Genomic DNA, 140,329 nt, shown 5'->3' with positions numbered 1-140,329 from the left:
CATGTATGGGTCTCATCTGTGCATATTTATCTGACCTCTTGAAACTACAAGGGAAAGAAAATTACGATATTTTCCAAAAGCCTGGTTTCAAATCATTTGAGATCCCCCCACCTCAATAAACTATTTAGAAATTACTTTTCTTCAGTGAGAATACCACCAAGGCCTAATCAACTGGCCTTCTTGCAAATATGATACAATCTAATTTACATGGCTGAGAATGTGTTAAGCCCTTCCTGTGTTGCTACCATCAGGGAAGGAGGTAACGAGATCACAGTGCAACTTCGTCATGAGAAACAGTCCTCTGGGCAGGATGGTCACATCAAGTTGTGACACTAAAATTCCGTGGTCAGAAGTATTTACTGGATAGTTGACAAGAAATAAAAGCATAAGATGCATGGTTCTGAGAACTTAAACTGTTGTAGTTTGACTTTTCTGTAAATGTATTTAATTTAATAAGGACATGCCACAAAAGACAAATTCTAAAATTCATATGAGCAATAAAGTAAATAAAATGAACTGGAAGAAATAGAGCTGAGTCGGGATATGCATGGGCATACCAAATCAGAAGTGACAAGTTGAGCAATATAACAGCAAATAATCTGCAAACATACTTTAACAAATATGTATTTAGGATCTATCTATTCACAACCTAACATATTTATTCAGAACATTCAGCGAGGTATAATGTACTGGGTGGGGCATGTACAGTGTCAACTAGAACATTGTAACGGGATGAACACATGACAAAGATCCCATAAATCTTGAATGTATACTTTGATGGGACAGGAAGTAGAACAGGTCAGCATCTTGGCAACTAATATTGTTTGTCATAATTTCCTGAGCTAGGAGTGGAGAAATTTCTTGGCCCCATCTCAGTTGAAACTTTCCATAATTCTAAAAATAAGCAATTCTATTAAGATGTAATTTCTTTCACAAAGAAATGTTTTCGTTACATTAACTTAGCCCATGCTAGACAACTTCATTTTTGTTTGTTTAATATCAATCTAAATCATATAATGGAACAGAAGAAAAAATTTTCCCCTATGGTATTATCTTAGAATTTATAAATGTCATCTATACTAATAAAAGAGCAACATGCTAATTGACCGTACCTTCGCGGCACCCACCAGCCAATCAGGAGTGAGTATGCAAATTAACCCAACAAATATGGTGGATTAATTTGCACACATAGGCGCCGAGTGGCTGGGGGCAGGGCAGGATGCTTGTGTCGTCATTATGGCAACAACACAGGCGTTCCGCACCACCCCAGCCGCTCCAGGCTTCTGGGCAGCATGGGAAGGCAGAAAGGCGGCTCCGGGTGGAGCAAAAAGGCAGCTCCCATCAGAGCAAAGGTGGTGGCAGCCAGGGGAAGGAAGGCCCATTCTTGCATGAATCTTCGTGCATTGGGCCTCTAGTATAAATAATAAATCTTTTGAAAATTCCTCTGAAGTAAATGACATTCATGATGTAAAATTCAGATGACTTCAGATTTTTCTTAGCATCATGGTGGTTTTCTTTAATTACTTATTTTCTTGCATTATTTTCATTTATAATTTGGTTGTTTTGAAATTTGAAAAATGTATCCTTAACTAAAGATCTTGAGACATTTTAGTATATTTTCTATTAAATGTGTGAGGACTTTTTTCATTATTAAATCTTTGATAGTCAATATTTTTCCACAGAGTAATGACTTTTTCCATCACCTTTATTGAATGACCATTTTGTGCACTAGGCCTCTAGTTCAGTCATAAAAAGGAATGAAGTACTGATAGATGCTAATACTGAATGAACCTCAAAAACATTATGTTTTGGTGAAAGATACCAAAAGGTTAAATACAAGGTGGGGTAAAAGTAGGTTTACAGTTGTTCATATGGAAAATAAATACAATAATAAAGAAATAATAATACAAGAAAAAACTCTGTTTCACATACTCCCAACTGTGGACCTACTTTGCCCATGCTGTATAGTATGATTCCATTTCTATAAGATATTCTGAATAGGTAAGTCCACAGTTACAGAAAACACATTACTGGTTGCCAGGAAGGAAGGGAGAATGAAGAGTACTGCTTATTGGGGTTTTATTTGGGATAATAAAAATATTTGGAACTAGAAAAAAATGGCGATTTTAACAGGCCACTCTCAATACAAGACAGAAAATTTGGACAAAAATAACTTATGTTATAAATAATCTTAGTAATATTTTCAGTATGATGGATACTGACCAGTATTTTGACCAGTGTCCTATCTAATAAAAGGGTAATGTGAAAATTAGCCATCACTCCGTCACAAAGATGGAAGCACCCATAGTGGCCAGGGTGCTGGATGCTGGCAGCATCACCCCAGCAATGAGCCCCAGTGTCCCACATGCCCCAGCCCGTGGAGGGAGGGAGGGCGGGCCTTTGGCCAGAGGCCAGCTGGGGTGTAGGATGCTGGCATTGTTGCAGGCCGGGCTAAGGGACCCCCTCCCCTGTGCACGAATTTCATGCACCAGGCCTCTAGTATACTGATAATAGGAAATATACCTTCTTTTCAAATGCACCTGAAGCATCTACAAACATTATTCAATAGATATATTGATCTTTATTTATTTATATGCTATCTAATAAAAGAGTTATATGCAAATTGACTGTACCTCCACCACACCTGCAAGCCACGCCCACCAGCCAATCAGGAGGGAATATGCAAATAAACCCAACCAAGATGGCTGCAGCCACAGAGAGCAGGAGGGAGGCTTGGGTTTCCCTGGCAATGGAGGAAGCCAAGCTTTCTGCCTGCCCTTGCTGGACCAGGCCTCCACTCAATGCTACAAAGTTTCAATTATAGAAGATAAATAAATCCCAACAGAAATGGTGGCAGCCACAGAGCTGGAAAGAGCAGGAGGCTAGGGTTGCCCGTGGCAATGGAGGAAGCCAAGCTTCTGCAGCCCTGGCCTGCTTTGGCCTCCGCTTAAGGCTACAAAGTTTCAATTATAGAAGATACATAAATCCCAACAGAAATGGCTGCTGCCACGGAGCGAGCAGAAGGCTTGGCTCCACTCACGGCTACAAAGTTTCATTTGTAGAAGATAAATAAATCCCAGATCCCAGAGCCTCTTCTTGGGTCGCCGGGGGGTGTGGCCAGCCTGCAAACCACCACAGGCCCCTTGCCCAGGCCGCCCCACACCCCAACGGAACCCCCACCCTGATCCGGGACACCCTTCAGGACAAACCAGCTGGCCCCCACCCATGCACCAGGCCTCTATCCTATCTAATAAAAGAGTAATATGCAGATTGACCATCACTCCAACACACAAGATGGCTGCCCCCATGTGGTCAAAGATCCTGACCCCATGTGGACACAAGATGGCCACCACAAGATGACCAGCAGGGGAGGGCAGTTGGGAAGAACCAGGCCTGCAATGGAGGGCGGTTGGGGGTGATTAGGCCTGCAGGGGAAGGCAGTTAGGGGCAAGCAGGCTGGCAGGGGAGCAGTTAGGCATCAATCAGGCTGGCAGGGGAGCGGTTAGGGGGTGATCAGGCTGGCAGGCAGAAGCAGTTAGGGGCAATCAGGAAGGCAAGAAGGCGAGCAGTTGGGAGCCAGCAGTCCTGGATTGTAAGAGGGATGTTCGACTGCCTGTTTAGGCCCTATCTAAACGGGCAGTCGGACATCCCTCGAGGGGTCCCAGATTGGAGAGGGTGCAAGCTGGGCTGAGGGACACCCCCTCCCCCATGCATGAATTTCGTGCACCGGGCCTCTAGTATTTATATACAATTAATATTAATATGAAACTCAAGAAAAGTAAAAACATATGGATACTTTAACTGAATAAAGTACATATATATGCTGTATGTGGATGTATGTATGTGTGTGTTTTTGTGCATTCTAAAGCCAGTGTTCTACTTTGCAGAAAAATCCTTGAGAAATATTGCATTAAAGTCAGAAAATCACATTGATGCCAATTATCTTCCCTCCTCATTAATATTGTTCTGGCCATGTTAGCCAATGTAACTAGGCTAGAAAAAAATAAATAAAAATATTAAAATGGAATAAAAACTCTTTATTTCCACAAGACATGATAATGTATGAAAATAATATGAGAGAATTAATGATAAACCCAGCTCAAATAATAAGTAATTTAGCAAATTAGCAGGTTGTGAAATTAATATACTAAAATAGATAGCATTAGTTTACAGAAATAAAACCAATTAGAAGACAATGGATGAAAACTCTATTTACATAATAATAAATACAATAAAATATTTAGGAATAAATACAAAAAATAATTCCACCAATACACAAGGGATAATAAAAACTTAAAAAAAAGGTATTTTAAAATATATTTTTAAAAGGAATAAGCTCTGTGTTTTGCATACTCATAACTGGAAGCCCATTTTTGCCCCATCCTACTTATTGGTAACAGATAAATTTATTTCACGTGTGATGGTTTCACAACTTTATCTGTATGTCAAAACTTTCTCCATATGTTCATTCCAGGCTTAGGAAATGTGCAAATGCTATTTCCTTTGCTTACTAAGATTTTTCCACTTACTTCCCCCTCTAGTTAACTCCTACTCACTTTTACAAGCTCAGCTTATAGTTAAGACAGATACTTTTAATTCCATTGAAAATTTAAATAACAAATGATGCTATAAACCAAAGGAAATATAGCAGACTGTGATAAATTATGCACATTAGCAAAATTTTGATGTACTATTCTAGCCAAACAGTTGATAAAATACGTTGCAGAGAACTTAAAAGGAGGTGTTGGTGGAAGTGAATTACTTTCCTAAAAAAAATAAAAAAATCTGTATTTCTTAAGTCTTAAAATCCAAGAATTGAGAGAACCATATTGGTCATTACTGAAAATATAACAGGTATTTTAATGCTACTAAAGTTCAGATTGATAAAAGGCCCCGGATCTAGTGATGTTTTTAGATATAAGAGCTTCCTGTGTGGTTGCATCGTGAGAACACTTATTTTCAGACTCTGTTCTCACTTTTTTTTGTGTATAGGACAAAAAAGACATTTTACTATGTATTTATTGTCTTCTCTTTATATTCTGGGTTGGATTTTATACCAAGAATCATCAAGAATTCTTACTTTCAGACTTCTTTCCCAAGAATTATAATCTTCTTCCCAGGAAAATACATATTCTGCAAAGATCCTCACGTCTTCCTCTAAAAAGCAGGTACTTGATATTAATGTATTTTACTTACTATATATTATTCTAAAAATTATTAAATAAAATTTGATCAAAATAATTTTAATAGAACATGGAAAGTGATATTTATCAATAAGAAGGTACATATTCAGATAGATGAAAGAACTATAGATTGATTGTTAAAGAAATAGATGGTAGGTAGGCAGATGAGAACAGACTTGAATATATTTTCTTGATTATGATAACCATTGGAAATAAGATCATTAGAAATACTTGGAAGGAAATTCTTAATTCTATATGGAAAGATGTTTAAAGAAAATAAAGAAACCCCAAATTCTACTGGAAAGAAGTTCAGAAAACTTACTGTTAGATTTGTACATTCAGTAGCGTGTGGAATAGCCATAGACAATTTAGGAACTGAAACATATGCAAAGCTTCCTTTAAAAATTTTAAGATTCCTTTTGAGGTAGAATGTATTTGATGTATAAAATATTCAGTTTGGCATCAAAGTCAAGTTGTTGGAATTATAAAGTGCATAAATGAACCTAACAAATAATGGTATTAAACAAAATTATTAATACGTGAACTTCTGCAATCACAGTGTGTCCTAGTAAGGAAATAGCAGCATAAAATAAAAGAAAATGTGATGATGGGTTTAAAGAAAAGTATTATAAACCAGAGTTCATGAGAAGACATGATAAATTCTTACTGAAAGATCGGGAAAGTTTTCTTGACAGAGGTAGAATTTAAGTCATATTTTAAATAATTACCCGATGATACTAGAGGAATACAGACAAACAAATCTATACTAAAAAGAGAGAAGAGTTTAACGAGAAGTATGAAGGTCTATAAGGGAAATTGGGAGATTTTCTATTGCTGACTTTAAAAAATATTTTATTTATTATGTAATGATAAGAATTAATTCAACATATGTCATCAATTTGTAAGCTGGTAATTTGTAATTTAAGAAAAATATTTAAGTTGAATGTAATAAAAAATGCTATGCCCTAATTTTTTCTAAATCATTTTTGAACTTTAATGATCATCTGTTCTTAAAAATATTCTCTAAATTGAAAGAAACTCCAAATTATTTATTAAGTTTAACTGTAATCTAGATAACATCTTTATGAACCATGTATTTTAGTTATGGCATTTCTATGGCCAAGGAAGTCATAAGAAAGCTTTCATGTTATCTTCCATATGTTTATGTTTTTCAGAAATGGGAGAATCCGTGACTTACTCTGAGGTGCGAGTTGATTCTTCATCCCAGCCTCAGAGGAGGGCACCTGACTATTCTGAAACCAAAGGGATCATGTGTTCTGAACATCAAGGTCTGTAGCTTTCTCACTTTTATTTTATTGTTCTACTTGATACTTAAAAACAATGTCTGATATATGTCTGAAATTGAACATGACAAATGCAAAAATTTACACACCAATGAAACTATAACGTCCCCAACCTTTGACTATGGATTATGGCCAATATATGATATACTGTCCAACATGACCTTAGCTCTAGATTAAATAAATGCATTTCAAGTGAGCAAAAACATTTTGCACAAGGTTATTTAATTTACCATATCTAATCTTGTCAAGATAAACATTCACAATGGGGCATACTAAATATTTAAGAAATTAATCATTGATTCATACCTTCTATGAATTTGTGGTTGCTTAATTTTAACCACAGAGAAAGACAAAAACCATATGATTTCACTTACATGTAGAATCTAAAGAACAAAATAAATGAACAAACAAAATAGAAATAGACTCATAGATACAAAAAACGTACTGATGGTTGACAAAGGGGAGGGAGGCTGGGGGACTGGATGACAAAGGAAAAGGGATTGAGAAGTACAAATTGGTAGTTACAAAATAGTCACAGAGATGCAAAGTATGTCATAGGGAATATAGTCAATAATATTGTAATAACTATGTATGGTGTCAGGTACTTGAAATATCAGTGGGACCACTTTGTAAAGTATGTGATTGTCTAACAGCTATGCTGTACACCTGAAACTAACACAAAATAATAGTGGATGTCAATTGTAATTGAAAAATAAATAAAAATTACACCTGCCATTATCAAATACATAAAAATATATTTTAAAATATTGTTATTGATTTCACAGAGGAAGGGAAAAGCAGAGAGATAGAAACATCAATGATGAGAGAGAATCATTGATCGGCTGCCTTCTGAATGCTCCACACTGGGGATAGAGTCTGTAACCTGGGCATGTGCCCTGACTGGGAATTGAACCCATGACCTCCTGCTTCATAGGTTGATGCTCAACCACTGAGCCACCCCGGCTGAGCATAAAATATATTTTTCACTCAACATTTTACTTTATGTTTCTATTTTATCACTACAATTTTATTTTAGTTATATATTAACCATGTATGACATGCATTAGGGGCAATAGTATCAATTGAATGTTGTTTGTTTCCATATTTTAACTTATATAAATAGTACAATGATGCATACTTAATCTTTTTATGCAAATCATCCTTTTGGGTATGATATCTAATTCTTTAGATTTTCACTGGTGTAAATAAGTAAATGTCTGAACAATTTTATGCTTAGTGCAGATAAAATAATTAAAAATGGATTATTTAAATTTTAATCTCTATATACTGCTTTCATGTTTTATACGCCTTAAGTACCACATGTGAAAACTGGAGTAAGGCCCTAGCTGGTTTGATTCGTGGAGAGAGCTTTGCCCTCATTTGATTCTGGTCAAGGGGAGATGCCCAGGTTGCAGGCTCGATTCCCAGCAGGGGGTGTTCAGGAGGCAGCCAATCACTGATTCTCTCTCATCATTGGTGTTTCTAATTCTCTCTCCCTCTCCTTTCCTCTCTAAATCAATAAAAATACATTTAAAAAAAAACAACTAGGGTATGCTTTTTCTCAAGATGTATGAGATTGAAAACCTATCAAGGTCTCAGGTATAGTTGGTTGAGGATGACTATGGTCTGACATTCCTGCTTGCTACTTGTTCTGTGATGGAGTTGATGGCTGCAATTAATACGCAGTACGATTTTTTATTGTTGTTTTTACTTTTTTATTGAGATACTAGAGGCCCAGGGCATGAAATTCATGCACTTGGGGGTGGGGTCCCCCAGCCTGTGGCCTCTCACAGTGCAGGAGCCCCCTGATCGATCGCCCCAAAGAGGTAGGCCCCACCCACCCATCCGGGGCTTCTCAATAGTTTGTCCCGAAGAGGTAGGCTGGACCTGCCTCCGTGCAGTGCACACAGCGTCAAGCCCCCACCCACCCGTGTGTGCACGCAGCCTCCTGGTGATCTCTCGTTTTTGTGTGAGGGCATCATGGCATGAGGGCCTGATGACCACATAGGCTTTTATTAGTATAGATAATGGACATATAATTAGTTTCATGTGTACAACATAGTGATCTGATATATTGCAAAATGATCACCACAATAGCTCTAGTTACCATCCATCACTGTAGTTACAAAATTTTGGGGGTATGTGATGAGAACTTTTAAGATTTACTCCCTCAGCACCTTTCAAGTATGCACTAGAGTAAAAACTGAAGTCACTATGCTGTACATTACATCCTCATGACTTATAACTGGAGTTTGGACATGTTCATCCCCTTCATCCATTTTACCCACTTCCTTCTTCCCCCACTTTGCAAACTTAGGTTTTTTATTTTTATTTTTATGCAACACATAGAAGTGAGAGCACATGTATCTGTGTTTCTCTGCCTGACAGCATAATGCCCTTAAGGTCCATCCATGTTATCACAAATGGCAAGAATTTCTTCTTTGTTATGACTCAATAATATATATATCACACTTTCATTATCCATTCATCTGCTGATGAACACTTGTTTCCATATCTTAGCTATTGTAAATAAATGCTGTAGTGAAAATGGTAGTGCAGATATCTTTGTGACCTCGTGTTTTTGTTTTCTTAGGATAAATATGCAGAATTGGAATTGCTGGATCATGTAGAAGTTCTATTTGTAATCTTTTGAGGAACCTCCTTACTGTTTTCCATAGTAGTTGCACCAATTTATATTCCCACCAACAGTGCTCAAGGATTTCTTTTCTCTACATCCTCGTCAATATTTGTTACTTTTTATAGTAGCCATTCTAACCGATATAAGGTAATATCTCACTGTGGTTTTGATTTGCATTTCCATGATGACTGAGTACCTTTTCAGGTACCTCCTGGCCATCTGCATGTTTCCGTTGGGAAAATGTCTATTCAGATCCTCTGCCAGATTTTTTCAATGGTTTATGGGATATATTTTCTATTCCATTCTTATTTTTATTGAATTTGTTGGGGTGATATTGGTTCACGAAAGCATACAGGTTTCAAATGTACAGCTCAATAAAGCATCATTGGCACACTGCCTCCTGAGCCCATTGTCCTAGGCCAGTGGTCAGCAAACCACGGCTCGCGAGCCACATGCGGCTCCTTTGGCCTCTTGAGTGTTCTAATGCCACTTCTTCAAAACAGACTCACCCAGGCGGAAAACCAACTTCTGCGCATGGGCCACGAAGTTTCAATTGCACTGTACGTGCGTGCCCACACGTGGTATTTTGTGGAAGAGCCACACTCAAGGGGCCAAAGAGCTGCGGTTTGCCGACCACTGCCCTGGGCAAAGTCTCTTTCAGTCCTCATTTCCCCCACCCTTTGTCCACTTCCACCTGCCTCCACCCTCTTTCCCTTTGGCTGTCTGTGACTTTGTGTTATATATATGTATGTATGTATTTTGCTTAATCCCTTCACTTTCATCTACCAGTAGTCCTTCAACTCCCCTCCCCTGTGATAGCTGTCAGTCTGTTCCATATATCCATGTCTCTGTTTCTATTTTGTTTGTGTGTTTTTTTTATTGTTGTTAATTCTCACCCAATGTTATTTTTCCCCATTGATTTTTAGAGAGAGTGGAAGGGAAAGAGAGAAACATCGATGTGAGAGAGACACATCGATTGGTTGCCTCCCACATGTGCCCCAACCAGGGCCAGCGATCAAGCCTGCAATCTAGGTACATGCCCTTGACCAGAATCAAACCTTGGACCCTTCAGTCAGCAGGTCGATGCTCAATCCACTGAGCCAAACCCAGTAAGGCTCTGTTTCTATTTTATTCTTCAGTTTATTTTGTTAATTAGGTTCCACATATAAGTGAGATCATATGGTATCTGTCTTTTTCTGACTGGCTATGCTATTTCACTTAGCATAATACTCTCCAGGACCACCCATGTGTCATAAAAGGTAAGATTTCCTTTTTTTTATGGCCAAAGAATATTCCATTGTGTCAATGTACACCCACTCTGCTGATGGACACTTGGGCTGTTTCCAGATCTTGGCTACTGTAAATAACACTGCAATAAACATAGGGGTGCATATATTCTTTTGACCCAGTGTTTCATGTTTCTTGGGATATATTCCCAGAAGTGGAATTGCAGGTCATAAGCCAGTTCCATTTTTAATTTTTTGAGGAAATTCCACTGTTTTCTATAGTAGCTGCACCAATCTGCATTCCCATCAACAATGCATGAGGGTTCCCTTTTCTCCACATTCTCCCAGCACTAGCTGTTTGTTGATTTATTGATGATAGCCATTCTGACAGGTGGGAGGTAATATCTCACTGTGGTTTTAATTTATATCTCTTTGATGATAAGTGACATTGAGCATTTTTTCATATGTCTATTTTCTGCCCAATTTTAATCATATTTGTTTTGCTCTTGAGTTGAATGACTTCTTTATATATTTTATCTGATATATAATTTGCAAATATTTCCTCCCACAATAGTTATTTCCCTTTTCAATTTGTTGGTGGTTTCCTTTGCTGTGTAGAATGTTTTTACTTTGATAGAGTCACACTTTATTTATTTAGCCTTTGCTTTTAGTGTCAAATCCAAAACATCATCACCAAGGTGCTTACCACATATGATTTCCTCTGGAGTGTTTAGGTATCAGGTCTTATGTTCAAGACCAATCCATTTGAGTTATGTTTTGTATATGGTATAAGATAATGCTTCAATTTCATTCTTTCACATGTGGCTGTCCAGTTTTCCTAGCACCTTTTATTAAAAAGACTACTCCTCATTGTATATTTTTGGTTTCTTCATCATATATTAAATGACCATATACTAGTATAGATGGGTTTATTTTGGGGATCTCTATTCTGTTCCACTGATCTATGTATCTTTTTTTTTATGATAGTGCCATACTGTTTTGATTAATATAGCTTTGTATTATAGTTTGAAATCAGGAAGCATGATGCCTCCAACTTTTTGTCTTTTCTCAAGATTGCTTTGTCTAGCCCTGGATGTTGTGGCTCAATTGGTTGAGCTTTGTCCCATGCACTGACAGGTGGCCAATTTGATTCCCAGTCAGAGCACATACCCAGGTTGTGGTTTTGATCCCTGGTAGTGTGATTGATGTTTCTCTCTCACATCAATGTCTCTCTCTCTCTCTCTCTCTCTCTCTCTCTCTCTCTCTCTCTCTCTCTCTCTCCCTCCCTCTCTCTCTCTCTCCCTGCCTCTCTTTCTAAAATCAATGAAAACATTTTTTAAAAAGATTGCTTTGCCTATTTGGGGTCTTTTGTGGCTTCATACAAATTCTAGGATTGCTTGTTCTACTGTAAAATATTCCATTGTGATAGGGACTGCATTGTACCTATACAAATTATCTCAATGTCTGAATAGAGAAGAATAGTAAAAAATGATGATATATACATGAGAGTGAATATTATGCGGTCAACATAATATTACATTTATTAGAAACGTCATGGCCTGTTAAAACAGTAAAAATGGCTTTAACTAGGTAAAATAGACACAGTCAAGAAAAATGATGGTGGAGTGCTTCTGTGTGAAATACTTAGTGGTTGGATTTCTTTTCTTTTCCTTTTTTTTTTTTTCATCAGCAGAGGATTTTTTTTTCCATTTATTTTTAGAGAAAGTGGAAGGAAGAGAGAGAGACAGAGAGAAACTCCTATGTGAAAGAGACACATCGATTGGTTGCCTCCCATATGCTCTCAACCAGAGCCAGGATCCTGCAACCTAGGTATGTGCCCTTAACCGGGATTGAACCCAGGACCCTTCAGTCCACAGGCCGACACTCTATCCACAGAGCCAAACCCACTAGGGCAGTGATTGTCTTTTTATTTTTTTTTTTTATCTGTTCTCACATTTTCTAGTGGAATAAAAGTATTGCATATAACTTTTAAAATTTTTATTTTAAAAAGAGAATAGATATTTTCATTTTTGCATTTATATTAAAACTAGGGGCCTGGTGCACGAAATTGGTGCACTGGGTGGGGGGGCGTCCCTCAGCCCAGCCTGCCCCCTCTCACATACTGGGAGCCCTCAGGGGAAGTCCTACTGAGGAGACCAGGCTGATCAGGGGAAGGCACCAGCCCCATCACCCCGCTGCTGCAGCCACTGCCAGTCACCACAGCCACCAAGGTGTTTTCATCAACACGGACTCCAGTCCCTTCACCATGAAAAAATGACAACTTTCTTTAGGCATTTTCAAGATGTGTCTTTCATAGGATATGCCATTTCTTTATTTATTTTTTTATCCTCACCTGAGGATATGTTTCCATTGATTTTTAGAGAATGTGGAAGAGAAAGGGAAAGACAGAGAGAAACATCAAAGTGAGAGGAACACTTTGATTGGTTGCCTCCTGCATGAGCCCTGTCCTGGGCCCCAGCCAGGGTGGAGCCTGCCCTTGATCAGAATCGAACCGGACCCTGCGGTCGGCAAGCCTAGGCATTATCCACTGAGCCAAACTGGCTAGGGCAGGATATGACATTTCTTAGCCCTCCAGCAGTGGACCTTCCTTTTTTTCTCCAGGAGTGTGGTGGAAAAACCCTAGATCACCTTTTTGGATTCTTATATTCAAGTTTCTAAGAATATTACCAGTGGCAAACAGGGAGCTTAGCCAATGAGCTGTCAGAAAAGGTATTTCCTCTGTAGTTCATACCCATCGCCTCTGATCTCTGGCTCCACCCCTGCCAAGGCCTAAAGCCTCCGGGCCTGGGCAGGGGCCCCCCAGCTCCCTATGATCACCGGCTCCACCCCTGCCAAGGCCTAAAGCCTGGGAGCCTGGGCAGGGACCCCCCAGCTCCCTCCGATCGCCCAGCTCCGCCCCTGCCCAGGCCCCAAGCCTCTGGCCTGGGGCCTGGGCAGGGGACTCCCAGCTCCCTCTGATCGCCCAACTCTGCCCCTGCCCAGGAGCCCCCTGGCTCAGGCCCTTCCCAGATTGCTCAGGACCCACAGGGGCCTACCTCAGAGTGACCTGGGTGCTGAGAAAGTTCCCGGGACCCAGGCTGCTGGGCACCTATGTATGCAAATTAACCTCCATCTTTGTTGGGTTAATTTGCATACTCACTCTGATTGGCTCTGGGCTTGGCGGAGGTATGGTCAATTTACATATTTGTCTATTATTAGGTATGATTAATAGCAAGACCATTAACTCAAGAATAGTTTTACAACATGAATTGGCAGCCAGATAAGGCCTATAGACATGTCTTTGGAGTTTGACTATGAAACACTCAAAAACAAAACAGAAACAGATTCATAGACACAGAGAAGAGGCTGATGGTGGCCAGAGAGGAGGGTGTGAGGGAAATGGGTGAAAAAGGTGAAGGGATGGGTCGTTACAAAATAGTTTTGAGGATGTAAAGCACAGCATAGGAAATACAGTCAATAATATTGTATTAGCTATGTATGGTGCCAGGTAGGTACTGGAATTATTAGCGGCGGCACTTTGTAAAGTATATGATTATCTAACCACTATATTGCACACCTGAAATTAATACAAAATAATACTGAATGTAAACTATAACTGAAAAAAATTAAAGAACAGTGAATAAGCACATAGAAGCTAATGTTGAACCAATTTACTGATCTCTTTCTAATAGGCTATTCTGCCCCACGGCCTTCATGGAAGTTAATTTCAGCGGGTCTGGGAATCATCAGCTTGGTGCTCCTGGTGTCTGTTGGAATCTTAACTACAAAGAGTAAGTCTCTATGATAGAAAAAAAGTCAGCTTGCTCACTGCTCATGGAAAGGAATCTCTTTAAGGTCTTTTATTTTCTAAGGCACTATCCTCAGCACCATTTTGGTTTTTGTTGTTATTGTCTCTGTACTAGAGGTGATTTTAAGAACCACATCAAATTACTGTCTTTACCTTGAACTTCTATGACTGTCCTTTCATTCATATGATTCTGTCTACATGAAACAGGAACTCCTCTTTCTTTTGCTGCCCATTAACCTCTTTCTCTTACTTAAACTTACACCTGGACTTTTTCTGAGAAATCTCCCACAGGTTTTCCTTATCAGAATCAATTTCTCTGTGATCTTACCGATATTATGTTAATTTTCCCATCAGACTTGTATTATTATTATTAGATTTGTCTGTGTATTCTCTCCAATTATATTGTGCCTTTTAGATATCATTGCTAATGTACTTTTACTACTTGTGGTCACCTAACAAATAAAGTGCTTGTGCAATAGCACACGTATCTTCAGGCACATGCGACAAACCACACTGATATTTGTGATTTGGTCTTCAGAAACAGAGCTATGTTCAGGAAATCTCACTGCCAGTCAGGAAACAGACCAGAAGGAATTGATTTCAGGAAATTCAGAGATTCCCCCACTACCGACAAAAGTTCAAGGTAATTAGGAGCAAGGTCACCTTTCCTAAGAGATAGAAAATAAAAATATCTGTGTGTTTATTTATATGCATATATAATAATTAAGCAATTAAATATATGACACACATATCATGCAGTGTTAGATACCCAGAAACATATTTGTTAAAAATACACTTAAATTTGGAAGTTGTCAATAATACTTACATAGTAATAATCGTCCTTTTAAATTACAGTGGTGTAAGTCATGTCTTAGCATTATGCACATTAGTTAACAGAGCAGCAGTTTTAAATGGATGAATATAATTGATCATATAATTTATGTAATGATTCTCACTTATTTTTCACAACTTAAACACTCATATTTCTACATATAAATGTACTAACAGGAGGCATTTAGACTGACTGTAATTTTTCTGTAGGTTCGAAATGTCACCCTTGTGAGGACAAATGTCACCAACATGGGGAAAACTCCTACTCTTTTTCTACACAGCCAATGTCTTGGAGAAATTGTGAAATTCATTGTACTACTCAGTTATCAAGTTTCCTTAAAGTAAATACTGAAAAAGAAATGGTAAAAACAAGTATATGTTTCTTAAATTTTAGTAAGTTTCTCCAGGAGGTATTTCTTGGGCTTTAGGCTTCGCCTGTTCTGATATCCTTGCTTCAGCACAGGGAAATGCACATGATACACACCAGATTATGCTGTTCCTTTTTCTTGAAACTCTTCCTCCGGACCTAGTTTAAAGCCCCTAAGGTATATATTAGTGCAAGCTTTATTCCCATCTGAACTCTTGCCTATCTCCACAGCCTCCTTAGTTACCAATAACTTTTTTTAAAATATATTTTATTGATTTTTTACAGAGAGGAAGGGAGAAGGATAGAGAGTTAGAAACATCGATGAGAGAGAAACATCGATCAGCTGTCTCCTGCACACCTCCTACTGGGGATGTGCCCGCAACGAAGGTACATGCCCTTGACCGGAATGAAATCTGGGACCTTTCAGTCTGTAGGCCGACGCTCTATCCACTGAGCCAAACCGGTTATGGCTATTACCAATAACTTTTTATCACTTCCACTTCCTCACCCACTTTTTAAACATACTTCACTATGTACTTATTGAAGTTTAATTCTATCTTCTCACAATTTTACTGTCTTTTTCTCAACCCTTTGTAACTGCACCCTAATAAGTGCCTATTTACTTTTATGGTTTATCCTACAATATCTATAGTATTAAAAAAATGTATTTTGATCACCTGGTCCTAAAGGAGTTCCTGTTAAATCCTCTAGTTTTATCCAATACTTTCCTTTCTGTAGCAATGGCTTATTTAATTGGTTTGCATCTTTCTTTCTTAAATTCACAGGTAACAAGTCTATTTACTGCCTTTCAATTCTCAATATGCAGCACAATGTTCACAGTATTGTGAGGGCTCCATAATAGTTGTTTGATGAGTGAATAAATTATTGGTTGTTGGTGGGTTGCCAAAAAATCCCAAGGGCATTTTTTATTATAGCGTTATAATTCCAGATACAAAATAAAAATGTTCAATGAAGTAAATAAAAGTTTTAATTTATATATATATAGACAACCAACCAAAGGTATCAGATTTATTTATTTCCTGTTCTCATTCTTTCCAGGATTTTGTAAAAAGTTTTTCAATGAAGCAATATCATATTGGGGCAGAAAAGTTTTGGATCAGTTTATATTACAACAGCAGTGAACTGAAATGGGCTTGGCTAGATGGCTCAGCTTTTACTTTGGACAAGTAAGTATCTTCCTATTAGTTTATTTTTAAATATATTTTTACTAGAGGCCCGGTGCATGAAATTCATGCACTGGGGGGGGGGGGGTGTCCCTCAGCCCAGCCTGCACCCTCTCCAATCTGGAACCCTTTGGGTGATGTCCGACTGCTGGACATCCCTCTCACAATCTGGGACTGCTGGCTCCCAACTGCTCATCTGCCTGCCTGCCTGATTGCCCCTAACCGCTTCTGCCTGCCAGCCTAATCATCCCGTAACCACTCACCTGCTGGCCTGGTCATCCCTAATTGCCTTCCCTGCCAGCCTGGTTACCCCCAACTCCCCTCCCTTGCCAGCCTTATAGCCCCCAACTGCCCTCCCCTGCTGGCCTGTTCACCCCCCTCTGCCCTCATTTGCCAGACAACTTGTGACGGCCATATTTGGTGACATGGGTGTGGCCATCTTTGACCACATTGGGGTGGCCATCTTGTGTGAGGGTGTGATGGTCAACTTGCATATTACCTCTTTATTGTATAGGATTGTTTTCAGAGAGGAAGGGAGAGGGGAAGAGAGAGAAACATCAATGACGAGAGAGACTCCTTGATTGGCTGCCTCCTACTCACCCCACACTGGGGATTGAGCCAGCAATCCTGGTATGTGCCCTGACAGGGAATCGAACCTTGACCTCAACCACCAAGCCACACCAGCTGTGCTCTCCCAGCTATTTTGAAACACCCGCCCCAGAATAGCAATATTAATTAATTATCTGGTGCGCATATACTTAGATGTTAAATTCCACAATGTGAAGTTTTCTATTAAACCTGATACTGAGTACTCCAACTCACCTGGAACTCTTAAAATATTTGACCTTTAGAAATGAATAACAATGATGTTTAGTATGGTGGCTAATGATTTACACTCTAGTAGAAACCAGCTGATTTTCTAGGTATAGACTTAATTTTTATTTCTCTGAACCATAATAATTTACTACATAATGTACAAAGACACTTATGAGAGGACTGTGAAGGAAAAACTAGCTTAAAAATAATATTGAAATGTGATTTTCAGTTTCAATTTTTCATGAGTGAATGGAAGTATTTCTGAAACATTATAACATATTATATCAAAGAAGATTAAACACTGAAGCAAATATAAAAATTCACTTGTCAATTATGCTAGACAATTAAAGATTTGCAAAATATAAAACAAAAACATGACAATGTTGGCACTACTTTGGGAGGGAATATAATTATTTTTATATTAACACAAAATGTATATGTATTCAGTATTGTTACATATAAATGAGGCAATCTTTTTTACTATAACAGAATTAATTTTTAATATGACAAATTTGGATAGGTATATCTCAAATAACAAAATTTCTTGGAGCCTCTGGAATAATTTTTAATAGTTGAAAGGAGTTCTGACACAAAATTTGAAAACTGCTTTTATAGCACCAATTTTCTTATTAAAATGCTAATGTATAGGAGCTATTCCATTCATCCTACCATGTTATTAAGATAAATATAAAATATTCTCTTTTGTCAAGCACATGGACATAATAATCAGGACTAAAAACAATTTTAGCATCTCTCTTTCATTTACTTGTTTTTAAAATCCAGAGAGAGAGAGAGAGAGAGAGAGAGAGAGAGAGAGAGAGAGAGAGAACAACCTGGTATAGGCCCTGACCAGGAGTGGAACCTGCAAAGTTTTGGTGTAAGGGCCAACACTCTAACCAACTGAGCAACACTGACCTGGGTTCATTTACTTTGAATGAAACAAATGCTCTCTTACCAAAAGATAGAAGCTTTTTTCTTCATTAAACAAGCACTTGCTTGTTGTCACTTTTTTTATTAGATTCCAGATCTCTAAAAATTTTGAGTCAGTTATAGTCAGCTTTATCATTGCATTAATGGACCAGTGTTTTGGAGTTCCTTGCTCTGCCATTTTCCTTCCTTAGGAGTTGAATGGAACAAATATTATTTATTATTTACATATTAAAAAATCTGCCAAAGTAATGTATGTTCCTTTATATTTCAATTAATGCATAGTAACCTTTAAGAATAGAATTGATCTATGAAATAAATTTTAGTAAAAATAGAAATTCTTTTCTCTTCTAGGATCCAGTTAACAAAACCTGACATTGCTTCTAATCATTGCAAATATATGAAAAATGGTCAGTTATTTGATGGTAATTGCAAAGACCTTGGTCATTGTTTATGTAAGAAGACAACATATGGAGATTGAATCACTCATATGCAGGATATAAAACTGAAAGCAACAAATGAACAAACCTGAAAAACAAACAAAATCACATAGATGTAGACAACAGTATGGTGGTTACCAGAAGGAAGGGAGGTGGAGGGTAATAAAGGATAAAGGGCGTCAAATATGTGATGGAAGAAGATTTGACTTTGGGTGGTGGGCACATAATCCTATCTAATAAAAGAGTAATATGCAAATTAACCATCACTCCGCTACACCCACAAGTCATGCCCACAAGCCACGCCCACCAGCCAATCAGGAGCAAATATGCAAATAAACCCAACCAAGATGGCTACCGCCACAGAGAGCAGGAGGGAGGCATGGGTTTCCCTAGCAATGGAGGAAGCCAAGCTTTCTGCCTGCCCTTGCCAGCCTAGGCCTCCACTCAAGGCTACAAAGTTTCAATGATAGAAGATACATAAACCCAAACAGAAATTGTGGCAGCCAAGGAGCTGGAAAGAGCAGGAGGCTGGGGTTGCCCCCAGCAATGGAGAAAGCCAAGCTTCTGCAGCTCTGGGCGGCCCAGGCCTCGGCTTAAGGCTACAAAGTTTCAATTATAGAAGATACATAAATCCCAACAGAAATGGCTGTGGCCACGGAGCAAGCAGAAGGCTTGGCTCTGCTCCAGGCTACAAAGTTTCAATTGTAGAAGATAAATAAACCCCAGATACCAGGGCCTCCACTTGGGTCGCCAGGGCTCGTGGCCAGCCTGCAAACCACCACAGGCCCCTCACCCAGGCTGCCCCACGCCCCAAGGGAACCCCCACCCTGATCCAGGACACCCTTCAGGACAAACCAGCTGGCCCCCACCTGTGCACCAGGCCTCTATCCTATCTATCTAATAAAAGAGTATGCAGATTGACCATCACTCCAACACACAAGATGGCTGCCCCCATGTGGTCAAAGATCCTTCCCCTATTTGGACACAAGATGGCCACCACAAGATGACCAGCAGGAGAGGGCAGTTGGGAGAAACCAGCTCTCCAAGGGAGGGCAGTTGTGGGCGATTAGGCCTGCAGGGAAAGGCAGTTGGAGGGACCCAGGCCTGCAGGGGAGAGCAGTTGGGAGGGACCAGGCCTGCAGGGGAGGGCAGTTAGGGGTGACCAGGCCTGCGGGGGAGGGCAGTTAGGGGCAAACAGGCTGGTAGGGGAGCAGTTAGGCATCAATCAGGCTGGCAGGGGAGTGGTTAGGGGGTGATCAGGCTGGCAGGCAGAAGCAGTTAGGGGCAATCAGGAAGGCAGGCAGGCGAGCATTTGGGAGCCAGCAGTCCTGGATTGTGAGAGGGTTCGGGCCTAAATGGGCAGTCAGACATCCCTCAAGGGGTCCCAGATTGGAGAGGGTGCAGGCTGGGCTTAGGGACACCCCCCCATGCACGAATTTCGTGCACCGGGCCTCTAGTCCTATCTAATAAAGAGGGAATATGCTAATTGACCATCACTCCATCACAAGATGGCTGCACCCACAGCTGAAGCCCAGTTCCCATAAGGAGCCTTAATGAGCAATCAGCAGGAACCTGAGTCTACGCCCTCCCCCATCCAGCAGGGCTTGACAGGGGACCTCAGGCCTCCCCCCCCACTCCCTGGTGTCAGGCTGGGGGACCTCAGACCGCACCCCTTGCTCAGTGGGTCTTGACGGGGGACCTCAGGCTGTGCCCCCCACCCCAGCATCGGGCTAGGGGATCTGAGACTGCACCCCCCTGCCTGGTTGCACTTGACAGGGGACCTCAGGCCATGAATACCACCCAGGGGGCTTGACAGAGGACCTCAAGGTGCACCCCCAGTGCTGGATCGGGGGAACTTAGGCCGCACCCCCCATCCCAGCACCAGGCCGGGGAACCTCAGGTTGCGCCCCCCGCCCCAGCACCAGGCCAGGGGACCTGAGGCTGTGCCCCCCTGCCTGGCTGGGCTTGACAGGGGACCTCAGGCCACACCTCCCGCCTTGGCACCCAGCCAGGGGACCTGAGGCCACGCCCCCCCCACCCAGCAGGGCTTGATGGGGGACCTCAAGGTGCGCTTCCCATCCTGGTGCTGGGCTAGGGGACCTCAGGCTGCTCCCCCCACCAAGTGGGGCTTGACAGGGGGCTTCAGGCCTCGCCCCCCCCACCCTGGAACCAGGCCAGGGAACCTCAGGCTGCACCCCCTGCCCTAGCATCGGGCCAGGGGACCTGAGGCTGCGCCCCCTGCCTGGCAGGGCTTGACAGGGGACCTCAGGCCACACCCCCTGCCCAGCAGGGCTTGACGGGGGACCTGAGGCTGTGTGCCCCCCTCCCAGTGTCAGGCCGGAGGACCTGAGCCTGTGTCCCCCTGCCTGGTGGGGCTTGATGGGGGACCTCAGGCCATGCGCCCCACCCAGCAGGACTTGACAGGGGATCTCAGGCCATGTCCCCCACCTGGCGGGGCTTAACGGGGGACCTCAAGGCATGCTCCCCACCTTGGTCTGGGCTGAGGGACCTCAGGCCATGCCCCCCGTCCTGGTGCTGGGCCAGGGGACCTGAGGCTACATCCCCTGCCCAGCGGGGCTTGACAAGGGTGGGACTGGCCAGATCTGGATCTAGCCCAGTTGGGGCAGGGGCCAGCCGGGTGATTTTGAGGTGCATGTGGGTGGGCGAGGACTTGACTCTGGGTCCCAGGGTGCACCCCAGACTCTAATAGGAGGAAGGTTTTCATATACATTTTACTAATTTTCTTTAATCTCTGACACTTCTATTATAGAAAAAGGGCAAATAACAATATTAAATTATTTCCTCTAATTAATGCCCTTTTAATGTACACGAATTTCATACACTGGGCCACTAGTACAATATATCGATGATGAATCATAGAATTGTACACTTGAAACCTATATAATTGTATTACTCTATGTCACCCCAATAAATTTAATTAACAAAAAGAGAATGAAGAGGAAACATTGAAACTTTTCCAGGATCATTTTTAACTTTAAGAAATATTTCAAAAATAGCAAATTTAATAAACCCAAATATACCCTTCTTCCAGCTTTAAGTATATTTAATTTTCAAGTGTATTGTATTTGAAAGTTCTAAAAGCCTTATTAGTTTAATATTTGCGAATATTTAATAAAATCATGGATTAAAATTTAGTTCTACCATATTATCAGCAGTTTACTAAACTTAAAAATGAATTTGTTCATCACTCAATAATTTAAAAATTAAATGAAACATTGTTACAGAAGATACGTCATTTAATTGTTCATTTTTATTTGCTGCAAGTTTGTGGCATGTCAGATGAAAAAAATAGTTAATAAATATTGGAGGCATTTTCTTCTGGAAGTTTTCTTCATGAAGAAAGTCAGAGAATGGTGTTTTTTATTTTGAAATCCTTTATATTTTATAAATAACAAACTCTTCACACAATCTGCTGCATGCAGATGTATGTGTATGGAGTTAAACAGTTTTCTGTGTAACCTTTAAAATTTGAACCATAAACTGCACAGGTTCCATTTGCCATGTCAACCATTGTTAGTCTAGATTAGAGAGAAAAGCAAATTACATGTATGAGTACATTAATGCAGAAATATAAAAATAAAATACTATTTACTTAAATATAGGTACTGAAATAACATCATTATAGCAGATTTAAGGACCATGCCTGGCCTTTTTAATTTATAGATAAGCAAAATATAGACAACTCAGGTAATAAAAGTAAAAATTGCATTCTATTATAAATTAGGTGCTACTATTTTTATACATTGGAAATTAGTCAATGTAGAAAGTCTGGAATCTCTTTATATGTGTACCCATCCTATATAATAAAAGCCTAATATGCTAAGTGTCCGGTTGTCTGGTCGGCCGTTCAACCAATCAAAGCGTAATATGCTAATGATATGCTAAGGCCACTAAACTCCTCGCTATGATGTGCACTGACCACCAGGGGGAAGATGCTCTAACCAGTAGGTTAGCTTGCTGCTGGGGTCCAGCCAATTGGGACTGAACGAGATGGGCCAGACACACCCTGGAGCCCTCCCACAGTTCCTCCTCAGCTGGCCAACCTCCTGTGTCCCTCCCAGGCCCTGATCATGCACTGGTGGGGTCCCTCGGCCTGACCTACACCCTCTTGCAATCCAGGACCCCTCAGGGGATGTTGGAGAGCCCGTTTCAGCCCTATCCTACAGGACAGGCCAAGGGACCCCACTGGTGCACAAATTCGTGCACTGGGCCTCTAGTGTAAAATACAAGCTTTAAAATGTTTTTAAAGAAATATTTGGTTAGAAATAAATTCAGAATTCCATGTCATGTTTTGTGAAAAATATATAATATTCTTCAGATATATGCAATTTTACTTTTAAATTTTTTAATTTTTTTAATTTTAAAATTATAAATTTTTTATTATAAAATCATCCAGTATATACACACAGACATAAGGGTGTGTGTTTGTGTGTGTGTGTGTGTGTGTGTGTGTGTGTGTGTGTGTGTGTGTGTGGTTAGGCATAATTATACATGTATACCTATTTTACTCAAGGATTTGAGTATTTTGAAGTTATATAATTAATGTAAAAAATAGTGATTTGTTTTCTGCCAGGAACAGGTAGGAATGATAAGGCTGAGGAAAAATGATGATTCTACTTCCGTATGAAATTGACACCAATAAAGGACCATGGCCTGATACTATATATACATATTATAAAGGAAGAGATAATTATTTCTATCTACACAGAAACAACAAGCCACTATAAGAGAAAAAAATTAAGATATATTTGGTAACAGCTCTTAGTTGCATGTTAGAAGCTCATTCTTTCTAACCTAACTCTTCATGTGTTTCTTTAATTTCTGTGTTTGTTTTCCTATGCCATTGTCATCACATTGCTGCCAGAATATGGATTACATGGGCTTTACTTATTCGTTCATAACTATATTTCTAACTAAAGTGTGAAGCTTTTAAAGGAGCTATGGTCTATTCATCTCTGTAGTTATCTCTGCATAGTTTATGGAAATTGAGTAGCACTCAATCAGTATTTGTTACATTCATAAACAGAAGTTTAGTAAGCTAGTTGTTTCATTTACAAACTTATAGAGTGGATAAAGTGAGATAAGATGATACAAAATCTTATTAGTATTCCCAGAGAACAAACTCTTTTTTGTCAGAAGTGACATCTGATCTCTATAGATCAATTCTAAGTTATACAGGGACACATACAAAATTTCAGAAATAGGACCAGAGGCATGGATAAATGGAGCAGACTGACAGATCTCAGAGGGCAGGAAGGTTGGAACATTTGGGAAGAGATCAACCAAAGAATATATATACATACTAGAGGCCTGGTGCACAAAATTTATGCACAGGGGTGGTAGGGAGTCCCTCAGCCCGGCCTGCACCCTCTCACAATCTGTGACTGCTGGCTCCTAATGGCTGGACTGCCTGCCTGCCTGATTGCCCCTAACCACTCTGCCTGCATGCCTGTTCACCCCTAATCACTCTGCCTACCTGATCACCCTTCACTGCCTGCCTCTGCCTACCTGATGCTCCTAACTGCTCCCCTGCCTGCCTGATTGCCCATAACTGCCTCTGCTTCAGCCCCCACCATGTCAGCTTAGTTCAGAAGATGTCCGGAATGACATCCAGAAGTTCATTCGGCTGTCCAGTCTAATTAGCATATTATACTTTTATTAGTATAGATAGGCATAACCCATGGACACAGAAAATAATGTGATGAAGGCCTATGTGGGTTGGGGGCAGGGTGGAGGGAGGAAAAGGGAAAGAAAATGGGGGACATCTGTAATAGAGTCAACCTTAAATAATGATAGACCATAGTCTAATCCATAAAAACCAATATCAATAAGTGCAAGTAGATTCAAGTCACAAAGTATGTTTGTTGACCAAAATGGAATTAGAAATTGATAACAGAAATATCTCTGGGAAATTCTCAAATGTTATAAACTGACACCTGAAAATTTCATGCATCAAAGAACAGTGTAAAAGGGAATTTAGAAACTATTTTGGAATGAATGAAAATTAAAATAAATAGCTCATAAATGTGGGAATGCTGCCAAATCATCACAAATATTAATAGCATGAATGCTTTGATTAGAAAAGAGAAAAAGTTTTATATCCATATATTAGTTTTTGTGATAAGAAACTAGAGAAAGAAAAGTTAACTCTGAGTGAGAAGATAATAAAGATCAGAGAGGAAATCCTATATAATAAAGAGGTAATAAGCAAATTGACCATCATGCACTCGCACAAGATAGCCGCCCCCATGTGGTCACAAGATGGCCACCACAAGATGGCTGGCCGGGGAGGGCAGTTGTGGGCAATCAGGCCAGCAGGGGAGGGCAGTTAGGGGCAACCAGGCCAGAAGGGGAGGGCAGTCAGGGGTTACTGGGCCGGCAGGGGAGGGCAGTTAGGGGTGACCGGGCCAGCAGGGGAGGGCAGTTGGGAGCGACTAGGCTGGCAGGGGAGAGAAGTTGGGGGTGATCGGGCTGGCAGGGGAGCAGTTAGGCATCTATCAGGCTGCAGGAGAGAGGTTAGGGGGTGATCAGGCTGGCAGGCAGAAGTGGTTAGGGGCAATCAGGCAAGTGAGCTGTTTGGAGCCAGCAGTCCTGGGTTGTGAGAGGAATGTCCGACTGCCGGTTTAGGCCCGATCCCTGTGGGATCGGGCCTAAACCGGCAGTCGGACATCCCCCGAGGGGTCCCAGATTGGAGAGGATACAGGCTGGGCTGAGGGACACCCCCTCTCCCCCATGCACGAATTTTGTGAATTGGGCCTCTAGTCAATTAAATAAAAATATTGAAAGATGAATGTTAAATAAGCACAGGACAAATGCTCAATATCATTAGTCATTAAGAAAACGCAAATTCAAACCACAATGAGATACCACTCTACACATTAGAATGGATAAAATTTAAGAAATTGATTGTAACAAGTATTGACCAAGATGTTGAGCAACTCCTAAGTTTACACACTGCTAGTGGGATTGCAAAATTCACAAGCCTTTTGGATAATAGTCTGGCAGTCTCTTAAACAGTTAAATATATATTTATTACAAGATCCATCTGTTTCTCTCCTAGGTATTTATGTAAGAAAAAGGAGAGCCTATGTTCATACAAAGTCTTGCACACATATGTTCATAGCAAGTAACTTGCACAGTATTTAGCACATAGCAAACAATTTTACTCATTTTTATGGGTACTGGCTGCTTCCCAAAGTACTAAATCTAGGCCCCAAGAGTTTTGGACTGACTCTATTAGCATATGGGGATGTCCTGGCATTGTGTGAAGGAAAATGTGATAGTTCAGTGACCAAAGGAATAGCTTAGAGGCAAATCCACAACTAGAGACCTATAGGTACAGACTTACTGATCTGGAGAGAGAATGGAGCCATCTTCCCACTGCCAGGTTCCATTTGTTGAATTCTTTTTTAGTCCCATCCAATGATAGGACTTCACCAATTTAAAGAAATCCTGTTTGAAATCACAAATAAAGCCAGTTCTCAGAATGTTAGGAAATAGAAGGCTATAATCATTTAATCATTTTCCCCACAGTTGAGGAAAGTGCATTCTGTCCTCTTTCAGAATTCCAACTTCAACAACACATTTATTATATAGTACCTGCAATTTTTGTGCTTTCTTATTTTGAATACAGAAGAATTTGGGGTTGGTGTATCAGAGCCTAGTGTCTCTATTATATGTCAGGTTCATATTCCAGAGCATTGCCACATATGGTAGGACTCAATATAGGCGGATGAATTAAAACAATACTTCACCTGGTCCTCTTTGCTGTATATCTTCAGGAGACTGGAATTTTGAGACATGCAGGAAGCTTGGCTCTGAAACCAGTCCTTGCTCTCATTAAAAAAACGGTAGCAGTTGTTTCTATAACATAGCCAGTTTTTAGGACATGGGCCACAGTAACTTTCTAGAAAGGGAGAACATGTTATTAATTCTGCACATGTCTGAACATTATACCAGATTTTTTTTCGAGGCAGGGTAAATACCTTTTTTATTATAACTCTAAAATTCCAAATATTAGGCCACTGTGGTCATACCCAATGACATACCTCTACATATTTATAGATAGATATGCCAAAACTATGTTTTCCACTTTTTACAACCACTCCTTCATTGTAAAAATAAAATAAAATTTAAAAAGTTATAGTGAATTGTGGACAAGAATTCATTTTCTCTTACACTTTCTTTTTATTACAGTTATTGGGATGAGATTGGTTAATAAGATTATGTAGGTTTCAAGTGTAGATTTTGATTATACATGATCTGTCCTATAAACTTTCCTGTTAGCAGCATTGGATACATGCCTAATCCCCAGTATACACAGATACATGCAATTTGTGCTTCAAAATATGAGAAAACTTTCTCTTACCATTCAAGGAAATTGGCACTGCTTGGTTGAATAATGCTGTTAAAATAATCATAATTATTAGAAAGTTATGTGTTGTGACACAGTTCAAGCAAAAATAAAAATAATTGACAAGTTTCTAGACTAATAGCTAAAATATAAAGGCACATTAAATGTTGCTAGTTTATGTTTCTGTCCTGCTAAATATTAATCAAAGTAATGTATTACAATCGTTAGATCAACAATGCTATCTATGTCTCTGTTATCACTTACAATTTATGATGATGGCACTCCATATCATTACCATTACAATGAAACGTATTCCCAGAGCCACAGCAATGTACCGGGTAAGGAAAAATGCAGGTGCTGATAAGAAAAAAGAGAGAAAGCATAAAGGGTTCTGGTATTTTTATGTTTAATATAGACGTTAGAGTGTTTTCTATGTGGGAGTGATATTAGTGTTTGTTCCTCATATATTTTCTCAGGACAAGTAAAATAAGTACTTTGTAAATTATTAAAAATAAGACTATAAAATCTACTATTTTCTCCTGTTTCTCTTTAAAAGTTACCCAGAATAACTCATAGTTAAATTTCCATTTTTTAAAAATTTCTAAGACACCAACCCCAAATCCCTCTATATTAAAAAAGAAAGCACAAAATTTGCAGGTATTATATGTGTGCTGTTTAAGTTGAAATTCTGCCAGAAGACAGAATGCATTTTCCCCAACTGTGAGAAAAATGGACAGTTTCCCTAAACCCCCTTATAAAAACATATATTCAAGAAACTATACAAAATATTTTATGATTATTTTTACTTAAGAAAATATCCTAGTGATTATTCTAATCATGTCTTATGAAGTTATCAAGTTTTTATAAATAACTGCTTGCATTGTGTTTTATTGGTATACTAGAGGCCCAGTGCACAAAATTTGTGCACTGAGGGGGGGTGTCCCTCAGCCCAGCCTGTACCCTCTCCAATCTGGAACCCCTCGGGGGATGTCTGACTGCCGTTTTAGGCCTGATCCCACAGGACCTCCCTTTCACAATCCGGGACTGCTGGCTCCCAACGACTCGCCTGCCTGCCTGCCTGATTGCCCCTGACTGCTTCTGCCTGCCAGCCTGATCACCCCCTAACCTCTCCCCTGCCAGCCTGATCAATGACTAACTGCTCCCCTGCCGGCCCGATCACCACCAACTGCCCTTCCCTGCCGGCCTGGTCCCCACCCCCCCCACCCCGCAACACCCCTCCCCTACTGGCCTGGTCGCCTCCAATTGCCCTATGCTATAGGCCTGGTTGCCCCCAACTGCCCTCCCCTGCTGGCCTGATAACCCACAACTGCCATCTTGTAGTGGCCATCTTGTGATGACATGGGCGCAGCCATCTTATGATCACATAGGGGAGGCCATCTTGTGACCACATGGGGGTGGCCATCTTGTAACCACATGGGGGAGGCCATCTTGTGACCACATGGGGGTGGCCATCTTGTGCGAGGATGTGATGGTCAATTTGCATATTACCTCTTTATTATACAGGATGGACAAATATCTTATTATTGATAGACTTTGAATTTTTTTCCAATGCATATTTAAATTGTTAGTTTTCACTAAGAAATAATTATATACATAACATTTCATACATACCTGTGCATCTGTTTTAATACCTCTCTAGGAAAAATTCCGTAAGAATTATTACTGAGTCAAAGAGCATTTCCTTTTTAAATTTTTGTAAAGATTGAAAATTTCAGTCCAAAGAGGCTCTATCAAATTACGTAGTACCAAATATAGATTAAAAGCCTTTTGCTCAGTCTTTCTTTTGCATTAAGTATTATTCAGATTTTTAAATATATAAATCTGATCACCAATATTATTTAAAATTTTATAACTTCATTTTTCTTGTTATAAATAAAAGGACAACAAAAGATTAAACATCTTGTATTATAGTTGTCATGTGCTTATTTTATTTCTTTGAGACTTCTCATACTTGTATGAAGTAACTTTTTTCTCACATTTTAAGTTGAGAATATTAGTTTGTTTCTTGCCATATGTTTTGCAATAGTCATCTGAGATTTCCTTTTTGTTTTAACTTTATGATACTTAGGGGTGTTTAAATGGATAATAGTTGACTTGTTCAAACCATTATTCTTTTTTATTTCTTTATTGATTAGAGTATTACATATGTATTCTTATTCCCCCATTACCCCCCACTCCCCCCCCAATGCATGCCCTTACCCCCTGTTGTCTGTGTCCATTGATTAGGCTTATATTCATGCATATAAGTCCTTTGGTTGATCTCCCCCCCTTACCCCCACCGTCCCCTACCTTCCCTGAGGTTTGATGTTCTGGTCGATGTTGCTCTGACTCTGGATCTGTTTTTGTTCATCAGTTTGTGTTGTTCATTATATTCCATAAATGAGTGAGATAATGTGATATTTATCTTTCTCTGCCTGGCTTATTTCACTTAGCATAATGCTCTCTAGCTCCATCCATGTTGTTGCAAATGGTAAGAACTCCTTTTTTTACCACAGCATAGTATTCCATTGTGCAGATGTACCACAGGTTTTTAATCCACTCATCTGCTGATGGGCACTTAGACTGTTTCCAAATCTTAGTTATGGTGAATTGTGCATTATTCTTTTTTGATATTAATAAAACACTTTCATTATTTTAAGTCTATAAAATGAAGCTTCCATCGTAAGTTATATAGTTTCCGTTTTTAATTGGATCTATTTGGTGTGTGTATGTGTGTGTTTATGTGTGTATAATAAATGAGGTAGAAACTCAAATTTATACAAATTTTTCTTTTCCAAATGGTTACTGAATTTTTCTAACCCTATTTAGTGAATAAATCAATGTATTCTTGATTACATGAAATATTACCTTTAGCATATAATACATTCTTATCTGTTTACATTTTTTGCTCTATTCTCTAATCTGTCTTTCCAGTCAAACTACATATAAAATATCCCTTTTTAATAATATACTTGAGTACTTATAGTCCACAATATTATATTACATTTCTTTTTTTAAAATATATTATCAATCATTAAACTTCATTATGCCTTAAAAAGCTTAAAATGAGCTTTTCAAGAACCTACTATGTTAAAATATAGTACATTAGCCCGCCTGGTGGCTCAGTTGGTTGAATATTGCTCTATACATCAAAACGATTTTGTGTTGATCCCCAGTTGGGTTCCTATGGGAGGAAACTGATAGATGTTTCTCTAGCACATCAATGTTTTTCTCTTCTCTCTCTCTCTCTCTCTCTGAAACAAATTTTAAATATATATTTCAACGAAATCACATTAAATGTATAAATATAGATAACTTACATCTTTAAACTGTCTTTAATCCTTGAATAGTGTCTTTTTCCATTAAGTATGTCTTATTTTATGTTCATTAGTACAACTTTAAAGTAATAAATTTATTTTCAGTATTTTTCATTATAGTTTATTTCTGATTTTTGGTCATATAAATATCGCATTTTCCTTTCTATCACATTTTCCTGGCTTGTGCAGTTTAGTAGACAGTTAATTTTTACATATTATTTTTAAACAAGTCCACACATCAGATTTTCTTACTGCTTGTAATTTTTTGGCATGAAGTTTTTAAGGTTTCTTAAAATACTTAAAATCATATATTTTTTGCTAATAATATTAATTTTGTCTTTTATTCTATTTTCAGGTTATTTGTTTTTTTCTTTTTTTGGTTATGTATGTTGGCTAGCACCAACAAAGCAATCAATATTAATCAATAATAATAATAATAATCATTGCCTTTTTCTAACTATAATGAAAATGCTATTAACATTTATCAATAAGTATAATGATAGCTTTTGAACATATGTCTTAAAGTAGGGCTTATATTTTAGTGGTTTTAAAAGTTAAGTTCTTTTGAATTAAGAACTCATATTGAGCCCTGGCTGGTGTGGCTCAGTTGGTTGGGCGTCACCCTGTGCACCAAAAGGTTGCAGGTGTTTTCCTGGTCAGGGCACATGCCCGGGTTTCAGGCTGGATCTCCACTAGGGGGCGGGTAGGAGGCAACCTATCAATGTTTCCCTGTCACATCCATGTTTCTCTCTTCCCCACTCCCTTTCTCTCTCTCTAAAAACTAATTTTATAAAATAATTTATATTGATTTTTTTATCCAAAACCTTTTCAACATTATGCACATGATCTATAATCCTTGATTATTACATACAGCACATTTTCATTCCTATAATTAACTCTTGAAAGTGTTGCTGTTTGCTAATAATTTATTTTTTAGTATTTAATTCAGGGTGGGAAACTTTTTTTCTGCCAAGGGCCATTTGGATATTTATAACATCATTCACGGGCCATACAAAATTATCAACTTAAAACTTAGCCTGCTGTATTTGGTCAAACATTTAATTAAGTCACCCCTAATGCCCTGGCAGGGCCAGACCAAATGATTTCTCAGGCCTTATGTATCCTGTGGGCTGGATGTTCTCCACCCCTGATTTAATTTAAATTTATAAGTGAGATTAGTCTGTTGGTTTCCTTTTTTGTGTAAACGATTTCAGGCTTCATTTTCAATCACACTCTGCCTTGATAACGGGCAAAGAGCATATCTTCATCACACAGAAACCTTTGCTGCTGGGAAGGTAATGGGGGAATGAGGACAAATGTGTAATACCTTAATCAATAAAGAAATTAAAATGCAAAAAAATATAAAAACAAACCACTGAAGAATATTTTGTATTTCTTTTCTGTTTTCCATTTCTATTTACTCCTCCTTACAGCTAGATGTTCAGTGATCCTTAGAAATTACTGTCTCAATGGGCATTATTATGATAATCTGATCATTTTTGAGGCATGGAAAGATCCTAAACTCAATAGTTTCTGCTCATTTTATTATATATTCCAATGTTGTATTAGAATTAATCTCATTTCTGCTTTTCTCATAATGGTAAAATAAACTGAATGTCTACCACTGATAACCACGGAGTTCCCAATTTTCACCTCAAGACAGCAAATGGAACATATTACTTACTGTTTTCTCCACGTGTATTTGTGGTTAATGTGGATCTTTTCTTTTGCCATGGTGTAGAAGCAGCATTATTTACCAGTTTAAATTTATAATTATGGGATTCATGCATCTCTGGAGAAAAACAGTTTAGGCCAGTGTGAGTCATGGCTTTTCTGTCACTTGGGTTATAAATTTTTACACCTTAACTTGCCATTTCCTTTTAAAGTATAACATCAAGTTACTTTTGTTTTATGTTAATTCATTATTATGATTTTTACACTTTGTAGCATAAATAAGATTATAATTATTCAATAACAAAATATCTTTAGGAAGATCCTATATGCAATTAAAACTAGTTAGTTCTTAATGTGTAATAAAATCTAACACTCAAATAAAGACACAGTATAATGAAAAAGCCAGTGCCTTACTTAGGGAGTTACACATGATTACTTTACAAAGGCCATTTACTAAGTTAATGACTTCATAAATTGAACAAAAATGAAAGAAAGGAAAGAAGGAACAAAGGGTATCAATACAACCTGGCATGGTTGTTTTCAAAAGTGAAATAAAATAATGTGCACTTAGTATCAATAATGTCAACCACAATAAAGGCTAGTGTGTCTAATTTTACTCATAGTGAAGGATATACAAGGAATAAAATAGTACAGTCTAAAGTTTTAGGATAATGACAAAGAATCTTGCTTCTGAGCAGAAAAGGTAACGCTTGAAGTCGTCAAAATTACTAAGTATGTAAAAACCTTTTATAAATAAAAAGCTAATGTTAATTACCTTTTATATCTAAAATTAAACTAAAACATTGTACAGATAATATGTAAGATAATTATTAAACATATGAAGTAGGTAGGTATTATTTTATGAGTGAATAAGTTGAATCTTAGAGGTGGCCAATGATGTATTGCTTATTTAATATAATGTTACCAACTGTGAGTAATTTATTAATTTATAATATTTTTAGTTTTAGAAGCACATTTAAATACATGTCATTTTATTTCAATATCATAGAAATACATTAAGGAAATATCATATGTTTTAAATCTCTACTTCCCAGGAAAGTAAACTTAATTACAGAGAAGCTGGGAATTGTCCCAGATCTCAAAACTAGAGACTGCTAAAAGTTGGATTAAATCTCATTTCTTTTAACACCAAATTCTGATGCTGTCACTATTTCAGGCTGGGAAAAAAGTTTTCAAGCTTTTGAGACTTGATTTAAAATATATTAACATACTGTAAAATGAACATAAAACGAACATAAGTAAATAAGAATAGATTGCTTTTCTACACATTACATGCTTGTATTAAATTCTGGGTATATTGAAATTATACACAGGCCACACTACATATTTATGTGGACAGTACATACCCATGCTGTGTGGAGCCCACCGATCTCGGACCAGCCCCATCATCTAATTATGACTGTGTATCTACCACAGAGACAAATCCAAAGTCTTCATTTACAAATGTTCCTGAATAAAATGAAATCACACCTTTATTAAATTTCTTTCTGAAATAAGCCAGTCAGAGGAAGATAAATATCACACGATCTCACTCAGTTGTGGAATTAATGAACAACATAAACCGATGAACAAAAACAGATCCAGAGACAAAGAAGCATCAATTAGACCATCAAACCTCAGAGGGAAGGTAGGGGAGGGTGGGAGTAAGGGAGAGAGATCAACCAAAGGACTTGTATGCATGCCTATAAGCCTAACCAATGAACACAGACACCAGGGGGGTGAAGGGGGTGAAGGGAGTGGGGTGAGGAGGCAATGGGGAGATAAGGACACGTATGTAACACCTTAATCAATAAAGAAAAAAAATTGCTTTCTGTTTTCTTTCTGTGTGGTGATCATCTATTTTGATTGGAGAAGTGAGAATACAGAAAAATTTCTCCCAGGCATCTATAATAATAAAAACGTAAGAATTAGACCAGACAGCCAAACGACCTTCTGGATGTCTTTTCAGACGACCTTCTGGACAAAGCCAGGGTTGCAAGGGCTGAATCAAGCCACCATGGCTGTGAGGGCTGAGTCCCTTGCACAAATTTTGTGGATCGGGCCTCTAGTATATATAAAAAAAGGGAAGAATGAAAATGAGGATTCATATCAAGCAATGTAAAATTATTTTTAAATTTATTTTTGTTATAAAATAATAAACAATTATTTTTAAAGTGTAAAAATATGTGAGTTCATTTAAATTCACCCTCTTTAAGATACTTAATTAAAAATGTTCCCATCACTGATTTTGAATGACAGTTTTCTATTTACAATTTTATTTTATTTGGTGATAATTGCTTTCTTTGCAGGGTAAACTTGGGTAAGGTACATAAATGAATGTTTGTTGAATGTTTTTTTCTCAGTACATATTAATTCAACTTCTGTCCCTATCATCCTCCTCCTTATTTACAACAGGTTATTATCAGCATTATCAGTAACAAAATAATCTCACCTTTGTTTAAATAGTAACATTTCCAATGTCTAGAATGACTCTCAGAAAAAAAAAATTCTATTTAATAAATATGCATAGTGCTTAGATTTTAAAAATAAAACTGGTTTCATATTTAAACATGATAGTTGAAAGCAACAGATATAATTTATTTTATTTTGTAAGTAAAGTTGTCTATCATGTAAGATGAGTGCCTTGCATTAAGAGCACAAAACTCATAAAGATGAGAATTCAAATTGAAACTCATTTTTTTACTCCGAAATGTAAAGAGTCATTCTTGTGGTTTTGTTTAGAGAAAAGGCTCATCTTAACTTTTGATCCTTTAAAAAATGTATCCTACTTATCTATCATTGAATAAAGTGCGAAAGGGTACACTTTGGAAGTAATAGCATTCCTTGCCTTCAGTAATTCTATTTTAATACCTAAGAAACAATTAGAATTACTTTGTTGTGTAATTATTTTTGGAAATATTTTCTTGAGGTTCAAAACTCAAGAGTTTCTCATTTTTTTGAATAATAGTGTTAGAAACACACACACACACACACATGCACACACACACACCTGATCAGAGAAGGATGGTCCTGCTTCTTCTGAAAAATTGAAAGTGGTGCAATGTTCTGAGTTCCCAATTTAGAACTGAAACAAGAGGTGTTCAATCAACTTCAATGCCCTAAAAAAAATGTGATGTTATTCTAACCTCATTTTCCTGTTGAAACAAAAAAAAAAAAAAAAGCACAGATCTTTACTACACATAAGATTTTGCTAATTTGTAAAATAAATATTAGGTCCTAACAGCATTTTATGACCGAAATGTTGATTTCAGTGATAAAAAGTGTCCCAAGGTTTTGAGAAACAGTTGGTAAGATTACATAATCTCTTTCTGAATCAAAAGTAAAAAGTTATAAAAAATGATTGTAAATAACTGTGTGAAAGAAAATAGAGAAGAAAATTAAACTTTTTAATCATCCTGTGCACATAAGTTTGAGTGGAAAGATGTATGCTATATCATGTAATTTGGAATTATAGATATTTTTCATGTATATAAACATATATGTGCACAATCACAAAGATATATATATACTAGAGGAGCCCGGTGCACGGAATTCATGCACAGGGGGTTCAGCCTGGCCTGCATCCTCTCCAATCTGAGACCCATCGGGATTGGGCCCAAACCGGCAGTCAGACATCCCTCTCACAATCTGGGTCCACTGGCTCCTAATACTTGCCTGCCTGCCTGCCTGATTGCCCCTAACCACTTCTGCCTGCCAGCCTATCGCTCCCTAACCGCTCCCCTGTAGGCCTGATGACACCTAACTGCTTCCCTGCCAACCTGATCACCCCCAAATGCCCTCCCCTGCCAGCCAGATCGCCCACAACTGCCCTCCCCTGCTGGCCCAATTTCCCCCAACAGCCCTCCCCTGCTGTGACCAACTCCTCCACCGGGACCTGCCTCCTCCCTGCCAGGCGGCAGAGACACTGGGACCGGCCTCTTCCAGGCCGAATGGAGCCATGGGACCCCCAGGCCTCACCATGTGGAGTGGCCGCTGGGCCTCGCCTCTGCTGTGCACATGGTCATCTTGTGGCGGCCATCTTTATGGTGGCCATCTTGTGGTGGCCATCTTGTGACAACACTGCACGTGAGGGTGCGAGAACCACCTAGACTTTTATTAGTATAGATGTCTAAATATGTATCCATACATGATCTAACAATGAAAATATAAAATGTATACAAAATAAAAATTCTATGATAAATCATCATATGCTTAGCCACATGGTCAATTATGGCCATTATTGTTTCATTTTTTATATAGGTGGGTGTCTCAGATCAATCTCTGGTCCCGTTTATTATTTTTTCTTGTGACCATCACTTATTATATTACTCCTCATTATTATTAAAAACGATACCACCAAGTCTTATGCAGAATAAGAACATAATCAATTAATGTCTGAAAGTTCTGATTTTTAGCTACTCATAATTTGTGCTACCTTATAAAATGATAAGGAAACTGTCACAGATAAAGGAGCCTAAAGAGATATAATGACTAAATGTAATGGATGAGATAATGGACAGAAAAATAACATTAGGTAAAAACCAAAAAAATCTGAATAAAGTGCATTCTTTATTTAATAATAGTGCATCAATATCATCAGTTCACTGTGACCAATGTACTATACTAATATAACTTAATAAATAAGGGAAACTGAGTATATAGGTTATATGAGAACTTTCTGTACTATTTTTACAATTTTTTTGTAAATTTAAAGCTATTCTGAAATAAAAAGTTTATTTACAAAATAATTGGAGCTTCTTTTGAATGTTATAATAATAATACACATAGGTCACTTTGAAGAAGAAAACTGAGGGAAAAAACTAAAAAAGCAGTTACTCATATTAACTCTCATAAACATGTACTCATGAAAACAAAATTTAAATCAGTGAATCCACACTTTAATTAATCAATGAGATAATTTTAGGCAATCAACTTCAGCTAATAGGACAAATAGACCATATTTACTTTTACAATATGTGTGAGATAAAATTAAAACAGGCACAAGTTGATTCTGCAATGTTTGATAAAGCTAGAATAATTGTTATACAATCAGTAGGTTACATAAAAATTTTGCTTATGGATAACACAAAAGGCAAATAGTATCCGCAGGAGAGAAATAATGAATTTTCAAGAAAGAGATCATTGTAACTTACACAAACTCTTCCAATCAGTAGGAGGAAAATGAATAGTTGATATTTCTTTCACTAAAATTAGAATCACCTTGATACTCAGGATGAGAACATGTTCAGAAAAAAAAGGAAAGTCAATCTCATTTATGAAAATTATTGCAACATCCCAAAACAATGCCAAACCAAATCAGTATATATAAAACTAACATAGATGACCAAATTGAGTGTATTTCCTCATTGAAAGAAAAATTATTAAATGTAACTTTCTATAAAGAGTAGATTAAAAATGGAAAGAATTTGCATATATCAAGATGGAAAATACATTTATTATAATACAACACCTTTTCATGATAAAAACAATCTTTAGCATATGTGCTAGGATCTATATCAGAGATTTTCAACCTTTTTCCATCTCACGGCACATATAGACTAATTACTAAAATTGCATAACACACCTATATAAAAATTGCTAATCTGACAAAAATAGATGTAATTTTGATTCACTCACATTGGAAGGCTATTGTGTTGGCTGTTATTTTTTTGGCAATCTAAAGGAAAAGAGGTCAGTGCCCCTGAGTAAATAGATATTGCATGTTTAAAAAATCCTTGCAGCATGCCAATGGGGATGCTGAGACACACTGATTGAAAATTGCTGATTTATATAAACATCATTGTTTTTTGAGGGGAAGTGTTTTTTTACTATTTTATTTTAAATTCAATTTATTGAGGTGACATTGGTTAATAAAATTATATAAGTTTCAAGTGGACATTTCTATGATACATGATCTGTGTGTTGTATTGTGTGCCCACCACCCCAAGTCAAGTAATCTTCTATCACCATAAACTTGGCCCCCTTTATCCTTTATTAACCCCCATCCCTGTTGTCTATGTCTATGAGTTTCAGTTTTATATACTAGATACAAGTGAAATCATATGGCTATTAGCTTTTTCTGACTGATTATTTCACTTAGTATAATATTCTCAAAGTCCATCTATGTTGTCCCAAATGGCAGTACTTAATCTTGTCTTATGGCTGAGTAATATTCTATTATACATATTTATTTATCCAATCATCTATCAAAGGATATTTTCATTGTTTTCATGTATTGGCCACTATGAGCAATGTAGTAAATAGCAACATCATTCTTAACTTCAAGATATTAGCAGTCTGAGAAAATCCTGAAGCCAAAGTGATTTATTTATTTATTTTTAAATCTTTATTGTTGAAAGTTTTACATATATCACTTTTTCCCCCATTTACCTCTTCTAGCCCACCCCCAACCCTGCCACATGCAGGACATGTCTGCATTTTTCACAAGAAACAGGTTGTTCCTTCTCTGATCAAGGGTGTGTGTGTGTGTGTGTGTGTGTTTGTGTGTGTAATGGTATATATTGAGAAATGATGACCACAATAAGTCTAATTGACATCCAGTTTTATGGATTCGGGGAGAAACATTATATCTAATAAAAGAGCAATATGCAAATTGACTGTACATCCGCTACACACAAGCCACGCTCACCAACCAATCAGGAGTGAGTATGCAAATTAACCCAGCCAAAATGGCTGTGGCCATGGAGAGAGCAGGAAGGTGGCTTGGGTTTCCCTGGCAATGGAGGAAGCCAAGCTTTCCACCTGCCCTGGCCAGCTCAGGCCTCCACTCCAGGCTACAAAGTTTCAATTATAGAAGATAAATAAATCCCAGATACCAGGGCCTCTGCTTGGGTCTCTGGGGGACGTGGCCAGCCTGCAAACCACCACAGGCCCCTTGCCCAGGCCACCCCATGCCCCAAGGGAACCCCCACCCTGATCCAGGACACCCTTCAGGGCAAACCAGCCGGCCCCCACACCTGCACCAGGCCTCTATCCTATCTAATACTATCTAATAAAAGAATAATATGCAAATTGACCATCACTCCAACGCACAAGGTGGCTGCCCCCATGTGGTCAAAGATGACTGCCCCCATGTGGACACAAGATGGCCACACAAGATGGCCAGCAGGGGAGGGCAGTTGGGAGGGACCAGGCCTGCAAGAGAAGGCAGTTGGGGGTGATCAAGCCTCCAGGGGAGGCAGTTAGGGGTGACCAGGCCAGCAGAGGAGGGAAGTTTGGGGCGACCGGGCCTACAGGGAAGGGCAGTTGGGGGGGGGGGGGCAGGCCTGCAGGGGAGGGCAGTTAGGGCCAAACAGGCTGGCAGGGGAGCAGTTAGGCATCAATCAGGCTGTCAGGGGAATGGTTAGGGGGTGATCAGGCTGGCAGGCAGAAGTGGTTAGGGGCAATCAGGAAGGCAGGCAGGCAAGCAGTTGGGAGCCAGCAGTCCTGGATTGTGAGAGGGATATCCGAATGCCCCTTTAGTCCCTATCCTACCTAGGGGGTCCCATATTGGAGAGGCTGGGCTGAGGGACACCCCCCATGCACAAATTTAATGCACCGGGCCTCTAGTATTGAATTAAAAATGAACCTTACACGTATAAAGAAATACTATGTACAAAGAAATTCTAATTTCCTTCTCAGTGGTGAGCATATACTCACTCTGTCATGATGGACCTTCTATTAAAGATTTGCTGAACATTAGGGATGCTTCGGTTATACATGAAATTGCAAAAGTACATGACATAGATTTCAGAAAACATACTTTCTCATAAATGCAATAAAACCAACAAAAATGAGTGCAGGTAGAAACAATAATTTGACTATAAAAATACATGTATGGGTCTCATCTGTGCATATTTATCTGACCTATTGAAACTGCAAGGGAAAGAAAATTACGATATTTTCCAAAGGCCTGGTTTCAAATCATTTGACATCCCCCCCACTTCAATAAACTATTTAGAAATTACTTTTCTTAAGTGAGAATACCACCAAGGCTTAATCAACTGGCCTCCTTGGCAAATATGATACAATCTAACTTACATGGCTGAGAATGTGTTAAGCCCTTCCTGTGTTGCTACCATCAAGGGAGGAGGTAACAAGACCACAGTGCAACTTCGTCATGAGAAACAGTCCTCCGGGCAGGATGGTCAAGTCAAGTTGTGACACTAAAACTTCATGGTCAGAAGTGTTTACTGAACAGTTGACAAGCAATAAAAGCATAAGATGCATGGTTTTGAAAAATTAAACTGTTGTAATTTGACTTTTCTGTAAATGTATTTAATTTAATAAGGACATGCCAAAAAAGACAAATTCTAAAATTCATATGAGCAATAAAGTAAATAAAATGAACTGGAAGAAATAGAGCTGAGTCTGGATATGCATGGGCATACCGAATCAGAAGTGACAAGTTGAGCAATATAACAGCAAATAATCTGCAAACATACTTTAACAAATATGTATTTAGGATCTATCTATTCACAACCTAACATATTTATTCAGAACATTCAGCGAGGTATAATGTACCGGGTGGGGCATGTACAGTGTCAACTAGAACATTGTAACGGGATGAACACATGACAAAGATCCCATAAATCTTGAATGTATACTTTGATGGGACAGGAAGTAGAACAGGTCAGCATCTTGGCAACTAATATTATTTGTCATAATTTCCTGAGCTAGGAGTGGAGAAATTTCTTGGCCCCATCTCAGTTGAAACTTTCCATAATTCTAAAAATAAGCAATTCTATTAAGATGTAATTGCTTTCACAAAGAAATGTTTTCGTTACATTAACTTAGCCCATGCTAGACGACTTCATTTTTGTTTGTATAATATCAATCTATCCTACATAATAAAAGGCTAATATGCAAATCGACCAAACGGCGGAAAAACTGGTCGCTATGATGAGCAGTGACCACCAGGGGGCAGGTGCTCAATGCAGGAGCTGCTCCCTGGTGGTCAGTGCACTCCCACAAGAAGAGTGCCACTCAGCCAGGAGCCGCACTCATGGCTGGCGAGCGTAACAGCAGTGGCAGGGCAGCGCTAAGGATGTTGTGGGGACTGGGCCTAAGCTGGCAGTAGGACATCTCCCAAGGGCTCCCAGACTATGAGAGGGTGCAGGCTGGGCTGAGTGGGACACCCCCACCCAAGTGCACGAATTTCGCACATTGGGCCTCTAGTATCATATAATGCAGGGGTCCTCAAACTTTTTAAACAGGGGGCCAGTTCACTGTCCCTCAGACCGTTGGAGGGCCGGACTATAGTTTAAAAAAAAACCTATGAACAAATTCCTATGCGCACTGCGGGCCCGGGATGAGTCGGCTGCTAAGCAGGACAGGCAGCAGCACCCGGCGGGCCGGATAAATGTCCTCGGTGGGCCGCATGTGGCCCGCTGGCCGTAGTTTGAGGACCCCTGAATGGAACAGAAGAAAAATTTTCCCCTATGGTATTATCTTAGAATTTATAAATAAACAGTCATATAAATAATAAATCTTTTCAAAATTCCTCTGAAGTAAATGTCACTCATGACCTACAAATCAGATGACTTCAAATTTTTATTAGCAATATGGAGTGTTTTTTTAATTACTTATTTTCTTGCATTATTTTCATTTATTTATAATTTGTTGTGTTTTTTGGAATTTGATTGAAAAAATGTATCCTTAACTAAAGATCTTGAGGCATTTTGGTATGTTTTCTATTAAACTTGTGAGGACTTTTTTTCATACTTAGATCTTTGGTAGTCATTATTTTTCCACAGAGTAATGACTTTTTCCATCACCTTTATTGAATGACCATTCTTTTCTCAGGATCTATAATGCCATCTCTATTGCCACATATTTATTATTCAATATATCTGTAGGCATTGTTTTCTCATAAAAATTCTATTCAGTTCCTTGAATAAGTATATTATCACTTAGGGAAAATTATTTGTGTTGCCTTTTCTATTCTTCTGTGTCATTAAATTATAGGTTTAAGGACCCCATATTTTTACCACACATTTTTATACTTCTCAGAATACAACAGGTAATGAGTAATGCTTTGTTCACAGGGCTATTGTAAGTTGCACCTAAAGAATAAGATTAAAAAAATTATGAGTTCTTTTCCCTCATGGCTGAATAATAATCATTGCATACATTTAAATATACTACATCTTCTTTATCCATTCATTTGTTGATAGACCCTTATGCTGTCTATATATGTTAGCTATTGTAAATAATACTGTAATGAACATGGGAGTACAGGTACCCTATCTTCATTTTATTGGTATATAAATTCAAAATTGGGATTGCTGTATAAAGTGATAGCTCTATTTTTAAGTTTTTGAGGAATCTCCATAGCGGTTTCCGTAATGGCTGTACTAGTTTACATTCCCACCAACAGTGTGCAAGGGTTCCCCTTTTTCCCACATCCTCACTAGCATTTGTTATCTCTTGTATTGTTGTGATGTGATATCTTATTATGGTTTTGATTTGTATTTCCCTTATGATTAGTGATGTTGAGCCCTTTGTATGAACCTTTTTCCATTTGTATACCTTTGGTAAAATGTCTATTTGGGTCCTTTCCCCATTTTTAATAGGATTATTTGTTTTTATGCTGTTGGATTATATGAGTTCCTTATATGTTTTGGATATTAACTCCTTATCATGTATGTGATCTGCAAATATTTTATCTAATTTGGTAGGTTTCCCTTACATTTTGTAGATGACTACCTTTGATGAGCAGAACATTTATTTTTTTACATCTAATTTTTAAATAAAAATGTTTATTGAATTTATAGGGCTGGCATCCTATCTAATAAAAGAGTAATATGCAAATTGACCATCACTCCAACACACAAGATGGCTGCCCCCATGTGGACACAAATGGCTGCCACAAGATAGCCAGCAGGGAGAGCAGTTGGGAGGGACCAGGCCTGCAACAGAGGGCAGTTGGGGGCGATCAAGCCTGCAGGGGAGAAAAGTTAGGGGTGACCAGGCCTGCAGGGGAGAGCAGTTGGGGGGACCAGGCCTGCAGGGGAGGGCAATTAAGGGTGACCAAGCCTGCAGGGGAGGGCAGTTGGGAGTGACCAGGCCTGCAGGGGAAGGCAGTTAGGAGCAATCAGGCTGGCAGGGGAACAGTTAGGCATCAATCAGGCTGGCAGGCAGAAGCAGTTAGGGGCAATCAGGAAGGCAGGCTGGCGAGCACTTGGGAGCCAGTAGTCTTGGATTGTGAGAGGGATGTCCAACTGCCTGTTTAAGCCCAATCCCAGTAGGATTGGGCCTAAATGGGCAGTTGGACATCCCTTGAGGTGTCCCAGATTGAAGAGGGTGCAGGCTGGGCTGAGGGACACACACCCCCATGCACAAATTTCATGCACTGGGCCTCTAGTTGATTAATAAAAGTATATAGGTTTCAAGTGTACATATCTGTAATACATCATCTGTATATTTTATTAAAACAACATGGATGGATCTTGAGAATATCATGTTAAATGAAATAAATCAGACAGAAAAATTCAAGAACCATATGATTTCACCCATATGTGGAATATAAAACTGAAAGCAACAAATGAACAAATAAGACAAACAAAAAAACAAATGCTAATAGACACAGACAACAGAATGGTGGTTAGCAGAACGAAAGGAGGGTGGGGGATAGTGAAGAGTAGAGAGGGTCAAGTGTATGGTGATGAAAGGAGATTTGATTTCGGGTGGTGGGCACACAATGCAATATACAGATGATGTATCATAGAACAATACACTTGAAACCTATGTAATTTTACTAATAAATGTTACCTCACTAAATTTAATAAAATTGAAAAAAAATCAGGGAAGTCAATGGATACAAGATCAACATGTAAACCTCAATTGTATTTCTTTTTTAAAATATATTTTTATTGTTGGTAGTATTACAGTCATCTCCCATTCCCCCCTTATCTTCCTCCTCCTTGCCCCAACCCCACCTCAGGCTCTCAATACCCTACTGCTCATGTCCATGGGCTATGCATATCTATCTATATAAAACCCTAATATGCAAATCGACCGAACGGTGGAATGACTGGCAGAATGACTGGTTGCTATGATGTGCACTGACTGCCCGGGGGCAGATGCTTAACACCGGAGTGTCCCCAGCCCACAGGCCCCAACTAGCGGTGGCGGCGGGGAAGGGGGGGGAGGCGGGACCGGCAAGCAGGCGGCACCAGTCCAACCATGGTGGGTATGAGCAGGGGCCCCCTGATCATCCCGCTAGTTGCCCCACAGATCAGCCCTGATCATTGGCCAGGCCTAGGGACCCTACTCGTGCACAAATTTTGTGCACCAGGCCTCTAGTAAGTATATAAGTTCTTTGGTTTATCTCTTCTCGTCCCACCCCAACCCTACATTGAGGTATGTCAGTCTGTTCCATGCCTCCATGCTTCGGGTCTTATTTTGTTGGTCAATTCATTATGTTCATTAGATTCCACAAATAAGTGAGATCATGTTATATTTGTCTTTCTCAGATTGGCTTATTTCACTTAGCATAATATTTTTCAGGTCCATCCATGCTGCCCCAAAGCTCAAGTGTTTTTCTGTTTGAAGCAGCAAAAATTACTAAATGTTTTAAAAAATAAAAGTTATTTACAAAATTGTGACTGTAAAATACCCATATTTCTGTAAGACTTTAATATAGGAAAATTAAAAATATAGTAGAGATATTAAAGGAAACTTATTACATAGAAGGATGAAGCATGATATTAGTTGGAAGAGTCAATATTGTAAAATGACTAATCTTTATAGATTAAAGTTTAAATGCAGTCCCAAATATAATCCCAAGTGTTTTTTAAATGTTTTTATTAATGTGTAATTTACAAAGCATAAAATTCATCCATTCAGAGAGTATATATCAGTGATTTTTAGCATATTCCCAGAGTTCGCAACTGTCACCATGATCAAAATTTAAAAAATGTTCAGCCCTCCAAACAGTGTGCCAATTTACAGTCATTTCTTTTTTTAAAAATATATTTTATTGATTTTTTTACAGAGAGGAAGGGAGAGGGATAGAGAGTTAGAAACATCAATGGGAGAGAAACATCAATCAGCTGCCTCCTGCACACCTCCTACTGGCGATGTACCCGCAAACCAAGGTACATACCCTTGACCGGAATCGAACCAGGGATCCTTCAGTCCACAGGCCGACACTCTATCCACTGAGCCAAACCAGTTAGGGCTGCAGTCATTTCTTTCTTTTTTTTTTTTTTAATATATTTTATTGGTATTTTACAGAGAGGAAAGGAGAGGGATAGAAAGCCAGAAACATCGATGAGAGAGAAACATCGATCAGCTGCCTCCTGCACACCTCCCACTGGGGATATGCCCGCAACCAAGGTACATGCCCTTGACCGGAATCGAACCCGGGACCCTTCAGTCCGCAGGCCGACGCTCTATCCACTGAGCCAAACCGGTTTCGGCTGCAGTCATTTCTTATTCCCACCTCTCTTCAACTCTTGGCAACCACTGGTCCACTTTGCGCCTCTGTGGGTTTGCCTTACAATGTGATCTTTTAGAAAGGTTGAATGCCACAAATACAATATTGAACAAAAACAAAGTCAGTAATTAAAAGTAATGATATCTGTACATTTGAATGTGTATATTATTCTCTAATCATTGTTAAGGAATTTTTCAGTATTAGAACAAATAATATAATTCATTTTAAGAGTTATGCAAAAAAAGAGTTATGCAAATAATACTATTTTCATTTCATGAAAAATAAAGTTACCTGACAGAATCCAAACTCAGGTGTTTTAACTCTAAAGCTTATGCTTGCAACTGTATATTTTTGGAAATCCACAATTACATGATATGAGGCCATAGAGGGTTAGCAGAGCACAGTCACCTTTACCAGATAAGTCTGTTATTCTGTAACGAAGAAATATGCATAATTTTGTTGTTATAGTGTATGGATATAATCCATAAAACAATAAATAGCATTTTTCATGTAATTGTAATAGGAAAACATTTTGAAAATAGGTAATTATACTCTTTACATAATATTAGTAAGAGTTGGTTATTAGGAAAACTGGGTAGTCATTTTTTAATATTTATATCAACATTTCATTAACTTTGAACTTCCTTCTTCATGTTTATAGTTCAACTAAAACAATGTATTAATAATAGTCTTTTAAAAGTTTCCTTTTTACATTTTTTAAGAAGTATTTAAAAAACAACTTACTTTAGTTTGTAAGTTGAATCATTTATCAACATCCAAGGATGATCACTGCTATTACGAAAAACTCCAACCCATGATGGTGGTAAAATGGATTTCAGAAATTCCTACCCCAAAATAAAGAAATTTTATTTAAATAATCAACATGAAAGATTATTTTTTTAAAGCAAGTAGTGTATTCTTTCAAAAGATCCTACATTTTGAGAACAACCCATGATGTAGAAAACATGGAACTCAGAAATTTCTGCCCCAAAATAAGGAATTTTTACTTAAATGATCATCGTGAAAGTTTGTATTATTTTTTAAATGCAAGTAGTGTACTTTCATATGATCCTTCATTTCAGAAAAAAATAAGATGTTGGATTTTAATCAATATTAAACATAAAATCATAAACCAAGAATTCATATTGCTAATACTTTTCAGCCATGTTTGTATCTTTTCTACTTTTGATTTAAAATTAATTCTTTTTTAAAATTTCTTTATTGATTAAGGTGTTACATATGTGTCTTTATTCTCCCATTACCCCCCTATCCTCCCCACTCTTGCCCTCACCCCCCTGTTGTCTGTGTCCATTGGTTAGGCTTATATGCATGCATACAAGTCCTTTGGTTGATCTCTTCCCCTTACCCCCACCCTCCCCTACCTTCCCTCTGAGGTTTGATGTCCTGATCGATGTTTCTCTGTCTCTGGATCTGTTTTTGTTCATCAGTTTATGTTCTTGAACATTGAGACTTAGTAGTGATGTTAACAAAGAAAATCCTGATATATGTAATCTAGTAGTTACCAATGTTGACAAAATTAACATAACAAGGCTTTAAATAAATTTTCAAATACTTATTTTAAGTATATGGTACTGTGAATAAAACCATGTAGATCTCTACTATGTTTCCCATAATTTAGGTTTTAGAAAAAATTAAGGGATTGCCATTAAGAAAACAAATGACATGGAAGCCAAAAATTTGATTTTCTGTGCCTCACACCATTCTTGAACCAGATAAGACCTGAAGTGATCTATTTGTGTGTTGGTGGAATCCAGTAGTCTAGGTGTCGGAGACTCATGTCTCTGCTATTCCCTGCTAAATGCAACTACAAATTCTAGAACTAGTGAAAGATGTAAGTAAAGGAGAGCTCTGAATGTGGAAAGAGAAAGGGAAAATGGTTTGGTACCCCAAGATTAGAGAACAACAGAGCGACAGGGTAACTCATATCTTCACCCAACAGCAGTAACCTAAGCCTGCTGTTTCCCAATATCCAATACAGCATTATAGGAGGTGGTTCAAAGGAAGCCATTCCTCCCATACATTAGAGAGAGAGTTCTGCCCAGCAACACCAGCCTAGCCTGCAGGGCGATCCATTAAGACACCTGCTAACAAATTAAAAAAAAAAAAAAAAAAGCAGAGTAAGTTTTCCTTCCCCCAAGAGAAACCAAGATAGGAGGGCTGGAGGCAGGCAGGACCAGCAAAGGGGACCCTATAACTAAAATCAATGGACCCAGCATGGCTTTTTATTGCTGAGGGCATGAAACTCACATCCCCAATGAGAGACATGAGATAGAATCGACTTTAAAATGTTACATTCCCATAACTGGCAGTGAAAATTAACAAACTGCAGATAAATGCAGCAATATAAATAAATTGTAAAACGTATCAGATGGAGGTGAAAATGAAGAAAAAGCACACTGTATGATTCCATTTATATGAAAATCCAGAACAGGCACACATCCCGTCATATTAAAAACTAGGACAGTGGCTAAATAAAGAGGGAAAAGATGTGATGAAAGAATATGCAGTAGCAGGGCTGCGGAGGCTGGAAACTTTTATTTGGGATCTGATTTGTAATTGCATGGTTCTATTCACTTTGTAACCAATTTGCACAGTTATGGTATCTTTAGTGTCGTAGACATGTGGTAAAGGTAAATAGCAAAGTTTATTCTAGAGAAAAAGCATTTATAAAAACATGGTTTTCTATGAAAAGCAAGATTGAAACTTACCAAATGTGCATGAATGTTATCAAATATAAATAAAATGTAAACCAAAAACAGAATATTAACACTTCAAAATGATAACTAAAATATGTACAAGAATATATGTCAACTTTGTTCATACAATATAGACTAAAGTAAGCTTTTAATAAAATGTTTGAAACACTTAAAATCTTACCATTTCTTCTTCATTATCTATATAAAGCAGGTTAGAGTTCTTTGAAGCACAGGCCAGCAAACTCTCATTCCATGTTTTATTTTCACTACTAATATAATAGCAATTTTTGGAATATGTAAACCACTCCAGTGGACAATGACCACAATGATTTGCTAAAGAAAAATTATAAATGTTTAACTGAACACAATTTGAATAAAAAATTAATCTACATATATGCACAGATACATACATATCTGTGCATAATATCTATGCACATTCACAGGCTGATACATACACCCACTCAGGGATAAGGGTCACCCCTTACTGCCTAATTCATGTGCTCACATAAAGAAATAACACAAAGAAAAACATTCAATCTCTAATATTCTAGAAGTCATTGAATGAAACCACTTTTTTTTTAGAATAGCAATGGGATTTTGTCTCAACATAATAGAACAGTAGGCATTTTGAGATAATTGGCGACAGTGGATATGGTGATTTTAAGTAAATACTTCTTCATATTGTTGCATAAGAAGAAATACTTTTTTATAATTATTTGTAAATATTTATTGCTCATTTTATAATATATGTTCTCCCCCCTGAAAAAGTCTATTGTCATTTTTGCCAAGCTTAGGATAGAGACAAAATATAAATTTTGCTAGTATCAGAACTTTGAAAATTATTGTGTACCTTTCAGGATCTTTGTTTTGGGGGATGAATTGTTCTTCTCCAGTTTACCAGTACCTTAAAAAATTAAGGTAATTGTTTAAAACATAATTAATTTAAATAAATCATAATAATTTTTGGTTTTAGCTCGAAGTTTTTTAAATATTGTCTATGATGAGAATTATCTGTAACAAAATTGATTTACTAAGAAAAATGAATAAAGTAATACAGATTTAGGGGGAAATATTTTAAAAGCCTATGGGAACAAACTTTAGCATCTCTTACAATATTGGCTTACCCAATACCAAGAATTAATTTGTATTTCTCAATAAGGTCTTGTGGATTTCTATAAAGTATGTGTTTAAGTTATGAAATCAGAATATATAAATATGTGTAAAATATATTCTACAAATTATTCTATCTCTATGCATTTGACTAATTCAGCATAGCACATTTATCTAAATGTAGACATTAAAATTAGAATTCTATTCTGTAATACTGTATTATGAAATACTTAGAGGCACTCAGATTCTTTAAAATGACGTTTCCTTAAAATCTTCCAAAAGCTTACAAGGCATAAAATGTATCACTCTTACTACACTGTACATCAAGATAAGGCAGATAACTCCCAGGATCCCGGCAAAGAGCTTCTCTGGAGGTGATGGTGAATCTGCAGGAAGAGAAAGGAGAGATGGAGACATTATTTAGACAATTTACATGTAAGAGAACCCACATGCACAACAAATCATATATAAAGTTGAACCCCAAAACCATATCTACCAGTGGAATGTTCCTCTCAGATGTACCATTTCATTTTCACAATTTTCCATGAGTTGTTGGTCAAAGACGACACCTTACAACAATGCCTGAATGAAATTAGCCCTCAGATTTCATATTAGAATACTGTGTTCCAACTTCAAGCTCTGACCCTTACAAATGAAAAGATATGTGAGCTAATTCCCTACTCTTTTGCACACCTCTATATCCCAGCTGCACCACCTAGAACACTTACACTGTGAGTCCATTAAATGTGTCACCTTTGCTTTAGTCATCCTTGTAATTCTATTGAAGATCTTGAAAAGCACTTGAAAGTTTATTCCCACATAGAATATTTATTTTTCAGTTGGTACAATGGAGCTTTTCATGCCCTTACCTTTCACTTGCTGTCTCCTTAAGTCCTTAGCCAGATTCATTTCTGAGTCATTTTCTTGTTGGACATCCATCTCTGAGGCTGAGCAATGACAGGGATGGTGTGTATGGTAACAGGACTTAAGTAATTAATAAATGATGTGAACAATGACAACACCCCAACCATAGTCTTTGGGGGTGGAGTGTGAGATAAGTAATAGCACTTACTTTGCATTTGACCAGTGTGAAGTCTTGTTCTAATTTACGTAGAGATTTAAATGTGTTTCATGATAGAATAATAGTTCTTAAAATGATATGCTATGTTTGACATAATATTATTGGTTGAAGCAATGAAAAATAAGAAGTTTTTCAAGAATAGTAAAGAAATTCAGAATAATGATATCATTATTAAAGTCAGATTCCACTGAAACATTTTAATACAGTTAGAATAACTGTGAAAATTAAAATGCTGTATAGAAAAAAAGTGATGCCCTAATTTTTTTTTTAAATATATTTTATTGATATTTCACAGAGAAGAAGGGAGAGGGATAGAGAGTTAGAAACATCGATCAGCTGCCTCCTGCACACCTCCCACTGGGGATGTGCCCACAACCAAGGTACATGCCCTTGACCGGAATCGAACCTGGGACCCTTCAGTCCGCAGGCCGACGCTCTATCCACTGAGCCAAACCGGTTTCAGCTAATTTTTATGACAATTTTTAATTCAGTACTAAACATATTGAGTGTTTTAAAGTTGGGTGAATAGTAGTATTAGAATATATAATACTTTTCTGTAATAAATTAATTTTATTTAGTCACTTATATTTATTTATTAAAAAGGCAGATGATATTTTAAAATATCAAGTGATATTTTAAATAATTGTGGAGTTCTGAGAAATCATTATAATTTAAGAAAATATTTTATATGCTGAAAAATGCTACATGACACACCAAAAGTGTCCAAAACTTACAAATAATAAAAGCAATAGAACGTTAAAGGATTTTTAAAAATACTAACTTTACACAAGTAACTTACAATTTATTTAACGGTTAAGATATGAAATCATAAAATGATTAATAAATGTCTATATAATTTATGAGGAACATTGTTGGTACAAAATTCCAGAAAGATCCTATGGCTATCAAAGTCAGTGAAGGTGACTTTAGTGTGTAGGCAAATGTAACAAATCTGATAATTTATTCAATAATTCAGTCAATGGGTTCTGCAGTCAGTGAGATCTAGAATAAATTCTGGCTTTGAAATTGATAATGTATTACCTTTAAAAGTTACTTAGTGTTTAACAACCTAGCTTACTAATCTAAGGTGGGAATAAAAATATGTTAAGATACAATGCATGTAAAGATAACACTCAATCTGACATTTATAAACTCTCAATATGTCACTTGTTTTAATTATTTTAACACAATTGCCTTGTTAGTATTTCTGATTCTTAACAGACAATGAAAACATAAATCATTAGACAGGAGTCTCTTATCAGTGTAGCATCTTTTTGTATGTGTTGTTCAATTTCTAAAAAGTATTTTGATTGTTTATAATTAAGTTTAAATATTCAACAACGAAGATTTTTGGTGAAAGTTTAAAAAAGCATTTTACTGAGACTATTAAATCCTGATTTTCATTGCAAGTCACACTGATTTTATTTAATTGAAGTGTATGTATGAGGAATTATGTTTTACCTTCATGACTTGATGAATTTTTGTTAAGAATTTATTTTTAAAATCTAGGATAAAAATGAAATAATATACATTTATAATTATATCTATTAATTACAAAATCCAATGGGATTTTGTTGAAGTTATACTGATTTTCAAGCCCAAATATACATGTATGTATGCTCTTTAGTAGTATTGTACAGGCAAAAACTTGAATATTTTAAGATATCTACCAACATATTTCATATTTTACTCTTTTTACCCTAAATTGTACAAATAAGGATAGCAATGTTTTCTTTTATTTGATTGTATGTGAATTGTACTTCAGTAGTACCACATCTAACATTTGTAATTTCCCATTAAATGAACTGGGCCAGTAGAGAGACAGGAGAGTAGACACACATACCTCTGGAAGCCAGAAAGTTATGAATCCTTTAGTGTTTAAGTGAGAGGCCAGGTCACTCCTGCAAACAAACAATGTCTGTGATCTCCACAGACTGTCCTGTGAAGACTGAGAGTGAATCAAAAGTAGAAAAAAAGTAGATTTCTCATCACTGTGTCACTTAGAGTTTGAACAGGAAATTCTTACACTTGGCCAATTTTGAAGATGATTTATCTCATCACACATCTTCCGAATATAGGAGACTTTGAGCTTGTAATGTGTCACTTAGTTTGTCCATTGGTAAGTGCCTCTGAGAAATTGTTTTCATATTCTAAAAGATTTCTGGGACGAAAGACTTGACCACTCATACTGTTAACTTATTTCATCTTAAAATCACAAAATCTTAGGCCTTGAGAAGAGTATCTCAGATGTTTAAGTTCTACTCTTAGACAAGGTTGCTAAATAATGGCATCACCTCATTTTATTTATACACTCATTATGTTATTTTAATTATAATAGAAATATAAAACCATAATTTATTAACAATAGCTACTTAATGATGTTTGTCACTAATATTCTGAAGAATTACTACATTTTCAACATATAGTAACTGTCACAAATATTTATTCTCAAATATATCTTCTCACACTCTCTTGTTTTTAAAATTGCTGTATTTAATTTTATTATTTGTATATTAGAAATATAAATTTTCCTGATATTAATAAATGTCTGTGAAGGATAAGACAGTAAGCAACACTGAACTATACCATAGTATATAAAATTGAAATGTTAAATTAATACTCATATTATGTATTCATTCATATTCAAATTATAATTAGTAGTTTGTATTTTAATAGAAATATTTGTGGTAAATGACAAACACCCAAGTCTAACTATGTAGGAGGAAAACAAATGTAATTTTTAAAAATTTCACTTGACCATAACTGGGGAGGCAGAAATAGTAGACTTTGAAAACACATGTTAAGTGACACATGAACATTAGAAGAAATAAAACATTACATTTAAATTATCTAGTGTGTATCAGATAGAATTTTTTCATCTTTTTCATACTACATCAAGAAAAGAGGAAATGTTTATCTTCATTAATAAGTAAATTAAAATCGGGAGTACCATATGATCCAGCAATCTCATTTCTGAATGTGTATCCAAAGAAACAACACAATTATTTTATAATTTTTAATTTATTGAATGATTTTCAGAATAGAGATGGGAAAGAGATTAGACAGATAATAGAAAGAAATCAACTTGTTCTTTGATTGTTTTTTAAATATTTTTAATTAATTAATTAATTTAATTTTTTTACCGTTTAAATTTTTTTAATAAATTGACAGAATTGTGCATCTATTACAAAAAAAAACAAAAAAAAACACCTAAAAAACAAAAACAGAAAAGCATTGTTTGATTCTTTTTTTTTTCTTTATTGATTAAGGTATTACATATGTGTCCTTATTCCCCCATTGCCCTCTACTCCCCCACTCATGCCCTCACCCCCCTGTTGTCTGTGTCCATTGGTTAGGCTTATATACATGCATACAAATCCTTTGGTTGAGCTCTCCTCCTTACCACCACCCTCCCCTACCTTCCCTCTGAGATTTGATGGTCTGATCTGTGCTTCTCTCTCTCTGGATCTGTTTTTGTTCATCAGTTTATGTTCATTATATTCCACAAATGAGTGAAATCATATATGTGCCCTGACCAGGGATCAACCAGTAACTTTGGCATATGGGGACAATGCTCTAACCAACTGAGATATCCATTCAGGGCAACATAATTAATTACAGAGATATCTGTACTCCCATGTTCATTGAAGCATTATTCACCATAATTAATGTTAGAAAGCAACCTAGGTGTCTTCAATGGATGAATGGATAAAGAAAATGTTACACACACAGAGGATTATTATTCACCCATGAGAAAAAGAAATTTCTGTGATTTGTCATAAGGATGAACCTGAAGGCAGTTTGCTTAGTGAAATAAGCTAAACAGAGAAAGTATGTAGAATTAAAAAATATGAAATTCATTAAAAAGTGGTTGCCAGAAGTTGGGGGAGGGTGAAGAAAATAAGTGAGGTTGGTAAAAAGGTACAAACTTTCGGTTATAAGATGAATAAGGCCTATGGATCTAATCTATTACAGGGGGACTAAAGTCAATAACAGTGTATTTTATAGTTAAAATTTACTAAGAGATAGAACTTAAATATTCTCACCAAAGGGTAAAAAAGGTAACAAAACAAACCACAGATTATAAAAATTTCAATTGAGAGGCACTCTTGCTGAATTTGAAAAATCCTAAAAGAAAATTCTATAAATTGGTTGTTATAACATTGTCATGGGGATGTAAAGCCTAGGGAATATAGTCCATAATATTGAAATAACTATATATGGTGCCAGATGGGTAATAGACTTATTTGGGGATTACATCATAAATTACATAAATGCCTAACCACTATGCTCAATACCTTAAACTAATATGAAATAATATTGAATGTAAACTGTAATAAAAAATAAAAAATTAAATAAAATTGCACTTGTAAACGATAAAAAAGAAATTCTATAGTATGGTTTTATCCCATCCTCTAAGTAAATCATTTGAAAACCCTGTGAACAATGTTATTAATTATTACCTGATATATTCTGAGAAGTTAATTGAGGTCAGAAAATTATGGGATGAAATATATGTACTTCGTTCACACAAAAGAAGAGTAAAACCAACACAACAACCTTCTCTAAAGAATATGGAAGGCTTTCTAATTTGGGGGTGCAGGGGGAGGCAGGGTTGGTTAGCAGTAGTTATCCTGTTTTGAGAGAAAATGGCTAAATTATTTGTTTTAAGCTTAATTTTTATCTCATTCATTTTTAGTTTTCTTTACCAATAGAATGGATAAATGTGTTATGGCATCATGGAGATTATTTCCAATACATCATTGGAGAGAGGAACAATAATCCAACTAATGTTTTTACTTTGTAACAAACTGGATTAGCTTTGCAAATTAGTCTAAAATAAGTTATCTGGGAAATGTTCACGCAAAAGAAAACTATCTGGTTTCAGGTACAGTTGATATTGCCATTCTTTTTTGAGGTTAGTTTTTCTCTCTGCCTTTTCACTCTATCCCCAAACTGTTAGAATCACTAAATGTTATAGGATAACATGAACATATGATCTTTTGAACTCTGAAGCATGAATAGGCAAAGAATCACCACTCAGTCTGGTCTCTCCACATTTCATGGGCTTAGTGCAAAAGTATCTTTTAAGCAAATCTTATCCTATCTAATAAAGAGGGAATATGCAAATGGACTGTCTCTCTGCGACAAAGATGGTGGCTGGACCAAAACTCTTGCATTGTCACCAGGCGATGACACAGGCATTCTGCCCCACCCCACCCACAGAGGGCCTCTGGGCCTGCTTTGTCACCACTGCCACAAGGGCTGGAGGAGCAGAGACACAAGCCTGCAGGGGGCCCCGGTACCCAGCAGCTCCAAGTCCCGTGGCTGCGGCAGCACTGGGGCCGCTGGGGCCGGAGGAGCAGAGACACGAGCCCGCAGGGGGGCCCGGCACCCAGCATCCCCAAGCCCCACAGCCGCGGCGGTGCTGGGGCCGCGGCAGAGACACAAACCCACAGGAAACCTGTGGAAAGGGAGATAAATACCATAACTTTATCTCCCTTTCCACAAGATGAGAAAACTGACCCTGGCTTATTTAGTGATGTGGCCCACACCTTTCTAAAGCACAGGGTATGTTCTGACCACTCCCAGGAAGGTCTGGTCAGAATACCGTCTCCAGGGAATAACGCTACTGTGGAAAATCATCTAAGAGAGGAAACAAGCTTTTGTTGGGTTTATTCTGAAGGTCAGAGAACATGCCACCCCAGCATATGCTGTGTTGTTATATTGATGATCTTGAGCTGCAGATGCTTGAGAGGCTTTCACTGAATTCCTCCTGATCTGCCTAAAATCGGACCCCCCAAAAGGAACTTAAATGCCATAGGTCCCCTCGACGGGAAAAGTGTCATCAGCCAGCGAAGACTCACTCCTTTCACAGGACAGGAGACTAGAAGTTGACATCACACCCAAACTTTGTTACAAACTATATCGCCCCACCCCTATTCATCTTTCCTAAAAATCATTTACTCTCCTCTAAGAGGCCTACATTTCCCATCCCCTTTCCCTAGGAAGAAGGTATTTAAATCTGCATTCTAAGCCATCTTGGGAAGTTACTCATTTTTTCCCTGGGATCTCCCACATATACATGAGGTACACATGTTAATGAACTTTTGTTTTTCTCTTGGCAATCTGTCTTTCATTACAAGGGCCTCCTCTAAGAACTCAGAAGGGTAAAGGAAAACTATTTTTCCTCCTCCATAATTCTATCTCGGGAAATCAAGTCCCGGGCTAAACACTGAGGTTGGCTCAAGTACCAAGCAGTCCTGGCTGATGGGAGGGAAGCTTCTAGGGGGAAATCAATGATATTGGCATCAAAGTGGGACGGAGGGCACACACATGGTTGCTGGTGGGAGTTTAAAGTGGTTCAACATTTTTGGAGGATGATTTGGCAAATTCGATAGAAATGTTCAAGGTACATCCAAGAGCCTTCTTCTAGGAATCTCATCTGCTGAGATAAAGCACAAGTGCATAAGCCCTGGTCAGAACCCAGGATGCTACTGCGGGCTCCCCTTCCACGATAAGAAAACCTGGGAACAACCTGCATTTTTAGGACAAGGTGGCATCTATACTAATAAAAGGGTAATATGCTAATTAGACTGAACATCTTCCAGACAACCTTCTGGACATACTTCTGGACAAAGCCATGATGGCAGGGCTGAGGTAGAGGCAGTTAGAGGCAATCAGGCAGGCAGGGGAGAGCAGTTAGGAGGATCTGGCCAGCAGGGGAGAGCACTTAGGGGGATCGGACCATCAGGGGAGAGCAGTTAGGGGTATCAGGCCAGCAGGGGAGAGCAGTTAGGGGGATCAGGCTGGCAGGCAGGTGAGCGGTTAGGAGCCAGCAGTCCTGAGGAGTCCTGGATTGGAGAGGGTGCAGGCCAGGCTGAGGGACCCTCCATCCCATGCATGAATTTTGTGCACTGGGCCTCTAGTCATTTATAAGTGATGAGTGTTTTGAAGACTATGAAAGAGTATTTGGTCATGCTAAACAGGTAATAAAACAAATGCATTATAAACTCTATAAATTGTTAATCTATGTCTTTGAAAAATTAGGTATAATAAAGATGAGATTTGCCTATAAATCAAATTAAAATTTTGACAATTTCTAATCTGTGATTGATCCAGGTGAAGGAAATCAGTCTGCTTAAGGAAATGTATACTACAGCAATTGCATTAACTATAAGCTAGCTCAATGATCTATATGCAGATGAGATGCTGTCATTTTACATCATCAGAAATCGTTTGGATTTTTGCATATCTTATAGATTTTTCCACCCCTTTATGGTAAAAATTTTAGTTAACTGACTTCTAATAACATTTATCTTTTTGTAATAGAGGCCAGTTTTATACTATGTCTTATTGACTCCTAAAAGAATGGAAGAGTTTAATTTGTAGAAATTAATTACTAATATGCAATGTTAGTAAAATTAAGGAATTTAAATGTCATGCAAATGTGATATATGTGTACCTGTGTAGGAGATAAGTATTTCAAAATAATTGTCATCAGTCTCTACAAAACCAGTTTACTTTGGGTTATATTTTAAAGTGTTAAGAATGAACGATTTGAAATGCCAAAGAGAAATGAATTCTAAGTGAACTGTTTCTTCTGATTTTATGCCAGGATATTTCTCCCCCTCTCTTCTACCAACCTTTCATATATATGGTTGAAAATGAGTTTTCACAAACACCAAACCAAATTCTGTTTCTAGTTACAATGATACCCAGACAAAAGATTTGGACATTACCTGCTATTTTTAGTCACTTTCTAGTAACACATGCCCATACCCCTTCAACCCCCAAAGTAATATCTACTAGAGCCAGTGAATGTGACCTTACTTGGGAATAGGGCCTTTGCAAATGTAATCAAGTTAAGATGAGGTCATATGGTGTAGGATGGGCCTTAATTAATACATATAAAATGTATAAGAAGAGAGACATTGGACACAGAGACAGAGATACACAGGGAGAACGATGAGATGAACGAGGCCAGGATTGGAACAATATCCCCTTAGGCCAAGGAATGCCAAGGACTCAGTGCTACACCCAAAATGAAAAGAAAGACAGGGCACAGAGTCTCCCCTAGAGTCTTCAAAGTGAACATAGCCCTGTTGACACCTTGATTTCAGACTTCAAGCTTCCAGAACTGTGATAGAATAAATATTTGTGGTGTAAGTCAGAAGAAAAGTAAAATATATAATATGAGATGGTAATAAATGTTGTATGAAAACATTTTGAACAAAATAAGAGGAATTGGAAGTATCGTCTGTGAGAGGGAACTGAAATCCCATCTGTGTCTATTGGGAATGTAATGTTTGGACAAAGATATGAAGTAGGTATAAAAACCAGCAATGTCGATAAATTTGCCCTTTCATCACAAAAATATCAGTCTTCTTATGGTCTCAAGGAGATTCTCTGTCTCCAATACCTTATTTCTTATTTCTCTTTTTGTTATTTATGCTGGATATCTGTGAAGGGTAGAGATGTTTAGACAAACTCTTCAGTCACTATGATGCTGCGTGTTGTAGTTATTTTATATCAGAGAAGTAGCAATTGAGATGAATGAGATTTAACTACATACACAAAGATCACCATTTTCCCAAAGCTCTCCCAGGAAGTCTGATTACTTTTATTTGGAAATATTGGCTCTGATCAACTAATTTCTTATTCAGACTTAATCTCCAGATCATTTAATTTGGTGACTTATCCTCAAAATTTGATAATTTATATTGGTAATTTGTACTTTAAATTTGAGAAAAAAATACATAAAGAAATAATATTAATTTGTTACTTTAGTTAAAATACTAAGAAACTTATATCTGGCAATATTGAGATCATGTGAGGAACCATGTGACTACAAAGTATGTGGGTATTTTATATTCTGGATTCTGGGATTTCCATAACTCCTATAGGTGGTCCTAACTACTGGTGCACTACTCTCTTTTTCCCATCTTCCTATGGCTATTATTGTAGACTAGAGGCCTGGTGCACAAAATTTGTGCACTGTGGGGGGCCCCTAAGCCTGGCCTGTGCCCTCTCACAGTCCAGGACCGCCCTGGGATTGGGCCTAAGCTGGAACTCAGACATCCCTCTCACAGTCCTGGGCTCTCCCAGTCTAGGACCCCTTGCTCCTTACCACCCAACTGCCATGGAGGCGAGAGAGGCTCATGCTTCCGCTGTGCTCGCCAGCTGTGAGCCCGCTTATGGCTGAGCAGGGGTGGGAAAGGGGGGAAATGTGGCTCAACCAGAAGCTGGGCTCACTGCTTCTTAGCACTGGCCCCACCCTCCGCCCACTGGTGGAGGAAGGCGATCTGGGGCCAGGCCAGCTTGGGGAGGGGCTGTGGGAGGTTGAGGCACCACGGTAGTACCCCATCCAGCCTCTGCAGAAGGAGGGGCTGCAGTGCTGGACTGGGACCACCATGGCTGGCCTGGTGGAGCAGGCTTGCTGGCCCCACCCCCCGCCCACTGGTCATTCCAGAAGGTTGTCTGGAAAGTCGTTTGGCTGTTTGGTCTAATTAGCATATTACTCTTTTATTATTATAAACTAGAGACCCAGTGCATGAATTTGTGCACAGGTGGCGTCCGGCCGGCCTGCCCCAATTGGAGCTGATCAGGCCAGGCCAGCCGGGGGGAGGGCTGCAGATGGTTAGCCAGCTGGCCCCACCCCCATTGGGATGTGGGGGCCAATCAGGGTTGGGGCCAGCCAGGGTGGGGGGGAACTGTGGGTGGTTGGCCAGTCACCCCGCCCCCCCGCAGTCAAACTCCAGGTTGAACTCCCGATCGAGGGGACAATTTACGTATTAGCCTTTTATTATATAGGATGGTAAGGGTATGGTAAGAATCAAATGAAATATTGGGTAGAACCATGTAAGATTACAACCAGTTGGCTATTTTTGAGTTGCAAAACACTAAATTTATGTGGTTTAACATAACAAAGTGCTTAGCACAGGGGTTGGTGCAGAACATCTGCTCAGTATGTGGTAGCTTTGCTTCTTATTATCCAAACTAGTGACCTGGTGCACAAAATTCGTGCACGGTGGGGGGTTCCCTCATCCCAACCTGCCCCCTCTCACAGACTGGGAGCCCTCAGGGGATGTCCATGGGGAGCAGGCCTCAGTCACAGTCTGGCCACCCTCTGTGGGAGGTGACCGGGCTGATCAAGGGAAGGTGCCAGCCCCATTACTCCGCTGCTGCAGCCACTGCCAGCCACTGCAACTGCCAAAGTGTTTTCATCAACACGGACTTCAGTCCTTTCACCACGAAAAAAAATGACAACTTTCTTTAGGCATTTTCAAGATGTGTCTTTCATAGGATATGACATTTCTTTATTTTTATTTTTTTTTTATCCTCACCTGAGGATATGTTTCCACTGATTTTTAGAGAGCTTGGAAGAGAGAGGGAAAGACAGAGAGAAACATCAATGTGAGAGGGACACTTCGATTGGTTGCCTCCTGCATGAGCCATGACCTGGGCCCCGGCCAGGGAGGAGCCTGTAACCTAGGTACATGCCCTTGATCAGAATCAAACCTGGACCCTGTGGTCAGCAGGCCAAGGCTCTATCCGCTGAGCCAAACAGGCTAGGGCAGGATATGACATTTCTTAGCCCCTCCAGCAGCGGACCTTCTTTTTTTCCTTCAGGAGTGTGGTGGAAAAACCCTAGATCACCTTCTTGGATTCTTATAACCCAAGTTACCAAGAACACTGCAAGTGGCGGCATACAGGGAGCTTAGCCAATGAGCGGTCAGAAAAGGTATTTACTCTTAAAACTGGTTTGGCTCAGTGGATAGACCGATAGACCACGGGCCTGCAGACTGAAGGGTACCAGGTTTGATTCCTCTTAGGAGCTGTACCTTGGTTGGAGGCATATCCCCAGTGGGGAGTGTGCATGAGGCAGCTAAACAATGTTTCTCCCTCATTGATGTTTCCGACTGTCTATCCCTCTCCCCTCTGCTCTGTAAAAAAATCAATAAAATATATTTTTTAAGAAAAGGTGTTTCCTCTGCAGCTCATGCGGCTCTTGCATTGTGTCCACTGGGCTAGGGGCATGTCCCCGCCACCCAGTGGTGTCCACCGGGGTCTCCGCACGACCCAGAGGCCAGCAGACAGACCCCCATAGTGGGCACCGGACTGGGGGCATGGACCCGAACCACTGCTTGGTGCTGGAGCATGCACAAGTGGCTGGGGATGGGGCGGGAACATCCCCAGCCACTTGATGCCTGCACCCATAGTCCCGGAGTGGCTAGGGGGCATTCTGGGACCCCTGCAGCACAGGGCCTAAGTGTGGGCCTACAGGCTAGGAGTGGCCTGGTCTCGAGGATGTTCCCAGGACCCAGGCCACTCAGCACCTGCATATGCAAATTAACCGCCATCTTTGTTGGGATCATTTGCATACTCGCTGATTGGATGGTGGGTGTAGCAGAGGTACGGTCAATTTGCATGTGTCTCCTTTATTAGATAGGATTAGTTTTTGGGGAATCTACATTTTGTCCCTCTGACCACTATGAGAAGAGTATACTTTGTAGACAATTAAAAAGGTAGGACATGTGACTTGTTTTGATAATATAATGTGATCTGGGAAGTAACAGTTTATGAATTCTGAGTTCAGGCATCAAGAAGCACATTTCTGCTAGACATGCTGAGAGTTGCTAATCACTGTTATGAGGTTATGTACCAAGTAGCCTACTGTTCAGAGAATAAAATATTTAAAAATAGATATGAGCTTTATCTGTGGTCTTGAGTTGAGCCCATACATACCCAGTCTACATCAACTGAAAGCCAACCAAACCACAATAGGGGAAATGAGAAATAAATGAATAAAATAAATGCTGGGTTTTAAATGTCAAAGCAACTTCAGCAATTAGATGCAAATTAGTTTTGAATATTGACACATTTTCTCTATGTGAATCTAAGGAATAAATGTACAGAACATAAAGACAACATCTATATCCAAAGAGATAAATGCATATAAACTATTAATTCATTTTGCAATTATTAAGTGAGGGCAGGATCTCTCCCACTTGTAATTGAATTACAGCAAAAATACCTCCAAATGATTGTGTCAAATTACTAAAGTTCATCCCACATTCTGTCAATAATTAACTCTTTGAGTCACACAGATATTGTATCCTTTTAATTTTTATTTTCTTCATTACTTAACACTTTATAACACTTTATTGCGCCCATCAAACATGCTTCTAATGCATAATAATTAAGAGTATCAAAAGGGGAGACAGAGAATTTAATAAAACAAGGTACCTTCCAAAATATCTAAAATCCTGTAGAGAAAAAAAAACAGACATGTAAAATATAGCAAAGGACACTGATTATTATCCAGTGAAACCACCAGTCTGCACCAAAAAATGAATCTAATGATTGATAATGCTGTACCAAAACAGATTTAGAAGATATATGTGTTGGTTCCATATTCTGGATAAGTGGGACATATTTAAATGGCTCTTCTATAGAAATCTTGGGGTTGTTGCGTAATAACCTTGAGTGTCAATTAAGAATTTATTACTCTGGGCTCCAAATCGATCTTTACTGCCCTTTGTGAGTTAATGGTGCTAGGTCTTATAAACCTTTTCTTCCCTGTCAGCTCACCTGATGTTTTCCTAGTACAAGGCACTAGAGAGACATGCAAGAGAAAGGGCTCTTCTTCCTGGTTTCACGGTGTGTTCTCTTTTTTGGCTGCAGAGATGTGGTGAAGAGCTGCACGCATGCAGGAAGTTCCTGAGGTGTCCACCCTCCAGCAAGTGTTTGTGGCTGGTCCCAGTTCCCTCTCCTCCAGCCTCTGCCTGCTGACGTGTGGCAGGGAGGCCCTCTTGCCTGTTAGTCATTACTTGAGACCATCCTCACCCGCATGGGCCAGCAGACTTGGAACTGCTCTGTCCTACCACAGTCCAGTGAGCATACCTGCCGTAAAGCTTTCTCTAGTGACACTGTCTTCAATGAAGTCTAAGACCTGGCATCCATGTGACTTCCATTTTGGTAATCTTCCTTAAGCCAAGTAATTTTCTTTTATTCCCCTCTCTTCAGGCTCTCGCCAACAAGTAGTTAATAATTCCTTGAATCAAACTTTCCCTAGTATTTCGCTCCTGATTCAACACACATATACGTTGTAACCCTGGGATGTTCAGCCCCCATTTTGAACATTTAAAGGCTAGGCCAAGTAAATTAATTTGAAAATATTTGCTCAATTATTCATGTTATTGCAGACTTAGAAATAACAATTCTTTTTTTTTATTGATTTCAGAGATGAAGGGAGAGAGAGAGAAACATCAATGATGAGAGAGAATCATTGATCGGCTGTCCCCTGCACGCCCCCCACTGGGGATCAATCCCGCAACCTGGGCATGTGCCCTTGACCAGAATCAAACCCAGGACCCTTCAGTCCGCAGGCTGACACTCTATCCACTGAGCCAAACCAGGAAGGGCAGAAATAACAGTTGTTGATATTATAATTCATAATATGTACATGATTTATTTTAGTGAATATCAGAAGTTTTAAAAGTGTACAATATGTAACTGGATATATATTTTTTAAATTAATATATAGATTTAAAAATAAATTTGTAATACCAAGGGTGAAACATCAGATAAACTATAGACTTTGAAATAAAAGTTTATAATGATTTTAGAGAGAGGAATAGAGAGATAGAAACATCGATGAGAGAGGACATTGATAGGCTGCCTCCTGCACACCTCCTAAAAGGGATTGAGCCTGCAACCCGGGCATATTCCCTGATTAGGAATTGAACCATTGACTTCTTGGTGCATGGTATGATGCTCAATTACTGATCCACAACAGCCAGGCCAAACTATGGACTTTAAGTACTATGAAGAGTCAAAGTAGAATCATTCTCAGTAACAAATGTACCACAGTGGTGAGTGATGTTGATAAAAGGGAGGCTCTGCATGGGTGGGGATAGAGGAATAAGGGAAATCTCAATACCTTCCTCTTAATTTTGTTGTGAACCTAAAGCTGGTCTCAAAATAATATCTTAAAAAATAGTTCCACAAAAATAATTGCAGTACTTTTAAAGAAACTAGAAATGTATTATTTTTAGATGGTGCGAGTACCATTATACTAGATTTAGGTAAGCTAATGTGGCTGGTGCTTACAAACATAGCTTTTATTTTCTACACAGGATTCAGAAGAGAGCTTGTGTTTGTCAAGCTTTGCAAATGCACAATTCTTATGAAATCCTGAAGTTATTGTGGATCTGAAATACAGAAATAATATATCATTAGTCTGATCATATATAACTTCATATTTTAATGAATAAACTCTTTACAGTAATTTTACATATCTAAATCTGAACATCTCTTATAATTTTTCAACAGAAACATTTAGTTTATGGTAAACACTTGATTTAACGGACTCTGGATTTAATGGACAAAATTTCAGGTTTGTATATCATATGTGAAATTAACACCTTGCTAATTTTAAAATGTTTTTAAAAAAGGTTTACTTATAATTAAATTAACAGATTATTTTTTTTTGTTCTTAATTCACCATTATTTTTTAAAAATTTTAGCAACTAGGCCATATGTTGGAAAAAACAATGTAGTAATTTTACTGTCATAAATAAATATTACATATCTACTACTAGAGTCTACATATTTAAATCCAAGAGTCAAAGCTCATAAACAATGTACTGCTAATGGTTAGCACATGATCACACCACATCACCCATGGTAACTGGTGCTGTTACCCTGTGCCCTGACTCTGCAGCAGTTTTAAAGCCTGAGGGCTGAAGCCACAAACCAGCCACATACATTTGTTTACAGGTCATGAATGGTGAATGCATGCATTTACTAGACCTTTTCAATATAAATTTTAAATTATAGTAATACATACAGAAAAATTTTCTGTGAAATGAAACTTTTCATATGCACTTCATTTTAATTACACAAATGTATCATCATAAGTACAAACAGGTAAACTAACAAATTTGTCAATTTTTGAACATATATATTCGTAAAACCTACTTTCTAATATAATGGCTTTTGGATCCAGTGGATATCTCCTTGCCTGAATTAGTATGCTATACCAAAGTTTTACTGTATTTTTTGTAGTCGTTCACACATTGATTTTCATTTCTAAGATTAATTTCTGACTTAAAGCATGAAGACATAAAATATATAAGTTCTCAAGAAACTTACAGTTTGGAAGAGAAAGCTAAGCCATTTTGCCACACCAGAAAATTATTATTGTTTCTGTGGTAGGGTTGAATCCATGGAAATCTAACAAAAATGCTCAAAAAATTCTATGAGAGAAAAATTTTTATGAGAAATTAGGTAATTGATTTCATACAAACAACTAAGTTGGTCCCCGGCTGGAGGAGGAGTAGGAAAATGAGGAGGCTGGGTGACTCCTTAGTTAAATGCACAGCCCACAAAACCTGATGCAATTAGTGAATAAGCAAACCACCCATGTCTCACATTGCAGAAATTGTTTTGACCCCACCCAGCTGGCCCAGGATATCCAACATCCAGAAGATCCCACAATGTTCCTTGGAAATATAGAGGTCTTTGAATCAACTTGAAACACCTCAAGATTCACGTGAATTGAGGCAACAGCTGCAAACAGAAGCAGCAGCATCCTAACAAACAAAGAAAAGTATATAAACAAATTGGAAGACAAAAAAACATATAATATTAATTGATGCAGAAAAAGCATCTGATAAAATCCAACACCCAACTTTGATAAAAACTCTTTTAAGGCCATAGATGACAAACCTACAGCCAACATCATACTAAATGGGCAAAAACTAAAACCATTTCCCCTAAGAACAGGAACAAGACAAGGATAACCGATTTCACCACTCTTATTCAGCATAGTACTGGAAGTCCTAGCTATAGTGATCAGACAGGAAGGAATAAAAGGCATCCAAATTGGAAAAGAAGAAGTAAAGCTGTCATTATTTGCAGATGATATGATACTGTACATAGAAACACTTAAGATTCCACTAAAAGACTACTAGATGTAATAAATGAATTTGGCAACATAGCAGAATACAAAGCTAACACTCAGAAATCTATGTCATTTTTATACACCAAATGAACTCACAGAAAGAGAAACTTTAAAAAAATCCCATTTACCATTGGAACAAAAAAAATTAAGATACGTAGGAATAAGCTTAACTAAGGAGGTGAAAGACCTATACTCAGAAAACTACAGGACATTAAAAAAGGAGATAGAGGACCCTAACCGGTTTGGCTCAGTGGATAGAGCATCCGCCTGCAGACGGAAGGGTCCCAGGTTCGATTCCGGTCAAGGGCATGTACCTTGGTTGCGGGCACAGTAAGGGTTTTGCAGGAGGCAGCTGATGGATGTTTCTCTCTCATCGATGTTTCTAACTCTCTATCCCTCTCCCTTTCTCTCTGTAAAAAATTAATAAAATATCTTTAAAAAACAAGAGATAGAGGAAGATATAACAAGTGGAAAAATATACTGTATTCATGGATTGGTAGAATCAACATCATTAAAATGTCCATACTACACAAAGCAATCTATAGATTCAATTCAATCCCTATTAAAACAGTATATTTCACAGATCTAGAACAAATGCTCCAAAAATTTATATGGAAAAAAAAGATCCCAAATAGCCACAGCAATCTTGAGAAAGAAGAACAAAGTTGGAGGGATCACAATACTAGATATTAAATTATACTACAAAGCCACTGTAATCAAAACAGCCTGGTACTGGCACAAGAATAGGAATATAGATCAATGGAACATAATGGAGAACCCAGAAATTGACCCAAACCATTATCCTCAATTAATATTTGACAAAGGAGGCAAGAGCATACAGTGGAGTAAAGAGCATACAAATGAGTAAAGACAGCCTCTTCAATAAATAATGTGGAGAAAATTGGACAGGTACATGCAAAAACAAAATGCAACTAGACCACCAGCTTATACCATACACAAGAATAAACTCAAAATAAATAAAAGACTTAAGTGTAAGTCGTTAAACCATAAAATCTTAGAAGAATCCATAGTCAGCAAAATCTTGGACATCTCTCGTAGCAATATGTTTGTGGATACATCTCCAGGGCAAGAGAAACTAATGATAAATAAACAAATGGGACTACATCAAAATAAAAAGCTTCTTCACAGCAAAAGAAACCATCAACAAAATGAAAAGGGATCCCACTGCATGGGTGAACATATTTGCCACTGATACATCTGATAAAGGGTTAATATTTAAATTACATAAGGAACTTATACAACTTAACAAAGGGAAGACAAACAATCCAATTTAAAAATGGACCTAAAAAGACACTTCTCCAAAGTTGACATACAGAAGGCCAAGAGACAAATAAAAAACTGTTCAAAGTTACTAATCATCAGAGAGATGCAAATTTAAATGACAATGAGGTATCACCTCACACCTGTCAGAATGACTACCATCAACAAACCAACAAATGACAAGTTGCTGGCTAGGATGTGGAGAAAAGGGAACCCTAGTACACTGCTGGTGGGAATGCAGATTGGTGCAACCACTATGGAAAATAGTATGGAGTTTCCTCAAAAAGTTAAAAATTGCACTGGCATTTGGCCCAGTGATCCCACTTCTAGGAATATATCCTAAGAAACCTGAAACACCTATCAGAAAGAATGTATGCACCCCTATGTTCATAGCAGTGCAATTTACAATAACTAAGATGTGGAAACAGCTCAAGTGTCCATCAGTAGATGAGTGGGTTTAAAAGGCATGGTATATTCACACCATGGAATACTATGTAGGAGTATAAAAGAAGGATTTCTTACTCTTTGAGACAGCATGGAAGACCTGGAGAGTATTATGTTAAGCAAAATAAACCAGTGAGAAAGATAAGTATCATATGATCTCACTCATATGTGGAATCAAATGAACAAAATTAAATTATGAACAAAACAGACCCAAAATATAGAAGCATAGAATAGACTGATGAATCTCAGAGGGAAGGCTTGGATAGGTGGGGAGGGAGAGATTAACTGAGAAACTTATATGCATATATGCATAGCCCATGGGCACAGACAATAGTCTGGTGAAGGCCTGGAAGTGGGGGTAGGGTGGTGGGAGTCAATAGGGGAGAAGAAAAGGGGGATATCTGTAACACTTTCAACAATGAAGATAAATTAAAAAAATGGATCTCTGACCCCCCTTCCCGCCTGCGCCCCCCCTTCCCCCCCCCCCCCCCCCGTGAACAGTGTCAAAGGAAAATACAGAGGGATCACTTAGTTAATGTTGAGTTCACATCACTGACAAACTTTCCAAAGGTTCAGAGGCAAGCTGATGAGAAATAGAAAGAGTTTGTTGCTCCAGTGGGAGCCAGTTCTGGAGAATTTGGTAGTTTTCCTGAGGACAGCTCAGCAGAAAGGAATCTTATATCCTGGGAAAGCCAAATTCAACCTCAGAAGCAGGTGCAGGATGAGGAAATTAGGGAGGATGACCTTTGTCTTACTCATGAGAGTCTTCTGTTAGGTAATTTGAAGCTGATATTATGGATATAAAGGACCTGTTTAAAGATTTGTGAATGATAATTCATGAACAAGGAGATGTGATAGCATAGAAGGCAAAGCTGAAAGTGCAAGAGTGCATGTCCAACAAGCCAACCAGCAACTGTCAAGGGCAGCAGAATATCAGAAAAAGGATTCCTGCATGTTGTTGTGCGATGCACAAGCCATTAAAGAAGTATAGAAACCTACAAGTGGCTAGCAATGAAGAATGGAACAAATTTTTTTTATATATATATATATTTTATTGATTTTTTACAGAGAGGAAGGGAGAGAGATAGAGAGTTAGAAACATCGATGAGAGAGAAACATCGATCAGCTGCCTCCTGCACACCCCCAACTGGGGATGTGCCCGCAACCAAAGTACATGCCCTTGACCGGAATCAAACCTGGGACCCTTTAGTCCGCAGGCCGACGCTCTATCCACTGAGCCAAACCGGTCAGGGCGGAACAAAATTTTTAACCTTTATATTTTAAGTGACTATATTATAATTATTTTGCCTCTGGTTTTAATTTGTATGTTGAGATTTCAGATGCAGTTTCTGGTAATAATAAACAATGAGAATAATTTTTGAGCAACTTTAAAAAAGATTTGTCAGTTACAATTGATATCCAATATTGTTTTGGTTTCAGGTGTACAGCATGTTGATTGGGCACATGTATACCTTTTGAGGTGAACACCCCAATGGGTCTGGTACATATCTGATATTAGAATACTAGAGACCCGGCATGAAATTCTTGAACTGAGGGGGTTCCTCAGCCCAGCCTGCACCTTCTCCAATTTGGGACCCCTCAGGGGATGTCCTACTGCTGGTTTAGGCCCAAAACCGGCAGTCAGATATCCCTCTCAAAATCTGGGAGGACTGGCTCCTACCCACTCACTTGCCTGCCTGCCTGATCGCCCCTAACTTCTCTGCCTGCTGGCCTAATCGCCCTGACCTTGCACCCCTGCTGGTCTGATCACCCTGACCTTGCCCCGCTGCCAGCCAGATTGCCCCTAACATCTTTGCCTGCCTGCCTGATTGTCCCTAACTGCCCACCCCTGCCAGCCCAGTTGCCCCCAACTGCCCTCCCCTGTAGGCCTGGTTCCCTCCAACAGCCCTCCCCTGCTGGTCTGGTTGCCCCCAACTGCCCTCTCCTGGAGGCCTGGTCTCCCCCAGCAACATTCCTCCCCTGCAGGCCTTGTCCCTGCCAACTGCCCTCCCCTGCAGGCCTGGTTGCCCCTAACTGCCCTCCCTTGCAGGCCTGGTCCCTCCCAACTGCCCTTCCGTGCTGACCTTATCGCCCACAACTGCTGGCCACCTTGTGGTGGCCATCTTGTGTCCACATGGGGACAGCCATCTTGTGTGTTGGAGTGATGGTCAATTTGCATATTACCTCTTTATTATATAAATTGTTGACTATACTAGTATTCTCTATGCTATACCTTGCAATACCTGATTTTATTTACAATTGAATTTGAAAAAAAAAGATGGCAGCTGGCAGGATGGAGGTGAGGGAGAGGAAGTGAGTGAGTGAGGGTATGAAAGGAGAGTGTGTGGATATGCATGGTGTGTGTGTGAGTGAGTGAGGGAAAGTTAAATCTCGCAGGAGCAGCAGGGGCTGGCAGACATGCTCTCCTTGACAAGGAGAGACTACCACCGCTGCGGGCACTGCCCCAATGGCAGGATTCCAGCACGGAGCCCACGCCATCTTGAAGGGGAAAATGGCCTTTTTTAGGAACTCATCAACACCACCAACCAGACAGGCCTTGGAACTGCCCCGCGACCCAGCAACCATTCCAGCCAAAATCCTGCTACCCCAGCTGCAGACCCGCAGACCCTGGGACCTCCACCTCCAAAGGTGCACCGCTTGGCAGCAGTAAGTGCACCCTCCCCCTCCCCAGTGGCAGAACTCTGGATTTGCATGTATCCAGCTCCAAAGGCAGCCAGAGCACTTCACTCCGGACTCACGCATTTCCAGCTGGATTTGTGCGTTTCCAGCCAGATTCGTGCATTTCCAGCCACGCAGGCAGCCAGGGCACTCCACTCCTTAGGTAGCACTTGGGAGCCACTGAGAGCCCCCGAGGGTGTGATTCTGCACAGACAAGGGTGCGCAGCCCCACAGTAGAAATTTGGAATTCCCTCTTCCTGGATAACTGACCACATACACCTCAGCGGCTCAACCACGGTGCCAGGGCCCCTCAGAGTGCATCAGAACTCTGCGCTGGCAAGTGCACCTCCACAGAGGCAAAATTCCAACTGGCAGGCACCCTGAGCCCGTCTTCCCATAGGGCGCTAGTGGGAGCCACTGTGAGCTCTCCCTGGGTACGATCTTGAACAAGCAGGCTCACTCTCCCCCTCAGCAATAGAAGTTTTGAATTCACTCATCCTGGATACCTGCCCACAGGCACCTCAATTGCGTGGCTACACTGCCAGGGCCCTTCAGAGTCCTTCAGTGTGCCTCGCTGGTGGCAAATGTACCACGGGTGCTCCTGTGAGCCGCCACTGGGAATAAGCACCTATCCACCACAGGTGCAACAGCAAAAGCTGGGTGGGTCTGCCCACCCCATGACTGCAGAACTCTGGGCACCACAGTCACGCCTTTCCAGAGAGCAGGCCCCCTGAGCCCCATCACCCCAACAGACGGTTCCTGGGTGCCACTGTGAGTCCCTGCTGGGCATGCGTGATTTCAATTAAGGGTGCAAGACAGCAAAAATTGGGACACTCCCCTCCATGGTGGCTGACTTCTAGACACCGCAGTTGTGCCTCTCAAGCTCACAGGCCTACATCAAGAGAACCCAAATAGCCCAAGTAGAGAGCTACACTAGATTAACAAGCCCAGGAGAACTGAGAGATTACGCCAGGAGCACCATCCCCAAAAGAACCTGGGTAGCAAAGCAATTGAATCTACAATTAAAACATTACAGGAAAACCTGGGAAGACAAAAAAGCAATCCCCAAAGGAAAGAAAAAGAGGAACCACCAGAAAGGGAGTTAAATGAATTCGAGGCTAGCAGCTTATCAGAGATAGAATTCAGAGTAATGGTTATAAGGATGTTTCAATGGATGGGTGACAAATACACACAACTCAATGACAAATACACACAACTCAATGAGAACTATAAGGAGCTGAATGAGAATGTCACCAACATGAAAAGAAACCAAGAGATGAAGAATGACATAGCTGCAATAAAGAACACAATGGAAGGCTTAAACAGTAGACTAGAAGAGGCTGAGGACCGCATCAGCGAATTAGAAGACAAGGTAGGAAAAAACACACAAACACAGCAGCAACTGGAAAGAAGACTTAAAAAGCAAGAGGAGAGCCTAAGGGAGCTTTGGGACAACACAAAACGAAACAACATTTACTTAATAGGGATACCAGAAGGCGAGGAAGAGAAGCAAGGAATAGAAAACTTCTTTGAAGAAATAATGACAGAAAACTTCCCTGATATTGGCAAGAAAAAAACTATGCAAGTTTAAGAAATAAATAGAGTCCCAAACAAGTTGAACCCCAAAAGACCAACACCAAGACACATCATAATTAGATTGGCGAACACCAATGACAAAGTAAGACTCTTAAAGGCTGCCAGAGAGAGACAGAAAGTTACTTACAAGGGATCTCCTATTAGAATATCAACTGATTTCTCAACAGAAACACACCAGGTCAGAAGGGAATGGAATGAAATATACAAAGTGATGCAAAACAAGGGACTGAATCCAAGAATACTATACCTGGCAAGGCTATCATTCAAAATTGAAGGTGGAATCAGGAGCTTCACAGACAAAAAAGGGCTAAGAGAGTTTATCACTACCAAGCCAACAATGCAAGAAATGCTAAAGGGACTGCTGTAAAAAGAAGAAAGAGAAAGGCAAGAAGAAACACAAACACTAAGGAAAAATATGACAACAAACATGTACTTGTCAATAATAACATTAAACGTAAATGGATTAAATGCACCAATCAAAAGACATAGGGTAGCTGAATGAATAAGAAATATGACCCATATATTTGCTGTCTACAAGAGACCCACCTCAGAGCAAAGGACTCACACAGACTGAGAGTGAAGGGATGGAAAAACATTTTTCAGGCAAATGGAAATGAGAAAAAAGCTGGAGTTGCGATACTTATATCTGATAAAATAGACCTCAAAGTAAAGGCCATAATAAGAGATAAGGAAGGCCACTACATAATACTAAAGGGAGCAATTCAACAAGAAGATATAACTCTGGTAAACATATATGCACCCAATGCAGGAGCACCCAAATACATAAAAAATCTCCTAGAAGATATCAAGGGAGTGATCAACAACAATACCATCATAGTAGGAGACTTTAATACACCACTGACATCACTGGATAAATCCTCTAGACAAAAAATCAGCAAAGAAACAGCAATTCTAAATGACACACTAGATCAGATGGACCTAATTGACATCTTCAGAGCATTTCACCCCAAAGCCACGGAATATACGTTCTTCTCAAGTGCACATGGGACATTTTCAAAAATAGACCACATATTGGGTCACAAGCAAAGTCTCCCCAAATTCAAAAAGATTGAAATCATATCAAGTGTTTTCTCAGACCACAATGGCATAATATTAGAAATAAACTACAATAAAAACATTCCAAAAAATTCAAACACTTGGAAGCTGAATAGCATGCTACTAAACAATGATTGGGTTATCAATGAGATCAAAGAAGAAATTAAGAACATCCTGGAGACTAATGACAATAAAAACACAACATTGCAAATCCTATGGGACACAATGAAAGCAGTCCTGAGAGGGAAGTTTTTAGCTCTACAGGCCTACCTCAAAAAACAAGAAAAAAATGGTAATAAATCATCTAACTCAACAACTCAAAGAATTAGAAAGAGAGCAACAAGAAAAGCCTACAGTGAACAGAAGGAAGGAAATAATAAAGATCAGAGTAGAAATGAATGACATAGAGACCAAAAAAAACAATACAAAAGATCATAAAACCAAGAGCTGGTTCTTCAAAAGGATAAACAAGATTGATGAACCTCTAGCCAAGCTCACCAAGAAGCAAAGAGAGAGGACCCAAATAAACAAAATCAGAAATGAAAGAGGTGAAATAACAAAAGACCCCACAGAAATACAAAGGATTGTTAAAAAATACTATGAACAACTGTATTCTAACAAACTAGACAACATGGAGGAAATGGACACATTCCTAGAAAAATATAACCTTCCAAAACTTACTCAGGAAGATTCTAAAAATCTCAATAGGCTGATAACTATGGAAGAAATTGAAGCAGTCATCAAAAAGCTTCCAGCAAACAAAAGCCCGGGACCAGACGGTTCACAGGGGAATTTTACCAAACATTAAAGGAAGAACTAAAACCTATCCTCCTCAGACTATCCCAAAAATTCAAGAGAAAGGAACACTTCCAAGCTTCTTCTATGAAGCCAGCATCACTCTAATACCAAAACCAGATAAAGATAACACAATGAAAGAGAACTATAGGCCAATATCCCTCATGAACATAGATGCTGAAATCCTCAACAAAATTCTAGCAAATTGAATTCAGCAGTACATCAGAAAGATCATACACCATGACCAAGTAGGATTTATCCTGGGGATGGAAGGATGGTACAATATTCGCAAATCAATAAATGTGATACATCACATAAACAAATTGAGAGATAAAAATCATATAGTCATATCAATTGATGCAGAAAAAGCACTTGACAAAATCCAACACCCTTTCTTGATAAAATCTCTCAACAAGGTGGGAATAGAAGGATCATACCTCAACATAATAAAAGCCATATATCATAAACCCACAGCTAACATCATACTCAATGGGCAAAAACTAAAACCATTTCCCCTAAGAACAGGAACAAGACAGGGATGCCCACTCTCACCACTCCTGTTTGACATAGTACTGGAAGTATTAGCCATTGCAATTAGACAAAAAGAAGAAATAAAAGGCATCCAAATTGGAAAGGAAGAAGTAAAGCTGTCCTTATTTGCAGATGACATGATATTGTACATAAAAAACCCAAAAGACTCCATCAAAAAACTAATAGACTTAATAAATGAATTTGGCAATGTAGCAGGATACAAAATTAATGCCAAGAAATCTATTGTATTTCTATATGCCAATAGTGAACTTACAGAAAGAGAGACTAAAAAAGCAATCCCATTTTCCATCGCACCAAAAAAATTAAGATACCTAGGAATAAACTTAACTAAGGAGGTAAAAGACCTATATGTGGAAAACTACACTTCACTGAAAAAAAAGATAGAGGAAGACATAAACAGATGGAAGAACATACCATGTTCATGGATTGGTAGAATCAACATCATGTAAATGTCCATACTACCCAAAGCAATCTATAGATTCAATGCACTTCCCATTAAAATACCAACGGCATATTTCAGAGACCTAGAACGAACCTTCAAAAAATTCATCTGGAATAAAAAAAGACCCCAAATAGCCACAGCAATCCTGAGAAAGAAGAACAAAGTAGGTGGGATCTCAATGCCAGATATCAAGCTTTATTACTAAGCCACTGTTCTTAAAACAGCCTGGTATTGGCACAAGAACAGACATATAGATCAATGGAATAGAACAGAGAGCCCAGAAATCGACCCAAACCACTATGCCCAATTAATATTTGACAAAGGAGGCATGAACATACAATGGAGTCAAGACAGTCTCTTCAACAAATGATGTTGGGAAAATTGGACAGATACATGCAAAAAAATGAAACTAGACCACCAACTTACACCATACACAAAAATAAACTCAAAATTAATAAAGGACTTAAACATAAGACGGGAAATCATAAAAATACTAGAGGAATCCACAGGCAGAAAAATCTCAGACATATGCCGAAGGAACTTATTCACTGATACTGCTCCTAGGGCAATGGAAACTAAAGAGAAAATAAACAAATGGGACTACATCAAAATAAAAAGCTTTTGCACAGCAAAGGAAACCATCAATAAAACAACAAGAAAGCCCACTGCACGGGAGAACATATTTGCCAATGATATCAACGATAAGGACATGAAAGGGTTTAATCTCCAACATTTACAGAGAACTCATACAACTTAACAGAAAGAAGATAACCCAATCAAAAAATGGGCAACTGATCTAAATAGACACTTTTCGAAAGAAGACAGAAGGAAGGCCAAGAAACATATAAAAACCTGCTCAAAGTCACTAATCATCAGAGAGATGCAAATCAAAACAACAATGCAGTACCATCTTACACCTGTCAGAATGGCTATCATCAACAAATCAGCAAAGGACAAGTGTTGCCAAGGATGTGGAGAAAAAGGAACTCTTTTGCACTGCCGGTGGGAATGCAGACTGGCACAGTCACTGTGGAGAACAGTATGGAGTTTCCTCAAAAAACTAAAAATGGAACTCCCATTTGACCCAGTGATCCCACTTCTAGGAATATATCCCAAGAAACTAGAAACATGAATCAGAAAGGATATATGCACCCCTATGTTCATAGCAGCACAATTCACCTTAGCTAAGATTTGTAAACAGCCTAAATGCCCATCAGCAGATGAGTGGAACAAAAACCTGTGGTATATCTACACAATGGAATACTATGCTGTGTTAAAAAAGAAGGAGTTCCTACCATTTGCAACAACATGGATGGAGATGGAGAGCATTACGCTAAGTGAAATAAGCCAGGCAGAGAAAGATAAATATCACATTATCTCACTCATTTGTGGAATATAATGAATGGCATAGACTGATGAACAAGAACAGATCCAGAGACTGAGAAACGTCGATCAGAATCTCAAACCTCAGGGAAGGAAAGGGTCGGGGGAGAAAGGGGAAGAGATCAACCAAGGTACTTATGTGCATGCATATGAACCTAATCAACGGACACAGACAATAGGGGGGTGGGGCATGAGTGGGGGGTGGGGGGTAATAAGGACACATATGTAAAAAAATAATAATAATAAAAATAAAAAAAATAAAAATAAAAAATAGAAAAGAAATTGTGAGGTAACCAGAACCCCAAGAACGCCTGAGAACGTCTTTCTTGCCATGCTAGCAGTCATCAGCTGAACGGTAATATTACCAGGGGCAATTAGGGAAGTATTTTGGGCTTATGTTCCTGACCCTTCATGGGTAAGAGCCCTTACGTGGGCTGATCCCCCACGTAATGTAGTCACCAATAATACCAAACACTTTGGTCATCCAGGAGGACCATGGGTGGGGCAAGGAAGTATAATTACCCAGGGGTCGCCACCCAGCTTCCCTTTTGTAGGACACAAAATCAAACCACTGCTCCTTTGTGTGTAAAATTAATGAGAGGTTTCTGGCTTGCGTGGACACCAAAGGAAGGGACTCTCACTACTGCTCCTGGGAGAGGTGCAGAAAATGTAACTAAGAGCTTGTCTATACAAAAAGAAATTGACAGCCAGTTTGAAATGGAATTGCCATGGCCTAGAGCCGTGGTCGGTGAACTGTGGCTCGCAAGCCACATGCGGCTTTTTGGCCCCTTGAGTGTGGCTCTTCCACAAAATACCACAGCCTGGGCAAGTCTATTTTGAAGAACTGGCATTAGAAGAAGTTTAAGTTTAAAAAATTTGGCTCTCAAAAGAAATTTCAATCTTTGTACTGTTGATATTTGGCTCTGTTGACTAATGAGTTTGCTGACCACTGGCCTAGAGCAAAGAATATCCTTACATGATATTATTCTACAATGTCATTATAATTTTTCCCAGATTTGTATTACCCCCATTACCAAAAGAGTACCTTGCACCCTTGGGAATCAATAAAAAAATCATTTTTTTGGTGCTTGGAGACAAAGGTAACACATCTCTTGATATTTTAGAATTACAACAGCATAATGTACAATTATCCCAAACAAACTTACAAACTAATTCTTTGAATGTCTGGCAGCAATTTAAAAAGGACATGAAAGGATTTAATCCCTTCCACTGTGTAGAGGGCCCCCTGGAAAGGCACCTGAGCATTCTATATTGGCCCCTCTTGCCCTTTTGGCCAAGAGGGACCCTCTTCTCACAATCCAATTGCCCACAGCTGTTGCCTGTGTTTTCTGTTCATGCTGAGGTTGAAGCCTCGTGGTGGCTGCTATCATGGATCTGTCTCTCGCCCAGTGGGGTGAGGTGGGCCCTCCCTGGAGAAGAAACCTGGGTTCCCCCAAGATATGTGATTAGTGCCGGGGCCCCACCAGCAAGCCAGGGGATCCCAAGGCAGGTGCTGGGCGTGGAGGCCACGGGGGCATAGGCTACCAAGGAGACAGAACTGAACCTCACATCACCCTGCTTGGTCCCGGAGGATGGCTGGTTAGCCAGAGATGGATAAGATTCCTCAGGGAAGGAACAACCTAAGACAGGCACAGTTGCAGAGGGGCCATCAGGAGAGAACTCAGGGGTCAACAGAGGTGGGGCACAGACCCTCACCCCCCCCCAACTTTGCAGGGGCCTGAACCCTCACCCCTTCTGAGGGAGGTCTCCTGCCCCCATGGCTGCTTCGCTTCCCATGTCCAGCTCAAATCGGGACCCAGGTAACAGACAGAGACTTGGCCTACAGCAGCTGCCCTCTCACTGCAACAAGACTTGTTTGAGTTGTCTTGTACCCATGGTGTGGGGAAGTGGGTTTTTGATATCTAAATCCAGCCTAGCACCAGGAATGCTCAGGGCCTACTCCAGAAGGCAAGTAATCCTTTCCACTAATATTTACAGGGTAAAATAAGATTGTTATTAGAGTATTAAATTTGACAGTAAAATAGCAGTCAAGTTCTCAGACTAATTTAAATTGGCTAATTGAAATAAGCTAATATTCTAGAAAAATTAATGGTACTGGACAAAAAGCTGTTCCTAAAGTGTTAACTAAAATTTTTATTGGTATTTCATCTCATGGTAAAATTGCATAACATGTAATGAACCTAAAGCAGTCATATTTTAGTGCAAAAAATTAAAATTTAAAAACTATCAAGACTACATTATAAAATTTTCAAAAGCCTCCTAATATTTAAATAAAAAAGGGGGGGAATAGTAGAAGAATATCATGTAAGGAAAAATATCCTCTAAGTAAACTACATGTAGAAAATTTTTACTTTAGAAAATTAACTTTCATTTGTAATGCTAACAGCAAGACACCCATGAAAAATACACATGGTATCAAAACAAGCCAAAGGAAAATCGTTTGGGCAAAAAATGAAAAAGGATCCCAAGTCAAATTTATAGAAAAGATTCCTTTATTAACTTTTGGTCAAGAATATGTTTGTATATTTTCAGAAAACACCTCCAAGACCATGTGGATTCCTGCAACAGAGAGGAATTGACAGGACTGCTCCAACCATGAAGACAGAAGAGAAACAGTCCAGTAATGGAAGACGCTGACGATGCCTTGCCAAACTAGCAATCAGCAGCCTGCGTGTCGCTGCAGGTTGCCCAAGACCAAACCAGAGAGGGTCGGACCTGCATTACCACCATTTGTCCACCATCCAGAACTGAAATATCATAGCTGACATGTACACATAAGGAACTGTTTGACATTGAAATTGGGACTCAAAAGAACTGTTGGCCCAGAAAGAAACTCACTACAGACTGATTCATTTGCCTCCCAGCATAACCATTATTGCCTGTCTCATTTTCGGTTCTTATAAGTGTATTTCTAGTAACACATGATCTCACTCATCTAGGGGAAATAATGAACAACATAAACTGATGAACAAAAACAGACAAGGAGACAGGGAAGCATCGATCAGACTGTCAAACCTCAGAGGGAAAGTATGGGAGGGTGGGGGTAAGGGGGAGAGATCAACCAAAGGACTTGTATGCATGCATATAAGCCTAACCAGTGGTCACAGACAACAGGGGGGGTGGGGGTATGCATGGAGAGGGGTTTGGGATGGGAATGGGGAGATGAGGACAAATATATGATACCTTAATGAATAAAGAAATTAATAAAAAAATTGAAAAAAAGACAACTCAAAAAATTATAAAAAGTCATAAACAGGTATTTCATAGATGGGAATTGCAAATGCTTAATATAAAATTGTACAAACGTTTAAGCTCTTCTTCATTTCCATACAGAGGTAACCATTTTGTACCATTTAAAAAGGAATTACATTTTCCAATTAACTCACTTGCCTTTTTAATCAGTGTTGCTTTAATGCACTAATCTGAATACTCTGAAGATATTTACCTTAATTCATAATCTGCATTTTATCATATTCTTACATAGCAGTTTGAAACTGAAGGCAATGTTTTATATAGCAAGCTATGAGACTTCAAATGGGAACAAGTATAATATTGAGTAACTAAGTAAATTGTAATTTGCAACCAAAATAATGATGATTTTAAAAATGGAAAACAAAAAATTTAATTCTAATTTATAGTCTTTCAACTTGCAATGTACTGGTACACAACAGACACATTAGGAAAATGTATTAGCACAATTAAGTGAAGAGGACAAATGGACAAAAATACCAATTTCACAGCTCTGAGAGTTGATTGAAATTAATAATAATTTATAATTATTAATTATTGGGAAAGCTGCAAGAATTTCAGGTAAAAATAGAGCAAATTTGTCTTCTGATCTAAGGCTGCTCCCATGTCTCTCCCACGCCCCCATCTCAGCTCAGTGAGTAAGAATTATAATTTTCATAATTTGGGGAAGACTGCAAATATCAATGGTATTGCCACAGGGGAAGACTTGATGAGCAGTGGAAGGGGTTGTTAAGTTGCCCACTATTTTTCAGCTCAAAGTGCTGAATTTACTAGGTAATAAACGAGGGAAATTATCCTTTTTCTAAATGGAGGCTGTATTCTCCTTTGTGTCAGGCACAGTGCCAGCCATAAACATAACAGGAAGGTACTAAAAGTAAGAGTGCAACAGAAGAGATCACATTAGCTCTCTGCATGTGCTTGGCTGATTGGTGGGAAGATTTGCACATGTGTAGAAGAAACAAAGATGATACAGTAAAAAATAAAAGCCAAAGTGGACTTGAGAATTGATTTCAAAATCATGAGCACTTCCCTACACACACACACACACACACACGAGTATATTAAATAGCAGAGGGTGAAAGCCATACTGATTTGAAGTATTTGAATACATTTTTAAAAATCATTGGTTATCCACTAAGCTATGCATACACAAGGTTAATTTCTGGTAAGTAAGGCTAAATATAAAAAATAATAAGAATTTTAAAAACTGAGTAAGCACACTTCAAAAGAGAAGATTCTACACTAAAAGTTTATTAAAGTTACAAAAATCTAAGAAAGATGAAGCAGAATCCATATTTACTATACTATATTATCAAAAATATGCACTTACCAAAAAGTTGGACATCCCCCCAGGAGTTCCAGATAGCAAGAGGGTGCAGGCGGGCTGAGGGACCCACCTCACCCCCTTGCATGAATTTCATGCACCGGGCCTCTAGTATATTATAAAAATACTATGTTTAAATAACTATATGAAAATATGATGGCAGCCCTGGCCAGTGTGTCTCAGTTGGTTGTAGCATCATCACATGTAACAGAAGGTTGTGGGTTCAAGTCCCAGTCAGAGCACATACCTCGGTTGTGGGTTTGAACCCCAGTTGGGACACATATAGGAGACAACTAAAGGATGTATCTCTCATATAATATAGCATATTGTCTTCACAAACTTTGGCTAACTTCTAAAATAATCACTAACACCCAAAGTGAGATATTGGACTAGGTTAATATTAATAAATTCAGGTCATTTAAAGACTCCAATATGAGACTAAAAATGTAAGTAATAGTCAAAAAAATTTTTGCACTTATAAATTTAAAAAAGAGCTCATATAGAAAATATAACAACTTCTAGGAAGGAAAATAACAGGCAGCACACAGGAGAAATGGTAGAGAGACATTAACAGGCACTTCTCATTCTCTCGATACATAATTCCATAAGAACTAGTGCCCAGAAAGAAGCGTTCTATCCATTAGTAATCAGAAAAATGCCTATTTATGTCAAAATTATACTTTTATATAATGATCAGAATGTATAGCATTGAAAGTTCTGGCAGTACTAAATCTTGGATCATGGAATTTTTGGATAAAATGTGTATTTACATAATAAACTAGAAAATGTTGGGATAATCTAACAAATTTGGCATATACATATATTTATGACTGTAATTTCATTCTGATTCATAGAGGACAATAAACTTTAACTATCTACGTATGCAATTATAATCATATAATTATACTAGAGGCCCGATGCACAAAATTTGTCCAAGGGGCTCGGCCCTCACAGCCACGGCAGATGCCTCGGCCCTCGCAGCCCTGACTTTGTCCAGAAGGTCGTCCGGAAGGTGGTTCAGCTGTCTGGTCTAATTAGCATATTATGCTTTCATTTTTACAGATTTGCTACTGGTCCAGTGCACGAAATTTGTGCACGGGGGAGGGGTGTCCCTCAGCCCAGCCTGCACCCTCTCCAATCTAGGACCCCACAGGGATTGGGCCTAAACTGGCAGTCGGACATCCCTCTCACAATCCGAGACTGCTGGCTCCTAACCGCTCACCTGCCTGCTTGCCTGATTGCCCATAACCACTCTGCCTGTCAGCCTGCTCACCCCCAACTGCCCCCCTGCCAGCCTGCTCGCCCCCAACTGCCCCCCACTGCTGGCCTGCTCCCCCCCAACTGCCCCCCACTGCTGGCCTGCTCATCCCCAACTGCCCTCCCTTCCTGGCCTGATCGCCCCTAAGTGCCTTTTCCTCGGTCCTGCCACCATGGCTTTGTCCAGAAGGACATCTGGAAGGCCTCCCAGAAGGTCTCTCAGTCTAATTAGCATATTACCCTTTTATTAGTATAGATACATTATTATATTATTATAAATATAATATTTATAGTATATGAATATAATTATTATATTTAATACTTATATATAATATAAATTGTTTTAAATACAATATAATATTTGAAAAAAACAGACACAAGGTTTTTCATAAAATAATTATTCATAATACCCACATATTAAAAAACAACTCTATTCTGGGTAGAACAGAATATAAATGTCATGTCCCTACAATACAGCAGTGAAAATTAACAAATTACAGATAAATGCAATAATATGGAGAGATTGCAACAATATCATGTGAGTGTTAAAGGAGATACACAGGACAGGGGCTACTGTGGACTAGCAATTCCTATTTCATGATTTGTAATTATATGGGTCATTTAAGTTTTTAATTAATGTGCACAATCACGATACCTTCAGTTTCCTTGATTTATAGTAAAATCAATTAGCAAAGTTTACTTTAGAAAAAAAGCATTTATAGAAGCATGGTTGTCTATAAAGTAAAATGGAAACATTTAAATCTTACCATTTCTTCTTTATTATCTATGTAAAGCAGGTTAGAGTTCTTAGAAGCACAAGCCTTTAAACTCTCATTCCATGCTTTTTTTTCAGTACTAATGTAATAGCAATTGTTGGAATATGTAAACCACTCCTTTGGACAATGTCCACAATGATATGCTGAAGAAAGATTATAAAATTTTATCAAAAACAATTTAAATTTTTTAAAATGAAAATTAATTTACATATTTGCATAAGTATAGACACATTTGTGCAATATATATAAAAGAAAACACACTCACAGAGAAGGGTTAGTCTCTCATTTCCTAGTTTATGTCCCATATTAAGCAAACACACAAACAAAAGTATCCACTCTCTACATGTCCTGAATGTCAATGAAGAAAACCATGTTTTTAGAATCCTAAAATTATCTTTGAGCCCAGCTGCAACAATGGGTATGATGATCTTAAATGAATATTTCTTCATATTGTTGCATAAGAAAACACTCTTCTCTAATCATTATTTATGAACATTTATTGCCTGGTATTATAATTTATGTCCCCATTCCCAAAAAGCTATTATTTTTTACTACCCTATGTTAGAGATAAAGTATAAACTATACTAATATCAGAACTGAGAAAATAATTATGTACCTTCCTGGATCCTGCTTTTCAAGGAAGAATTATTCTGTTCCAGTATTACATTAGCTGGGGAAAAAAAAAGTAATTCTTATAAAAATTAATCTTGATCTAACTACATCATAATACTTTTGTTTCTTATGTTTAATTTGTTGTATTATCTAGGATTAAAATTATCTGGAATAAAGTTTAATTACCAATGAAAATTAATGCAGTAATGATAATTTTGAGGACAAATATTTTGAAAGTCTAGAGAACTACATCTCTCACAGTATTTGGATTAAACAATCTCAAAAATTAATTTGTATTTCTCTAAGGTGTCCTAAAGCATGCCTTGCATTATAAAATCATTATATATATATGGATATATGTGGTCATATATATGTACACATATTTATAAACTACTCTCTAAAATCGTTCTGATATTTATACCTTGGACAAATTCAGAATTACCATTTTGCACTTAGTCTAAATGCATACTTTAAGATCAGAGTTCTATTCTATAGCTTTATGAAGTGTTCAGAGGCACTGATGGACATAAAAGTGAAAAGTTCTGTATAACCTTACAAAAATGTATTTACAGAGAATAATAGGTATTGTCACCACAGCCAACATCAGGACAAGGCAGATGACCCCGAGGGTCCCAGCAATGAGCTTCTCTGGAGGTGATGGTGAAACTGCAGGAAGAGAAAAGGAAACGCTGAGAAAGGAGAGACAGACAATTTGTACAGTTTACATACAGGGAATCAAATACATAATACTGGACACCAAGCCCATACCTACCACTGTAATCTTCCTCTCAGAATATACCTTTGCATGTTTAGGAAATATAATGCTCCATGAGTTACTGGTCAAAGACTACACCTTACAACAATACCTGAATAGAATTAGCCCTCAGCTTTCATCTTAAAATACTGTATACTAACTTTAAGCACTGATTCTCACAAATGAAAAATATGTGAGCTAATGCCCTACTTTCCCCCACATCTCTGCACCCCAGCTGCGCATACTAGAACAGTTATACTGTGTGGCTATTGAATGTATTACCTTTGGAGTGGTCCTTCTTGTCCCTCCCTTGAAGATCCCGGGAAGCATTCTGAAGAGTTAATTCTGTATAGGTTATTTCCTGCTCAGTTACTGGAATGCAGCTTTGAGTGCCCTTAGGTTTCCTTTTCTGTCTCTTGGCGGACTTGGCCAAATTCAGTTCTGCATAGGTTACACTTTGGTTATTCATCTCTGCAGCTGGGTGGTGTTTGAGACTGTGCTCTAAGTGTACTTACGAATAAATGACATATGCAATAATGTGATCTCTAGTACAGTAAAACTGGGCGGGGTAAAGGGTAGTAGGGCTCATTTCCAAGTTGAAAAATCTAAAGCTCTGCTTTTAAATTTGTTAGATCTTTAAACAAGTGCTTCATAGTAGATGTAATTTTTACAATATTCTACATTTGACAATATTATCTGAGCCATAAAAAGCAATAAATCAGTGAGGAATAAAGAATAGCATAAATAATGACATTGTCATTAATTTAAAGTCAGATTCCATGAAAATATTTTAACATTATTAGAATGCTTGTATTAAAATTAAAATGTTATATTAGAAAAAAGTCTCCAATATTTATGATAAATTTGAAATCGAATAATGATTAAAAACTGAATGCTCCAAAGATGGGACATCAGTTGTGTTGGCATATATAGTAACTATGAAGTAAATTAATTTTATTTAATAGCATATATTTATTTATTATGCTGTAACATAATTCATTAAACAAGAGTTTCTTTGTCAGTGTGGTGCTGTTTCTTGCAATGTTTGTTCAACTTTTTAAAATATCTTTTGATTTTTTATAATTAAGCTTAAATTTGCATTTTATGGGAGCTACTTCATCCTGATTTTTATTAAAAGCCAACTATTTTTATTTAATCTAAATAAGTGTATATTTAGATTACCACTGCAATTCAGAGAATTCATTTTAAAAATCTCTTTTTAAAGGCTGAGCTAAATATAAAATATACCTATATTGATTATAAAATAAAATAAAAATAACTCTTCCTTGTCATGATTCTTGCTGGATTCTACTTTAAATTGTTTTGCTTAACACTTCAATTATGCATGTGTGTATGCACTTGAGTCATTCTCTACAGGCAAGAATTTGAATAGTTTGATATCGTCCAATATATTTCATATTTTATTCTTCTCATTTTTTGCCCCAAACTTTTTAAATAAAGATACCAATGTTTTCTTTTATTTTATTGTATCTTAATTGTACCTCACTTGCATCACATCTAGCATTTGTAATCTCCACTACATAAGACGGGCTAATGGAGAGACAGGAGAATAGAGACACATACCTTCTGTATCCTTTAGTGGGAGACCAGGTTTCTCTAGAAACCAAACAATGACTGTGGTCTTCATGGACTGCCCCGTGAAAGTTCAGAGTGAATCATGAGTGGAAAAAGTAGATTTCTCATAAATATGTCACTTAAAGTTTGAACAGGAAATTCTTACACTTGGGCTATTTTGAAGATGGTTTACGTCATCAAACACCTCCAGAATATAGGATACTTTGGGCTGGTAAGTGTGTGCTGTAGTTTATCCCCATTGGCAGTGCCTCTGAGAAGTTGTTTTCTTATTCGAAAAGATATCAGAGGACAAAAGACTTCAGCACCCATGCTGTTAACTTACATCTTAATCACAAACTCTGATCATTTAGGCCTTGTTAGGAGTATCTCAGATGTTTAAATTCTACCCTTAGGTTACTAAATCCTGGCATTACATACTTCTTTCCCTTATACTCTCATTATGGAATTTCTATTATAATGGAAAATTTTCTAAAATCATAATCCCATTAACTATAGTTATTTAATGACTAGAGGCCCGGTGCACGGGGGCAGGAGGGTGTCCCTCAGCCCAGCCTGCATCCTCTCCAATCTGGGACATCCCTCTCACAATCCAGGACTGCTGGCTCCCAACCACTTGCCTGCCTGCCTGCCTGATTGCCCCCTAACCACTCCCCTGCCAGCCTGATCAATGCCTAACTGCTCCCCTGCCAGCCTGATTGCCCATAACTGCCCGCCCTGGCTGGCCTGGTCACCCCTAACTGGCCTCCCCTGCTGGCCTGGTTGCCCAAACTGTCCTACCCTGCAGCCCTGGTTGCCTCCAACTGCCCTCCCCTGCAGACCCGGTCACCCCTAACTGTCCTCCCCTGCTGGCCTGGTCGCCCCCAACTGCCCTCTCCTGCTGGACTGATCACCCACAACTCTGAACACTTAGGCCTTGTTAGGAGTATCTCAGATGTTTAAATTCTACTCTTAGGTTACTAAATCCTGGCATTACATACTTCTTTTCCTTATACTCTCATCCTCCCCTGCAGGCCATCTTGTGGTGGCCATCTTGTGTCCACATGGGTGTGGCCATCTTTGACCACATGGGGGCAGCCATCTTGTGTGTTGGAGTGATGGTCAATTTGCATATTACCTCTTTATTATATAGGATATTTGTCTCCAATGGTCTGAAGAATTACTACATTTTCACCTTTATGATAACTGTCACAACAATCATTAATTCTCACACTTACCTTCTCAATTTCTCTGTCCTAGTTCTTTAAAAATCCCTTTATTCACTTTATTATTCTTAAATGTTAGTTAGACTTTCCTTGCCAAAAATAATACCTCTGTGAAGGATAGAACATTAGATAATGTTGAACTATAGCACCATGACAGAGATTAAATTTTTATATAACTACTGATTGCATTTTTGTTGGTTCATTTTCTAATCAAAACCATCTCTATTTTAATTAAGATTAGTTGTTGTAAATGACAAAGCCCAAATCTAACTATGTAGCAGGGAAACAAAGGTAATTTTAAAAAATTCCCCTTATTAAAAAAACGGGAAGGGCAGAAAAAGAAGATTTTTAAAAAACAAGTTAAATGATACATAAGCATCAAAAGAAGCAAAACTTTACAGCACAATGGTTTGATATACATGGTTGCCACAACAGGTTCAACTAACATCCATCTTCTCATACAGATAAAATAAGAAAATAAAGAGGATATAGTGTATTCACACTGTATATGCTACTCACCTACTAATCTTATAATAATAGCCATCTAGGCTACCAGACAGACTGCTGTGGTATTGCAGTGCTTGTATTCAAGCAACCCTTATTTTACAAAACTTATGGCATGAGATCATCCCATCGAATGCAGCATTAAAGTTACCCATATGATCACTGAAGGATTACTTCGCAGCAACACATTGATGAGTTGGAAAAAAAAAAAAGACGCAGCAACTTCCAGTAACAGTGTTCTTCCAAAACTATTCTGCAGCGATAGTTCCTGTGCCAGTGCGTGGTGACAACACCTTTCTGGGTCAGGAATCTGGGAAGTTAGACCCATCCCTATCGCTTTGGGCCCTGTGGGCCTTCATCCGGCTGCTGTGCAATGGCAGTGTTTCACCATTGATGAGGTGGATATGATGAGGACCTGGAGACATATTTCTACCCTGCCCTTGTGGTGATAACTTCTGCATCACCAAGAGAAATGTGGAGAATGGGGCAGACATAGCAACCCGTCCTAGCTACTCTCATTGTAAAAGTGACTTATGGGCCTGGCTGGGTGGCTCAGTTGGTTGGAGCATGTCCTATACACCAAAAGGTTGCAGGTTCCACAATCCCTGGTGGGGCACATTCAGAAGGACTGATGGGTGGTCTCTCTCTCTCTCTCTCTCTCTCTCCCCTTCCCTCCCTCCCTCTGTAAAAAATCAATAAAAACATATGAGTGGCCTTTTTGTTGTTGTTGCTGTTATTGTTGCCTGCCAGCAGCAAGGTTATGTGTGGCCATTAGCTGAGACACAAAATAAATTACCAAAAATGTGTGCTGGAAGTGCTTGGTACATTACATGAAGCACTAGGGGGCCGGTGCATGAATTTGTGCACCTTGAAAGGAACTGTGGGCCACAAGGCTACAGTGGGCACAGGGGCAGGTCTCGGCCCATCCTCCTCACCCCTGCCTGGCCCCTCCTGCCATGGCTCCCGGTCCCCTGTCTGCCAGCAGCCCCAGTGACAGTGACCAGCGCCCTGCCTTGTTCTGGTGCCCCTGCTCACCTGCTCCACCATCCTGCCATGACAGATGCCTGCCATGTTCTGCACTCTGCTGCCTGTTGCTGATGCCCACCATGTTCTGCATGCACCCCCTAGTGGTCAGCGAACGTCATAGCGACCAGATGTTTGGTTGTTCCACCATGTGGTCTATTTGCATATTAGGGTTATATATATATAGACTAGAAGCCTGGAGCACTAAATTTGTGCATGGGTATGGTCCCTAGGTCTGGCCTGCGATCAGGACCATCTTCCCTGGCTGTTTGCAGCTAGCCCCACCCCTCACCATCACCGACCCCTGGTTCCCCATTCGCCATTGGATGATCAGAGCCTGACGGTCAGGGGAAGGGACTGAGAGGTCAGCTGTTCCCTCCCACTTGCTGACCTTGCCCCTGCCACGAGTCACCCTCTGTGTGTGGGGTGACCAGCAAGGCAAGGGCATAGGCCTGGTGCCACACCTGCATCCCCCGCCACCCACCCCCGCTTCCTCATTCACCATCATGCAATCAGAGCCTGCCTGCCAGAGAAAGGGACCAAGAGGTGGTCAGTGCACTTCATAGTGACTGGTTGAGTGTACATTCTGGTCATTCCACCGTTAGGGTCAATTTTCATATTACCTTTTTATTATATAGGATAGAGGCCTGGTGCATGGGTAGGGGCCGGCCAGCCTGCCCTGATGGGGGACCCGGATCAATCAGGGTGGGGATCCCCACTGGAGGGCAGGGCTGGCCAGGGCGAGGGGCCGCAGGCAGTTTGCCAGCTGGCCACACCCTCGATCTGGGTGGAGGTCCCTGCTGGGGGACAGGGCCAACCGGTGTGAGGGGCTTCAGTTGTTCTGGTCTCTGGTTGTCTGGTCGTTTCACTGTTTTGGGCGCTGGGCTTTTATTATATAGGATTATATGGCATAACCTGATGTGATGAGACATCTCGTTGCTGTTTGAGACATCTGATTACTGATGCCCACACTTGCTTTGGAATCAGTGATGACTCAGTTGAACAGAGCAGGTGATGCATGTTAGAGATGAGCTACAGAGAGAAACAAACTGCCCCATATGCAATGTTGGTGGCTCTGTAAATATCGATGATTTTAGCTCCCTTGGTTAACGATGAATTTCAAACAAGAGCAAAGACTTTGATTCAGGTCTGTGAGCACAGAGGAGCATGAAGAAAGGTGGCCAGAGTCCAGATGTTTCAGGAGAAAAGATGCATAAATGGCAGCGATCAACTGAAAACCTGCAATCATGGAGCAATTTTGTTTCCAAAGCAACCGAGTCACTAAATTTGTTAACCATAAAAGAACACAGCAGAATGTAATTTAAACTTCTGTTAAGCAGGAAGTAAAACCAGAGGCTTTCAGACATGACTAGAGTTCTGTGTGATATGTGTGCCTTATTTAACACAACAGGCATTTCTGGAGCCCCTCTGAGAACTGATCTGTCTTTTACTAGCTTTGTAATCTTTTGCAAGGATAGTGGATTCTTTATCTCTACACTTAGGATACTGGAGCAGGTGATTTTTAAACTGTCAGTTCAGGCTTCATAACCTGCAGGAGCTGAAATGCTCATTGAACCCAATATAAACTCAAAACTATCTAAATTACAAAAGAGACTACATTCTTCAGTAACTTTATGTTACCACACTTCTGAGTTTGAAGATTATAAAGTCAACTGTGTACATGATTCTGCATATCCTTTACATGTTCAGGAGCATTTTCTTAAAAAGCACTAAATGTTTCTGTAACTATATATGTCTGTCTGTGTGTGTGTGTGTGTGAGTGTGTGTATTAATTTATTACCAGAATAATTGTATTGGCATGTTCAATAAAGTATTAGTAAGATAATTCAAACACACACACACACACACACACACACACACACACCCCAAAAAATGTATTTGGTAAAATACCCTTCAACTGTCCATCCCTAATCATTGGCATGGTCTGTTCCTGACATCCAACCATTGACATTGTCATGAGTTGATGATCTAGCATCATCCTAAACAGATGATCCTCCATCTGATGTATTGACAGAAGGTCAACAGTAGCTTAATGTTATATCACAGTATCCACATCATTCACCTCATTTTGTGTTATCACGTAGGCATTTTATCATCTCACATCATCACCAGAAAAAGGAAGGTGACTACAATCCTATATAATAAAGAGCTAATATGCTAATTAGACTGAACAGCAGAACAACCATCCAGATGAAGCTGGGGCTGCCAGGGCCAAGGCAGCCCAGGCTGTGAGGGATGAGCTCCTTGCACGAATTTTGTGCATCAGGCCTCTAGTATGATAAGATATTTAGAGAGAGAGAGAAACCATTTTCACAAAACTTTTATTACAATGTATTGTTATCATTGTTGTCTTTTATTATTAGTTACTAGAGGCCCAGTGCACGAAATTTGTGCATGGGGGGGGTGTCCCTCAGCCCATCCTGCACCCTCTCCAATCTGGGACCCCTCAAGGGATGTCGGACATCCCTCTCACAATCCAGGACTGCTGGCTCCCAACCACTTGCCTGCCTGCTTGCCTGCCTGTTTGCCCCTAACTGCTTCTGCCTGCCAGCCTGATCACCCCCTAACCACTCCCCTGCCAGCCTGATTGATGCCTAACTGCTCCCCTGCCAGCCTGATTGCCTCTAATTGCCCTCCCCTGCAGGCCTGGGTCCCCCCTAACTGCCCTCCCCTGCAGGCCTGGGTCCCCCCAACTGCCCTCCCCTGCAGGCCTGGTTGCCCCCAACTTCCCTCCTCTGCCAACCTGGTCACCCCTAACTGCCCTTCCATGCAGGCTTGATCACCCCCAACTGCCCTCCCTTACAGGCCTGTTCCCTCCCAACTGCCCTCCCCTGCTGGTCATCTTGTGGCAGCCATCTTGTGTCCACATAGGGGCAGCCATCTTGTGTTGGAGTGACAGTCAATTTGCATATTACTCTTTTATTAGATAGGATTATTGTTCATTTCTCACTGTGCCTAATTTACACATTAAACTTTATCATAGGTATCCTATATAATAAAGAGGTAACATGCAAATTGACCATCACTGCAACACACAAGATGACCGCCCCCATGTGGACACAAGATGGTAGCTACAAGATAGCCAGCAGGGGAGGGCAGTTGGGGGGGACCCAGGCCAGGAAGGGAGGAAAGTTGGGGGCATTCAGGCCTGCAGGGGAGAGCAGTTGTGGGGGACCCAGGCCAGCAGGGGAGGGCAGTTAGGGGCGGCCAGATTGACAAGGGAGGGCAGTTAGGGGCAAACAGGCTGGCAAGGGAGGGAAGTTAGGGGTGACCGGGCTAGCAGGCAAGGGCAGTTGGGGGTGACTAGACTGGCAGGGAGGGCAGTTAGGGGCGACCAGGCTGGAAAAGGAGGGAAGTGAGGGGTGACCGGGCCAGCAGGGGAGGACAGTTAGGGCCAACCAGGGCTGCAGGGGAGGGCAGTTTGGGGTGACCAAGCCAGCAGGGGAGGGCAGTTAGGGTCAATCGGGCTGGCAGGGGAGCAGTTAGGAGTTGATCAGGCTGGCAGGGGAGTGGTTAGGGGGTGATCAGGCTGGCAGGCAGAAGCGGTTAGGGGCAATCAGGCAGGCAGACAGGTAGGCAGGCAAGTGGTTGGGAGCCAGCAGTCCTAGATTGTGAGAGGGATGTCCGACTGCCCGTTTAGGCCCGATCCCACAGGGTGACCAGGTTGCTCCTAACTGCCCTCCCCTGCCAGCCTGGTCACCCCCAACTGGCCTAAACGGGCAATTGGACATCCCTTGAGGGGTCCCAGGTTGGAGAGGGTGCAGGCTGGGCTGAGGGACACCCCCCCACCCCCGCCGGCCATCATGAATTTCATGCACCAGGCCTCTAGTATACATATAAGAAAAAATATAGTATATTTTGTGTTCGGTACTATTCATGGTTACAGACATCCACTGAGAGTCTTGAATGTATCCCCAGCAGACACGGAAACTACTGCATCACTAACAGCAGTGTTAGCTATAGTCATGTTGTACATTACATCTCTTACTATTTGCCTAATATCTGAACTTTGTGCCTTTTGAGAATCTTCCTTTAATACCTCTCTCCTCCAACCTCCCACCTTTGGCAACTACAAATTTGACCTCTTTTTCTATGAATATTTTGTTGTTGTTTTTAGATACTACTGATGAGATCAGGCAGTATTTAATAACTATGGCTTCATAGTAAGCTTGAAATCAGGAAGTGTGATATCTGCTTTGTTCTTTTTTTTCTCAGATTTCTTTGACTACTCATGGTCTTTTGTAGTTATATATAAGTAGGAGTATTTATTTACCTACCATTGGAATCTTGATAGAGACTGCTTGAATCTATAGATGGTTTTTGGTAGTATTGACAGTTTAGCAATATTGATTCTTCCAATACATAAATATGGAATATCTTTCCATTTATTTGTGTCTTCAATTTCTTTCAATATCTTGTAGCTTTCTGTATAGAGAACTTTCACCTCTTTAGTTAAACGTATTCCTAAGTGTGTGTGTGTGTGTGTGTGTGTGTGTGTGTGTATATATATATTTTTTTTTATTTATTATTGACAGTATTACAGTTGTCCCTCATTTTCTCCCTGCTTTTCCCCCTTTCATCCATCCCCCTCCCCATCCCCGGCCTTCCTTACTCTATAGTCTGTGTCCATGGGCTATTTATATATACATATATGTTTTTTGGTTATTCTCTTCTGGTCCCCTCTCTCTCCCCTCCACTCTGAAACCTGTCATTCTGTTCCATGCATCCATGCCTCGGGACCTATTTTGTTTGCCAGTTTATTTTGTTCATTAGATTCCACACATAAGTGAGATCATGTGATATTTGTCTTTCTCTAACTAATTTATTTCGCCTAGCATAATAATCCCCATAATAATCTATGCTGTCTCAAAGAGTGAGTGCTCCTTCTTTTTTACAGCCACATAGTATTCCATTGCGTAAATGTCCCACTGCTTTTTTATCCACTCATCTATTCTATTGTTCTTGATGGTATTGTAAATGGCATCAATTTCTTTATTTCTTTGTCAGAAGTTTTGTTGTTACTATATAGAGATACTACTGATTTTGTTGACATATATTTCTTCTATCATTTTTTGAATTTTAGCATGCTAAATATTGAATTTTGTCAAGTGCTTTTTCTGCATTTATTATGATAATCATAGTTTTTTCTTTCATTTTATTAATATGATGTAACACATAGATTGATTTGGATGTGTTAAACGTCCTTGCATCCCAGATATAAATCCCATTTGATCATGGTGAATAATTCTTTTAATGCACTGGTAAATTGGGATTGTTAGTATTTTACTGAGAATTTTTGCTTCTATATTTTTCAGGGATATTGGCCTATAGTTTTCTTTTCTAGTAATGCCTTTTTATAGTTTTGGTTTCAGAATAATACTGGCATCATAAAATGAGTTTGGGAGTGTTCACTCCTCTTTCATTTTTTGAAAGAGTTTGAGAAGAACTGTTAATTCTTTTAAAATATATTTTTTATTGATTTCAGAGAGGGAGAGAGAGAGATAGAAACATCAATGATGATAGAGAATCATTTATCAGATGCCTCCTGAATGGGAATCGAACCGTGACCTCCTGGTTCATGGGTTGATGCTCAACCACTGAGCCACGCTGGCTGAGCTACTATAGAAAGTTTTAAACAATTAACCACACACACAAACACACACACACAAAAAAAAATATAGTGTTATAGAATACTCATATATTTAAGTTTACATGAAAATATTTTAAAATGAATACTTACATTTCCAAGAATGTTAATATAAAATATATAGAACTGTGGTTTAACTGCAGTAGCCACTCACCACATTTGACAAGTGGGCCATAAAATGTGGGTATTCAGATTTAAATTTTAATTGAAAATAAATAAAATTTTAAGATAGGTTTCTCTGTCACATTAGCCACACTTCAATAGAGATGAGGGACATTTACAGCTTTGTAGAAAAATTTCAAACAACAGGTTACCAAAAATAAAAGTCAATAACCCCAAACTTAAAAATTATTACATGGTTTTAAATTCAGTAATACATTTCTAAATAACATATGGGCCAAAGAAGTGATCACAATGAATGATCACAATTTTACATGAATTACAAGAAATATATAACAAAAATAGTTTGTCTTGTGAAATATTGATTGCCTTAAATATATATCTTATGAAAGAGAAGAAAAGGTGGTACATTTACACAATGGAATACTACATGGCCATAAAGAAGAAGTAACTCTTACCTTTTACTACAGCATGATTGATCTGGAGAGTATTATGCTAATTGAAATAAGCCAGTCAGTGAAACACATATACCATGTAGTCTCACTTATATGTGAAATCTAATGAACAAAATAAACTGAAGAACAAAATAGAAGCAGGAGGCATGAATACATGGAACAGTTTGACAGCTGTCAGAAGAAAGGCGCCTGGAGGGACTCGATGAAAGAAGGTAAAGGGATTAGCCAAAGAACATACAGACACAACTCACAGACACAGGCAGCAGTGTGGTGATAGCCAGAGGGAAGGGGGGAAAGGGTGAGGGATAGGTGGTGGTGGGCAAAGGTAGGGAAAATGGGATATCTGTACTAGTGTCAACAATAAAAAAATAAAAGTTTTTTAAAAAAAGTAAATCCAAGCATGCATCTCAAGAAACTAAAAATGGAAAAGCTATAATTATGTGAAATTAAAACCAAATGAAGATAGCAAAACACACACACACAAAAAAAAATCAACATCAAGAAAAAGAAGAAACAAGAGTAGAGAGAATCAGCAAGGTCAAAGTTATTCTCACTGAAAATTATAAAATTGATAAGATCTGGAAAAACTAACAAAACCCAAATCTTGCATATCTAGAGTAAACAGGGGAATAGCCATATCCTGTTTGCAGGGACTAAGTAGATAATAAAGCCACATTATGAGAACATTTTAATATCTACAGTAAATTTTAAAAGTATGAAAATGCAGTGCAACAAATGGAAACCTCAGTATATCTAGCAGGTAGTGTAAGAATTGAGTTCATTTTATGAACCTTCCTACAAAAGCATTATTCAAGCTCCACTGGCATTGAGACAGAAAAAAGTTAGATAGATGGGGCAGGACCATGGGAGGAGGAAGTGAAACCAGGAACCCAGCTAGACGGAGTTACTAAGACACCCCAACTGGGGTGGGAATGAAGGGTGCGAGCCAGAGGCATGAACTTTAAAATGGATGGATATTACTAAGACAGACAGCGTGCAGATACCCAATCACAAGGCAGTGAGGCAAGCATATATACAAAACAAACAAACAAACAAACAAACGCCGGCTCCCTTTCCTTCGCCCCCAGCTTAGCGCACATGGATACCTGATGCTCCTGTGGCAGGGGAGCACATCCCCTATGACCACGTGGCTTACGGCCATATGGGCCTCTACCCATGGACTAATCCTATCTAATAAAGAGGGAATATATTAATTGACCATCATGCCCTCACAAATTGGCGGCACCCACAGCCAATAAGGAGGGAATATGCTAATTGACTGCCACGCCCTCAAAGATGGTGGTGCCCACAGCCACAAGATAGCAGCACCCAGTCTCCTCAGCCCCGCCGAGGTGCCTGCCCCCGGAGTCCCCCAGTCCCCTCAGCCCCCAGCCGCCCAGGGCCAGACCGAGGCACAGGCAAGTCTCGGATGGTGACTGCCCAGCCACCTTGGGCCACCCAAGGCTCAGGTAACCAAGGCCGGCTGAGGCTTGCACTGCTGGCAGTGGCAGCAGCAGAGGTGTGATGGGGGCATCGTCTTCCCCTGATCGCCAGGTTGCCTCCCACCCCTGAGGGCTCTCGGACTGTAAGAGGGGGCAGGCCGGGCTGAGGGACCTCCCCGTCCAGTGCATGAATTTTTATGCACTGGGCCTATAGTAGAGTTTAATTAGCTTGGATACTAAACTACTCTCGACTGTAACATGGAGAGGAAGCTCTGGACATGGGCCTACTCCTGGGACCTTGGCTGCACCTTTTCCAGGACTAGCTTCTCCCAATAAACTTTGCTTCCATTAATCCTTTTTGTCTGCAACTTCATTCTTCGATTTTCATGAGACAAGAAATGGGACTCAAAACACCCACATTTTTGGTTTCAGCATCAGTAATGAAAAATAACATTAAAAATATAACAGTACTCTTATACAAAGGCTTCCAGGAAATACCAAAAAAAAAAAAAAGGAATGCTTTTAATATAGCCTTGATATAAAAACCTGTCAAGTACATAACAAATAAAAACTCATTCTCAACTCTTTGTGAACCTGGATGAAAGAAAAACAACTTAATCTAAGTGTAATATATACACTGAATTTTGAAGAAGGACAATACTAAATAACCACTGTGGTTTTATTTCAGAAATGCAAGATTGGTTTACCATTTAAAAGAAATAAAGTTAGTTTACTTCATAAACATTATACAGAGAAAACATTTATTATTTCAACTGATGCAAAAATAATAAAAATGTAACATCATTATAAAAATATATTAGAATAATAGCAATATTATGGAATTGCTTTTATATGAGAAAGGGCTGATGAACAAAACTTTAAAACAAACCTCATACTTAAGGGTGAAATATTTAAATATGGTCCCCCAAAATAGAGGATACATACAGTACTTTTACTGTCCTTACTACTCAACATTGGAAATAAAACTCTAGCCTATGAAAATAAGTCAAGAAAAGAAAATAATTACACCATGGAAGAAGAAATAAAATAACTGTTCATATATACTATGCAGAACGTATATTTGAAATGATAAGATTAATATAAAAATCAATAGCAAATCTCAACTGCATTTATGTTTAAAGCTGCAAAAATTACTAAAGAAATTTTTAAATAAGTATACTATTTACAAAATCATAACTATAGAAGAATCATATTTCTTTGACTTCAATATAGAAAATTTTTAAACATAGTAGAGAAATTAAAGAAAGCCTAATACATGGAGGGATAAAGCATGATATTGATTGGAAGAATCAATATTGTAAAATGACATATTTATAAATTATTTAAAGTTTAAATACAGTCCCTAACATAACCTCAAGTTATGAGGTTATGTTAGGGACTGTATTGAGGTTTAATTTACAAAGAAAAAAAATCATCCATGTAGAGTATATGTCAGTGATTTTTAGTATATTCAACAGAGTTTGCAACCATCACTACTAACAAAATTTAGAAAGTACCCAGCCCCCAAAAGTAACAGTGCACCAATTAGTATTGTTTGTTATTCCTATGTCCCTTCAACCTTTGGCAACCACTAACCTACTTTCTGCCTCTGTGGGTTGGCCTATTCTTGGTAATACATATAACGTGACTCACACAACATAAGATCTTTTAGAAATGTTGAATACCACAAATATAACGTTGAGCCAAAACACATCAGACACTAAAAGCAATGAATATCTGCACTTTTGGATGTGTATGTTATTGTCCAAAAATTGTTATAGAAAATTATTTCATTATTAGAACAAGTGATATAATTCATTTGAAGACATATGTAATCATAATATTATTTCCATTTCATGAAAATAAAGTTACCCAATAGAATCCAGACTCAGGTGTTTTAACTCTAAAGCTTATGCTTACAGCTATATATTTTTGGAGATCCACAACTCCATGATGTGAGGCCATAGAGGGTTAGCAGAGCACAGTCACCTTTACCAAATGATAAGTCTGCTATTCTGTAATGAAGAAAAATGCATAATTTTGTTTTATTGTGTGGGGCCAATCCATGAAACAATAAATAGCATTTTCCATGTAACTGTAATCAGAGAATATTTTGAAGGGTAATGATATTTTTCATAGAATACTAGTAAGAGTTGGTTATTAGGAAAATTAGATAGTCATTCTTTAATATTTATATCATTTCATTAACTTTGACTATCATTCTTCATGTTTATAATTCAACTTAAACAAAAACATCAATATACTCTTCAGAATTTTTTTTTTTAATTCTCCTTTTATATAGCATTTAAAAAACAACTTACTTTAGTTTGAAAGTTGAACCATTTATCAACATCCAAGGATGATCACTGCTGTTACGAAAAACTCCAATCCATGATGGTGGTAATGTGGATTTCAGAAATTCCTACACCAAAATAAAGAATTTTTATTAAATAATCATCATGAAAGATTATTATTTTAAAGCAAGTAGTATATTCTTTCAAAAGATCCTTCATTTTGAGAACAAAATGAGATTGTTGGATCCTAATCTAACACTAAAGATATATTAAGAGTTTTTATTAAAGATACATTAAAATCACTTTTCATATTTTCAAAAACTTTCAGCAATGTTTGTACATTTTATTTAAAATTAACCCAAATATTTATGTTTAAAGGTCTCATTCTTCTTAATTTAATAAGGAAAATTCTGATTCATGTAATTTAGTAGTTACCCACATTGACAAAACTGACATAACAGAGCTTTAATTAAGTTTCCAAATACTTAAAGTATTTGATACCATGACTAAATCAATGTTATTTTCTACTATTTCTCAGATATCAGGTTTTTTAAAGAAGGGATTGTAATTAAGAAAATAAATGACATGAAAGCAAAAAGAAAAAAAAGAGAAAAGAAAAGGAAAGGAAAGAAAAGAAAAGAAAAGAAAAGAAAAGAAAAGAAAAGAAAAGAAAAGAAAAGAAAAGAAAAAGAGAGAAAAAGATTCTCTGTGTCTCACAACATTCTTTAACCAGATAAAGCTCAAATTGACCTGTTTCTGTATTGGTGGAATCCAGTGGTCCAGGTGTCAGAGACTCATTTCCCTGCTAATTAGAACTATAAATTCTGGAACTAACTAATGAAAGACATGAAGGAGAGCTCTGAAAGGTGGAATGAGAAAGAGTAAAAGGTTTGGTCCAGGATTAGGGAACACAGAGTGACAGGGTATCTTATATCCCACCCAACAGAAGGAAGTGACTTAGGCCTGATTCTTTCCAATACCCAACCTAGAAATAGGACGTGGCTCAAGGAAGCCATTCCTCCTCTGTGTTGCAAAGGGAATCTTGCCCAGCAACAGCAGGCAAGCCTAGGAGAGTGATCCATCAGGACACCTGCTGAAAAGCAATCAGAGAAACCAGGGTAGGCGAGTCAGAGGGGGGACCAGCGAAAAGGAGCCGATGACTAAAAGTAACGGACCCAGCAAGGCTCTTCATTCTGGAGGCCATGAGACTCTGTCCCCAGTGAACGACAACAGAGAGAATGGATTTTAAAATGTCACATTCACATAACTCAGCAGTGAAAATTAACAAACTGCAGGTAAATGCAAGATAGATGAAATGCAACAATATCATATGGGAGTCAAAAGGAACAGGAAGAAAATATGTTACTGTACTATTTCATTTGTATGAGTTTCAAAAACAAGCAAAGAGACTCTATAATATTAAAAGTCAGCACAGTGGGTAAGTGATGCAGGAGAAATGATGAGAGAATACACAGGAGCAGGGCTGCTAAGGAGCGCAAACTCTGTTTTGTGATCTGATTTGCAATTGTATGGTTCCATTGCCCTTGTAATCCATCTGTTCAATTATTTGTTTAGTATCCTTGATATAAGGTAAAATTAAATGGCAAAGTTTATTTTAGAAACCAAGCACTTATAGAAGCACAGTTTTCTATAAAAAGCGAGATGGGAGATTAGTAGAATAAAAATATAATATAATTAGTAGTATAATATAAAATATTATAAACTCAAACAGTGGAATTTTATACAGACTTTAAATAACTACAACTATGTATAAAAATGTGAATTCTACAAATATACTATTGACTGAAATAAGCCTTTAATAAAGTATATGAAATGTTTAACATCTTACCATTTCTTCTTCATTATCTATGTAAAGCAGATTAGAGTTCTTAGAAGCACAGGCCAGCAAACTCTCATTCCATGTTTTATTTTCAGTGCTAATGTAATAGCAATTGTTAGAATACGTAAGCCACTCCAGTGGACAATTTTCACAATGATATGCTAAAGGAAGATTATGAATTATTATCCAATAGCAATTTGAAGTTTTAAAAATAAAAATTAACTTACACACTTACATAGGTATAAATACATAGGTACATAATGTACCTATGCAACCGCATTGTCTGGCACATAGAAAACAGAACACACTCATACACACACTCACAGAAAAAGGTCAGCCAGATATCCCCTAATTTATGTGCCCATATAATGCAAATACACAAACAAAAATATCCATTCTATACATGTTCTAGAAGTCGATGAATGAAACTACTTTTTAAGAATGGTAAAATTACTTGTCTCTTATTATAGTATAGCAGTAGGAAATTTAAGCCAAACAGCAACAATGGATGTGGCAATTTAAAATTAATGTTTCTTCATAATGTTGCAAAAGAAGGAACACTCTCTTATAATAATTATTTATGAACATTTATTGCTCATTTTATAATTTATGTTCTCCCAAAAGAGTCTATTATCATTGTTGCCTAGCCTAAGATAGAGACAAAATATAAACTTTGCTAATATCAGAACTTTGGAAATCATTATGTACCTTTCTGGATCCTTGTTATTTGGGAATAATTGTTCTTCTCTGATATTACAGTAGCTAAAAAAAATTAAAATAATTCTTAAAATATCAATTAATCTAAATAAATCATAACAATTTTTGTTTCTTAGTTGTTGTATTGTCTAGGAGGAGAATTATCTGTAATAAAATTGATTTTACTAAGAAAAATTAATACAGTAATAAAGAGTTAGAGGAAAATATTTTAAAAGCCTAAAGAATCAAACTTCACCATCTCTTACAGGATGGGTTTAACCAATCTCAATATGAATTTGTACTTCTTTATAAGGTCTTTCATTCTCCTAAAGCATGTCTTTGAGATGAAATCAAAATATATGACTATATGTAAAATACTCTTTACAAACATTATGTTACTTATGCATTTGTTAAATTCAAAATAACCATTCCACATTTATTCTAAATGCATGCTTTAAAATGAAAATTCTATTCCATAATATTATGAACTGTTTAGAGGCACTGGTAATCATTAAAGTGAAAAGTGTTGTATAATCTTACAAAAATTTACTTACAGGGAATAACAGTTATCGTTACCACAGCAGACATCAGGACAAGGCAGATGACCCCTAGGGTCCCAGCAATGAGCTTCTCTGGACGTGATGGTGAAACTGCAGGAAGAGGAAAGGAAACGCTGAGAAAGGAGAGAGAGCGACAATTGTTTAGACAGTTTACATACAGAGAATCAAATACATAAACTTAGACACCAAGCCCATACCTACCACTGTAATCTTCCTCTCAGAATATACCTTTGCCTTTTCAGGAGATACAATGTTCCCTGACTTGTTGGCCAAAGACTACACCTTACAGTCCTCAGCTTTCATCTTAGAATACCGTATTCCAACTTTAAGCGCTGATTCTCACAAATGAAAAATATGTGAGCTAATGCCCTACTTTCCCCCACATCTCTGCACCCCAGCTGCACATACTAGAACAGTTATACTGTGTGGCTCTGGAACGTGTTACCTTTGGAGTGGTCCTTCTTGTCCCTCCCTTGAAGATCCCGGGGAGCATTTTGAAGAGTTAATTCTGCATAGGTTATTTCCTGCTCGGTTACTGGAATGCAGCTTTGAGTGCCCTTAGGTTTCCTTTGCTGTCTCTTGGCGGACTTGGCCAAATTCAGTTCTGCGTAGGTTACACTTTGGTTATTCATCTCTGCAGCTGGGTGGTGTTCGAGACTGTGCTCTAGGTGAAGTGTATGTATGAATAACTGGTAGGTGTAAGGCAGAGCTCCCTTACAGGAAAACTGGGCGGGGTAGAGGTTGAATATTGGGCTGACTTCCAGAATCTAAAGTTCTGCTTCTAAATTCCCTATAGGTTTAAACAAGTGTCTCATGGTAAAGTACACTTTAAAATATATTCTCTACGTTTGTCAATGTTATTTGTAGGAGCAATAAAAACATAATTAGTGAGGAGTATAGACATACATGAATAATAACATCCTTATTAATTTAAAGTCAAAATCCACAGAAGTATTTTGACACCATTAGAATGCCTGTCATAGAAATTAAATGTTTTATTAGAAAAAAGAGACGCAATATTTATAAAAAATTTGAAATCCCATAGTAAAGACCAAGTGCTGTAAGGGTGGAGCATATATAGTAATTTCCTGCACTGAATTATATTTATTTAGTGACTTGCATTTATTTATTAAAGTGGTTACGAAAATGTCTTTAATTTGAATGGTTGATGAGTTCTGAGAAATAAGTAAAAATTTAAAGATATATATTATTTGTTGAAAAATGTTACATGACACACTAAACTTACCTATAACCTAAAAAATAATAAAAATAAACAAGTAAAATATTTTAAATAATTATTTTTTAAAAATAATTGATTTAATGGGCATGATGTAAACCCATAAGATGATCAAGTATAGGTCCTTGATGGAATAACATTGTTAGTTCAAATGTTCAGAAAGACCCTTTGGTTGTTAATGTCAGTGAAAGTCACTTTAGTTGTGTAAACAATTGCAGTAATCTAGATAATGTAATTTAATAATCCAGTCAATGGGCTCTATAGTCAGAGAGACAGGAATTAATTTCTGTCTTTGAAACTTACAATGTGTGACCTTTAAAAATTTACCTATTGACAAGTAACCTACTTTACTAATCAGAAATAGAATAATATGTAAGATATATTGCATGTAAAATTTAGCACTCCAGCTGACACATAAACTCTCAATAAATGTTAATTATCTTAAGTATTATTTTAGTCACAATTTCCAAGGTATTATTTATGCTTCATATTAGTTATACACTGTAAAATAATTCAGTAAGTAGGATTTTCTTTAATCAGTATGGCTGATCTTTTTGCACTGTTTGCTCAAACTTTTAAAAAGTATTTTGACTGTTTATAATTAAGTTTAGCATTTTTACAGAAGCAACTTCATTCTGATTTTTAGTAAAAATCAAGCTGCTTTTAATCAATTTCAATAAGTGTATAAGGAATTGTGTCTGGCCTGCATCATGCAATGAATTTTTTTAAGTATCTATTTAGAAAGCTTGGGCAAAATATAAATTAATATATTATTATACCAAAAAAAAATCCCCTTGTACTGATTACAAAACTAATTATTCCTTCTCATGTTTGTAGGTTTCACTTTAAATTATTTTGATTTATAAACCCAATTATGCATGTGTGTATGCACTTTATTAATTTCCTACAGGCACAACTTTGAACATTTTAAGAAACATTTCAACATATTTCATATTTTATGGTTGCTTCTTACCCTGAATTATTCAAATAAAAACACTAATATTCCACTTTGATTTTGTTGTATATTAGTTGTCCCTCACAGCTAGCCTTTGTTTTCTCCCACTGTATGGGGTGGGCTGGTAGAGAGACAGGAGAGTAGGGACACATACCTTCTATAGGCCAGAAAGTCGTGCATCCTTTAGTGGGGAGGCCAGGTGACTCTCACAAAAGGCCCAGTCATAACTGGGTAATAAAAGGAGAATTTAAAAACGTAAATTCAGGACCAAAATAAACAATATCTGTGATCTTCACAGATTGCCCTTTAAAGGCTCAGTGTGAAGCAATAGTGGAAAAAGTAAACATCTCATCAATATGTCACTTAAGGTTTAAAAAGGTAATTCTCACACTTGGGCTATTTTGAAATCGGTTTATCACATCACACATCTCCAGAACATGAGAGACTTTGGGCTCTAGCTGAAAGTACAATCACACCTCTAAGTATGTCATTTAGAGTGTTCATTTTCAAATTCCTCTGAGAAATTGTCTTCATATTCTACAAATATGGGGGCACTGAAGCTTAACCACCCATGCAGTTCATTTGTTTCCATTTCAGTCACAAACACTGAAAAACGTATGTCTGTTAAGTACCTTACATTTAAGTTTTGAACAAGGTTGCTAAATCTTGGCATTAATACTTCTTTTTCTTATATCCTTATCATTTCATTTGTATTATCATAGAAAAATTTCTAAAAATTCCAATCAATTATCAACAAGTATTTAATGGTATTCATCACTAATTATCCTGAGAAATTATCAAATTTGTAACCATATTGTACCTGTCACCATCATTCCCAAAATAGCATATCTATTTCTCTGACTCAGTTCTGTTTTTAATTTTATTTTTCAATTTCAGTTTACATTCAATATTATTTTTGTATTAGTTTTAAGTGTACAAAATAGTGGTTAAACAATCATAGACTGAACTAAGTATTTCCCTCAATATTGAAAGTATGGTTAAGCCATATTGAATTAATAACCTTGAATGGGGGGGAAGTGGAAATATATATATATATATATATATATATATATATATATATATATTTACTCTTAAAGAAGGTTTAAAAATAATGTATATTTGAAGTTACAAATAGAAAAAAATAGTAAGTGATAGATTTTGACCCAAACAAATAATGTTAAATATCTATATATATAAAAGCCTACGTGACCGGATGACCAGACAACCAGCCGGTAGCTATGATGCGCACCAGGGGGCAAATGCTCAATGCAGGAGCTTCCCCCTGGTGGTCAGTATGCTCCCACAGCAGGAGTGCCGCTCAGCTGACACACGGGCGCCAGACACCGGGCTGAGGGCTGGCAAGCACAGCTGCGGTTGCATAAGCCTCTCCAGCAGACACTCCCCCTACGCACCTGAGAAGCCAGCAGCAGTGGCAGGCGGCAGGCACAGTGGGGCCAGGATGAGTGGGAGTGGCACAGCACCCAGCCCGGGCTCAGACTCCTCCCTGGTCGCCTGCTGCTTCGGGCACTACTTCGTGCTGTGTGTGATTGACTGGACAGCTGGCTGGAGCCAGAGGAGATGGCGGGTAAGGCTGGGCTGCGGTGGCGCGGAGGTCCACTGATCCCCACAGGCCAGGCTGAGGGACCCCACCAGGGCACGAATCCATGCACTGAGCCTCTAGTAAATAGAATAATTTTCTATTCAAATATGAAACATACCTTCCAGATATATCTATGTTGTCACAAATGGCAGGATTTTCTTTGTTTTTTAATTTACATTTTTTTTAATTGAATTTGTTGGGGGTAACCTTGGTTAATAAAATTACATATTTCAGGGGTACAATTCTATAATACATCATCTGTATATTATATTGTTTGTTCACCACCCTAAGTCAAGTCTCCTTCCATCACCATTTACCACCCCTTTAACCTGTCCTATCTCCCCCCACTACACTTTCTTTCTGGTAATCACCATACTGTTGTCTATGCGGGGTTTTGCTTTTTGTTTTTTCTTAATTCCTTCACTTTTTTCACCCAGAGAGAGTCCCACACCCTCTGGTAGCTGTCAGTGTATTCTCTGTATCTATGAGTTTTTTCTATTTTGTTTTTTAGTTTATTTTGTTTACTAGATTCCACATATAAGTGAAATCATATGGTATTTGTCTTTCTCTGACTTGCTTATTTCACTTAACATGATACTCTCCAGTTTCTGAAGAAATCTGAAACACTAATTTGAAAGAATATATGCACCCCTCTGTTCACTGCAGTGTTATTTACAACTAGAGGCCCAGTGCACAAAATTTGTGCATGGGGGGGTGTCCCTCAGCCCAGTCTGTGCCCTCAGGGGATGTCTGACTGCTGGTTTAGGCCCAATCCCCGGGGATCAGGCCTAAACCAGAAGTCGGACATCCCTTTCGCAATCCAGGATGCTACATGCACCAGTGACCATAATTTTCATATAGGTGAAAGGCATCTTGCTGTTGTATGAGCAGCTACATATTTTTTTTTGCCCTGATTATAAAAAGTAGTACATAACATGATCCTTCTGAGGCAGTAGTACCATTTTCCCCATCTTACGGGTGGAAAAACTGAAGTAGAGAGAAGTTAAGTAATTGGCTTTGTCACACAGTTATAAGTGTCAGAATCAGGGCTGACCACAAAATGTGCAAGCCAGAGTCTATGCTTGTCATCGCTGCATCATCCTGTTTTTTCAGTGTCAGAGTAGCCTTGCCAGGTTTTAATTTCTAAATCTAAGAGACTGTTCTCAATATATGTATAGAGTAGGGTCTGTAGGCCTGGCTGGTGATCAGGGCCGATCTGTGGGGTGACTGGCAGGCGGGGCAATCAGGGGAACCCCTGCTGGCACCCACCTTGGCTGGCAGCCTGGCGCAGCCTGCCAGCCCCGCTCCCCCATTGCCAGTTACCTCCCTCATGGGGGAAAGATGCTCAGCACAGGAGCTGCCCCTGACCAGATTCTGTGTTTCTTATTGCTTATCATTCTATGACTTGACATATTGTAGACAAGCAGTAACACTACTTAAGAGTGCTATCAGACAACAAATTATAAAACATTCAATAACTTGAGTTTGAACAACTCGAGATACATTTTGGGGGAAAAATAAAACTTAGCTCTCTATGCTTAAAAAATTTACAAATGAATGAAATGCTAAATATAAATATATATATAATAAAAGAAAGGAGAAAATTTATTTGTAATATTTGTTTGAGAAAATCCAAAGAAAATACAAAATAAAGACAAACTTCAAAAATAATATATAACAAAAAGAAAAAATAATAATATATTTGGCCAGACAAAAGAAAAACAAGATATTTATAACTTATATAACAGGTGATGGATAATCATATATATTAAAAGCACATACAGGGAGGGAATAATGGCGGCGGAATAGACAGACGTGTTCCGAGCCTTGTCCCGGAGCAGAAAGAAAGAACAGCTGAGGGACGCACAAGGAGTGTTTGTTGGCTGGTTGGGAGACAGCTGAATTCCAGAAGGAGGTGGGGGACTGCTGAACGGGGTTCCCCAGACCTGGCAGCACCAACTGCGGCTGGGTCCCCTCCCGGAGCTGCGGGCTTGGACGCGGAGTCTGCGCCATCTTGATCCGGAAAGTGGAGCTTATCTGAAGCCTGAGAATCCACAACTGCGGCACCCCAGGAACAGCTGCGAGCCCCAGAACAACGCTCCCCAACTGGCGCAAGCACACGGGTTCAGAGGAGCTCTACACTCCACCACGGAAAGGTCAGATTTCGCCTGGGATAAGGTGAGGTCTCTGGTCCCGGCGGGAGAGAGGAACGCGCGTTTTGCGGGAGCTGGAGGACCAGGGAAGTCTGTGCCTAGAAAAATCCGTGGCTGTAGGGGCTGGCGTGATCTGTGATTGTGGAAAGGGGTCCTCAGAGCTGCTAAGAGAAGGGCACTCTAAAAAGCAACCCATTTTGATCTGAAGTGCAGGGACACCCTAAGAATTTCAGGCTGTCCAGACTTACGCGCAGCCCGTGCGCTCCCTTTGTGCCTGGGTTTACTCGCAGTCCTGGAGTTCGCACACTTGGGCTTTTTCCTCTTCAAATCCTTGCTTCTGATTACTAAGCCCAATACATAGGATCACCCAGTTGGGGACACCCTGGGAGACTGCAGGGGAAAGTTGTTTTTCTGGAACCTGGGGATCGGAGCGGGGAGTGACCATCAGAGAGTCAGCTCTGAGGCAGACCACGCCCACAGGCCAGTGGCAGTGCCACAGGGAAAGAAGGCTCTAACACTGCCTAGAGAGGCCATAGATAGACCCGGAAGTCAATCCAGAAACACTGCCACCCAGGGGCTGAATCACAAATTGACTCTTGTGTAATCAAAAATAAAGGAATACGAGAAATTAAGACACACCGCCTGCTTAAAATCAGGACTGGCTTACAACACCGAAGAGCAGTGGATCGCAGGGAACTGCAATACTGTCTGGACTGAGAAACAGGCGTGCCAAACAGAAAAACAGAGGAAGTGAATGACCTTCACTACTTCACATTTTATTTTTACCTTTTATTTTTTTATTTTTTTTTTATTATTTTCATTTTTTGCATCTTTTAATCAAGAAACTTTTTTTTCTTTTTTCATCACTTGATTTTACCTTTTTAATGATTACATTTTTATTTTCAATCCGTATTATTACTACTGCTATTTTGTCTTTTTTTTTTTAAAGTGTCATTTTATTTTCTCTTCATTTTATTTTGGGATTAGGGTTCTACATTCTATTTTTTATCTTTCCTTTAGCATCGTTTTACTCTATCTCAACTCTACCTTTAGGCCATCACTCTCTTCCTAACCTCCCCCTTTTCAGTGTCCTGTTTGTCTTACCCTTTTACTGCTTTAGATTTTCCCTATTCTTTCTGTTTACCCCTTGTTAAAATTTCACCCTACTTACATATCTAATCTCTAATCCCCTGCTCCAAGTCCACATACACCTCTCCCTTCGCTGTCTGAGCTATCCATAAACTTGTCCTTCTCTCTGTCCTTTTGTTGTTGTTTGCTTGAATGTAGATTATATCCAATTTTTATGCTGTTTTTGTGAGATTGTTTTGCTTATTCTTCTTTTGTTTATTTTTTTGTTTGTTTTGTGCTTCAGCTTTCCCTTGCCTCAATCCATATTAGTTGGTGTTGTAGTTTGTATTAATCCCCAGGCACTTGTTGCTGGCATTTGCTGGGATTAGTGATTGTTCTATTGGAGTTTTATCCCCAATATATATAGTCTGTTCCCCTTTCTCTCTTAGTCACTTTCTTGTCTCTCTTACTTTTTTTTTCTCTTTACTTTCCCTTTTCCCAATTTCATTTTCACACTCCTTTTTTCTTTCTTTCTTTCTTTCTTTCTTTTTTCCTCTTCTTCTTTCTCTCCTATCACCTAATTTGCCTTTCTCTGGTGGTCACCTTTATTGGAGGTTATTAATATCGTGAATACATTCCTGTTCAGTGCCTTGTGAGTTGTACCTGGTAGTGCTGTATTTTGTGCCTTTAAATCAACCCAGGAGAGAGAGAACTACATAACCAGACACCCAGAGAAGAGAGACCATGGGGAGACAAAGAAGCAGCCCGCATATGAAAGAAAAGCAGGCATCACCAGAAAAGGAAGTAAACGAAATGGAGGCAAGCAACCTTCCAGAAAAAGAATTCAGAGAAATGGTCATAAGGTGGCTGAAAAGAATGGAAGACAAATTCGACAATATGAGCAAGAACCAAGAGGAAATGAAGAAGAACCAAGAAGAAATGAAAAATGACATCGCTGCTGTAAAGAACTCAATAGAAAGCATCAAGAGTAGACTAGAAGAAGCAGAGGACCGCATCAGTGAGCTAGAAGACAAGATGGAAAAAAATACCCAAGAAAAGCAACTTCTAGAAAAAAAAATTAAAAGGCAGGAGGAGAGTCTAAGGGAACTTTGGGACAACACGAAACAAAACAACATCCGCATAATAGGGGTTCCAGAAGGAAAGGAAGCTGAGCAAGGAATAGAAAACCTCTTTGAAGAAATAATGACAGAAAATTTCCCAGATATAGGGAAGAAAAAACCCACACAAATCCAAGAAGCTCACAGAGTCCCAAGCAAAATGAACCCCAAAAGACCGACGCCAAGGCACATTATAATTAAATTGGCAAACACCAACGACAAAGTAAGAATCTTAAAAGCAGCAAGAGAGAGACAGAAAGTTACATACAAAGGAACCCCCATCAGACTAGCAACTGATTTCTCAACAGAAACTCATCAGGCCAGAAGGGAATGGAATGAAATATACAAAGTCATGCAAAGGAAGGGGCTGAATCCAAGAATACTGTACCCAGCAAGGCTGTCAATCAAAATTGAAGGTGAAATCAGGAGCTTCACAGACAAAAAAGGACTAAGGGAATTTATTACCACCAAACCAGCAATGCAAGAAATGCTAAAGGGTCTACTGTAAAAAAAAAAAAAAAAAAAGAAAGAAAGAAACAGGAAGCGAAGAAGTAACACAGGGGTAAAGAATAGGAATGGCGACAAATAAGTACCTATCAATAATAACTTTAAATGTAAATGGATTAAATGCCCCAATCAAAAGACATAGGGTAACAGATTGGATAAGAAAACACGACCCATATATCTGCTGTCTACAAGAAACCCACCTCAGAAAAAAAGACGCACACAGACTGAGGGTGAAGGGATGGAAAAAGGTTTTCCAGGCAAATGGAACTGAAAAAAAAGCTGGGGTAGCAATACTTATTTCTGACAAATTAGATCTCAAACTGAAGGACATAACAAGAGATAAGGAAGGCCATTTCATAATACTAAAGGGAGCAATCCAACAAGAAGAAATAACTCTGATAAACATATATGCACCCAATACAGGAGCACCCAAATACATAAAAAAACTCCTGGAGGATATTAAGGGAGACATTGACAGCAATACAATCATAGTAGGAGACTTTAATACCCCACTATCACCATTGGACAAATCCTCTAAACAAAACATCAGCAAAGAAACATCAATCCTAAATGACTCACTAGAACAGATGGAATTAATTGACATCTTCAGAACATTTCACCCCAAAGCCACAGAATATACATTCTTCTCAAGCGCACATGGGTCATTTTCAAAGATAGACCATATGTTGGGACATAGGCAAAGTCTCTTCAAATTCAAGAAGATAGAAATCATATCAAGCATCTTCTCAGACCACAGTGGCATAAAACTGGAAATCAACTACAATAAAAACAACCCAAAGAAATCAAACACATGGAGACTAAACAGCATGCTATTAAACCATGACTGGGTTACCAGAGAGATCAAAGAAGAAATAAAAAACATCATGACAACAAATGACAATGAAAACACTACAATCCAAAATCTATGGGACACAGCGAAAGCAGTCTTGAGAGGGAAGTTCATAGCTCTACAAGCCTACTGCAAAAAACAAGAAACAGGGGTAATAAATTACCTAACCCAACAACTCAAAGAGTTAGAAAAAGAGCAACAAGAAAAGCCCAGTGTAAGCAGAAGGAAGGAAATAATAAAGATCAGAGCACAGATAAACGACATAGAGACCAAAGAAACAATACAAAAGATCAACAAAACCAAGAGCTGGTTCTTTGAAAGGATAAACAAGATTGATGAACCTCTAGCCAGGCTCACCAAGAAGCAAAGGGAGAGGACCCAAATAAACAAGATCAGAAATGAAAGAGGTGAAATAACAACAGATCCCGCCGAAATACAAAGGATTGTTAAAAAATACTACGAACAACTCTATTCCAACAAACTGGACAACCTGGAGGAAATGGACATATTCCTAGAAAAATATAACCTTCCAAAACTCAATCAGGAAGAATCTAAACAGCTCAACATGCCAGTAACTATGGAAGAAATTGAAGCAGTCATCAAAGAGCTTCCGGCAAACAAAAGCCCGGGGCCAGACGGCTTCACAGGAGAGTTCTACCAAACATTCAAGGAAGAACTAAAACCTATCCTCCTCAGACTATTCCAAAAAATTCAAGAGGAAGGAACACTTCCCAGCTCCTTCTATGAAGCCAGCATCACCCTAATACAAAAACCAGATAAAGACAACACAATGAAGGAGAATTACAGGCCAATATCCCTCATGAATGTAGATGCCAAAATCCTCAATAAAATTCTAGCAAATAGGATCCAGCAGTACATCAGAAAGATCATACACCATGACCAAGTAGGATTTATCCCAGGAATGCAAGGATGGTTCAATATCCGCAAATCAATAAATGTGATACATCACATAAACAAATTGAAAGATAAAAATCACATAGTCATATCAATTGATGAAGAAAAAGCATTTGACAAAATCCAACACCCTTTCTTGATAAAAACTCTCAACAAGGTGGGAATAGAAGGATCATACCTCAACATCATAAAAGCTATATATGATAAACCCACAGCTAACATCATACTCAATGGGCAAAAACTAAAACCATTTCCCCTAAGAACAGGAACAAGACAGGGATGCCCACTCTCACCACTCCTGTTTGACATAGTACTGGAAGTATTAGCCACTGCAATTAGACAAGAAGAAGAAATAAAAGGCATCCAAATTGGAAAAGAAGAAGTAAAGCTGTCCTTATTTGCAGATGACATGATATTGTACATAAAAAACCCGAAAGACTCCATCAAAAAACTAACAGACTTAATAAATGAATTCGGCAATGTAGCAGGATACAAAATTAACACCAAGAAATCTATGGCATTTCTATACACCAACAATGAACTTACAGAAAGAGAGACTAAAAAAGCAATCCCATTTTCCATCGCACCAAAAAAATTAAGATACTTAGGAATAAACCTAACCAAGGAGGTAAAAGACCTATATGCGGAAAACTACAGGACACTGAAAAAAGAGATAGAGGAAGATGTAAACAGATGGAAGAACATACCATGTTCATGGATTGGTAGAATCAACATCATTAAAATGTCCATACTACCCAAAGCAATCTATAGATTCAATGCACTCCCCATTAAAATACCAACGGCGTATTTCACAGACCTAGAAAGAACTCTCCAAAAATTCATCTGGAATAAAAAAAGACCCCGAATAGCCACAGCAATCCTGAGAAAGAAGAATAAAGTAGGAGGGATCTCAATACCAGATTTCAAGCTGTATTACAAAGCCACTGTCATCAAAACAGCCTGGTACTGGCACAAGAACAGACATATAGATCAATGGAACAGAATAGAGAATCCAGATATCGACCCAAACCAATATGCGCATTTAATATTTGACAAAGGAGGCATGAGCATACAATGGAGTCAAGACAGTCTCTTTAATAAATGGTGTTGGGAAAATTGGACAGATACATGCAAAAAAATGAAACTAGATCACCAACTTACACCATACACAAAAATAAACTCAAAATGGGTACAGGACTTAAATATAAGACGGGAAACCATAAAAATACTAGAGGAATCCACAGGCAGCAAAATCTCAGACATATGCCAAAAGAACTTTTTCAGTGATACTGCCCCTAGGGTAATGGAAGCCAAACAGAAAATAAACAAATGGGACTACATCAAAATAAAAAGCTTTTGCACAGCAAAAGAAACCATCAACAAAACAACAAGAAACCCCACTGTATGGGAGAACATATTTGCAAATGGTATCACTGATAAAGGTTTAATTTCCAACATCTACAGGCAGCTTATACAACTTAATAAAAGGAAGATAAATGATCCAATAAAAAAATGGGCAACGGACCTAAATAGAAGCTTTTCGAAAGAAGACAGAAGGAAGGCCAAGAGACACATGAAAACATGCTCAAAGTCACTAATTATCTGAGAGATGCAAATCAAAACAACAATGCGATACCATCTCACACCTGTCAGAATGGCTATCATCAACAAATCAACAAACGACAAGTGTTGGCGAGGATGCGGAGAAAAAGGAACCCTCGTGCACTGCTGGTGGGAATGCAGACTGGTGCAGCCACTGTGGAGAACAGTATGGAGTTTCCTCAAAAAACTGAAAATGGAACTCCCATTTGACCCAGTAATCCCACTCCTACGAATATATCCTAAGAAACCAGAAACACCAATCAGAAAGGATATATGCACCCCTATGTTCATAGCAGCACAATTTACAATAGCTAAGATTTGGAAACAGCCTAAATGCCCATCAGCAGATGACTGGATCAGAAAACTATGGTACATCTACACAATGGAATACTATGCTGCCGTAAAAAAGAAGGAATTACTACCATTTGTAGGCACTTGGATGGAATTAGAGAACATTATGCTAAGTGAAATAAGCCAGTCAATGAAAGAAAAATACCACATGATCCCACTCATTTGGGGATAATGAAAAACATTATAAACTGATGAACAAAAAGATAGTTACAGAGGCAGTAAAGCATCAAACAGACTGTCAAATTACAGTGGTAAGGTTAGGGAGAGGTGGGGGAAATAAGAGATCAACTGAAGGACTTATATGCATGTATATAAGAGTAACCAACGGATGCAAAACATTGGGGGGTGAGGGCATATATGGGAGTGGGGTGGGGGTCGGGGGCAATGATAAGATATGTACACATATAATACCTTAATAAAAATTTGAAAAAAAAAATAAAAAAAAAATAAAAATAAAAAAAAAAAATAAAATATAACTCAACTTAAAAAAATAAAAAAAATAAAAAAAATAAAAAAATAAAAAAATAAAAAAAAAAATAAAAGCACATACAGACCAATAAGTAAAAGACAGCCAATCTTGGCAAATGGGCAAAAAAAAGTATGAATAGACATTTAATACATACACACACATACACAATCCCAAAATTGATTAAAATGTGAAAAAATGCTAAATTCTCACTGGTAATAAGTGAATGCAATTTAAGTAAACTGATCACTAATTTTGGCCATGATACTGACAACATTAATGAACTAATATATTAGAAAAAAAAAAAGAGATACATTAGGATTGGCAAATGTGTCTTTTAGTGGTTATGTAGAAAGCTTTGAGTATACAAACCTGCATATTTTCTCTGTACATAAATTTCTCATCCTATCTAATAAAAGAGTAATATACAAATTAACCATCACTCTGCTACACGCACAAGGCATGTCCACCAGCCAATCAGGAATGAATATGCAAATTAACCCAACCAAGATGGCTGCCACCACAGAGCGAGCAGGAGGCTTGGGTTTCCCTGGCAATGGAGGAAGCCAAGCTTTCCACACACCCTGGTGGGCCCAGGCCTCCACTCAAGGCTACAAAGTTTCAATTATAGAAGATAAATAAATCCCAACAAAAATGGCAGCAGCCATGGAGCTGGAGAGAGCAGGAGGATTGAGTCGCCTCCAGCGATGGAGGAAGCCAAGCTCCCACAGCCCTGGCCTGCCTAGGCCTCTGCTCAAGGCTACAAAGTTTAAATTATAGAATATAAATAAATCCCAACAAAAATGGCTGCAGCTACGGAGCAAGCAGGAGGCTTGGCTCTGCTCAAGGCTACAAAGTTTCAATTATAGAAGATAAATAAATCCCAGATCCCAGGGCCTCTGCTTGGGTCACCGGGGGCATGGCCGGCCTGCAAACCACCACAGGCCTCTCGCCCAGGCCGCCCCACTCCCCAAGGTTAACCCTCACCCTGATCCGGGTCATCCTTCAGGACAAACTAGCTGGCCCCCACCCATGCACCAGGCTTCTATTCTATCTAATAAAAGAGTAATATGCAGATTGACCATCACTCCAACACACAAGATGGCTGCCCCCATGTGGTCAAAGATCCTGCCCCCATATGGACACAAGATGGCCACCACAAGATGGCCAGCAGGGGAGGGCAGTTGGGAGGGACCAGGCCTGCAAGGGAGGGCAGTTGGGGGTGATCAAGCCTGCAGGGGAGGGCAGTTAGGGGTGACCGGGCCAGCAGAGGAGGGAAGTTGGGGGTGACCGGGCCTGCAGGGAAGAGCAGTTCGGGGATATCCAGGCCTGCAGGGGAGAGCAGTTGGGGGGGAGGGGGACCAGGCCTGCAAGGTAGGGCAGTTAGGAGTGACCAGGCCTGCAGGAGAGGGCACTTAGGGGCAATCAGGCTGGCAGGGAAGCAGTTAGGCATCAATCAGGCTGTCAAGGGAGTGGTTAGGGGGTGATCAGGCTGGCAGGCAGAAGTGGTTAGGGGCAATCAGGAAGGCAGGCAGGCGAGCAGTTGGAAGCCAGCAGTCCTGGATTGTGAGGGGGATGTCCAACTGCCCGTTTAGGCCAGATCCCAGTAGGGCAGTCAGACATCCCTCAGGGGGTCCCAGATTGGAGAGGGTGCAGGCTGGGCTGAGGGACACACCCCCCGTATGCACAATTTTGTGCACTGGGCCTCTAGTACTAAATAATGAAGTAATGGCTCTGGGAGTTGAATAAAGAAGTCCATAATAAGATTTTTAGATATCAGTGACTGATGTCTTTTTTAAAAGAAATGTTTAAACATGCATTGCATATCAGAGAATATTATAGTCATTAAAAACAATAAGAAATAATGTATATGCAATGGCATTGAAATAATTTGAATATATACATTTTAAAGAAAAAGCCATTTATTTACTTTTTATATTTTAAATATATTTTTATTGATTTTAGAGAAGGGAGAGGAAGAGAGATATAGAAACATCAATGATGAGAGAGAATCATTGATGGGCTGCCTCCAACACACACCCTTCTGGGGATCATGTCCCTATCCTGAGCATGTGCCCTGACCAGGAATCGAACCTTGACCTCCTGGTTCATAGGTCGACACTCAACCACTGAGCCATGCTGGCCAGGCAAGAAAAAGCTATTTATTAGCTCGTTCTGTGTTAGTGAGATTACACATGGCAGGCTTATGGGAAAAATAATCTTTATTTATTAAAATATGAAAAAATATAACCTAGCCAGTTTGGCTCAGTGGACAGAGTGTCAGCCTGCGGACTGGAGGGTTCCAGGTTCGATTCCAGTCAAGAGCACATGCCCAGGTTGCGGGCTCAATCCCCAGTGTGGGCGTGCAGGAGGCAGCCAATCAATGATTCTCTCCCATCATTGATGTTTCTATCTCTCTCTCCCTCTTCCTTCCTCTTTGAAATCAATGAAAATGTATTTTAAAAAAAATATATATATAACCTATATCATGTGCATTTTAATATACAATATAATATATATTATGATAGTAATAAAATAAATTGCTTCCTAGAATTGTTAATTAAGAGTCTTTCTCACCATAGATTTTTTAGCAATATGTTTGCTATTATTTATTTCCAGGTGCCTTTTCAGCAATGGAGCTGAAACTATATAAAATACCACTCTGAAAAATAATGGGGACTAACCATCACAAAAGAGATGAGTGGGGAGAGGGGGGGAGAGGGAGAGAGAAGGAGGGAAAGAAGGATTGATTGCAAGAGAGAGACCATACCAACTGGGGCCTTGGATTGGGAGTGTGGGAGCAGTGATGCAACTGCCCTCCCCTCTTCCACTCCTCTTCTTCATCTGATCAGTGGGTCTGAGCAGGGAGGAACCTAGGGCTGAGGGGTATCCCCTTTGGGTCAAATCTGAAGCTATCATGTTGCCGTATGTTGTAAAGATAGAGAACAAAAATGCTTCCATTGAAGAGATAAGTACTATTTTCACTAAAGCTAGAATTGTCTCCTATACAAATAGTCCTGATCAAGCAGCACCCAAATGTTCTAAAGAAGTAATTAATTCATTTTCAGGTTTTTAGATGACCTGTGACTTAGTCTACAGGAAAATTCTATCTATATTAGGCCTTACACTTTAGTTGACCAGCATTCTGATTGGATATCTCAGTGTAATCCTATGAACTCTGACAGTTCTGTTAAGTTTTATCCAGGTCATGTTATCCAATTATAATGCCTGCTATGCTGTTCTCTCTCAGGACAGAGCAAGGTATCTAACTGCAGGTGCAACTTCTATTTTTCAGGCAATTCTGGAATTTTTGGTCTATTCAATCACATAATTTCTGTCAACTTTGATTTTCAATCACAGAATGTCCACCACAAGGAAGAGAAGGGAATGGAATCAATGGAAGTAGGGTATGTGGTAATTTGATCAACCTATTTCCTTGACTATCCTAAATTTAATCCTCTGTCACACATCTAAACCCAGCAGCCAAACCAGGAAGGCCACCAGACTTCTCACACTTACATGCCCGTTAGCTCACCTAACATCTCAGAATCACTAACAATTTACTAAGGAGCTCACAGTCTTGTGCCAAAGGCCAATACAACATCCATAATATTTCGCCAAAACCGGTTTGGCTCAGTGGATAGAGCGTCAGCCTGTGGACTGAAAGGTCCCAGGTTCGATTCCGGTCAGGGGCATGTACCTTGGTTGCAGGCAAATCCCCAGTGGGGGTTGTGCAGGAGGCAGCTGATCGATGTTTCTCTCTCATCGATGTTTCTAACTCTCTGTCCCTCTCCCTTCCTCTCTGTAAAATATCAATAAAATATATTTTTTAAAAAAAACATCCATAATATTTCAACAGAAGCTCAAAAAATTAAAATCAAACCAGAATTAGCACATAGAAATAATTCTTCAAAATTGCATTCTTGTAGACTTAAAACCTCCAGAAGTTCCTCTTAGGTCTATAGCTAGACTTTAAATAGAAATCAGCCCACTGATTACACAGCTGCCAGCGCCACAAACATTGATATGGTGATGTCAAGTAATCAATCTAAGATCTATATTTTAGCTAATACCAGAAAATAAACATGTTATGTGGAATCAGCCCACTTTTTTCATATCCACAGACTCTGCAGCATCTACTGTCTGCAGGAATATGTCTGGGCAAGTGATCATAGATGCTTCCTTCATTCTTCATCACCCTCTCACAAGCTGAGCCATAGGCACTATCTTTGCAATTCCTCCTCCAGTGCTGCTCATTCAACCCAAGACAACATATGCTTTCAAAATTATATTTTCTTCAAACTAGCCCCTTGCAGTTTCACTAGGGATGTTGTTCTCACTTTTGAACTTACAAATCTTGTAAACTGCTCTGATCATTATGTGCAAACAGTATTCAGCACCTTATGGACCCTACTTTAGTAAATGTGGATGGAATAAGTGAGGAATGGAAGTTGAGTATGGCACCAGTAGCTGCTGCCTACCCACAGGCTTTATCAGAAGACCAGAGGCCAGACTAGAACAACTTCAAATAGACTCTGAGATTCAAGAGAGTTGGCTGGATAAACTAAAACCTAAGGTCAATGAAATTAAGAATACAACTTGAAGGCACCTAAAAAGATCACATTTCATATCCCCAATACCTTTACTTGAAGAAATGTAGCAATTGAGAAGTTTTAATAGACAACTCCAGACTGAGGTGGGCTGCTTAAAGACATCGATTAATGGATGTTTTTCAAGTCTGAAGACCACATTTTAATCTCAGCACTATCCATAACTTTTCTGATAATATTAGATTCGTAGATTCAGTGCCACCAAAATTCAAAAACCAAAGGTCCACTATTGAAACAACTTAAGACAGAAAGAATAAAGAGGGGGCCCAGTAGAATTATACTATTAATACCATTTGAACCATCCGCTTTAATCCATTGGGAACAGCATGAGGGTCCAAGGCATTTCTTAGTTAAAGTCCCTACATATTTTCAGAAACCAAAGCTAAAGCTCAAGAAAACATACTGACATTAGGAGACAAGTTTCACTAATATATAAGATGTTTTCAAATTGAAAGTGTGAAAATGTGGTGTTGTCCTAATGTTAAATGTCAGCCCACAGAGCTAATATCTCAGTTTAATGTTATGGGCAGTAGAAATTCACAACATGAAAGTTTAGCTGTTGAAAGACTTGTTCATACATTGCCTGCATTATCCTGTGATGGATAATTCAGTAATCTCTGCAACTTTCATGGATATTAATATAGTTTCTAATAAAAAGTTAATACAAATTTTGATATAATCCATATCTACGTAACACCTAACCTTTCAGATTCCCCTCCTCTTGTGTATGCATGGAGAAATTTTCAATGCTGAAATGTATGAAAGCTTAGGCTTCTTTCTTCTTCCTCTCTAAAATGTTTGTGGATATCTTTAAATCAATCTCATTTCCTCTGCTTGTGTCTTATTCACTTTATTGCTCTAAAAAGTTCTCCATTTTATCCTCTTTCTAGTATTTCTGTTGTCAAGAAATATGTTTACAGAAATAGTTGGATTTCAACCTTTCCATTATGCGATTCACAGATAATTCAGGTCATTATTTCAGCCAAACAATAAGTAGCACCTCTGACCATGTTGACGTAGGCTGCGCTACACAACCCCTGAAAGCCACAGAGTCCACCACAGCCTTGGCAGTGCTGGTGTTTGCTGTACACCTACAGGTGTGACCAAAGCTGCCTCCTGCTGCACACACCCACTCACACTCACAATGGTTTTTCTATTTATTCTTCTAATACACACACACACACACACACACACACACACACACACACACATATATGTAGTTTTTGTATACATTCAATTTTATTGGTCATATTTCACTTGTGTTTCCTGAGCATATGAGTTATATCACCTTTTTTTTAATTGCTCATAGCCCCTGAGAGCCAACAAATATTTTATATTTTTGTTACTATAGTTTTTACTTGATAGGCATATGAAAACAAGAGAGAAAGGCTTTAACCTTTAAGGCCTTATGAGCGAGACAGTGCAGGTGCCAATAGAGGAAACCAAAAAAGAAGCAGAGCTTGGACACCCAGTTCCCCAATCTTAATTCCAGCTCAGTTCTTTCCAGTTTCAGGAACAAACTCGGAGCTCAGAAGCCCACCTGTTCCACCAAAAAATGGCATTGGCACCTCTGAGATCAATATCCCCAAGGAGACGGGTTTGTGTTTTGAGCTGAGGTTGAGAAGGGGTTATTTAATAGGTCAGAATTGAGAGACAGAAGAGACCAGATTAGGTGAGCAAAAAGGACCCAGCTCTATTGTGTTGCCCGAACATCTATCCCAAGAACTGGGGTCACATCTCTGCTATGACAACATGGCTGGGGTCTGACCTTTTGACTACTCATCAGGAAATGGCTTGTTCCCAGCATTGTTGAGCCATATTTGGAGGGAAGAATTGCCTGTTGCTTCCACACAATTGGTCCCTTGTTTACTTCCTTGAACCAGTATCTCCTGAGATTCAGTGACAGCCCAAGAGAGGATGTGGGGTTCCTGATGAAAGTTGGACTCTTCTTAACTATTACACTACTAGAGGCCCAGTGCACAAAATTTGTGCATGGAGGGGGGGGTTGTCCTTCAGCCCGGCCTGCACCCTCTCAAATCTGGGACCCCTCGGGGATGTCTGACTGCCAGTTTAGGCCCGATCCCTGTGGACCACTGGCTCCTAACCGCTCACCTGCCTGCCAACCTGATTGCCCCCTAACCACTCCCCTGCTGGCCTGACCGCACACAACTACTCTCCCCTGCCAGCCCGATCACCCACAACTGCCCTCCCCTGCCACGACCCGCCTCCTCTGCCGGCACCTGTCTCCTCCGTGTGAAGTGGCAGAGATGCCGGGACCGGCCTCCTCCACACTGCACAGAGCTGCAGGACCCCCAGGCCTCACTATGTGGAGTGGCCACCAGGCCCTGCCTCCACTGTGAGCATGGCCATCTTTGTGGCGGCCATCTTGTGGTGGCCAGCTTGTGGTAGCCATCTTGTGGCTGCCATCTTGTGACAACGTCGTGTGCGAGGGCCACCTAAGCTTTTACTAGTATAGATAAACTTTATTCAATTCTGCCCAAGCCATACTTAGAAGTTTCCTGTGCATGCACGTGTGCTGAGTTGTTGTCTGTGGGGGGACCTTCCCCATGGAGCATATGTATGCACTACTGCTAGGTAAGGCTCCTTTGTCCTGGGTCACCTTCACCCAGTCCCAAGCATGATTTGATTATGGCTGTTGACCCTTCAAACCAAAGAATTTCTTCTGGTGGTTTCTGTAGCTGTCTTCTCAGAGCTGTGCCCTTCCAGTAGAAAGATCTGATGAAAGAGCTGTTCTGACATTTGTCAGTCTGTTCCATGTATCCATGCTTCTGGTTCTGTTTTATTTATCAGTTTATTTTGTTCATTAGATTTCACATATAAGTGAGATCATGTGATATTTGATATGATATCTATCTATATAAAAGACTAATATGCTAAGTGTTCTTTCCACCTTCCGACTGGTCGCTATGACGTTCACTGACCACCAGGGGCAGATGTTTAATGCAGGAGCTGCCATGATGTGCACAAACAAAAGGCACCATGGACCTGGCACCCACAAAGCAACACTTGGCTTCTCCCAAGTGGGACACAGGCCCTGCCACCACCCCAGAGCAACAGCCCACCAAATTGCAGCTGATGCTGCCCAGACCACATGGTGCAAAATGCTGCCCACAGCCCAGCCCAGCCTGGAAACGGTGGCTGTGGGTTCCGGGTAATGACGTCACATATCAACACCTAGCTTCCTCTCCCTAGCAACAACTAGCCTTCTTGCAGTTTCTTCAGCCCAGGAACACAGGTGGAAACATTACACACTTTAACCAAATGTCTATGAAGTGTTTTTCTATGCCTCATCTCATTTGATCCTCACAGAAGTCCTGGAGTAGGTAGATAGGAGACTTGGTAGAATTCTATTTTCTTTTCATTAGCCAGAAAATGGAGATTTAAAAAGCTTAGAACTTGACCCAACTGGAAAGAAATAAGAAATGGTGGGCCTTGAAAATGACTTCATGTTTTCTCTCTGCACAGAATATAGTCAAACACTACTGCAGTTAAGTATTTTACCCTTTGTTCTCCCTGTGTGATCTACAATAATAATCTACTTTGTGTTGATATTTGCTACTGTGTTGCTGACAATTACCTGAAAGAGAAGTTGAGGTGCTTCACTGGGCTGGAAAAAAGTTCAGCTAAATCAGAAAACAGGTCTAATTAAGCAAGTTTATTCTATAGCTATAAAAGGTTAAGTTGACTCGCATGTGCACAATAAATATAAAGCTCTCACTGGCATCAATTGCACACATGTGTTTGATCTGTCATTATCAGTCATGAATTTGGTTGACACATTTATTATAGAGAAAGGGTGAAAAGCGATATTAAAATATTTCTTCTAATCAATTTCCTTTCAATGTGCATGCATTCATGCACCAGGCCATTGGTATATAAATAAAATCCAAAAGTGAAATGTATTGATGTAGAAAGTAATTTAACATTGTATATTTTCAGAAAAATCTTACATGATGATGAAAAGTAAATTTAGTAGATATTTATATAAGAAAATTAATATTGAAAGAGACTAAAACAAAGAATGCTTCTAAAAAGAAGCTTGTAGGTAGGCATTCCATTATTGAGATAACAAAATTATCTATAAAAATAGGTGAGTGAAAAAGGACAATTGTTTATACTTTAGTTTTGCTTCTTGTGAATTTTTGGTTTGTATACAAATTTTATGTCTTTTGGGGATATTTATATAAGTTTGGAGTGTTGCGTGGGTTTCCTTATGTTTCATGGTTGGTTTTTATGGGAGAAAATTTGCATCAGCTTAAATGTTTTGATTCTCCTTTTCTGTATTCCTCCTATGATATCTTCACGTAGGTGAAAATACCTTTTAGTGGACTGGCACTGTATTTGGGTAGTTTGTTAGGTCCCTAGGTCAAGAGTGTCCTCTTCTGTTAGCACAGTGGTCAGCAAACTCATTAGTCAACAGAGCCAAATACCAACAGTACAATGATTGAAATTTCTTTTGAGAGCCAATTTTTTTAAAATTTAAACTTCTTCTAATGCCACTTCTTCAAAATAGACTTGCCCAGGCCATGGTATTTTGTGGAAGAGCCACATTCAAGGGCCCAAAGAGCTTCATGTGGCTCGCGAGCCGCAGTTTGCCGACCACGGTGTTAGGATATTGTAATGCAGCCTCTCAAATGGATTTTAGAGAGAAAGGAAATTTGGAAGGTGTTTTTTAAAACGCTGTTTTGCCTGACATACACCAACACCCTCCCTACTTTACACACATATACTTGCTTCTTTTCCCCTTCACTGCACAGGTTCCAGGTGTGCTTCTTCCTTGTCTCTATCCTTTTCAGTTCAGAGTGTTGCCTTTCCAAGACTGACTCTTAAGAGTAAGAGTCCAAAATGCATTTTTAAGTCTTTTTCTTGTACCCAGCACCTGATCTACTGGGACTCCTTTTCAGCATTTTTACAATCTGTGTGGTCTTTTACTTTCTGCAGAAGTCCTCAGTTTCTCTAAAACCCCTACAGCTTCCAAAAAATTAGTTAGAAATGATTACACTAGAAATTGGCTGTTGTTTTTCTATTTACAGGTAATTTGAAGTTTTCGTGTTTTCTGGCTCTTAGTCATGCTCAACTGATGTGAATTTTGTGTTTATGTTTTCATGTCATAGGTATAGTTTTTTTAAGCTATTTTAGGAAATTTGGATTTAGATAACTCTACTAACTCTATCAATATTCTTTAGATGGCTCTCTACCCACTTTTGAAATTATAAAAGAAAATAGTAACTACCCCTGCCTTCCTTTTCCTTACTTATGGCCTTCATGTCGTGAAGTAAAAACAACAACAACAAAAAGGTAGGACTCTATAAATGTTTTGCTTTTCTACAACCTGATTAAGCTTCAGTAAGTTATTTTAATTTCTTACACAGAAATTAGAGCCCTATTAATCTATCATGTGTTTTATTTAAAAAAAAATAATTATATTGTCAAGAAGGCATTTAACAACTGAAAAGATGGAGAATTACAGTTATCTAAGAGAATGTGAAATTTTAGATTATTTAATTCTCAAAATTAAAACAGAATTTTACGTGGATTAGCCAAGACATTCCCTGACTACTTTATTCAAACACAGTCCATCCTTTGGCATTGCAAAATACCCTTCACTGATTTCTTTTTCTCACTACCACTTATGATCCACTCATTACATATATAACTTGCACATTTGCAGTCTGACTTTTCTCCACTATAATGCCACTCCATGTGGACAGTGCTTCTTCTTAGTTTTGTCCATTTATATATTTTCAGATCCTAGAAGAATTCCTGGCATGAAGGAGCCTCGCTCAATAAATATTTGTTGGAAAAAAAGAAATTTGAAAAAAAATATGTCCTTGAAACAATATAATTACTATCTTAAATTTCTTTAAAGAATATGTACTGTATATAGCTCAGATGAAAAGATGATGAGAGAAAAAAAAAGACATAAAATAAAGTATATTTGGTACAGTCTGTTAGGACATTTCCAGTTCTGAATTGTGTATGTAGAATATCTCCAATACAGCGGCTGTTAACATGCCATTAAAATCTGTAGAAAAAAATACTGTTAATATGGACAGTCAACCTGATGCTGCTACCTTCCCATCTGCTGAGCACTAAGCTTTTAGATCAAGGGTGTGCCCAGACATAAACACACCAGCATCAGGTCTGTGTTCAAAGAATTTGCCCAGGGGACATGTAGGCCACAGGGGAGAGTCCCACATTGCTCCCTCCAAGGAACTGAGGGTTGTGGAGAACAGGGTGAATGGCACTCAAAGATGTCCCCATCCTTACTCCCTTGTGGATATGTTATCTTATAAGGCAAGTCTTAGGTGAAGCATTTCGTTAGCTGATCCTATTTCCCATGCTAGGATTCAGAGAGAAAATTTCCCTTCCCTTTTCATCTTCCTTGGTGAAATGCAAAAGCTAACTAACAATTAGCATCGAGCCTCTGGTCTCCGTTATTGTTTCAGTGCATGCCACTCAATCTTAGGGAAAGTTGGGTCTTTTAAGTAACTATTAAATATGCATTATTGTTTCTATTGGCTCAAAAGCTATGGGAATATAATATTCATAGCATCAATAGCCATCTTATGACCTCAAGTAGGCGATCTAATTATGAAGTCAGTTGACATAAGACAAGAGATTTTAAATAAATTTTAAATTTGGGCAAAAAATATTTCATGAAACTCTTAAACTCTTAGACCTCCGCTGGCAAATATAGATTATTTTGAAAACATAGATTATTATCGCAAAACACACTTCCTGTCTGGTTTTTAAGTCTTCTAGATCCCTTTACCTTTTGTTTCTAGTTAGTGACTGTGAGTGAATGTGAAACCTGATGTGTAAATTTGCCCTCATCTTTGATGTTGCCTGGTGGAGGCTTTTTCATTAAACTACTCAGAAAGGATATGAATAAAATGACTGGAATTCCCCTGTAGTGGATTTCTTCTGCAAATGAGCAACCTCAGATTAACTTCAAAAAGCATGTGCAGTTTCAATTTTTCCAAAGCATGTCCACTGCCCCAGGATGAAATAAATCATATCTATTCTCTGCCTAAAAGACTTGAGTAGATTCCTGCCAAGTACAAACTTCTTCACGTGGCTACACAGCATGAAGCCATAAATGGTTCTTTAATGCTTTTCAGTCTTTCCTTACATTGCATTTCAGCCAAAATGGATTGAATCTCTTCCTTATGTCATTTATATATGCCATTTTCTCTACATAAAATTACTTATCCATAACATCGACTCTCTTCTGCCTAATTCCAACTCAATCCTTCAGATGTGAGTTATTTTTATTCTGTCAGAAATGTTGTGCTGTATCCTGATTCCCCTTGGAGACTATGGTACTAACTTCCGCAGATGCTAAGAATGCTGATGCATGCTCTTAGGTATCAGCCCAGAGACATTGTGCCCAGTTTAAGACATCTGCCTCACCCCAAATCATTACCCTTCCTGTGGGCCACCTGATCCCATGCCTGAGGGATAAAAGAGGTTTAAAGACACTGCCCACACCCTAATTTGGGGTTATTCTGACGGACTTTTCTAGCTCCAGAGATCCCTGTGAAGTTGGATAAAGCTCAATGGTGAGTTCATCCAGCTTATATGTCTAATACTGCCTTTCTCTCCAACAAAACGTTAATCCCAAGAGGATTTTTAATAAAAACAGCCTCTGGCTCAAATAATATTTCCATAGGGATCTGACTTGCCACATATTTTAAAAAAAGATTTGAGACTTCTGCTATATATTGAGGTATATTTTTAGGTATAAAATCAACTAAAATGCCTGTCCTAATTCACCCTTAAATCTGAGTTGTGTCCCTTATATGTACTTCCCAGAAAACGTGTTCTTTTACTATCACTGCAAGTCTGCAAAACTGCAGAAGCCTCAATCGTCTTCTGAATTCCTCACTATATTGTACTGAATATGGAATCATTAAATGTCTTTACTCACTATTTTCTAAGGCTTCCTGTATAATTTTACCTGCCATTAAATGGCATATTATACTTATGCTAGATGCATCTTTGAGTAGCTGTATGAGAAGATATACATACATGGTAGTGTGGTTCAGGGCATGGACATTGATATTCAGATATCTGAGTTCAAATTCTAGCTCTGCTACTAACAAGTTCTATGATTTTGGAAAAGTTAACTTAAACCACTTCTCTTTTTTATAAACTAGTGCAATACTCCTTACAATAGTTTATCTTGTGAATTAAATTGATTAACACACATAAATCACTTGTAACAGCACTTGACACCGAGTGAATTTTAAATATATACTCACTATTATTTTACTTAATTTTTCCTAACATGTCTAGGCTTCCTTGAGGAATATATTTGATTTGTGGCACCTTTTGATTGTGCAGAAAAAAAAAGTGTAATTGTGAGGGTATTTACTATGCTATTGTGCACTAGCATACACCCTTTCTCCTGAGAACTTCTCACCCTCCAATACATATGGCTATAGCTGAGGTGGCATATTTTTTAGGGCTAGGCTCTCTCTTAACATGGTATTATTTTTTCAAGTGAAATTAAAGGAGAATAATCTCTGTCATTGATAGAAACTATAAACTAGGAAGCCTGAGAGTATTGTCTATGTTTTCTATTAAATGGAAGAAATCCTACACTAAAAGAAAAAGGCAGAGAAAAGCAACAGAGAGTGCTGATAGAATTTAAGTTCTTAGCTCCAGTTTTCTCTATGGCTAAGCCGTATCATCACATTTCTTATGACTTATTTATTCAAAGTTTCTCTCAATTATATATAATAAACAAAGTATGTTTCCAAAAGTTTTCCCTTTATGCCCAAGCTAGACTAGATTGAACCCTGTTTTGGTCACTTGTAGTCAATAAAGTCTACCTGACAGGTAGAATAGTAAAAGAAAGGAAATAGTAAAAAAAAAAAAAAAAAAAAAAAAAAAAAAAAAGAGTATACGTAATTTAATGAAAAAATAAGAGAATGGGTAGGATTGAAAGAAATAAAAAGGGAGGTAGATTAAAGATGTAAAGAAGTTAATGTGCTATAAATAAATAGCATGCATTTCAATCACTGAAATTTCTATATTGTGCCATCATCATATATAATAAGAATAATTTTAAATCATATAGTTATTACACTTTAAAGGAGTTTAAAATTTTCCTTCTAATCTAAAACAATAGCCAACACCTACCTAATACTTACTCTTACTTAGTCATTCTTCTAATATCTAATCCTAATTAACCTGCAAATAACTATGAGTTACAGCTATTATCATCCCAATCTTATGAATTAGGAAACTGAGACTCATAGATGTGGAATAACTTGCAGAATGTCAAATACATAGGGAGTGTAATAAAAGATGTTTGAGCCCAGGCTTGGTCTCATATCTTGTACATCAAAAGTCTCTCTGCTGAACCTGTGTCAATAAATGAAATATCATCCTAAATGAAATTAATGTACCCTAATGAAACGTTGAAGCTGAAAAACATTAGGAAGCAATTAGAGAAGATTCATAAAGAAGATAGACTATAGAACGAGAATGTTAAGAAGAAAACTAGGAAAGACAAACTATTGAAAGTAAAATAATAGTGTCCTAAGAGGACAGCGATGATGATGATGATGATGATGATGATGATGATGATGACAAAATGAAGTAAATAAACCAGTGAAATGCTGTTGATAGATTAAATAACATAAGCATTAGTATACATTGAATACATAAATTAAACTTCCTTTCTAAAGCAGAAACACATATGAATGAATGACAAATAAATCAGTACTGTCTTAAACAAAAGCAGTCTCCATAAAGAGAAAAAAAGGTAAGATGTGTAACAGAGTTCTGAGTAACGATTGGAAAGTGAGGAAGTATTTAAACATTGTAGATTCTTTGTTCAGGTACATTTACTTTGAAGAGAAACTTATAAAAGGGGTAATTAGAAGAGGAGTTTAAAGGGATGGAGAGAGATGTATGGGTATGTTTATGTCTTGAAGGTAAGGCATTTTAAATGAAACTGATTGACTGTATGTGAGAGGGGTAGTTAGTGTAATAAAAACTTGAAGCAAAGTGGGGTGAGAGGAAAGAACCAGAGTCCATTTAAAAGTAGCCTCTGACACTAAAGATGTTTTCCACTAATATGAAAAGCAAGGAATTAAAGGTGTAGTGAAATTGACATATTATAAAATCTGCTAGGAAGACTTCTGCAAACAACTTAAAAAATAAATTACTTCAGAAATTTGTTTTAAATAAATTTATGTTTTAATATTTTGCTTTATGTTACCATTGATATTTCTTTATGTTTGCCATTCTTTGTAAATGTTAAATTATCACATATTCCTCACTGCATTTGTTTTGAAGTTTTGTTTCCATGAATTTGCAATTGTAAATGCATAAATAAAATTTGAAATATAAAAAAAAACAAAAAATATTCATGATGAATGACATTTTTTTAACTGTTATGCAATTTTCACAAAACAAAGAGGCTCTGAAATTTCAGCTTTCTGGGCTACCATGACATTTTTGCTGTGATCGTACACCCTGTGTCCTTCTATCATAAACTCACTTATGTCTTTGTGCCATGAAAAAAAAAAAAAGACTTACAAATAACATAAAATAACAATAGACTAAAGACAGGCAGATCTTGAATCTGAAATATTATTGAGATTCAAACCTCATAGCTTTTCTTTTGCATTCTTCTTCTCACACATGCATGAAAAGGACTTGATGCAGTTATCAAAACAAATGGTATGTGCATTTGCATACACACATTTCCCCTGGAAATCTGGCCTTGGCTCTGGTAAACCCCTATAAAATTTAGAAAATACTAGTCACTGGCCATACTCACTGTATTCAAATTAAATAGCATTCCTTAAAGACATATTATGTGAAATTTATTATACCAGGTGCTGTGGGAAACTCAAGGAAGTGGAGACACTCTCCCTCTTTTCAAAGAACTCATACATTTATAGAAGAGACTAGAGGCCCAGTGCATGAATTTGTGCACCAGTGGGGTCCCTCAGCCTGGCCCGTGCCCTCTCGCAATCCCGGGACCCCTTGGGGGCCTGCGGGAATCTGGCCAAAACCGGCTGTCGGACAACCCCCAAGGGATGTAGTAGTATGTAAAGTGTCAGGCAGCCAGGGAGGAACCTGAGCCCAAGCCAGGAACAGTGCCACTCCCACTCATCCTGGCCCCGCTGCGCCTGCCGCTGCAGCTCAGTTAGCGCTGCTGCGGAAGTGGGAGAGGCTCACGCCACCTCAATAGCGCTCATCAGCTGTGAGCCCAGCGTCTGGCGCCCATAGGTCAGCAGAGCAGCACTCCCGCTGTGGGAGCGCACTGACCACTAGGGGGCAGCTCCTGTGTTGAGCATCTGCCCCCTGGTGGTCAGTGCACATCATAGTGACAGGTCAATCAGTGGCTTAGGGTTTTATATATATAGATGAGATAGACATGTAAGTAATAGATAAACTTACAAAATGTGATAATTGTTTATAAGTGGGAAAATAAACACCTGGAGAAAGAGAAAGAGAACAGTCTGCCTGGATAATTATGTCAATAGTATGAAAAATAGAACCTAAGACCTGGGTTATAAAATGAAGTTTAAGTACAGATCAGCGTGATAGAAACCACTCAGCTGTGCATGTAGGAGGGACATTTGAAGCTACAGCTGTGCATGTAGGAAGGACATTTTACTTGTAAATACATTACATCTATATATATAAAAGCTTAAGTGACCATTACAATGGTCGACTGAATGACCAGTTGACCGGTCACTATGACACACACTGACCACCAGGGGGCAGATGCTCAATGAAGGAGCTGACCACTGGTGGTCAGTGCACTCCCACAGCCAACCTCCTGCAGCTGGCCAACTTCCCGTGGTTCCTCCCCATGGCTGGCTGGCCCCTATCGCCCCCATCAGGACTGAGCAAGGTGGCCCCGATCAGCCTTGATTGCCAGCCAGGCTGAGGGACCCACCTGTGCACAAATTTGTCCACCAGGCCTCTAGTTAGAAGTAAAAGTCAGCCAAAATTATTACTCATGAAGTTTAGAATATCCTATATAATAAAAAGCTAATACGCAAATTGTCCCCTCAACTGGGAGTTCGACCGAGAGTTCAACCAAGAGTTAGACCAGGGGGTGGGGCTGGCCGGCCAACAGTCCACGGCCCCTCCCCCTGGATGGCCCTGCTTCCAACCAGTCCCCCCACCCCAATCAGGCGAGGGGGCAGATGGCCAACTGCCCATGGTCCCTTCTCCCGGCTGGCCTGGCCCCATTGGCCCTGATCAGGGCTGACTGGCTGGACCCCACCCATCACAAATTCATGCACCAGACCTCTAGTTATATATAATATGTGTGTTTATTATATATACAAGTGTCCCAGTGCACAAAATTCGTGCATGAGGGGGGGTGTCCCTCAGCCTGGCCTGCACCCTCTCCAATCTGGGACACCTCGGGGGATGTCCGACTGCCAGTTTAAGCCCGTTCCTAGGGATCGAGCCTAAACTGGCTGTCGGACATCCCTCTCGCAATCTGGGACTGCTGGCTCCAAACCGCTCACCTGCCTGCCTGCCTGCCTGATTGCCCCTAACCACTCTTCCTGCCAGCCTTCTCACCCCCAACTGCCCTCCTTTCTGGCCTGATTGGCACCAACTGCCCCCCGCCAGCCTGCTTGCCCCCAACTTCCCCCCCCTGCCAGCCTGCTCACCCCAAATGCCCCCCTCTGCTAGCCTGCTTGCCCCCAACTGCCTCCCCTGCTGGCCTGATTGCCCCCAACTGCCCCCCTTGCCAACCTCTTCGCCCCCAGCTGCCGCACCCTGCCAGCCTGATGGCCCCCAACTGGCCCCACTGCCAACCTGCTCACTCCAACTGCCCCCCTCTGCCGGCCTGCTCACCCCCAACTGCCCTCCCCTCCTAGCCTGATTGCCCCTAACTGCCTCTGCCTCGGCCCCGCCACCATGACTTTGTCCAGAAGGACGTCTGGAAGGTCTCCTGGAAGGTCTCCTGGTCTAATTAGCATATTACCCTTTTATTAGTATAGATATGGAAAAAAGCCTCACAAAACATCAGAAAATACCCTAAGGGAACAAAATTAAATTAATCAGCTATCAAAATTATTAAAACTTCGAAATATTAAATAAGATTGTCACAGAGTGATAAAACAGCTTGGTAATATATACTATATATATAAATACACATATATAGTGTCACAACATATATACTATTGTATATATATAGTATATATAGTATATGTATACTATGAATATATATACAGAGAGAGATAATCATGTATATACAATCATAGTTGTCTAATGCAACGTTTTTGGATGACAATTTAGCAATATGTACTTGAAACAATAAAAAGGCCCAAATTCTTTGGCTGAGGACTAGCAGTTCTGTACTTCTTCCCAATAAAATACTAGAGATGCCCCCAAATTCATATATAATGAAGTTCCTCCCTATATTATATTCATGATCTAAAATAGTGATCAATCAGAGCATCTAATATTTGAGGCATAATTATACAAACTATGAAACACATAAATGACTTTATAATTTATAAAGTTGCTGACAGTATAACATGAAATAATGAAAGCAAGAAATAAAAAGGTCTAAATTCTGCCCCCAGTAATAATCTCTATTTTCTCTGGTTCTTTAAGTGAAAGACATTGAAAAAAAGGAATAAAGAATTGAATTATATACTTACAAGTCAGGAGAAGGAGAGGAGCCATCCTCCCACTTCCATCCATTGTCTGCTTTCTTATAAGAGAGGCCAAGCCAAGTCTAATTCACTGCAAGTAACTTTATGATATTCTGCACGGACCCAAAATACACAAAGGTATTAACAGTATAATGCATTAGGGATGAAAATACTAAAGTTGTGTCAAGTGAGAAATAATCATAAAAATAAAAACAATGAGTTAATATATGCCCACTGATAAATGAAACACCAAAAATCTGTACATTTTCAAACCAGGAATTAAATACAAAGAAGAAACAAAATAACTAATAGAAAATATTTTAATTAAGAGAACAATACATCAAAAAAAATGAATTACCTTTATTAACTCATTTTATCATTCATTGAACTCTGTGCCTATTCTTTGAGCTTGACACATACCACTGAATAAAAATGAGAAAAATTCCTGCTTCTGGTGAGGGTGTGGGCTGGATAGGAATAAAGGAACATATGAATAATATGGTCTGTAAAAAGATGACAAGTGCTATAAAAAATTAGAGCAGGGTAAGGGGAGTACAGAGGAGAATGCCTGGGGTGTGTGGTGGACATGATACACAGGTTGTGATTTTAAAAAGCACTGTTGGGTTCAGTGATACTGAATAAATATTGAAGAAGGTGAAGTAGTTAGTGATGGTTATATCTGAAAGAACAATGCAGGCAGAGGGAACATAACTTCTAGATTTCTGCAGGGAAGGCATGTGTGTTATGATGAAAAAGAGAAGTGTGCTGAAGTGGACACACAAGCAAAGAGTTGTAAAAACTTAAACAGGAAGAAACCAAGATGGCGGCATAGGTAAACACCTAAACTGCTGCCTTGCACAACAATTTCAAAACTACAACTAAAAGACAAAACGGACATCATCCAGAACGACAGGAAGGCTGGATGAGTGGAAATTCTACAACTAGAAGGAAAGAGAAAAGCACACTGAGACTCAGAGGAGCTGCAGGAGGCAGAGGTACAGAGACGCTCGCAGAGAGGGCTGGCAACTGAGTATGCGGCTGGCTTTCTCAATCAGGAGGAAGACAAAAGCTCCCAAAAGCGCTGAACTCCAGTTTCAGGTGAGACTCTGGGAACCCAGAGTCATATGGGGAGAAACTGGACTGTCAGGAAAGACAAAAGCACCCTGATACTCAGAGGAGCTGCAGAAGACAGAGGTACACAGGCTCTCGCAGAGAGGGCTGGCAACTGAGTGCTCAGCTGGCTTTCTCAAGCGGGAAGGAGACAAAAGCTCCTGACTGCACTGAATTCCAGTTCCGGGCCAGACTCTGGGGACCCAGATTCATTCGGGGAGAAACTTGACTGTCTGGCAGCGGGCGAAACTTGAGGGCGGTTTTCTCTCAGAGGTTCTTGCAGCAATTACCAAGGGACACTGAGACCCAGGGGCCTCTTAGGGCAGAGCTGACGGGAAGCCATTGCTGTCTGTCACCCTGAGACTCCACCCTATCCAAGCTGAGCACAGAGGCTTTTGCAAGTCTTGTCTCATAAGGGTGTCTCCAGCACAGAAGTTCTCCCAGCATAGACACAACTGATCCTCACAGCCAATTGGCCTGGAGGTCAATTCCTCCCAGTGATACCAACAACAATCAAGGCTTAACTACAACAAGACTGTGCACACAGTCCACAAAGGAGTGCACCAAGAGTGTCCACCTCAGGTAACTGGGGAAGCTGAGCCACTGGGCTCTATAGAACACCTAGCACACAAAGCCACTCTATCAACTCAGGGAAGCAACCAAAATGCGGAGACAAAGAAACAGGTCACAAATGAAAGAAATGGAGGAAAGCAAACGACTGGATATAAAGTTCAAAACCACGGTTATAAGGTTTTTCAAGAATTTTCTAGAAAAGGCCTATAAATTTAGTGAGACCCTCAAGGATATGAAAAAGGACCAACTAGAAATTAAGCATACACTGACAGAAATAAAAAATAATATACAAAGATCCAACAGCAAGTTAGAGGATTGCAAGAATCAAGTCAAAGAATTGAAATACAAAGAAGCAAAAAACACCCAACCGGAAAAGAAAAAAGAAAAAAGAATCCAAAAATATAAAGATAGTATAAGAAGCCTCTGGGACAACCTCAAGTGTACCAACATCTGAATTATGGGGGTGCCAGAAGAAGAGAGAACAAGATACTGAAAACCTGTTTGAAGAAATAATGACAGAAAACTTCCCCCACCTGGTGAAAGAAATAGACTTACAAGTCCAGGAAGCGCACAGAACCCCAAACAAAAGGAATCCAAAGAGGACCACACCAAGACACATCATAATTAAAATGCCAAGAGCAAAAGACAAAGAGAGAATATTAAAAGTAGCAAGAGAAAAACAGTTAGTTACCTACAAGGGAGCACCCATACGATTGTCAGCTGATTTCTCAACAGAAACTATGTATGCCAGATGGGAGTGGCAAGAAATATTCAAAGTGATGAATAGCAAGAACCTACAACCAAGATTACTCTACCCAGCAAAGCTATCATTCAGAATTGAAGGGCAGATAAAGAGTTTCACAGATAAGAAAAAGCTAAAGGAGTTCATCAACGCCAAATCAGTATTATATGAAATGCTGAAAGGTACTCTATAAGAAGAGGAAGAAGAAGAAAAAGGTAAAGATAAAAATTATGAACAACAAATACATATCTATCAACAAGTGAATCTAAAAATCAAGTGAATAAAAAATCTGATGAACAGAATGGTGAATATAATAGAATCAGGGGCAAGAAAGGGAGTGAACTGACAATTCTCGGGGGGAAAGGGGTGTGGGGGGTGAGGGAAGAGACTGGACAAAAATCGTACTCCTATGGATGAGGACAGTGTTGGGAGGGTAAGGGCAGAGGATGGGGTGGGAACCCGGTGGAGGGGAGCTATGGGGGGAAAAAGGAGAAACAATTGTAATAATCTGAACAATAAAGAGTCATTAAAAAAAATAAATGTCACCTGGCTGAGAAGCCAGATTGAAGCCAAAAAAAAAAAATTAAACAAGAAAATATCCTTTATCCTGGGTTTTAGATCTGCAGCTGGCCCTTCTTTTGACTGGCACCTGCTATTTGTTCATGTTCCAGAAATAAAGAATGAAATACAATCTCACCTTCAATCTATTCCTTCCTGTCTTTAAAAAGTAGCATTGAAAGTGACACAAAGATCAGAACAGTTTAACCAAGAAACCATTTCTATGCTTTAGTGGGAGTAATGGTCTCTGTGTGTCACCCAGTGCTGCAGAGACCCAACAGCAGTCTCCTAGGAAAAAAAATATTTATTACTCAGAGCCCACATAACCTCACAAACAAGGCTTTACTGCTTCATAGCTTCTCCCTCTTAAAAGAATGAGGCTGACTCTATTACACTTCACCCCCACACTTCACCTCCCTCCACCCTGCCCTGCCCCGCAGGCCTTCACCACATTCTTAAAAGAAAAAAAAAAAAAAAAAGAATGAGGCTGTTATTAAGAACTAGAGGCCTGGTGCACGAATTCATGCATGGGTGGGGTCCCTCTGGGTGGTCTGCGGGGATCAGGCTGAAACCTGCAGTCCAACGCCACCTGCAGCTCCTACCTGCCACTCCCGCTCAGCTCATCCTGGCTCCACTGTGGCTGCCATGGGCTCATGCCCAATCAGTCTTGATCGGAAGAGGCTTGTGCTGCCACAGCAGTGCTTGCCAGCTGTGAGCCTGTGGGATCGGGCTGAAACCAGCACTCCAACATCCCCGGAGGGGTCCCGGATTGCGAGAGGGCACAGGCCAGGCTGAGGGATTCCACCAGTGCACAGTCAGGCCAGGGAGGGACTGCAGGAGGGATCCAGGATGTGTCTGGCCCATCTCACTCAGTCCCGATTCGCTGGACTTCAGCAGCAAGCTAACCTACTGGTCGGAGCATCTGCCCCCTGGTGGTCAGTGCATGTCATAGTGACTGGTGAACCGGTCGACTGTCTGCCCCCTGGTGGTCAGTGCACATCATAGCGAGCGGTTGAGCGGCCTTAGCATATCATTAGCATATTAAACTTTGATTCGTTGTTCTGACATTTGGTCTATTTGCATATTACTATTTTATTATATAGGACTAGAGGCCCATTGCACAAAGATTTGTGCAACAGGCCTTCCTTCCTTTGGCTTCCAGCACCAGTTTTCCTCCGGCACCGAGGACCCAGGCCTTCGCTCTGGCCGCAGCGGAGAAGCCAACCCTCGAGGCTAGGCTTCTCCACTCCAGACACAGCGAGGCTTGGCTTCTCCGCTCGGGCCGCAATGGAGAAGCCAAGCCTCTTCAGTCTTCAGTCTTCAGTCTTCAGTCTTCAGTCTTTGCTCAGGCCAGAGCCTTCAGTCTTCACTCCACGCCTGTGTATGCAAATTAACCCGCCATCTTTGTTGGGTTAATTTGCATACTTACTCCTGATTGGCTGGTGGGTGTCATGGAGGTGTGGTCAATTTGCATATTTATATTTTATTAGTGTAGATTATCATCAACTCAGAATTATCTCACTTCCAAATTACCTTGTTTCGCATTTAGTTCTTCTAAAGCCTCAATAAAATACTCATTCTCCTTTAGGAGCTGCTCAAGGGTTTCTATACAGGACAACAAGACTAAACATTAGATGAGAAAACACATTACATCTGATTTTTTTTAAAATATATTTTATTGATTTTTTTACAGATAGGAAGGGAGAGGGATAGAGAGTTAGAAAGATCAATGAGAGAGAAACATTGATCAGCTGCCTCCTGCACACCTCTTACTGGGGATGTGCCCGCAACCAAGGTACATGCCCTTGACCGGAATCGAATCCAGGACCTTTCAGTCCACAGGCCAGCGCTCTATCCACTGAGCCAAACCGGTTAGGGCAACATCTGATTTTTTTACTATTTCAAGAATCACAATAATGATAAGGATCAAGTGGCAAAATGTGCACATAATTTTAGTGTAGTTCCCTTTCCTACTGACTTAGTTTCATCTCTGGCTAAAATAATTGATTGTACTATAAACTCGAAGTTGCTTAGAGACTAGATTTTAATAGTTCTCAACACAAAAAGAAATGATAATTATGTGACATGATAAAGGTGATAGCTAATATTACTGTAGAACTCATATTACAATATATAAATGTATGAAACCAACACATTGTACTTCTCAAACTTGTACATTATACGTCAATCTTATCCCAACTAAAACAAAAAATAAACCAGTCTTTTAACATGCCCAGTCACTAAAGAATTCTCAAATGGTTGATTTAATTTTTCAGTATAGATTTGATACGTCACAAGAAAAAAATATTTTAATGCAAGTCCTCTGTAAAATATTTATCATAAACATAGACTATTTTTATATTCCTATTTAATTAACATAAAAGTAGCTTTCAGATTACTCCAATATTTTAAACTTCTTTTCTTGGGAGGCATACAGAAACTGTGAAAACATGATCACTTTTCAGATATTTAAGTTATTTCCATTTTCATGCTCCCTCAACATCTTGCACAAACTGATGACCTTGGCACTTTATTTTTGATTTACATGTTTTCTCTAAGCCTCCTAAGGGCCAGGTTCATATTGTATGTATGTAAGTAATTATGTATATATGTATGTATGTGTTTGTTTACCCTCACCTGAGGATATTTTTCCATTGTTTTTATTTTTTAAAATATATATTTATTGATTTCAGGGAGGAAGAGAAAGGGAGAGAAACATCAATGATGAGAGAGAATTATTGATTGGCTGTCTCCTGCATGCCCCACCCTGGGGATTGAGCCTGCAACCCGGGCATGTGCCCTCACCAGGAATTGAACCTTGACCTTCTGGTTCAGATCGATGCTCAACCACTGAGCCACGCTGGCTGGGCTTTTTCCATTGTTTTTAGATAGAGTGGAAGAGAGGGGAGGAGGGGGAGAGAGGGAGAAATATCTATGTGAGAGAGACACATAGATTGCTTGCCTTTTTCACAAGCCTCGACCAGGGCCATGGAACAAACCTGCAACCCAGGTATGTGCCCTTGAGCTGGAATCGAACCTGTATTTATTTTTGATCACCAGCCTAGTTGTGGGCATCTAGTGTGCATTGAATAAATGTGATGAATAAATAATTTGGTTGATAGCCACTAAATTATATTATCCAGCAAGTTAAAAATGATTTAGACATTAATTATGGTTAATGAGCCATTTAATTAATATAGGAAGCTATTTTTGGTAAATGTGAGACAGTTTCAGAAGATGGCGTGCAGAATTAAAGAGACAAGAAGCCATTAAAACTATCATGCTGCTATATTAGAGAGTCCCCTATTGCATAATGCAATAAACCATTTTAGGGCTGCAACAAGGAAAACAATCCAGCATTCTGTAAAGAGAGTTTGTTCTAGCTCTATTATTACCTTTATTTTGGTCAAAAACTTTTTGGATCTGAAGAAAGCTTTCTGATTTGTTTTGGAAAGACTCAATCCATTGGTTAAATTTCTTCGTCTTTCTCTCTGATGCCTGAATACTTTCAAAGTCTAAGAACAAGAATTCCAAATAAGTATAAAGCACATACTCAATTATGAAACAGTAGCATATTAGACTAAGATGTTGAATTTTTATAGTTTCCTCCTTAATAAATTCCCCTGGGAATGTCTTTGAAAACAATAAATGAAATTTAGCTAAGGGAATTTTAATTTATCCACCATTACTTCTAAAGTCTGGTCTAAATGTAAAATATAATTTTAATTTCTTATGTTTGAATGTGTTTCTATCAATAAAAAAACTGTTCAGCTCAATTAAAAGAGACAAAAACAACAAAAATCATCACAAATTTTTTAGCATCATGACTGATTGATTTAATGTGTAGAATTTTACTTCCTAAGCAAAAGTATAGAATTTTGAGTTTCAAATTAATGTTATCCCAGAGAAACTACTATTTTTTAATAACAGATGGCAAATGATTTTAATAATAAAAACATTCTATTGATCTAAGATAGGTTGCTGGCGGCATGGACAATTTGAATAAATTGGCAAAGAAGTTTTCTATTTTCATAGTAAAGACAATTGCAAATTCATTGAGCTAAATTTTCTTAGTAAGTTGTAATTTTCAAAATAATAATAATAAGTAATCATTACTATGAATATCTTAAGCAGTATTGCAATAATATATCCTCCCTAGAAAAAAATGTGCAGTTCAGAGCTCATAAAGTTAAATTCACTTATATAGGA

At 38.9% G+C, this 140,329-nt stretch overlaps 3 protein-coding genes across 3 annotated transcripts; all 3 read right to left on the bottom strand.

The window, feature by feature from the left end:
- Positions 1-21,975: 21,975 nt before the first annotated feature.
- Positions 21,976-35,152, bottom strand: LOC308244612 (NKG2-D type II integral membrane protein). Its single transcript, XM_080660760.1, has 8 exons — positions 35,100-35,152; positions 33,457-33,559; positions 32,100-32,207; positions 27,363-27,455; positions 27,114-27,149; positions 26,500-26,651; positions 26,094-26,197; positions 21,976-22,263 (listed from the first exon to the last, which is right to left on the bottom strand). Exons 2-8 carry the CDS (start codon positions 33,497-33,499, stop codon positions 22,146-22,148), a joined length of 654 nt encoding a protein of 217 aa, XP_080516886.1. The 5' UTR covers positions 33,500-33,559; positions 35,100-35,152; the 3' UTR covers positions 21,976-22,145.
- A 6,985-nt stretch (positions 35,153-42,137) lies between these two features.
- LOC308244307 (NKG2-A/NKG2-B type II integral membrane protein-like) lies at positions 42,138-85,098 on the bottom strand (the record flags this gene model as incomplete). Its single annotated transcript, XM_080660247.1, has 6 exons — positions 42,138-42,153; positions 46,275-46,375; positions 83,255-83,406; positions 83,880-83,933; positions 84,446-84,541; positions 84,912-85,098. The coding sequence occupies 6 exons, from the start codon at positions 85,096-85,098 to the stop codon at positions 42,138-42,140; spliced, it is 606 nt and encodes a 201-aa protein (XP_080516373.1).
- Positions 85,099-98,956: 13,858 nt separating this feature from the next.
- Positions 98,957-102,661, bottom strand: LOC308244306 (NKG2-A/NKG2-B type II integral membrane protein-like; the record flags this gene model as incomplete). The annotated part of the gene is made up of 4 exons (XM_080660246.1): positions 98,957-99,061; positions 100,783-100,934; positions 102,024-102,119; positions 102,475-102,661. The coding sequence occupies 4 exons, from the start codon at positions 102,659-102,661 to the stop codon at positions 98,957-98,959; spliced, it is 540 nt and encodes a 179-aa protein (XP_080516372.1).
- Positions 102,662-140,329: the final 37,668 nt, after the last annotated feature.

This window comes from Plecotus auritus (assembly GCF_963455305.1).
Source record: "Plecotus auritus genome assembly, chromosome: 3".
Taxonomy (NCBI): Eukaryota; Metazoa; Chordata; class Mammalia; order Chiroptera; family Vespertilionidae; genus Plecotus; species Plecotus auritus.
This window is presented reverse-complemented; position numbering and strand designations above follow the sequence as displayed.

Excerpts from the sequence above, each read along its gene's own strand:
- LOC308244612 (XM_080660760.1), bottom strand. The coding sequence starts at position 33,499 with ATGATGGGGCTGGTCCGAGATCGGTGGGCTCCACACAGCATGG. Across the intron at positions 27,456-32,099 it reads AAATACACGTGGAGAAAACA|CACCTGCATTTTTCCTTACC; the intron begins GTAAGTAATATG and ends TTTTCTTATCAG. Across the intron at positions 26,198-26,499 it reads TATACAGCAAAGAGGACCAG|GATTTCTTTAAATTGGTGAA; the intron begins GTGAAGTATTGT and ends GATTTCAAACAG.